At 39.0% G+C, this 144,179-nt stretch overlaps 3 protein-coding genes across 6 annotated transcripts; 1 reads left to right on the top strand and 2 right to left on the bottom strand.

Moving 5' to 3' along the window:
* Positions 1 to 43,488: 43,488 nt before the first annotated feature.
* Positions 43,489 to 63,555, bottom strand: TMEM182 (transmembrane protein 182). Of its 3 annotated transcripts, none has more exons than XM_050331678.1 (5): positions 63,415 to 63,555; positions 62,903 to 63,002; positions 61,453 to 61,551; positions 53,278 to 53,415; positions 43,489 to 43,873 (listed from the first exon to the last, which is right to left on the bottom strand). In XM_050331678.1, the coding sequence occupies exons 1-5, from the start codon at positions 63,553 to 63,555 to the stop codon at positions 43,650 to 43,652; spliced, it is 702 nt and encodes a 233-aa protein (XP_050187635.1). In that variant the 3' UTR covers positions 43,489 to 43,649. The 3 variants fall into 3 exon arrangements, with proteins under 3 accessions (XP_050187635.1, XP_050187637.1, XP_050187636.1); XM_050331680.1 differs by having other exon boundaries at positions 62,903 to 62,993; XM_050331679.1 differs by having other exon boundaries at positions 63,421 to 63,555.
* Positions 63,556 to 73,777: 10,222 nt separating this feature from the next.
* On the top strand, positions 73,778 to 84,283 carry MFSD9 (major facilitator superfamily domain containing 9). 2 transcript variants are annotated; one of them, XM_050331676.1, is made up of 6 exons: positions 73,778 to 73,992; positions 75,824 to 75,911; positions 77,216 to 77,259; positions 78,757 to 78,886; positions 81,124 to 81,333; positions 82,125 to 84,283. In XM_050331676.1, exons 1-6 carry the CDS (start codon positions 73,891 to 73,893, stop codon positions 82,907 to 82,909), a joined length of 1,359 nt encoding a protein of 452 aa, XP_050187633.1. In that variant the 5' UTR covers positions 73,778 to 73,890; the 3' UTR covers positions 82,910 to 84,283. The 2 variants fall into 2 exon arrangements, with proteins under 2 accessions (XP_050187633.1, XP_050187634.1); XM_050331677.1 differs by lacking the exon at positions 73,778 to 73,992 and adding an exon at positions 75,321 to 75,338.
* Positions 84,284 to 89,452: 5,169 nt separating this feature from the next.
* Positions 89,453 to 122,641, bottom strand: SLC9A2 (solute carrier family 9 member A2). Its single transcript, XM_050331667.1, has 12 exons — positions 122,253 to 122,641; positions 116,364 to 116,827; positions 111,122 to 111,372; positions 104,914 to 105,131; positions 103,263 to 103,465; positions 100,555 to 100,644; positions 99,240 to 99,310; positions 97,634 to 97,795; positions 96,955 to 97,051; positions 95,932 to 96,063; positions 93,979 to 94,069; positions 89,453 to 91,920 (listed from the first exon to the last, which is right to left on the bottom strand). Exons 1-12 carry the CDS (start codon positions 122,536 to 122,538, stop codon positions 91,550 to 91,552), a joined length of 2,436 nt encoding a protein of 811 aa, XP_050187624.1. The 5' UTR covers positions 122,539 to 122,641; the 3' UTR covers positions 89,453 to 91,549.
* Positions 122,642 to 144,179: the final 21,538 nt, after the last annotated feature.

The following is a 144,179-nucleotide window of genomic DNA, read 5'->3' as shown; positions in this document are numbered from 1 at the left end:
TGATATAGCTTCCTCAGTGTCATGGTGTCAGGATATGTCAGATATTGCAAGTAATAGCTCACTGGAATCAAATCACTCATCCTTCTTTCTACTGGAGCAAGATAAACCTTCCAACCTTTTAGGCAGGCATGAGAAGTTCTTTCTCATCTAGAGCAACACCTTGACTGTTTGCAACATGTCTCTTTGTGAACGTGGGTGGGACACACCAGGTAGATAGGCTGAAATGGGGTAATTTCCTTTGCTCTTCCCTTAAGACAGAGTACAGACATTTAACCACTAGTCTTTCCCAGTATTCATGTTTCTATAATGTTAGAAGACACTGAAAACCAGATTACATTTCACCTTATCATGACAGATTTATAAGAAAGTGATTTTCAGCTGGCCTGAGTCTCTGCAAGAATCCCTGTGGCTGAACCTTTCCCAAGGATGTTGTCAAGAAAGAGGCCTGCAGCTGCTCTATCCCCACATGGCACAGATATTCCCAGAAGAAGTGTCATCTCCCACTCCCTTTTTTTCTGCTTGAGGAGCGTGCAGGGACAGGGACATCACAGACAGAAACACTGAATCCCCTGAGGAAAATGAAGGGAATAATTAGAAGAAAGGCTCAAGTTTATATATCTCCAGAAAAGCTCAAATTGCTCAATTTTAATTTTCACATGCTTAAATTTTTATTTCTGAGAAGGCCAGCTAATAAACAAAGTCACCTATGACAGTTGTAGAAATGTTGCATCTCCACTGTTTAATATTGTCAGGAAATAAAGTGAAACTAATAAAAATTCAGTATCCCTGGCAAATATCTGAAACTCTTTTATGTGGAATGAGGATACAGCTAGGGCTCAAAGAACATGTGTTTTCAGTCCCACTGAAAATTTCACTGTCTTCATATTTGCTTTTATCCCAATTTGGAACAGAAAGTCAAACACTGACTACTGAAACTTCTGAAAATCACAAAGTTCAGAAGTGTCAAAACATGCCACTTTAGTATTTCTGATCTAAAGGAAATGCTGAATATAACAAAACTGCAATACTGAATAACATTTTTTGAATGAAACCAAAGCATTTCATTTTAGCTCAGTTCAATACCAATGTATGTCTCCCTGACATGATCTTGATACCTCACAAAAGCTGGAGTTTAGATGCCTTGCATTATTAATTCTTTGCTACGGACAGATTTTCTGAGTGTGCCACAAGGTACACATCACCCATCATACGAATCACCAGATAAGACCTCCAGTTGCATCTGGTGAAGTGTAATCCACTGATGAGATGTTTCTATATGGATCTTGGTCATGTAAGGCACAGCTACAGTGCAGGGCAACAGAGAAAAATGTTGAACAAATCTGAAACAAAATATTTAGTTTAGTACAATAAGATAAAGGCTTTTGAATCATGTTTATCCAATCCTGAGCAAGACACACTTTCACAGATTTCTAAAGGTAATGAAGTAATTGCTGAATATTGTACTGAATGATGCCTATCTGTACAGTGGTCATTCTTAAAGACACTCTGGACTCCATTGGGTAAAATAATGTGTATTACTAAGTAGTTATAACAATGACCAGTGCCACTTTATCATTACAGATTAGAATACTGTAAGTTATTTAACAGAGACAAAGTTAGCTAAGATAATGACAAGTTTTCTGACCACTATAAATACATATTGCTGTCACATTTCAACTAGTGGATAATTAATGCAGAGCCAGCTGCTACTAATATACTGTACTAAGACTTGTTAATACAAGGCTATAAGAAAGCTGTTAATACTGCTAATACCATACCGCATTTAAAACTGTTGCAAAATTTTCCTTAGAATTGTTTCCTTGCTCTGGAGGGGTTCATTACATTTTGGGGTTTTTTCCATAATTAATCTCCAACAGCATGTATTATATTATCTTTCATAAATAAAGTCAGCCCTTGCCCCAAGGGTCCTGTAGTTTAAAAGACAACAACAAGCCAAGATGTTTTAGAGATGTAAACCAAGCAGGATTCATTATTTGCCTTATAACAGAAGCTGGAGACCTCAACAAGCACAGGACTTCACTGTTTCTACATACATTTCAGACAGATAAGGAAAGATAGTCTTTGTCCTCAAGAGCTTGAATTAAATCAATATAAATCTAGAGTAAAGTATAGCTTAACAAAATTGCTTTTTGCTGGTAAGAGTCTCTTCTTTCTCCTTTTTGCTCAGACCCAAGAAAATCAGCAGTGGCATTTAAAGGCACAAGCAAAACCTCTTGAAATCTGTGGAAGTTTTGGAACTTGCTTTTAAAGATTCAACTTTAGTTATCCAGATGTCTAAGAAATATCCTACCATAAGTGAAAGGAAGGCATTCTCTGCTAATTCACTCACTCTTACAATAAAGCTAACTAAAAATGAGAATAGTTCTGATCACCAGAGTCAGAAATTGGTATTCCAACAGTTTCATAACAGAAATCGGTTTGCCTCCATTTTACTAAATTATACTGTTCAGTAGTTAGAAACTCATTTTATAAGCAAATACGTACTTACCTATTTTTTAAGGCTCTGACCCACTGCTCATCTTAATGGCTTATAACTAAGAGTATTCCAACTGGTTGATACCATCTGTCTGAATCTGCTAGACAAAAGGGTAGCAGACTAGATCTGTGGCTCTAGCTCATTTAGTTTATATTCAAGAAACTGTGACATTAGGCTTTCGTATGGAACTCTGCTGAAATATTATGAAAGCCAAATGACTGTTTTTCTTTAACAGGGAAAAAAAAAGGTAGTGACTAATTAAACAGTAATAAAAAAGAATGACATGGCAGCTGTGGATTGTGTTATTCTCTGGTCCCTAGATACGGATGGGCACTGACACAACCTGTCTTCTGAGAATTCAGGAAGAGAAACAGAAGGGGAAATGTAGGTTTCTGCGTGCCCAAAGTTAAAACTATCTCACTAAAAGAAAGACAAGAAGGAAGGAGAGTAGATGACTGCTCTGAATTGTGTCTGGGGACCAGATCTGTGGGCTTGTGTATGGTAGCTGTGGATGGTCCTGTGGTTGGTTCCCACGTGAATTCAAGGAATACAGTCACCTCCAATAAGCAGAAAAGACTGTCAGTGATAGATGGAAAAATCCTCTCTGCCGCAGGAGGTGTCAGGAGACTGCTCAGCACGAGGATGCTAACTGCCTTCAGGCATAAGCAAAAGGCAAGTTTGTGTCAGTGACCAACATAGTTTCTGACATGCAATGCCCATGACATTGAATATTAGAAGTAAGAGAGATCAATGCCTGATTTTATCGAACTCAAGGTTTATATTCTAAACACCTGCTTAGAACATGATTTTCACTCTAAGAGTTAAACATAGACTAGAACCTTTTAAACATAAAGGATCCAATTTGCTAATGATCTGTGTCCATGCACAAATCAACTTAATAGCACTATTTCTGGAAATATTACAAGCAGAGAGATAAGTTTCACATTCGTCAAAGCTGTTTAAAACCATTAAACCATTTGGAGCTGCTTTTTTTTCTCTTTTTTTTTTTTTTTTTTGAGAAGCATTAAAAAGATTTAACAGTCTAAGGAAAGATCAAGGCTATTTTCACACACTTATTTGAAGTTGTTAAAAACCGCTTCTGCTTTTTCTAAAATGCACATTGTGATGCCATTAGGGCAGCTCTATCAGGAGTGTAGACAATGGATTTTTTTTTTTTCCTTCCTCCTTTTCTTTTTAATATTGTTTGGGGTTGCTTTAAGAACTCTACTCTGGTCATTTGGATCCACAGCTGTCTTGTTCCTTTGAGAATTGTTAGTAGCAATTTGTGAGGAATCAGAAATTTATTTTTCTTTTGACACTGATGGCTATACTTACACTGCAAAATCTTACCAACAAAAAGTTGTCTTTAGAAAGACTTGTTGTTAGCAAGACTTTTTTTCTTTTCAGCAAGAGGAATGATCACAAAGTTCAGATGAGGGTAAAACCCAAAAATTTATTTCTGCCCCCCCCAAATTAATTAAACATATACTTGTTGCATAACATAGTTTGTCTATGTTTTATATGGCTTATCAATCCCTGTGGCGGTTCTGAGCACCTTTGTTCAAAAATACTTATGCAATAATGTTTTCCCCCAAATCTCATTTGTCCTGAATCAAGGAACATAGTTAAAAAACAAAGAACAAAGTTTCCATTAATTACATCAAAATTAAAATTTCCTTTTACTCCAATCTAATTAAAATTAATTGAAAGCACATGCTTTAAGCCAGCTTGCCAAACTGTCAATGTAATCAGTTTGTCTTATTGTAGATAAAGCCATACCTGCTTGCTAAAAGTACACACATTCTGTCTTCTTCACTTGCCTTTGAATATTAATAAGTTACCAAGAAGGCAGGTGAGAACAGTTTTCTCAGTCAATGCTTTGGGTTTTGGTGAAAAATACTTTCAGAAGATAAAACAGTAGTCACACTACGCAGAGACCCCAGCCAGGTCATGAAATGAAAATGAAATGATCTTTTCAGGGACTCCTCCTTTAGTGTCTTGAGAGATGCACAATCGGTGTGATTTAAGAATGTGAGTGTTGGAAAACGGATGGGAGAAACAGACACAGGAATAAGGAATGCACAGTGGATATGTTTAGCTTGCAAAGATAGACAACCAACATCTAATGACATCATAAATCACAAGACAAAACTCCTTTCCTCATCTGGCACAATGAATGCCAGGTAATACTACAGGATTCTGATTGTACATGATACATGACTGCTTATTGAATTAAATGAGAGAGTTAAAAATAATGATCTGATAGATATTTCTAAAGTATTCAAAAAAGCAAGGAACCTTCCTTTTTTCCTGCTCATCTAGTCCTTTCCCTTCCCTGCTTATATTCTCCTTTTGGTTGACAAACACAGCTTTATAGGTGAGATACAGACAAAAGTATGCATGTACAAACAAGCAAATACACGTGTGCATGCATGCACATGTTTTAATTTGATATTTGTTTTAACAGGCTTCTGTGAAAGGTCCAGTGGACTCATAATGTGCATTTCTAGGATAAACGCACACTTACAGTGAGTTTATTCTAGGACATGCATGGTAACTAGGAAAAAATGCAGCAGATATAAGGTAGATACAGCAGATATAAGGTAGGTAAAAAGGAAAATCAGCTTCTCCTATGTCTCTTTCTGGTTTTTTGTTTTTGTGAAAGTGGATTCTTTTATGAAGAATTAGTCACTTTGCAAATCTTGCAACCAGCATTAAGTGTGTAGAATCAGTCTGCTAATGCCCTCCATCTCTACTGTGACTTTCATCAAGAGTTGTCAGAAGATGCTACTACAACATATAATCCCCACAATGCCAACCTGAGTATTAGCTGCTCCTTTTTACAAGTAAAATCACAACTGATTTTTGGCAGCAGTGCCAACATAATTAACCCCCTTGCTGTCCCCTTCTCCCTTTCCAGGGCCCTAAACATGTTTGTTTGTTCTGACCCCTACATCTTGCACAAATGCTGGTGAGCCATGTGGTAGACAGGATCAGAGAATTAAATACACTGAAAAAATACCTTTCTTTGGGCACAGAGGAACCTGTGTTCCAGCCAAGTCAGTCCCCAGCTGTGACTCACCATGTACATGTTTGTGCCAGTACAGCATCATGGAAGAAACAAGTGGCCAACAGAGCAGAAGGGCAGTACTGTGCCTGCTAAAGAGATCACTGCCATTGAATATCTACCTAAAATACACATAAAAAAAAGCATTTCAGATATAGTGTTCTGCCCCTTCTAGGATCAGGGTCAAAAATCAAATCTCTAGTTACCCACTCAAGGTTACAGAGAAAGTAAGCAGAGACAGGATACGGTCCCAGAAGTTTATTTACTGGGTCTGCATCGCCCTGATAGAGAAACTCTTTCAAATAGCACTTAAAAAGTTTTCACTTACTTGCTTCTCATGATATATAATTGCACATTGCTGTGGCATTTTAATCACTTCTGAAAGTACTGACTGGAATTGTAAAGTTATTTGAAGACAAAGCAATCTGCAGCAGACATAGTTTAAAATGGGCTAGCATTAGAAGTCTGTGTTGTTCATGGGCACATTAGCTAGGCCTTTTTCCCCTCTCCTTCCCTAAACAGCATGCCAAAAGATGTATGATCCACTTTCTGAGCCAGGTCACCTTTAAGAGCACAGTGACACGCCACAGAATTATTTGCCCGTCCTCACCAGAGATGTCTGCAAGTGCAAAGCCTGTGACAAAGGACTGAAATGACAGCACTTTGACTCACTTCTACATTGTGTTTGTTTAGGAAGGTCCTAGAAATTGTATTTCACCAACCACATTCGCTATCAACACACAATTATCTGGCTTAATCATGTGGAACAGTGGCAAATTCACCTGGGGCTTAGGAACTAATGACATTCTCGTCTGAGCTGCTTTAGTGAAATGGCCTAGCACCTGAAGCAGGAACAGCAAGATTGCTCAAGAAAATTTGGTTTTCTTTTTTCATTTCACAGCATAGGGGCTCTGCTCAAATCAACAAACGCTCCTGATTAAATAGCTGTGGTAGTTGACTTATTTGCACTTGTGTGTATGGCTCTGAATGTACATTGAGGATCCCTAACCTTTACAGGAAAAGAATTGTCTGTGACTTGTTTTTAATACATTGTCTTTTTGGCATAGAAAATAGTCAAATAATTTCGCATTTTATAATTTTGGTATGATGAGATCTGTAAGTGTGGGTAACCCCAAAATTCCAAAACTAGCATGGGGCAACAGCAAAAAAAACACCACCTTTCCTCACACTGAATGAATTTGTATCTATTTTTGTCTGCAACCTGGGCAGGGCCATTTAAATTCTGCTTGCTCAACAGATTCTCCGACTCTTATGTTGGCCTCCCGCCTAGTATACCGGAGATGAGTTGTGTTACTGCTGACTATGCCACTCAATCTCAAAAGTTTAGAGGCTTGCAAAGATGAGAAATTGAATGTTCAGACTTCTGAATGCTTCAGAAAAGGGAAATGGAGGTTTTGGGGATCATTCAATTCCTCCTATTTTGGCCAAAGGAAACAAACTATTCCCATTTCCATGGAAAAAAAAGTCTGTAAAAAAAAATATTCAAAAAGATATAGTAGGTGAGATTTTCATACTCACCTTTCATAGTCACCTTTAGCACTTCATGCTCAAGGACTTCTCTTCTGAGCAAAACACCCACAGTCTTGCACAGAAAACCCCAAAACAAGGCAGCCCCACGTTGGGCTTGGTGTGACCCCTTTGCCTGCTATGAAAATTAAGTACCACTAATTACAGTGCAAATATCAGCTCAGACTTATATACAGATGAAACTGAGTTCACATGGATGAGCTGCAAACCTATCCACTCATAGTTAATTCTGCTTTGGACTACTACTAATACTGTATCCTGCTAATGTAACAGAAAGCTAGATTTGTAGCAGAAAACCCACACACAGTCTCTATATCCTGATTACTCCCACATCAGAAGGAGAAGCACATAGGGTTGTGCAGAAAGCAGTTTTTGCTAGACCATCCTATGCAGCCCACATTTGGGAGGCCCAGTCACTGATTTCCTGGCTCATGGTAACAAAACTCTATCAGTAAAATCTTTGGCAATTTCTGGAGGAGTCGGTGATTCAGGATCCTCTTAGTAAGTGGTACTATTGCAGATAATACTGCTGAGTTATATGAAAATATGCATTTCCCCTTTTTGAGTCAGTGCCTCAACAGAGAAATCTGGCCAAAAGAGTCCCTGAAAGATTGCAAAGGCAAGTCCAGGGTTTTAAATACAGGGATAGAAAACACCCATAGCCTCAGAAGCCCAAAGGAAGCTATTCAATATGGTCACAAATGGAGTGAGTTTGGTTTGAGGCTGATCTCCAGAGGAAGTGATTGCTGATATGTCGTGTCATTTAACTGGAAAGAGCTGAAGCTTTGCAGCAGGTGAACTGAGGTGGGAAAGAGTAGAGGGGCAGAATTATTCAGATTGACTTTAATGTAATGTTGAAGCATCTCAGGAGAAGCCTAAGTATTCTCTTGTTTGCTGAGCTACCTCAACATAAAACTAGGTAAAACAAGAATAATTTTGGAGGCTATGAGAGAAATCAGTTCTTCACAGCAAGCCTTCTGTGCTGCAAGATGCTGAGGTTTACCTGTTCACTACAAAACAATCACCAGCATAAACTGTCACCTTAAACTGTCACAGTACCATCTTTGAAGCCCTCAGCATCTAGCACTGGCCCTAGAATTTCTCAATCATCCAAACACACAAGTCCTAACATATAGCTCAACAGCACTACTATCGATCTCATGGGGAATTTGGGGTTTCTAGGACCCCCAAAGACATTTCGCCTATTTACTTAGTAAGCACTGGGCTTAGCACTGTCTCAGCAAATGCATGACAGCCTGCCCTTGGTCTCTACACTGGGCTTGGCATGACTGCGGGGATTATTTCCCCTTGATGTCTCACTCTGTCATAACCGTAGTTTTGTTAGCACTCCAGATCACGATGCTTTTTAAATTTAACTCACCGCTATTATAAATCAGTATAGCTAGACTGCAGTCTAGCAAATAATATTGACAGAGAATCCAGACAGTAAATCCAACTCACTGACATGAAGAAAGTGCTTTTCCAATATATATATGTCACTACCTCCATAAGACCCCTATGTGCTCTAAGATCATGCTTTAACACTAGAATAGTTAACATCTCAGGGGAAAGATCACAGCAACCAAAATTGCTGTATTTTGGTGACAGATAGGGGGATAAATGCAGTCAGTATGGATTTGTATGGCTTCTACGACACAAGTGTGTTGCCCTCAAGAGCAGTTTAGTCAGTGAGTTCAACAGTTGGAGGGCACAATAAATTCACCATATACCAGCAGAAGAATGTCACTGATAATGAGGAAAACTTGACTTCCATTTGGTCTTACCCTATGGTTATTTTGGATATTTTGCTGTTAAGGCTGTAGTAGTGGTTAAATAACAGAGAAGAAGGAAACGTGAGACCAGGTGCATTAATGCAGGTATGTACGTGAATCCTATCATTAAAGCGTTTCATTCCAGCCCCTACACAGAAGTTACTATACGTACAGTCACTTATCACTAATACTAAGTTTCATCAGGCATATCTGAATCAGGAAATAATATGGTAATTTTCACAGTCACTAAGTGGAAAATATTTATGGTGCAGCAGTTTAATATATCTGTATTTTATATTTCTAAGATTGTACCTGATGACATAATAAGAGTTTGAGTTTAAATAACAGCTGGATGATTTCAGGGGAAAAAAATCCACACTGGTAGAAAGCTTACTCCTTTATAAAAAATCTTTTCCACGTTCATCAGGATTGCCAGCCTGGGGCAAACTTAATTAAAGTCAATGGAGAAAAAAATTGAATACTTAAAAGTGCTATTTGGGGCTCATACAGCTTGAATGACTCAAAATATGAAATATTCAATTACTAATAATTGTGGGGTTTTGTTTGGTAAGCGTTTTGTCACTCACTCTACACTTCACATCCTCCTCCTTTCTTTCTCTTCTAGACAGAATGGTTAAAAGAGAAGAAAATTAGCAGCTCAAGTTCCAGTTCCAGGAGTGAAGAGGAACCCACCTTTCACCAACGCTTTGCTCTTCATCATCCTGGTCTCTCCCTGGGATTCAGACCTCATGCTTTCTGCTTGCTCGCTGGCTCCTTCCCTGAAACATATTCTCTTTCCTCTCGGCTTTTTTTTTTTTTTTTGCTTGTTCTGGATGTGATCATGATTCATGAGGCAATGATCTGACTTTGAACATGTCCTTACATTTAGCAGCTCCCTGGCTGAGATGCCAGGGACAGTTTGAATTTCTTATTGACTTGAGCGCACCATTTAATAAACCCAAATGCTTCAAATGACAATTTGGAGGAAATTATACCAGGAGATGCTTTTCAAAACATGCTCAACAGGCCTTGTCGAGGGAAATATGTTGGGCAGGGGCAATGAAACTTGAAATGGTTTTGTTTACTAAATTGCAGTATTAGAGGAGGTGAGCTCAACTTTAAGAATAAAGGTGCATCTGATTCCAAATACTGTCCAAATATAGGACAGGAAAGAATTTAAGTCAGTCTGCCAGACCAGTGTTAAATGTTTCCTAATTTCAAACACATCCCAAGAAAAAAAAAGGACAGTCTGGGTTCAATTTTTGGCTATTCAAAAATTTCAGGATTACTGGAAGAGATAAGAGTAGGGTTCATTAAGTGACTGATGAGGACGGGCTTTTTGAGTGAAAATTTTTTAGAATATTTTGCTCTCTTATAATAAAAGAATATTCTATCCTGGAGAAATGGCAAATTAATTAATGTATTCTACAGTACTTAATGACACCTCAGTAGAAGGCAGCTCTTAAAATTTGAAACCCTTGACATTACCAGCATAGAAAAATAAAGTGCATGTCTCTCAGTGGGTACCAGAGACCTATATTATGTCCTACTGTTGGTTACAGAATTTTCAATATTTTCTTATCCTTTTTCACTCATATGAACTGCAGCTTATAGCAGTGGTAATCATTTCCTGTGTTTGAAAAAGAGATGAAAGCATTCATGGATGAAAGCAAGTTGGATTTAATCTCCTTCTCTCTCATCCAGTGCACTGTACTGATCATTTTCCAAAAAAACAAGACTTAAGCTCATTTTTGTCATGACAAAACTAGTTTCATAATAATCAGATGGCAATTCCTAGTGTACACAATTCTAATATAATTACCAGGAGGAAATGTAGAGGGAGTTGCAGGTTTGAGATAAAGAAAAGCCTGTGAATTTTGTATTAATGTCTCAGACTCTCTTATTTGTGCAAGTAATCAATCTTTCGGGGAGTAGAATAGTAATTCTTTGTGAAAAAATGACAAGAGTCTGAGGAAGAAAGAAGATAATCTGAGTTTCATTCTGTACACAGCAGGTCAGCTGTGATTGACAAAGCTCATCACAAAACTATAGCTCCCGGAATAATCCCAATAGCAGAGTTTCATTTGCAGCCGAAGCAGTGTTAATGACATGTTTAACAGCTGCTTGTTGAAGTTTGGAATCTGCATTAACCTGCAGAGCAGTGAACAGAGAAATGAGGGGAAGTATTGAAATCAAGCCTTCATTATGCCGACAGCCCAGGGTAAGGGGTAGTGAGGGCTTCGTGGGAGCGGGAGGGCGGAGAGACGCAGGTTTGGAGGGTTCAGTGGCAGATAGGGATAGTCAAGGAGATGATCAGTGAACAAAAAGGGCTGCAAACGGGAACTTATGTGATTGACTCAAGGCACTGAGGAAGGGGAAAATTAGACAACTGGAATGAACAAAAAGGGAGAGGTGGAAAACTAAGAACTGACAGCATGGCTTTTGAAGAGGGGAACCAATGGCACCATTCCTTGCAGGCCATCCTATTCCTCAGCCAACCCGTTCTCCAGTCTGTCGCTGTTCTCTTTTAACCAAAGGCCTTTGTCTACCCTGCAAAGGGAACCAACTTCACAGCATTGTCTCCTACTGATATTACTTTTAAGATCAAAGGCTATTCCCTAATGAAGAAAAAAAGGCAAGACACTGAATGGCTTTCCACGCCACACTGATATACAGAAATTTAGAAATCCTGGTCTGAGTTCAGTCTTCCTACACCAAAGCACATGTTAGGAGCCTAAGTGTGTGCTTGAGTTGACCATATACTTACCGTTCTACCCTAACCCCACCTTTCATTGTGCTAATACTAACATCAGTGTTACACAAGCAAGGGCAAAGGCCTGGAAATGTCTGATCCTTATGTGCATGCTTCAAAATGTTGGTAGTGCCAGCAGGCATCTTTTGATGGAGATGACAATTAATTCAGGCACATATATACAGTACCTTAGTAGGGTAAATAAGATAGCTCATGCTGTGCTTTGTTACTCCTAGTACTGGATCAGTTATGGGTTCCATGAAAAGTCATTGGAAGGCCATCACTCACACCAGTTCTACTGACTTTTCCTTGCTGAAGGGCTGCTCAGTCAGTGTTTTTCATTGGCCTGAGTTGCTCTATGTTGCTTCCTGATGTAGGTGGGACACTTTTAATCCTTTTGAAAATCATATAATTTAGACTATAAATTGTAGGTGGAAGGCACTGAACTTCCACCTAAGTCCCAGATCTTCTTAAGGCTTCCAATCATGTAAATCCAAGCACATTACAGCTTGAACTGAAGAGCTCCTCAAGTGCCTGACATAGTGTGTTTTCAAAGACACTTGGAAACATAGACACATTTGTGGTTAAGTTATGTGTGACTCAGTAGACCCATCACTGAACCTCTAATCTGCTACTATAGGGGCCTTTACCACTAACCAAAGTGACCATTCCTGGGAAGGTGGAAAAGATTCTCATCTTTAAGAATATTTGGTATTCAAAGCCAAAACACCCCAAGAGTAAGCACAGGCCATGAAAAGCAAATCCAAGTTTGGAAGTATGAAAGTCTGATCCAAGTTTAGACGTCATACTAATGGTAAGGTCTACCATTCAAACTGCCTATGATTTGCTTATCATGCCTTCATCTCCAGAGTTCTTTTTATTTTTATTTCATATGTCTGTTTTTCTAGTGAGGGTCAAAATCTCTGCTCTGGAACAACATTGTCTGGGAAGCAAGTCAAAACACAGTTGATGCTCTCTGAAAACAACAGGAGAAAGCAGAACAGCATTGAACTGGCATAGTCCAGAGGCTAGAGCAGGAGTCAGGGACCGGTGTTATATAAATACCTTCAGAGTGACTTATCACAGGATCAATGGCAATATTTCTTGACACTCTTAGTCAGAAGAGGGTTTGTTTACAGAATAATCAAAATTAGGCTAAATATTGACTGTTCCTGTGGTCATTTTCTCTTAGTTGATTGGTTTCATGTGGTGAACATATTTGAAAGCATTTTGGTGGGGAGACTTTTCACAAGCTTTGCAAACATCCTTCTGATATCTTAAGGCACAGAGCAGCTCGAAATCTGCATTAGGGCAAAACTAGAGATAGATACATATGTAAGGTAGAAGTAATATACATCATCTCTCCCAGTAAAAATCTTCCACAGCCACACAAAATGTATGTGTTTTGCCATTCTAGCCTCTTGCCCAGAAAAATCTTCACATCCTGTGAAAAATTTCACTTACTCTCTCAGTTCCCGTGTGGACTTAGGCATTTAAAATCAGCCAAACTTTGGTATCATTTTCTCATGTTTAAACAACCGTTTTCTGATTCACTACATTTACTGAATAGTGTCAGATAGTGCTTACGGTTTTCTTTATGCATACCTGCTAGCTATTGCATTATCAAAAGGCTTAGATAGTATTGGTAATTTGTCCCCTAAAATATATGCAGTGGATTTACACGTATCCTGATGGTTTTGACAGTAAAATCTACTCCTGGGACAGTCTTCTTAATCTGTGTTCCCAAACAAACCTGAGGGCAAAGACTGAATGGTAGTAAGCTACTGAACATGAAAATAAATAACAAACAAAAGGAAATGAGATATATCTATGGAACAATTTGGCAGTGGGTTTAAACACTTTTCTTGTGAATTTCAGAGCTACTTTTTAAATAAGATAACTATGTTCAATAAAGAATTTTCTTGGGAAGAGCTTAGGAAGCCTTATGATTTTCAGCTCAGCCTTTAATTTCACAGCAGCTAGGAAGTTTATTATAGAGAATATAAAGTCAGAAGAAGGGTTAGTCTTTGAATCTAAATACACAGAATTTACGTCACTATAACTAACCACCAGTTCAGTTGCCACTGAGTGGGGAGGGGCACTGGTAGCATCATGTATTGCTTGTGCTCTCCATATGTGACTTTGTCAAGTACTCTGTCTTCTCCCATTTGTTTTCTCTGAAATGAAGCTACTTAATGCATGTTAGTATTACACTTCTAACAATATAAACACAATTCCATTTGCCTGTGCAGTGGTTGGAAGACAGGGATTTGCTGAAACTTGGAGATAGAGTATGTAGAAGTCCCAATCTATGGGAGTTGCATTGGAAATATATATTTCTTGCTGTAAGCAGTACAACTTTGTTTGAGGATATCCTTTGGGAAACAATACTGCTATTGCCATCTGCAACGACCATGACTTTATATGAGGTCTACTTAATGTTCTTCATTAATATTAACCAACTTTGCAAGTGTTTTAGAGGAACAGGCAGTATCACAGTATCTGAAGCGCAGAGAGATGAAGGAACTTACTTGAGACCCCTCATCAGACCAGAGGGATACTCTTTTCTATTTCTTCTGCCACACAGCTTCTCTAACCACAGTTTTCTGCAACCTGACAGTTGAACTAGCAAGTCTTTCAGCTTTGTCAAGGTAAATTGTCACCAGTATTCCAGGAAACTGGGATAAACGTGTAGAAATAATGATAAAGATACTGAAACATCCTCAAAGCCAGAAGTAGGACTTAGAATAAATACATAATTTTTGTTGGGTTTACTGACCAAAGAGCATCCTTACAAAAACCCCTTTGAAACTTAAGATATTAGTCTGTGGTTGTATTTATGCCTCACCATGAAGAAGTCTCTCCACAGGCAGTGGGATAAAGCCTTTGCAAATAAGGAATTGTCAAAACAGGGATTTCCTGTAGGAAAAGGATAGTATGCACAAGTTAGAAAATATATTGATTTTCATTCTGTTTCACTGAAAAAAACCTGCAATCAGCTTTTGGGTTTTCTACAATTGTTTAATTTCAGACCAAGGAAATAACAATAAAATAATTTTTTTAAAAAATATACTCAGCTTTTACCCAAATACATGTACATTACACTCACACACACACACTAATTTGGTGTAAGGAAGCGAGAAGATTTTGACACCTTTTATTGGGAGCATATGCTATATTTGCCGTTAGCATTTCAGGACCTTTTTTTTATAGCCAGATAAGAATGGGGTGGCAGCAACATAAATGAGAATCAAACTCCATACCTGTCTGAACAAATTTCTTGCACTAATGGGTTGAATTACAGGAGATGATCTTGTTGCCATATGTGCATTTTGCTCCTCTTAACCATATGGCTTTACTGCTAAGCAAAATATTTCTAGATTTCTATTTTTTTCATCCTCAAGCTGGGACAAATGTCAGCTTTTTGAAATTTTTCCCACATTGAGAATCAGGGGAAAAAATTGTATTAAAGTAGTTAAAATTTTTCCTTTATGTTTCAGACTTTCACAAAAGTTTACCATAAATTACTCTAGTTTACTAAGCAATCAGTTATTTTGTGCTGGAAATAGGGATATTTTTAAGACAGATAAGATCAGAATAGACTGATAATTTACCAGCTTTTTGAAAAGTGTAAGTTTGAATGAATCAGCAAATTTAGCAAATAAATGTTGTTTCAGTTGAGAACTTGTTCAAGTCATGTCAAATAAACATAACTCATGCTTTTTGACTGGAAACTCTTTTTAGTACAAGAAGTGACTTAAGGAAATGTGAAAGTGGGAGAGGGAAGGTAGACAGAGGTAAGTTTCATATAAGAACAGAGATTTCAAATCAGGCATGGAACAGAACACAGGAAGAAGCAAAATTAGCAAATAAATAGGGAAACGTCAAAGCACAGAACACAAAAGAAAAGGAGCTTTGGTAAGGACTGTGACTTCACCTTTGGCAAAGAGAGAAAACATGAAGTCTGTACTTTGTCATGACTTAAGTAAATCACTAACCTTATTTTGTGTTTGGGCCTGTGATTTCAAACCCATTGCCACATATCATGCACTGGGTAATTCCTTGAGAGTGTCTCCTGGTTTAGTTTTAGCCAAAAGGATCAGTTTCACAGACCCTTACACTACCCCATGACGTGAACCTAGTCTGCTCTAAGAAAAGCCAGGAACATATTTGCTTCAACAGCACACTCTGAACTGTGAGTAAGATAATAATGCAACAAATCCTTGGCTTTGTAGAGAATAACAGAACCAGTCAGAGCATCTTCCCACTGATACAGCTTCTTAACTGGAGGGACAAATGGTGGAGAGCTATGCGGATCTTTTAGCATCTTCCCACCAATGTCCATCTCTCATTACAATGAGAAAATATAAGTGATCTGTCATCTTTCTCTTGATCACAGGCATGAAAAAAATCAAGACCACTGAACGCCTAAAGAGTAAGGATGGGGAGAAAAAGGGAAAAATTATGTCCACCAGATAGCAAGGCAGAGATACTGTTTCTCTGCCAAATTTTGGGGCAGAACACAGCAAGAAATCCTTTTGTCCAGTGCCCATGGCTAGGAAGCCTATCCTCCAGCTACATGATCCAACACTGTGAACAGTTTTCCCAGTTATCTAATCCAAGACAGAGTTATTCCATGTTAAGAAAGAAGACAGCTGGAATGTTCACCTTGCCACAGCTAAAGGGGCAGACAGGACCTGTTCTTTTTTTAACAAAAGTCTTCCAATTTCTGATGTGTTCTTAGACAAATCATAAAGAGAAACCTCATTCTGTTTAAACATGCAACATGGATCTAAAAGCAGATGCACTTTCTGTATCACTGGGAGCAAAGATACGAGCAATTATTACTTATTTCATAATAATTTTAGGTTTTAAGAAATCAATTAATGCAAAGCTAATGCAAGTTTTCCCTGATATTTTTAAAGGTCATCCACTCTTTTCTTTAAAAGATCAAAAGCATGAACTAATACCATAGTAAATGTTCAAGCCTGCAAAGTGTCCCTCCTCCATGACGTGACTTAGGTGTTTGTTCCTTTCCCTGCTTTGATCTTTTCCCAGTAGCACACAGGCACTGTAACCTTTAAGTCTGAATTGAACTTGCAAACTCCTAATGACTGAGCAGGTTCAAAACTGAACAGAAATACTCTTTTCCATTCGTTGCTAGTATAGCAATAGAAGAACGGAGGAGTCTTCCAGACTTTACACTGTCAGTATGAAAGAAGATGCCCACAAATATTTCCCCATGAGGCTGCTCTCACAAAAAAACACAGTTTTTGTCACTATCTGTCTGGAAAGACAAGTGCAGGGTGAATCCTTCAGTGGAAACAGGAATTGACCCCCCCTTTTTCTGCCTAGCATGGTAGGAAAAGTGCTTGGGAAGCATCTTTTAAAAAAGACTTGTCTTCCAAAACCATAAACTAAGAATTTAGGGGAGAAATTAAAAGGCACTTCTGGAAGACAGCAGATGACACAATTTGGCCACTACTACCTCTGCTGGACTTTGGAGCATTATAATCTCTAGTGCTGCTCTTGTGTCAGAATCAGCTGCCACTTGCAATGGCAACTATCACTAAAGGGCAGCTGGTCTCCTTCTACAAAAATTGTCTCAGATTGATCATTTCAAAATCAAAATTTTAAGTAACTGGGGAAAAAAGAAAGCATTATTAGTAGATTTTTTTTGTAATCAGTTGTATTTTCCTATGGAGGTGGACTAAGACATATTTGGGATGCAGAGTTATAGAATGGTGACAACCTGAATATCAGCCTGGTCAAGTCACACTTTTATACCGTGCTAAAGGCTGTTGGGGGTATAAAAAAGTACCAACACTTTCTCCTTGAATTTAGAAGTATGACATACACTTCTGTGCAAAGATAGTGACTCATTACTCATTTGTTTATTATGTGGGTAGAAGGTTAGGAACTACATATCCGTGTTTATTATAAAGTGTACAAATTTAGATATTTAAAAGCCAAATAATGAGTAGGTGAAAAATTGATCTTTGGGAGACTGGAGTGAGCAGTAAATTGCTCTGTTGAATTCAGCTTTCTTTTTCACAATTCCACCCATTATTAAAATCTCTTTTAAAGTATGTGAATTGATTTGAAGTAGAGCTCTGTGGATATCCGATACACTCTCTCCAGGGGAATTTAGAGACTGAAGCATGTTCTGAAAGAGCAATGAATTTACTGTCCCTTTTCATGATGTCAACATGAATTCCTGTCCTAGACAGATAGCAGACATATCTCAGTAAGAAAAAGCATTGAGAGCTGTAGTTTTGTTCTGGGATGGTTAATTTGGGTTTCTTACCTAATTGCCTTTTTCGTAGGGATGGACTCTGATACCAGCTAAATTTTACATGCAAACTTGGAAAACAGTATTTTATTTTCTGCATGTATTTGAAATCCACTTCCCATTAAATTTGTACATGTAATATCAGAGAAAAAGAACACCCAGACTGCAAGAAATGGATTTCTTGGCATATGATCACATCAGTATGCAGGAAGTGGTTTTGGCATACTTCTTTTGCTTCTTGCTTTGTTTCAGTCTGTTATTTTTTGGGTTTGTACTATTCATGTACCTCCAATTTAAAAAATAGTAATTTTTAAAGAAATGTTACCTAGCAAAAGCCACCAAAATATGCAGAATTTGCCCAGAAACAATCCTACCAAAAGTGACTGATAACCACAAGTTGTTTTTCTGACTCTGCAATATCGTGAAATAAACAACAGTCCTCTTCTTGCTCAGGCAGCCAACATTCTGCACTAAAGCTAAGATCTTACTTGAGGTTTGGTTATCAGAAAGGAGAAAACTTTGATTCTCAAAGTCAGGAGTAGATGAGTGCACATCATAGCAATGTTATGACCATTTAATCGTTTTTCCATAAGAAAAGATTAAAATGCCTTAGTTATGCTAGATTAAATGCTCATTCAATAATTGCAATGGACAGTATGCTTTCAGAGTAGGAGAATTAAATTAAAAGAAAGACAACTAAAGAAAACGTACTAGTGGTAGAATTAGACAATGTTTCATCAGTCCCTGATGTCTCTACAGTAATGAACCTGTCAAAAGATAATAATATTTTAGTGAAAGGTGTGATTGGATAAGTCACGTTATTTATTAACTGTTACCCTAAAATATCACTTTTGTCTTATTATTAAAGAATGGTTAGAGGGCAGCAGGGATGCCTGACATAAAGCATTAAAATATGGATTATGGCTATAACAGGCCATGAAGTCTATATGCTATGCTGTAAACTCTGTAGCATAACTGGCTAATACGCTGATGACTAAGAGCATTCAAGAAACCATAAACCAGCAGACTTGGTGCAAATTCTTTGGATTGATCTGCTAATTCCATAGTGTATTTAGCCACCTTTCTGGAGCTATGTTTGTCAAAACATCTTTACCATCCAGTGGCTACATCCTTAGATTCTAAACTTTGATTTTCAAAGCATTTCAATGAAATACTTTCTGCCTTCGGTTTTGTTTGTTTGTTTTTTGTTTGTTTGTTTTATTTTTGTTAGGGGTTTGTATTATGGTGGTAATGGAAGTAGGCAGGGTGTGTCATGGAGAAAAGGACTACATAGCAGCAAAAAGCAGAAAAACACTGGATAAAGGTCACAGTAAGCTCTCAAGTATTCACATAGCACATGCTTTTTATTGTGAGTCCAGGCCAGCTCATCTAGTTATATGGTAAAGAAGGGATCTCTCTAAGTCCACTACACAAGATAATGAAGAGAGAGGAAATAAGCAGTGATGTTATGGATGTGAGGAAAAGAGATATTATGAGAAGGAAAGGGTGTGGCCACTATAATGAGGAGACCATATCTAAACCAAATAGTATGTACACAGAAAGCGTCGTTCAAAAAAAAGCCAGCAGAACTGAAAAATCAGGAGTCCAGACTTCTCTAGCAATGCCTGACGTTTTTATCAAAACAAACAAACAAACAAACAAACAAAACAAAAAAACAACCAAAAAAAACCCCAAACAATAATGAAAAAAGGGCACAAATAATTTTCTATGTATTTTATTTTTTTTCTATTCATATTTCCTCAGCTCAGGATCAGCAATTATTACAAGTAGGACTCTGCCAAATCATACTGCCCTGTAGCAGCTGCTGTTTGCTCAGGATATTCTGTCTTTCCTGTGGCTGTTAGATCACATCACACCGATAAAATGCAAGATATGACATTGTATACAGTAGACGCTTTTAAACAGCAAATGTAGAACCTTTAACTAACCATATGAGATTGCCTAAAGCTGTACCCCAGCTTCATTCTCCAGCAAAATGTATCTTGAATTTCCAGAAACTGTTCTAAAAGAAGATGAAAAGTTACAAATTATATACCAAGAAGTGGAAAAAGGAAAATCATTTAAAGTGAACCCATTCACTGATAAAAACATAATTACTCCTGTTGGATGCAACCTGATCCAAAGTGCTAACTGTGGGGTTACAATCCCCATGTTTTTTGAACTACAAAACCTTCAATAAGTCAGGGGCAGCAGCAACGTTTTGACTTTTCCCACCATTGCCAGAAAAGCTGTTAAATGCATTAATTCAGGGAATAACAGTGCAGTGCTTGGCAACACCAAACTGTCAAAGTCCTGCAAGCACACCTTAACTTTTAAGCCTTGTAAGAAAGGTTACTCAAAGACAAACCAAGACTTTTAGAGTAGGAAACATAAAGGATGAATGATACACTGGGACAAGTAGCAGGAGTGTGCACATCACCTCAGCTTCATCAGCATCATTGCACCCTCAGCACACCCTCTTGCCAGCCTGCATATGGGGCATTCGGGGCTCTTTGAGACACACAACACACATGCACACACATACACACCAATGGGGAAAGATAAAATCCCACAGAGTATGTATTTGCATATGTAATTCTCATGCCTTAATACTGAGCATATTCCACTAGCTTTCTTGAAATTAATTAATGTTATCAAGACCAAAGCAGATGCTAAGTTGCTGAGAAAACCCAAACCCTGGAGATGAAACTACATTCCTGTTTGGTTAAATACACCACCCTTGTCCCAGTTTCCTTTCTGTGAAAACCTGAAATACTGAAAGGCTTCCTAACCTGGTTTACATTTATGAAATTATAGCTGAATCAGTACTCTGGTACCAGATTACTGCCATAGTCAGAATGATCATGAAGATCTTTCTCATGGCAAACCAAGGCCTCACTGCTGCTGGAGAAACGATGTAAAATATTTTCTATGTTTGACTCTACTAAAGATGAGTACTGCCAACCTAATACGTCAGTGGGAGTATCAGAAATATGCAGATTATACATATTTAAACTCTAATACAGGATTATATGAGAGCACCTACTATTGCAGTGTTTGCCATTGACACAACTGTATTGAGATAACGTGGCTGTAACAACCAAGGACTGCACACATACCATGATTCTGAGTTTCATAGGAGAGGAGGAGTATGGACACAAGTAAAGCTGAATGAACCATGGTCCAGAACAATCACACACAACAAAACACAAAGACAGTCAACATACCCTCTAATTTGGAGACCTCTCAAAATAAACTGCAAATCACTTACTACAGTAACCGAAGAGTAGGTTTCTGAGGTGGTTTGTGCAAGGGCTGTTAAACAGCTTATCTGCACATTAATGGTTAGCAATTAGATGTTGTAAATACCTGTCTTATGCCCCCACACATACCTCTACACAGTTACATGAATGCTCTTGCCCCAAGGAAGCCCTGGACCACATGATACCCTTTGGAAGTAGCTGCTTCAATGGTAAGGTAGCCCACAGTTCAGGTTTCTAGAAAAACATGTATTAAAAAAAAAAAAAGCAGAGGAAAGATTTGGTTTCATCTTACATTAGATGGATACTATTTGTGAAGTATCACTATTTGTGAAGAAAAGCAAGAGTTAATTTAATTCCCCAAAGCTCCTTAAAAAATTACAGTTCTTAAAAGGGATGTACCTACACTTATAGCTAATGATGTAAGTTGCAAGGAAGTGGAGAATCAGGCCCACTTGACTCTAATCCTACTGAGTAAAAATATATATTTGTACATTAATCAGAGTGTGCACAGAAATACCTATATAACAATACATAAGGAAATGAACAGATTAAAGCACAGAAAACTCCAGATGCTGGAAAAGATTTTGTGTCCTTATTTTTAGCAGTCAGCATCAGCAAGATTGTCTTTCAAAGGAAGGAGAGAAACTGACTTCACAAAGACACTTGCGTTTCAGGTCAACGGTACTTAGAGAGTATTTCTGTTCCCAGATGGCTTCCTGAGTATATTTATATAATGCAAAAAACCAAAAAATAAAAAAAAAATAAAAAAAAAAGGACCTGCAAATATTTCTGCACTCCCTTCATTTTAATCTGGACAAGGGATTAAAGGGAGTTGCTTCCCACTGCTTGCATAATAGTCAATAACCCACTTCACATACCGATGCCTGTCTGAACAATTTCCATGCAAAAGGACAGAAGATACTTGGCCCTTGAAACCCTACTGGAAGAGCCACAGAAAACTAAAGGATGTACATGTACATCAGCATCAAGGATCAGACACAAGTTATTGCCACTCTCTGTTATTTATCCCTGAAATTCTTTGCACAAGCAACAACAATGTACAGTGATCTGATAAACAGTACTGCTTTTTTTTTTTCTTTCAAGGTCAGTTCCAAGAAACCCCTGCTAGAATCAGCTAATTAATTTTTGGCCTCTTTAACTACAGGGTATTTGAAGCCACATGTTATGAATCATTTTCAGTTGAGATATTAAAATCAGATTAAAAGAGAAAAGCCTTGTAAATATTTGCCTTCAAATGAGGCTAAGAATAAATATATATTCAGTAATTCATCCATATTTAGCAGATATTAAAGAGACAAAGCATAGCTTTAAATTCACTTATCATTTTATACAAAGAGAGGAAATATGAAACTTGGCTTGATTAGCTTGTTTCTTCCTATGCTTTGTAATACCTTATTAAAATTTGAACTTTGAAATTGATATTATCAGTCAAATAATGTCAGCAGAAATATTTAATCTGTGGTTAGAGCTTTATTAATAGAACTTTTATTTGAAGTGTTTTATGTCCTAAGAGAAAAAAATAATAAAAAAAGAAAACCTGAAATGGACTTGGAAGGTTGATTTGACTTCGCTGATTCCATTTTGAAATTCTACATCACGTGCTGCTAAAGAAAAATCCCTAAATCTAGATTCTACATACACACACTTCGGACTTCCAAGACTACATTGCTCACTTAAGGAAACTGTTCCTTTTTAACTGGAAGGTATTCAGATCTTCATGCGGCAGAGGGTTCAACTGGCCTTCCACACCAGACAAAGACTGTTGTGTTCACCGGGAAAGATTCATAGAAGATGCTTTCTATTTTCCTCCCCTACTGATAACATTTTAGCCATTAAGGAATGTCCATACAGGATAGAAGGGAAACAGGGAAGTGATTGCTTCTTGCCAGGTTTTGACAAACGAGTCATGTTAACTGATGAAACAAATTTGTAGACCTCTGATAGACCAAACCCCAAAATTAAATATAATTATTCTGATGAGAATGAGAATGACATTGCAGAGTCTCCAAGGGTGACATTACAATGAAAATCACTTCAGACTTTTGCTTATAGAAGAGCCACATTTATGGAAATCTGAGTGACTGTCATTCATAGTATTCCATTTTGTGTTATAGCAATGATATTGGAAATAGATTTCAGTTTCCCTGTAAAGTATCTTTTCATCTCCACTGATACATGCACCAAATACTGCAAAATATACCCTATAAAGAAATATATATGAGAACGAGAACCATGAAGTCTGGCTGTTTGTTCTTGTTTTTCTAGTAAATATTCTAGTTGGCAGCCCTGTCAGTTTTGAATTTGCAAGGATAGGGTTTATCTTGAAAATAGGAGACAGAGAGGAGAGGAAGAGACAGAGGAGAAAGGGAAAGGGAAAAATAGAAAAAGAAAGAAAAGTGTGAGGGGAAAGAAATTAAAATAAATGGAAAAAATGAAGAGACAGAAAATGAGACAGGAAAAGTGTGTCTAACTGGACTAATTCTGAGACTCCAGTTTGTTGTGTGAGCAAGCAATAAACTGTGGATTTCACAGTGATTTCAAAAGTGTTCAATAATCCTCAACTCCCTTTTAAAAATCCAATGCCTCTATTCATTACTTTGTGACTACTGAAGTATTCCTTATGCAAGGATAAAATAGAAAAATTCTGCATGTAGTCAGAAAGATCCCCACTAATGCACCGGACTTTCTCTTTGTCCTACATATACAGGTCTAGGTATTTGATTCATACAAAAACTACAGGTCACAAGTCTTAGGAACAAAGAGGGAAAAGATAATGCTCGCCACTTCAGCATGGTTTTAGTCAAGCCAAAATCAGTACAAAGCCTAAAACCTAGAGATACTTGCAAACAGCTGAAGACCCTTAGACAAACCTAAAAACAAAACAAAAGCCTTCCAGGTCTCATACCTCCCTGTTGATTTGCCTTCAACAATGCTCCATTTTACCAGTGGAGGTTATGGCATTCTCCACTGTGAGAAGTTCATGAAGACAGACACTAAAAAGAAGACTTTGAATTCTCTACTTGACATTTTCTTTCATAATGAAGTTTATGAAATATGTTAGAAATCACTCTATAGTAGCAGGGTGACACACATTGAAAAACTTGACTAAAACACCACAACCACAATTGAAGTTTCTGTACACAGCAAAGGACGCTAAATAAATTGCTTTCCCAGGACTACAGAAGTAAGGATGAGAAAGGAGAAGAACGGTGTTTATTATAAGCATGAAGTATTAAAAGACATGATAAAATCACCAAAGTTTGTAACAGGGAAGTTTTACTTTGCTACTGGTGCTGTTTTATAGCCAGTTTGCAGGGAAAAAAACCCTCTCTGTCTGATGCTCTTCCTGGTACTGCTCCTTTCACCCCTCAGCCCCATCCACAGGTGCCTGCTGGGTGCTGTCCAACGCAGGAGGATCACATACCATCTGTGGCATCCCTCGGGAAACTCCAGAAGATCACTGTAGAAATTCATTTGGATTTTATTTCAAGAAGTATTAACCCTTACTCCCCTTTGTAACCTTCCCACTCAGTGACAAAATCTTTATTTAGGCACGGACAAAAAAAATATAACAACCAAAAGCAAGGAGAACACAGTTCCTGCCAACCAAACACTGATCAGAGGTAAAATCTTTGAGTCTCACTGTCCTTCAGTTTACAGGGATGACTTTTCATGCTGAACAAAGTAGAAAATTCTGGAGTGAAGGTTTCTGCTTTGTGCCCCTTTAGCCCCAACCTGTTTTCCTTTTGGTTTGGAGATTTTTTTTTTTTTTTTTCAAAACCATGTGACATTACTACATTACTACATATACTAAAACAAGCCTTGAAATTTTAGCACTTTATAACTAAAAAAAGGCTACCAGATTTGAGATTGGTAACAACAATTAAGACAAGCGCTAACTGTGACATGAGATCAACATTTTTTAAAAAAACATTCATTACTAATGAATATAGTCGAAATATTTAGATACTGTTTGGTTTAACCCACTTCCAAATGTTAAAGAGCTACTAAAAAAAAAGGGGGTTGTTTAGTCCTGTTTATCTTAATATTGTCTTCATAATTCACAATTTTATTTTATTGTAGGAGAATTTGAAAACAACAGTAATATTAAACAGGAGATTGTCAGAAGGAACCAAGGAATTCAGATCTCAGGTATCGCTGTTCTGCAGAGGAGATTCTTCCCCAAAGAGTAACAGGAGTTTTTCAGAGTTCTGCACCAAATTAGCAATAATATTAATGGTAAGTGTTGCATGATTATATCAGCACTTCTTGTATTTTCTCTCCAGCGCCTCAGTATACTGCATTAATTCAATTCTTCCCTTGGGATGGAGGCATAAAATGGCATGAAAAGATGCAAAATAACATGCTACCATTTTTAGTAAGGGTACTTATTTGTGATCTTTTCTTTAGGAGTGCAATCTCCTTAAAAACCAGAGGGCACAATTGGTTTAACAGGGTTTGTATGAGATAGTGGCTTCAGTGGGCATCCTTTGGGCAAATCCACAGGACACAGCAATCAGTTAGTATTATCAGGCTGAAGTGTGCATAGGCATCTCCCCTGAAAGGTAGTTATGTCCAGAAAAGCCTACTTTGTCAGGAACACTGGGCTGGCTGAGAATCATTTCCCACTGGCAGAGGAGCAGCAGCCCAGTCATGGACCTGACCTCAGAGTTACCTTTCTTCCCCTTCATTGAGCCCGTGGCAGGAGCCAAAGCAGGCACACAGAGGACATGGAGTTGGAGGTTTTGAAATATGTAAGGAATGGCAGGCAAAACTGAATTATGAAGGAGACATGAGGCTGCTCAGGAAGGGAGGGAGGAAGGCAATGGCTCACCAGGCGAAGCCTTCCATGCTGCAGAAGAGGAGCAGAGGAGGCTGTGTGTGTACTCTTCCAGGAGGTATGCCAAGCGTATGATTGCTGCTGATGGGGAAAGAGTTTCAGTGAACAAGCACATTCTTTGTAATGCAAAGGAGATGTTTCATTACAAACCGGTTGAGGAGTGTTACTCTGGCTCCGTGGATGCGTGAAACGGAGAGACAGCATCCTGACCCATATGGCGTGACCCAGCTGTTGAGGCACCATGGCTGCATGGGCCAGAAAGCTGGTTTTATGAAAATATTGCACAGAGTCAGCGTCTAGGTTTTTATATTTAAACCCTTGAATTTAAGTGTGAGGCCATTCCCAGAAGGAGTATATCATACATTTGCTCAGTGTGCAAGAATAGCTGCGACCTCAGCATATAAAACAATGTCTGAAATACATTTGAAGGAAGAAAGTAGCAAAGTCAGTGTATGGCTTAGATGAAAATACAGACTAGTTGGCGTCTTTTTGTCTTATACTACCACCTACACGACTGCAGCGTGAAACTTGCCCTGGTAAAACCCTGAAATGCTCACGTTGCAAATGTTAAGAAATCTTTAACCTCTCTGAAGGGACTTTTGTTTTTAACCACTTAAAAATATTTCTATCCAGCACCAGTTCTGCAGTTTTCCCCTTTAATGAATGAAATCAATGCACAGGGTCCAACTTTTCTGCTGCTCTCCTACCATATGAAAATGACACTGGTGTGTGCTTCGTGATGCCTTTCCCCATCACCCAGTGGGTGAATTCTGTAGCCTGCCTTGTTAGTGGCACAGCAGGCCGCCAAAAGGAAACCGAGTTGTTTGTATGAGATGAGATGTTGGGCTGCCAACTGTTATAAATCTTGTGCTACTTACAGCTTCGGCTTTTCTTCAAGCCTACTCCACCCCCTGCTGTGGTTTTGACTGTTGGAGCAACATTAGGAGGCACAACTGAAAGCAGTAATATTGACATTTGTGGGGAAAATAAGAGAAAATGCAAGGCACAAATGTTCCATTGCTAGAACTGTATGTATGAGACTTGCAGCCGCAGAAATTTGGGCTCTGTGACAGTGGAAAGGGGATTTGCACCCTGCAATATTTACCTGTAGCTGTACACATTTCCACCAGCTTGTTTTCTAAGTGTAACTGCTTGTAACCTCACATGTGCTTCCCCACTGTCATATCATATTAAATGAGCTATAATTGTAGTCTATTAGAGTGCAATAACCTAAAAGTGATAGTGCATGACAGCACCTGTCAACACGTCATGGAGGATTGTATGGAATGCTGAATTATACCCATTTTATACCACATTAATGAGGCAGCTCATTCTTATCCAGTCATAAATAAACAGGTTTCAATTTCTTTATACACCATGAGAAGCTTTTTTTTTCCTTCTGCACAGAGAACCACAGAAGTCATGATAAAGTGATCTATTGCCTAAAAAGGAATATCAGAGTGTGGTCATTAATGACAGTGAGGATGCTATTTTTATCATTATTAATTGTTCTATGAATGCATCTTGCTGTGACTGCTTCTTTCCATTTTTTTCTGGAGAAGAAAATAGAGAAACACATAAAGAAAAACAAGACTGGTTGTCCCTAATAAACTTTTAATATAAAATAAATTACTTGCCTGATTGCTTCAGCAGCACCCACAGGACAGAGTGATACATGCAGAAACCTGATCCCCTTTAAGATCAATGGCTGTGCTGGGGCCTGGTTCTCCTTCATAAACTCTTAAAGTCAGGTTTGAAAATGGGAATGGAAAGAGAAAAAAGGAAAATGACAGTAGGGAGAAGAAAGACAGAGAGTGAGAGGCTTTCAGACAAATCAAAAGAAAAGCAAATGTATCAAAGCAAAGGTATAGTGCCCATTATTTTCTGTAACCTAACTAGATCAAGGTGTCTTCATTTTGAACAGCTGCTTAGGCTTCAGAGCCATAAATAACCGCCTGTGCTCTTCTGCTGAGCCCACGTGAGGAGAGGGTGATATAGTTCCCTGTGAGCAAAGATCTCACCTCCTTGACACAGAGGCCCAGTGCACCGAATACACCAGGTCAGTGATTCTGACAGACACATGTGGGAAGGGTGTCAGACAAGTTCTTTCCCGTTCTTGCTCCAAGTTACTTCACTGATGTAAGAAAAAGTGACCAATTTAGGAACTTTGAAGTGTATATAAAGCAAAATGTGAAGAAATAAAGCACACTTAAGAGAAAGGACCAATAAAGAGTAGATGGTATTTATAAGAGAAACTATTTTCAATATAATGAATCTTAAGGAACTGGGAGAAACTGGCTACTAAACAAAATGATCGCTAAATTCTGATCCTTTGCCAGCCATCTCCTGCAGGGTCTGTGCGATGGGTGCCTTTTGGGATCCTGGGAAATAGCTTCTGCTCTTTCTTTGATCTTTGAACTGTTGCAGGAAGAAGAGCCAGCTTGAAAGCACAGCCCACAGGAGGCATGCCAGCTTTTCCTTAGGGAGTGAAAAAGAGAGATCCATCCTTGGGTCCTGACACCCGGGCAGTCAGCATGACCAGACAATTGTCTTACTCATCTTTGACTCCGCACGGGAACCCCCAGTTTGCCCTCTGCACCCAGGGTAACCACCAGCTTGCCAAAGGAATGATGACTTTGGAACAACAGGGAAAACCCATGATGTTTATCTGAATACTCTGACACCACAGGCTATTTTATTCTGATTTATTTCTCAGGACTGGTGATTAGTGATTTTACCAGTAATAGTTTTTATGGACTGCTTAAAAATAACTTCCTTCATTTGTCAAGTCTTATCTATGCTATTTATATATTACTTAAAAATAAAAAAACTAAACAATTTCAAAAATAAATAACTAAACAATTTCTTCACTTTAATATTTTCTATGTAATCTTCGATTTATAAGAGAGGAATGGATTTAGAATTTTGTTGTTTATCTTCAACAAAAGTGAGTTAAAAATCCTCATTTAAAAATCAAATCATAGTTTTCCTCAGAAGTTGTTTGCAACTTATCTTCCAACAAATGCACTGGCCTGTGAAAGAAAGGTAGAAGGTCAGAGGGAACCAGTTCTCTTAGGTACTAGGCTAACAGGTCAGGTCAAAATTGTTTCTGAATTTGATATGGCTAATAATTTTGACTGGGAAAAAAGCCACTATTTCAAAAAAGATAAATTATTTTCATATTTTCACAATATTTAAACTTTATAAGTTATTGTTTCTAAACCTTTTAAATTTAAAATATACTTAACGAGTATTTCAATTTCTCCAAATAAATGAATCATTAACTTTGACTTCAACCCCAAGTCACTTTTCTTAACTTTTATCCTTTTTTTTTCATTTTGCCAAGAAAGCCAATAAAATTTAATGCTTCAGGTCCATCCAAAATGGGTGGTTTTTTCTTCAGTTTGACCAGTGAACTGAAAAATCAATTATTCACACAACTCCTCTTTAAAATGGCTGGGAACTGTCTAATTGTGCATGTAGGCAGTTACTTACCGCGTGATCTTATTATTGCTCTCCTAATTCTTCCTATTTTCTCACCTAACTTTCTTGTGTCTTGTTCTAAGTCAACCTATAGACTGTTACCATCAGACATACCTTCCTGACATATGGAACAATAGCCTGACATATATCCTGAGATATGTGTGTAGGGCAATTATTCCTATACCAGTAGTATATGAGTGGCAAAGGGCTGTGTGCTTTACATGTCCATCAGCATGGACCATCAGCTCTAGACACCATCCTCATCACTGCAAGTGACATCCCCAGTACACAGGATTCATGGTCTTCTATTTTCTCCAGAAAGTAATAATTCAATTTTACAGACTAATCTTTTAATATTTCCTGTCTGGTCTCTCCACTGCTGTTTGAACTGGAAGACAACTCAAGGAAGGAAACACCACAGAAACATTACAAATGTCCAAGGCAGAGGGAGAGATAAGTGTTTGGTTTTGAAACTGGAAAGCAGATGAGAGAAGCAGCAAATGACAGAGAAGGTTGGAAGAGTTTCATTTCTGCCTTCTCGTCATTACAAGAAGAATAGATAAATCGATAAATGGTTCTTGGTGTAGATATAATTACCAGATCATTCAATTATATCTTTATCTTTCATTATCTTTCCCAGCTTTTTTTGTTGTTTGCTCTGTCTGTTGAATTTTAATTCCTTTCTTTTTAAAAGAAACATGTAGCACTGTTCTCTGGTCTCTGCTTAAACTGCTCTGAGTTTATTTCAGTGGACTTACACCTCATTTACAGTGTGTTAGTAAATGTTTCTTTGCAACCCAAAGATAACACTTTAACTAAGACGAGATATGCTGTAGAAATGTTTGATTGCTCCTCAAAACCAAATGAATATTCCACCTTGACCCAGGCAAATGGCAGATGCTGCCAAACACTTATTGTAGCAAGCAGAGACAGAGAAGAAAGCAAGGTTTGCTCATACACTAGCTCTCAGATGACTCTCCATCACTTATAAATAACTCCTGTGTTGTTTTGATTTTGTCTTTTCTTTAATGATTTTTAATGTCCTTATAAAGTGCCATTGCATCCTTCTTCACCCCATAACTAACAATGCAGTTGTAACAAATCTGCCTTCAAACCCGATGCACAGTCTGAAAAACATATTTCTCTCTGAAAGGGGACTCACTGGAAGCTTATAAAACAAGAACCTTTCTATTTGTAAAGTGTTTCCCATATATTCTCTGGAAATATAAGTCATAGCTCTCTGCCTCCGTGAGCAATCGAAGTCAACCAAAAATCTCTGCATTAGGTTACTGTGTGCTGTTTCAGTGCATTGAGATCTGCACTGGTGGGGATCATCATGAGTCATGAAGCTTTCACAGAAATCCTGATGGTAGCCTAGAAAAGTGACCCTTCTCATCCTGTACATTTGTTGTTTTCCAACAGCAAAGAACTACTATTGTAGATCTCTAGGATCCTAGTTTAGAAGGTAAGAGATTGCAAAGACAGTGAAAAAAAAAAAAACCGCCACAAGTCATCACAAATCCACACTCAAGGTTTTAGTTCAAAAGACTTCACATTTTTTGTGCTAGTCATGGCCTTCACAACCCCGGTGTGGAACACAGTCTTGCACAGAGTAGAGAGAAGGAAGCAGCACCTGAGATCAGGATCACAAGGGACAGCTCTGGGAGCAACAGCCTACATAGCTAGCAAAAAACCATACATTTTGTATGTAGGGAACATACTATGGAATAAATTGTACCTACTTAATTAACTGTACTTTGCAGTTCTATATTATTAGCTACTGAGGGCAACTGGTGCCTTGGCACCACAGTCAGTGTGGATTACATACACAGCCTGAACCTGCTAATTGAGTATGAGTGAGTGTACGCAGATCGGCTGGCTGGTATCCCAGACTCTACCACACTGCTCTCAAAGTGTCTCAGGGTCTTCTGCTGGACTCCCTGTACAACTGTGTGTGTTAAAGTAGCATCACCTCTGTAACTTATGCATGAGGAACAACTTCCCAAGCACTTGATATCATATTTTAGCCCTGATTTGCAGGGGTTGTCCTGGGTACAGGAGGAGGCTTTCTTCTCCTCTGCTGCATTTCTAAATGAATCTTTATCTGACACCCAAGTACCACCCACATTTGCCAGCTGACATTGTGCGTCAGGCTCTGCTCCTGGTTTTGTAAATTCCACAGAAACCCCAGGGACAGCCAAAGTGTAACAGTAAATAGATCTGGCGGGTTTGTTTTGGGGTTTAGTAGTGATTTTTTGCTACTCCTCTATGCCAGTGGAACTTAAAAAGATCAGTGCAAATGATACAGTCTTGTGTAATGCTTGACATTGATTTCAGCAACATCTGAGCTCTCTACAAAAGAAGTTTGCAGTTTAATTAGAATGGCTTCCATCCAGCAACTGTATTCAGAATAAACAAAAATTAGAGCATGGGAATATTTTTTTTTCCTAATAGAAACACACTGCCAGGGCAGATGCTTGTGGTTGGAGGCCAAGGGGAGACCCTGCAGGCTAAGTTAGATGGGAACAATATTAGGCCTCTGCTCAGAACCCTTCTTTTAATGGTTCCAACTCTACATAAAGTACAGAAAAGGGTACGTAAAGCCCAATTGTCTCATAGATGATTTCCTATCTTTTGAACTCCTATTTTTGCTGAAAGTATCATGGGTAAATCACATTAGCTTTGATCTGAGCCTTCCCCAACACCCCATAAAACACAGCTCTGCACACCAGGGCATGAACAACAGCAATAAAAGGGGTGCACTTAAGTGTAGGATTTTATGGATCCATCTGCCAAACATTTCTTCATAAGTGTAGAAACACACCATGAGTCTAAGCAGATGCCAGGTCTAACCAAAGTGTTCACTGGCAGCAAAACATCAAGCCATACCCATAATTGCCTAAAGTGGCTGCTACACTTCGGAGATGAATCTGAAGAACTCACTGATGCACTGATTCTGAGGGAGCACTTTGGGGAATGGAGCATGGCAGGAGATGATGCTGAGGGCATTCAAGTCCTTTTCTGTTTACCCTTGACCAATCATGGTCCTCAACTGCAGAGTTATCTGAGTTCCTCTAAGGATGCAGAAGAAGGAAAGATGTACACAATATTTATAATCAGTTGAGGAGATGTCACAGTCATTCTGATCACATTCCTGATCTCTGAGAATGGCAGAGCAGAACATTGACATGCTTAAAACTGGTAAATGGCATGCAGGAAAAATAAGGGCACTGTTCAAGGATATCGATAAGTAAATGTGACCCCGCCTTAATAGAATTATGGAGTTATTTTAGTTGTAAGGGACATTTGGAGATAATCCGGTCTGATCACCTACTGTAGCAAGGAGGTTCAACCAGTCATGAAGGAGAATATGGTTTTCAGAGCCTTCACAACACCCTCCAACACCCTTCATCCCTCAGAACAGAAAGATGTTGTCAAGTTCCTGATGAGGAACCTGAAAGGGACAAGTGGCCCATGTAGTGTTTGAGCTGCCACATAGCACTCATCTAGGATTACCATCAGGCTGGGACAAAACTTTTAAGAACTGAGTCCACTCCAGTTTTCCAAGCAAGTGAGGCAATCCAAACCAGGCCCAACATTCATGGCACCAGTGTGTTCAGAGCACGCATTCTGTGAGATGCTGGATTCCTCACTACCTCCTCATGTAGGCTGTGTTTACTATCACAGAAGAAATACTGTACAAGGGTACTCTGGTGTCAAAACACAAGTGAAATATCTCCAGATGAGTGTCCTTCCCACTCTCTCCCATTCCTCCTTTTCCTCTCTTCTCTCTTACCCCATTTCTCTTGATGTAGAGACTCCTGGTATTGCATGGCAGAGGTGACCATGTAAATTCTACCTTCCCAGGCCTATGAACACTTCCCAGCTGCAAACACAAGGGCAGAGCATGGGCAAGCACTTGACAGAAGGGCCCATGCCCTAGGAGAGATGTACTATTTGCACAGACAAAAGCTCCCCCTGCACACCGAGGTGCCAGAAAAACCTGACCACCCAAATGTTTGTGCAAAGGGAATAAAAGGAGCAGGAACGTGATCAGATGGAATCGCTAACTGGCTTTAGCAAACATGGGCTCTAATTAATTTTTTCCTCCCTTTGTTTACCCAGCTTTGTATGTAACTGAGAGCTGAACTGGGCTTATCAGTAATTACCAACAGTTCTGGAAACTTTATACATTATTGTTCTGTGTTACTACACAGGGTAGTGATCCATGAAGATGGGTGTCTCTTCATTCATTGCTAAGCAATGCTTTAAAAAAATCCCAAAACTCCTCTGTGATTGCTGCGATGGAAGCGAAAAGGGGAGGGAAAGCAGAGGGTGGTAGTGCATCTCTTTCAGATCTAATTGTGAAAGTTTCCGGGACGCAGTGACATGCTACCTCGGTGACAGTGTCAGAGGATGCTCTGCCTGCAGCCACGCTTCTTTCCCAGCCCTAGAATTGCATTTTCCCATTCCATAGTGACACCTGCTGGGAGCAACTGAGCAGAGTCTCCCCTGCTGCTCTGCTTGGCAAGGGGCTGAGCAGTGCAAAATGAAGGGTCTACGGCAATCAGGCAGATTGATTCCCCTCCTTTCCTTGCAAACTGAGCCAGGCTCTTATCAGAGAGAAAATGGATGTCTGTGGTGTGATTAATGCTCAAAAACACCCCATATGAGCAGCCCCTGAGATGAGATGCTGGTGCATCAGCTGGAGGCCTGAGAAAGACAGGAATGAAGGAGATCAGAGGGTTGTTGCATACAGAGGGCCGAATTTAGCCATGTAGCAAGGAGGTGAAAGCAGGGTTGAATTTGTCCCCTTTGCAAAAGCTGAGGTGTCATACAAAAGGAAAGGTCATAATCCACTATCTGTTTGCTGACAGTCCTTCTGTAAATATTGCCCACTCTAGGAAGAAAAGCTCCAGGGCAGGTACCTTTGGTCTGATTCAGTAAGGTCACTCTGATGGCAGCCCAAACTGTGGCTTCTCTGTGCTTTCTGTTTTCCTTTCCTTCACTGCTCCTGCTCAGCATTTAGATCCCATCATGCCTGGCATGTGGCTGCAATGCATGCATGCAATAAGCAGGGAAATGGAAAAATCTTGTCCTAACCCTGCAGTTTCCTTTCCCTGACTCGAAGGTGAAGGGAAAAGACAACTCAGGAGGAAAAGTGCCAAAATGTTTTAGAAATAAACGACAGACACCAGAGTCATCACACATTTTCCTAGGCAGGATAGTAATTTCTGTAATGTATTTTTAACTGTGAGGAGTGATGGGAGGGAAGCCACTTAAATCTAATGCAAATGAAGGATTTGTCAGTTACGCAGTTCGTATAATGTCATACGTAGAAAATGTTATAAAAGTGGAGGGATTATGGTGAGGAGAGACATTTCTAAAATTGGAGGCCTCCTTTTAGGTCTTTAGCCCCCTCACTCTTTCAGATCACCAAGGAAGGGCAGAAGACTCTCTCAAAAATTGTGACAGCTCTCTAAGCTACACATTATTCAAGAAACTTAGCTCTCCTCACCTCTTCCAGTTTTTCCTAACTGCTGCTTCTCCTCATTTCAGCTCTTCAGTGATCCCTAACTACTTTAACCACAGCGGGACAGTTTCCAAATTCTTCCAGGCTATTTTCTTCCTCCCTTCAAGGCAGTGGCAGCTTCTGAGAGCAGAAACCTTATCTAATATGGAGGCTTCCTGCTGTTTTGGTTTTGGTTCCAGATTGGATTAAAGGTGTTAGAAACGGGACCATTTGTCCGGTTGATTCACAGTGACAGCATCAGTTATAAGCACATCTGGAAATTCTTCGCAGCAGTGGTTCGATAGGGTTAATTGCACTGACCTCATTTATAAAGCACTTTGAGATCTTATGAATGAATATAAGTGTTTAAAAAACCCTCAATATATTATAGTTATTAATATGTATTACTCTCACGGCTAATTATTTAAGCAAGACATTATTGAAGCACCCGTTTACAGCAAAAAGTAGAGCAGCACCGCAGGAACAGGAGCCTGGCAGGCTGAAAAGACTGTTTAGCCCAGCATTTGGGGCTGTCCTGTTCCACAAATGAGTTTGGTTGTAATTATGCAAGAGTCCCGCGAAGGGTAACACGTGTTTAAGTGTATCAGCGTCTACCAGGTGAAGGATGACAGATGTGAGACCCTGAGACTAAACAGGGAGACGGGGATACCTTTAAATGGCTAAAACCTGCGCTAACAGCAAAAGCTCTGCCGCGGGAGCAGAACAGCCGGGCTCTCATTAGCGCTAACAAGCCGCTTTCTCGGGAAGCGACTCCCTTGCGGAGCTCCTTTCGAGGGGAAAGGAAGCCCCCCGGTGGCCGCCGGGCGCCTTGCAGCCCCCGCCCCGCACAGCCCGCCCCGCACAGCCCGCCCCGCACAGCCCGCCCCGCACAGCCCGCACCGCTGCCGGGCCCCTGCGCTTCGGCCCCGCGGCTCTGCTGGAGAGCCCGCGGGTTTGCCGCGGCCCGGCCGGCCCCTTGGCGCGGGGCAGGCATCGCCACAGCAGCACACCCCCGGACCACCCATCCCCTCGCCGAAAATTTGGTCGCCGTCTTTCTCCAGCCTGCCTTTACGAGTGGACAGGCGAGAGTAAGCACTCCCTCAGGTTGCACAGGGGTGACATGAATGTCACCCGTGTTTCCTCTTAGCTAAACAACAAATGCAATTTTCAACAAAACAAGCACAGAGAAAGAAATTGGTGGACATTCCAGTCTCATGAGGGAAGGGTTTGATTTTGTCAGTCACTTGTCTTACGCTGAAGTAGTTCAGGACTCATGTAGTACAAGTGTTCTTTCCAAACTTAAAGCCACACCTTTGGCATTCTTCACAGGCAGAATCCAGGTACATTAAAAAACCGATGTAGGCCAAATGCTTTTTTTGTTAAATTGTTCTCTCAAGGCCCTATCTTTTTCTATTATTGAGCAGGTTTTAGACACTCTTGCATCCACAGGTATTCCTGCATCTAGACGTACAGACAGTAACTGAACAGGCAGTTTGTTTCCCCTAGAAGAAGGATCTGACCCAAACATATTGCTGATCAAGGAGTTTCACATACCAAGATGTGGAGCATTAACTTCTAACTGGGACTTCCACTTTAGTCTCTCTAGTTCATGAATTTGCTCCCCTTCTGAGTGCAGAAACTCTTTATTAAATTAAAGAGCCCATAGCTGATTCATGCAGAGTCTTCAAGGGATGTATTCATTTCACTGGAGCAGTGGAGATATGGGAACAGATTACCAAGGGCAATCTGAAGAGTATTTCACTGCTGTTGAAATATGCATAGAATTCGTTTTGGTTCTTTTCTGCAGAGAAAAAAATGTCAGACATGCTTTTTAATAGCAATTTATAATTGGAATATAATTACTTTATATTCCCATACACCTGAATTACAAGTAATGCTCCTTAGTGCAGAAAGGCTATCCAAATATTCACTGGGTAAATCACAGGTTAGACTTAGGAAGGGTCTCATGCACTAGAACCAGTTGTCACAGTCCTGTCTTTGCATGTGTACATCACACTTTTGAGTGTGTACAGCACAATTTGCCTTGTGACAAATTTCTAGTACTGTTTGTACAATAAGGTACTACTAGGTTTTCGTTAGAGCTAAAAAAACTAAGCTGGTAGGAGTTGGCTTTTTTTTATCAGGCTGGAACTTCTTTCTCCTGATAGTGAGTAGAAGCAGTTACCTCCTCTGGATTGCATTCTCTGTAGATACAGAGAGTTGTCTATCAGAAGCATCTTCCAAGGAAATACGAAGCTTTGCCCAGCTTTTATATAGTACTGTATCAATTCAGCTGAAGAGCCACAACCTACACATACTACATTCTGTTCTGAATCCCACCAGGCTCATTTCCTCAGGCACAACTAACACCGGAGAAACCCACAAATTAATGGTGTATTGTGCAACTTCAAGAACAAAACAAGCATTTTGAGCTATAATGATGTGACCACAGTACTGGTACACTGGGCCTTGTTTCTGCAGGGAAGGCAAAGAGCATAATCCGGGTTATTGTTCTGCCTCTCTCTTTGACCCTCTCTTTGTCTTGCACACCACAGCATAGTCACCGTCAGCTGGCACGATAAGCTTAAGCTTACTTGTCTTACTTAAGCTAACTTTTTCGAGCTAGTAGTCCACACTAGATTACTACATAGACATCTCGTGGAGACTACATTTAAAGCTGTATCCTTCCATGTCTGGACTCCAGTGTGGGTCCTGGAGCAGCTCACGTAGCTGTGCAGCTCCTCTCATCACCAGGCATGTGCAGGACTGTTGTGTGCACGGCAGCAGCACACTAGTGCCTCAAAGCATGTGGTGCTTCAAGGGAGGCTTAACAGTTCCCTCCCTAAAGCCTGCTCCTAAGGGAAGGCTGAAAGGGTGCTTTTGTACCGGATTATGTGATGCACATGCCAAAGAAACTAGCTACTTAGCACTAGTCCCAGCATATACAGGAATATGCTGTTCATATTGCTTTGACTAGCAACTTATTTAAAGTTCAGGTCAAAGATTTAAACCCTCAAAACCTTTTGTTATAATTGCTGGGAAGGGGCAGGATGATGACGAACAATGTGGGCAGGACTTAAGAAAATAGGAGTAAAGAAAGAGTACATGCAAAATTTCAGTTTCCTTCTTTGAAAGCACTATCCCATATTTCTTGAAAGATATTAAATGCAAGCTGATCACCCCAGCTCCTGAATTTAATACATCAATTAGAGTTAACAATGACCTGGATTTGGGATCAGTCACTTTATTTCCTATGGAAAATTCTCCTATTCTACATTAATAAAATAACTGAATTCCTTACAGTGTATTTGTTAGTTAATTCTTTTTGGGAGTACCTTGTCTTGACTTTGTTCAATGCTTTGTAAAATTCAAGATTAGGCTCATGATATTAAGAGCAGGATTCAATCTGTGTCAAATCTCATAATGGTATCCTCTTCTGCTACAAAATCTCACCCTGGACTGAATATGGGAAGAAAACATTAGTCCTTTCAAAGGGGCAGTCATCAGAGATCAGTGACCATCAAAGTGCTTTACTTGGGGAAAAAGAAAGAGGCCAAATTTCAAGATAGCGCAGTCAGTCAGTGAGAGTGGAGTGCTTGAATCTGCTGGAATTTTTTTAAGTCATTCACAAATACTATATCTACCCTTGACAGGTCATTTCATTCTATTTAGCACTTTTTATTCTCTGTGGTTTATAAGCTCTTAAGCAAATGTAAGAGGGAGGAAAAGCTAACGTGTCTGATAATACACTATATCAGGCTGACAACCTAACCGAATTTCCCCTGTGGTGCTAGCAAAATGCCGTTCCAAAAAGTAATAATGCATACAGGAGAAAAAAAAAAAAGGAAAGAAAAGGGGGGGAAAGGATCATAGAGATCATGCCGTCACATTTAATTTCAGAGAACAAAACCTGAAGCTGATTTCTCTTTAGATCAGTTGTATACCAGTTGGAACATGGGTGCCTAGCACTGCGACATAGTAATATGATCTGAGCTTTAAATAGCTGCCAAATAACCATGTGGTGGCTGGCAGCATTAAACGTGTTGCAACGAGAATGATCTGTTTCAAAGTAAAGCCACATAACAGAGGATTAGTCAATCTGATGTGGTGTAGAAAAGGAGGGGGGAACGTTTTTCATTATCCTTCTGGGTTTCTTTCTGGTTTAAATGTGTTTCCATCTCAAAGATGCATTAATTTAAGCTCTTTTTCTTAACCGGTTTAATGCAGGTCATTTCAGATAACATCTCCTTGCACACCGAGGTACAAGGGGTGTGTGGGGGGGATAACAGTGTGACAAATGTGAAGTACCAGCACTGAGACCATTCCCTTGAATTAGCCCAGTACATAGTGACTGCCTCTCAGCATGAAAGGCACCTTTCCTGTGCAGAGCCCCCCCTCCACCTCCACAGTTGGTAACAAATGCATCCTTACCAGATTTTAGGAACAGACAAGGAACGGATCTATAGCAAATAACATGGGGTGATTTGTGCTCCAAGCCCTGTCCTTATCCTCACAGGTAAACGAAGAGCCTTGCAGCACTCCGTGAGCCCCTCTGGGTTCTTTGGGATGTAGGGGGAAAAACAAGTGCAGTTTGGAGATTTCTAATATAGGAGACACTGCCAACCCTCCATTCCTTCTTACCTTCACATCAAATGGCTTTCCTGATCACTATTGTAAATGTGCCCCCTGGATAGATAAGGCACATAAGGACTGGAAAGATAGACCAGGAATGATCTTAAACTGGTAATGGGAGCAAGAGACACAGAGGGAAAAGTGGTGCTGTAAACACTCGTAATTCTTCATCCCTTCTGTCACTTTTGATTATAGATGACTGACTTCTGTTTTCAATTTCAGTGTCTCCACCAAGTTCAGCTGCATCAGTCAAGACTTACTGTAAGTTAACACAGCAGAATTTCATGTGAACATACTTTATCTACTCTTCACTGCCTGGAAATCACACTGCCAGAAGGACAGATAGGAACAGGAGAACCAGAGGAGAACCAGCTGCTTCATCAGAGGGTAAATAGCTTATTTAGGAGGTTCAATATGACTTCTTAAAAGATAATAAGCACAACATACTTTGCAGCCAAGATTTTTCTAGAATGGAGACAGCATTAGATACTACTTACAATTTTCCTATTAGCAGTTGACTAGCACACTACAGAGTACAGTCTCAGTTACTGCAGCTAGGCACCCTGTGGAGAAGTAAAGCAGGCTTTTTTTGCATTTCCTCAGAGGAGAACATTGCTTTACCTCACCATTGTAAATGCCAATGAATAGCCACATATTTCACAAAGGTCAGCTCCAGTGAAAACTCCAGCAGCAGCCTCAATGAGGCTGACTGATTTTGTCCGCAGGTGCCTTCACCACGTTGTGACAGTGCATCCCCCAGGAATCCACAACAGCTGCAGAGCAGGATGGCAGAGGGAATCACAGAGGGATACTTACCTGCCTTTTTCTCCCTCCTTTCTCACCTTCCTCTACTTGTTTTCTCACTGCCTCCTTTTTGGGCAGTCACGGTCCTTGCCATGTTTTCACTGGACAAGCAGATGGTTGTCAGATTGAAAGTAATCAGAGAATGCTTCTTACTTACTCTTGTTTCTTTTGCCATCACTTTTTCAAACACATTTCTTAGAAAAATTAATCTCTTTTCTTCCAATATGATGACAGGCTATTAAGCCAGAGAGGCAATTATTAAAAAAAAAAAAAAAAAAAAAGGCAACAAATGAACAAAAAAAGAAAACGCAAAACCAACCAAACAAAAAACCAACCAAACACAAACTCCTATGGACTTGGGAGAACACATTTCTTTGACCAACTTCACAGAATATTTTGATTACAGTGTTTAATCCCCTTTACAATATTTTACACAGCTCTCATGACAATCCCTGCATCCCTGCCAAGGACTTTCTAGACAAAAGCATGTCTGGAAGAATGGCACAGAGCAAGTCTCCTTAGCTGGTCTGTCTTCCACGAGTTCTTACAAACACGTTCTCCTGCACACATTTCTTTAATTAAATCAGAAGAACAAGAGTTAGACTGTGGTTTTAGTCCATACAGAAATGCCTCCACACCACCCTCAACACCATTCCTTGGTCTGCAATGACTACCTATTACATATCATGTGCTTACCTACATACATGTTTTGGAGGGAGCAAGCAACCTTCCCCACCTTTTCAGAAGGAACCTGACTTTCAGTTCTGCTACTAAAAGAAGACAGAATCCAATTAAAGCAAATGGATAGAGCTACAGACTACTGCCAAAGTGTGAGTTTGAGTGAAGAATTAATGAGGACTCAAGCAATTTCTACTGATGCCAGGAAGGCTTCCGGATGTTTCTAAGGAAATCCTCAGAAACACCTCGGATCTTCAATGGCCATTACATCCACAGTCTGACCCAAAGCGTTGCCTCCAAGACAGGACATCTTGCCCACAAAAGTACAACTAATTTAGCTGCATAATGAAGAGAGTTCTGAAGATGCACATGGGCTGAATTAAGGGCACCATGGGAGACTTTGGCTCATTCCTTGCAGAGTTTATTAGTTGCGGCTGCACACATGGTTAGGTTTGCTGGAAGAGGTCCAGCTCTGAGGCACCACTCAATTCCTCCAGCTTCCAAAAGCTGCAAGAAAGTGGCTCAAGTGTATTGCCCCCTCTAAGCTCTTGTGCAGAATGACTCTCCCCTGCAGAGAAGGAGACAGGGTTTGGGAGGGGTACCTAATCAATAACTCTTGATTATTGAATTTACCTTCACAATTACCAGTGAGTATCCTAGACTGTAAAGAGGGTAAATACCAACAGATTGTATTATTTGAGAAACAGTATGTGATTGTGTAATTAAGGGCATGAATATAATACCATATGCACAAGGGCCAGGATTAATTTCAGCATTTCCTAACTAACCCACGGCATTATGGTGTAACCCTAATGTTCTCCGGATGGCTATCATTTATGTGGAGTTCATATATATATATATATATGCTTATGAATATTTGGTTGAAATTCATCTATCATACTCTCTGACACAATAATTAAAAACACTGTGTTAGCTGCCAATAAAAATATTTTTGTGATTTGGTAATTATTCTAAACCTCCCAACTTCCCTACCTCCCACCCTTGTTGTCTTCCTGTTCTAAAATGTATAAAGCTAATCTTGATGATGGAAAAATAAATAAGTAGCAGGAAAGGCTGGAAAGCTTCCAATCACAAAAGCTCCCAAAATGGAAGTAATATCCAATCTGGCCCACCACATCTTCTATGTGGGCATTCCTTTCCTGCCTTTTAGTGATACTTTTAGTATTCATAACAGCTGTGGAATTAAGCATTACGAAAAAGAAGAAACCAACATGCAGCCTTTACTTTTCCCCATCAGTCCCCAGCTATTCTGCATTGAGTTACAAAGTGAAAACCAGCACATTCTCAGATGGATTTAATTTCAGCTTGGGCCCAATGCCAGCCAAAGTTTCCCTATTGTTAAAACTCAACCCCGTCTTTTCCATACCACGCATACAGTCTCATCCTTATCCCATCTTCCAAACACATATGTGTGCACACACATAAACACATGGAGAAGCAGCCACTCCTACAATATTGAACCAAATCCACCTCCCCTGCTGTCTTAGCTAGGCTCATTGCTTTCCCTAGGAGGCCTAGTAGGCGAGTTGGATTTGGTCTATAATGCATATTTTTAAAATTTGGGAAAATGAAGGCTGCATAAGACACACATTTTCATGTCCTAGATATTGTCTTGACAATAAACCATTTTTAATAAAAAAGTAATTTTACACAACCAGGAAAATATTTGTTGGAGGAGCCAATTATTCCACAGAAAAATAAAAGGGTTAAAACTTAATTAAATTCTTAATGCTGTAATTCAAAATACAATTTTGGCATAACTTCAGCTAGTGATTGTACTACAGCATTTTGACTTACACAGACATGCAACACATATAGACTTCAGAATACAGAAGTATACAGCTTTCAAATGCATACAGAAAAGAGAAATGGGTAATGGAAGCAGTTAAGCCTTTACACATTCATGGCAATTGTCTTCTCTTACGTCCTCTTCTCATGGATCTGCATGAACAACTGCACTCTATTTTTATAAAGTGCAGACATGTTTTCTTCCATTAAAGCTAAGGCAACTAGTGGAAAACAGGAGAGGAGGTAGATTGAATTACTGTGTTTGAACGTTTGCCTTCTCCTCTGCTTTGTGCCATTCTCTACAAACAGAAGCACAAAGTAAATGCTAAAAGATAAATGTATAAAATCTTGATTTGGGCCACTTCATGATGGGCTTTATTTGAAAAAAAAAATTGTCTTCTTCTGTTTGCAAACCTAAAAAAATGCTGCAAATAGTACAATCTGGAGAACCACATGTGTACTTCTAAAGAATTAAAAACAACTAATTGGGACTAGAGGTAGTTTCTTCCTGTAGTGAGTTTTGTATCTTTTACCCTTAAACAAGCAGTAGAAGAACTTCCAGAAGTCTGCCTCCATAGTTAGCATTGCCATAATGGTAATAATGTATAAAATTGTGTTCCAGTTTACACTCATCACAAAGTTTCACAAGTATTCCTGTATTCCTTTCAGCAGTGTACAACTAGTCTGAATGTAAATAAATGTGACGCCCTACCAATAGGAACAGCATTCCTGCTAATAAAGCAAAAAATACTCCTATAGGAGCCAGCATAAAAGACCAGCCATAACGTACATAAACAGCAAAGTCTGGGCAATCCATTTTTTTCATGTTTGTGTAGTTTTCCAGATCAGCCATGGCCTGGACCCAGATGACATACATCACAACTACCAGCGAAAACAAGACACCTGAAAAAGAAACACCAGGTTTTAACAATAGAGTGTGAAACAGGCGATAGGTGCATTTACTGTAATACCTAAAAATCCACCAGTGCTTGGGGCCCTGTCTGCAAAGCACAGTCAGCCACTACTGGACAATTTTTGCCTTTGGCTTCCTCTAACTACCACTATCTCCATCTTGCTTCTGATTGTCACTGAAAGGCATACTCCCATATCTCCAAAAGGACATATCTGGTTTTTGTAGGCAGACTTTAAGGACAAAATTCAGGCAGGTATTTACTGGTTTGAATTCAGGGATCAAAGTGGGCGAGGGAGGGGGAATGGGATGGGACAGTCTGGGAAAAAAAAATCTACTTTTACTTCCCAAACTCTGACACTGTTTTTATCAGTCTTTTGGATGAGATATGGAAAGGAGTGGGAAATTTTTCTACCATCTTCCCCTCTCTGCATTTACATATTTATTCTTATATAAAGGGCTTTGCTTGGAACATACAACCTTCAGCATATTCTACTCAAACACTTTGCAGAAAAATTCAAATGTCTTTAATTCAAAATTATCCACATTTAGAAAAGAAGCTATTGTTACAGGAACAAAGACCAACAATAACTAAATAATAGCTATGAAGTAGGTTATTAGTATTAACCTCAAATTTTATACAACAGTTTCCTGTAATTAATCCACCACATAATTCACAGCCTTTTCCCAACCACTCCTCTGGATTGTTTACACATGATAGTAATAGGAGCACTTGTCCTTATAAACTTTTTTAATGTCCAATTTTCTATATACCAGGAGATACAAGAAGAAAGTGCTTTCCAAAGTATCAGTTGCATTCCTAATATTTCATTTCACTCTAGAGGAATGTGGACACTTGAGAAATGCAAGCCTGCAGCACAGATGCTCCAGCAAAAGATTTGCTGGAAAACTGAGGGCACAAGTCTAAATTTTTTGCATGCTCCAGCCTGTACCCATTTGCTCCTTGAGCTCCAGCTGTCCCAGCATAGTTACAGCAGCAGGACTATCTATTCCAACATTAAAATATTTGAGGAACACAAACCCACCCTGTTTTTACCCCAGGATATTTAGGTGCCTCATTAAAACCACAAGCCAGTGCATAGTCCTGGGAACACTTAACTGCCAAACTTGAGCCTAAAGGCTGTAGAGCTGCAGAGTACAAGTCAAAGGTATTTGTGACCTCTTCACCATCCTACTAAATACTTGCAATGCAACCTTGAACAAATATGACATTTGTGGCAAAACCCAGAAATACAACTTTTAAGCACCCATGGCCAGGCATTTTCTTCCAGACCCACATGTCCTGGTAACTGTTGATGGCTACCTTTCCCCACCCCCAACCTGAGATGCTGCTTCACAACCTCCTTTCCCCATCCTTTCTGCCCACTAAGCAGGGAGCACCTGTTGTCCTCACTCTCTCATTTGATTCAGACAAAGCCAGACAGGTTAGATGCAGCAGCTTAACTTGCTGATCTAGTCACCTTCTTGTTGATGCTTTATGGTCAAAATGTAATAGTTTTACATATATCCTGAACATCTGACAGATGAGAGCTCGTGACTCAATGCTTGTAAACACTGTCTTTTGAAGCCCACCAAAAAAAGAGCTGAAGTAGTTAACATGAGGCATAATCAAAACATAACTGAAATTTCCAAAGGATCTGCAATTTTTAGGAGGCTGAAAGAAAAGTAGAAAAACTAAATAAAGAAGGAGGCAGACACACTTCCTCTCTGTGAAATACACTTCCAGAATTATATTTTTTGCTAGGGCTCAAATTTCTAACACAGTTTGGAAAAAAGAAAAAAACCACAACTCTAAAAAGCAAAAATTCAATTTGGAAAGTATTTTACCTAAGTAAAACTCAATTTTGATAGAATTTAGTACCGTAGTTGTATTAAACATAAAATTGGTGAAATAATCAGAGAGAAAGATCACCTTAAGGCCAGACATGAAGAATGAGAAATTAAATTGAAGACTCTCCAAATGTAATTCAAATTGAGTCAGAAGATTCCTAGAACAGAATGTCTAATGATAACAGATAAAATGGGCATTATAAGAAAATTAGAAGCAAACACAGTTAGTAGCTTTTGATTTAAAAAGTAAAAAGATTCAGGGCCAAATTAATAAATGGAGTTACTAGATACGCGGATTTTGCTCAAGGTTTCAAAATTTGAGTACACACAAAAAGAACATAGCCCAAAGATTTGGAAAGATACATGGAATTTACCTCTTCAGCTGGCTGTAACTATGCATTTTCAAATTAGTCCTCTATTATTCTCTACACTGGGGAAAACTTAGTCCAAAACAATAATAATAACAAAAAGTAGTGGTGCATATTCCCTTATTATAGCAGCAGGTAAGTATAACCAGGCCTTGCATATCTGGAATGCCTTCTGGCATCCTGGGCAGAATCAAAGCTATGTAGGCCACTTATTCAGAAACATCTGCCGTTAAAACAAGACTGTGTCAGAGGTGCTTTAATCTCGAAACGGTCACCCATTGCTTTTCGGGCAGTCTGAAGAAACACCTAAGTGACTAAACTAGAGCCAGCACTATGTAGGTGCAAAATAGCAGGCCAGTGCTGCCACACTGTGCTACCACACGTGGTAAAGCAACTTCAGGGAAGCTAACATCCACCGGGTGTGATTTCACAGCAAGTTGTTATACCTGTGAGTGGCAAATTGCTGGGTATGGAAATTTGCAGAAGAAATGTATATCAAGCGGAGATAAATGTCCTTCTTTAAAAGAGGAGAAAAAGAGAGGAAGAGCATGTAAATCCTTTTGGCTAATTAGGGCACTAAAGGAGTATTTAAGTGTTCTCACTACCCGCTAATGGAGACTAATTAGTAGGTGTATTAGTGTGTTCAAGAAATATCTTGAACAGTAGAATCAGGCCAAGTAAAAACTGACCATGTCCTGTTGTCTCAAACAGTATTTTATTCATTAGTGCTTCTTTTGTGTGATTTTCACAGAGTTATGATTTTACAAGAGTTAAGCACTTAGACAGGAGTCTATAAATATAGAATAAATATATATTTATTCTGAGAAATCTGTTTCTGCAGTCTTGCACTGACTATCTATTGGGAATGTCATGAACTCTCAAAGCCAAGACAAAACTAATGAGACTCAAAAAAAATTCCAAAATTTCATTAAGCAAATATTTTTAGGAACAATGTATGCTATTATTTATTTCTACATTTTTAGCGTTTAGACCTTTTGCATAGTGTGCGGGCATCCTTTTGCCCTTGCCTCTTAGTGAATATAAAATGAACCAGCAGTTGCAAGAATCAGGAATGACGGGGAAAATTACTCAAAGAACATGAAATATGTCTGAGAGAGATTAAGACACATAAATACTTCCTTCCTACTCCTTTTTCTTTCTTTTTTTTTCCAGTTTTCTTTTTCTTTTTCTTTTTTTTTTTTATAAACACATGTTTGATACACAGCTCTGTGCAGTGTGATAAGACATGGGACTTCTCTGAGGTCACACTTTTCTGTCTTTTGCATTCATTCTTTTGAATTTCTTTCAAACAAATACTTGTGCATATTGTTGAGGAGAAAGAATACAGAACCTTTAGAAATGTCTGTGAATTCAAGAAGCAGTTTGCTGGCCTTTGGTACTGATTCTTCCCACGTAGAAATGCCTTTCACTTGTCAGTGGTGAATGGCTGTTTATGGCATGAATCTTTTACTATGCAGACAAGAAGACAACAGGTGCTGGAAAGAATGATGTGAGCTTTTTACTTGTGCCTAGAAGTTTAGAACTCTTTATCTCACTTGAGGAAAACTTGTATGTGTGTGTGTGTGTGTGTGTGTGTGTATGTTTTTTTTTTTTCAACTGCATTTTTCTGCTCTTGTCCTTATTTCAGATTCTATCACCTACCTTGGCCTTTCAGTGATCTTTATTTAAAAAGACTGGTTGACATTCCACACCAAGTACATGCAGATAATCCCATGTAAGAGTTACAGGAGTTGGCATATGTCTCTGAAGACAGATTTTTGTCCTCATCTAGGATATACAATTAAAGTATCAGGGTTTTTTCACTCATTTGGCTGGAAGCAGAAGTCGTACTTCTAATCTTGCTTCTTCACCAGGGTGTGATTCTGTAATGCTCTGGGCACATCCTGCAATATTGCTTGTTGACATCAGTATGATAGGACAGTTTTTACCACCACACAGGCAGAAAGAGATGCAAGATAAGTATGGACTTTATTGAAGGCTGCTGTAAGTGATTATTTTATGACCACTTTCCCTTCTTTTCCTATGACCTTTGAAGCAACTATAAGGCTTCTTGCAGTTTGCAGTACTGTAGTTGCTCTTGGACCAGCCTGTGATATTTTAGACATGAAGGTGAGGCTGCAAAGGCAGCACTCGAGTCAGACTGTGGTAACATTGAACTCATATGCACTCTTCCCCCACAGGTATAGCAGCTGTAGTTTCACCTCCAGCCTCAAGAGGTTCATGAGGTTACAAAGATTAATAAGGAAAGTTGCACCAAATAATTTTGTGTTCTGCTCCATTTTTCACAGCTTATCTACACCACTCATAAGAGAAGTGAGCAGCCTTTCTTAAAGATCAGGATTAGGAAAAGGCACCTTCCACAGGTCAGACATGAGAACTGCTCTGTGGGCAGGTTTGTTGTTTTCCTGGACCCCAGATATACAACACTGTGAAGAAGCCTCCAAGGTTCTTTGACCTCTCTGCAGTTCATCCACCTGGGCACCAGTGATGCTGTCACCTCAGTGGGCAATTATAGGGCCTTGAGGGTGAGAGATAAGAGACCAGGACCCAGGTGATGATGGTTTCAAACCTATTGCCCGAAGGGTAAAAGCTATACAAAAGTTGCTCTACACTGTGTATCAGCTCCTAGCTTTGTAGCTAGTGTCACAAGCAGGGCTTTGGCTTCTGTGACTACAGGACCCTCTTTGAGAAATGAACATTTAAAATGGGGTGGGATGGCTGCAGTCTGCAGAAATAATATCTTGAACGGGATCTTCTAAATAAGAGGAGCTTATGGGTTAAGATCAACCAGTTGGCTAAAAGGGTGCTGTCATCTGCTACAGGCCACCCAATGAAGAAGATACAGTGGACTGGAAAAATAATTATGAGTTCTGGTTCTCATGAGAGACTCGGTCACCCCAATACCTTCTAGAAGAGCAGCACTGCAGAGAGCAAGCAATCCAGGAGGCAAGTAGCTAGAGTGCATCAAGAAAAACTTTTTGAAAGAGCTGTGGAACAAACCAAATAAATGGAAGTGCTTTGCTGGATCTGCTACTCATAAATAAAAAAAAAAAAGGGGTCAGGAAGATGATAGATGGTGTTAGTTGTGGTTATAAAGGCCAAGGAATGGCAAAGGTTAGTGTCCTAGGAAGAATGTGGAAGATAAGAGATTAAAGACCCAGAACTTAGGAGAACACACAGTCTGTGCAGGGAACTGGTAGGCAGTATCCCAAGAGAGACTGCCGTGAAGGGCAAAGATTGCCCAGAAGAACCAGTTGCTCCTCACAGCCAGCTTTCTTAAAGGACAAGAATGCTCCCTCTCAGTGTGCAAGAATTCAGTGAGGTCTGACAGAAATAAAAATTAACCTCATACAGAGCCACATTAGCAAAAACACCATCATCAGGTTTGAAAATACTATTGTTTCCCTTTATTCAACAGTTGTGATATTGTGTATGGAAAACTGTCCAGTTTGGGGACCCCTGGTGAAAGAAACTTACTGATAAACTGAGGTGATGACTATCAGAATGGTTAGGGGGATGGAGAACAAGAAGAGGCTGAGTGAGATGGGGAATTTTAGTATAGAGAAGAACCCAATCTTCATCTTTCTAAATAAAGTTACAGAGAGGATGGGGACAGACTTTTCAGAGACTTGTAGAGTTGAAAGGATGAGACACAATGGTCACAAACTGCATCAAGGACAATTTCAGGTGAAAACAAGGAAAAAACATTTTTCACAATGAAGCTGGTTAATCTGTGACAAGTGCCCAAAAGTGCTGTGGAACATCAGTAATTGAAGATTTTAAAATCTTGATTGGATAAGGCTCTGAGCTGCCTGATCTAACTTTGAAGCCAGTCCTGCTGTAAATGTGAGGTCAGACTTGATTGCCACAAGAGGTCCTTTCCAACCTAAATTTATTTGTGTCACTCAGGATCTCTGTTTTGGCTTCTTCCATGGGTTCCTCTAAATGGCAAGTCCATCTGCCTTATGCCAGATAAGGTGAGGTGTCCCTCTAAGTCTTTCTTACTATTGACAATAGAAATTTAAGCAGTTGGTTCATGTAAAACAGCTTTCAGATGGCTGAACAGTTGGCGTGAATCTCATTCCCAATAATATCTTCAGCTGTTTCCAGAACCCTAAGGCATCACAGCAGACCATGCTACAAGTACTCTTCAGTTGAGGCAGAGCTTTTATCTGCTGCCTAAGTTGTCAGTTAAGGCTGAAGAAGGATAAAGATATTTCAGTCCAATAACAGGTATTAAATTTATTCCATCTACCTTTTTTTCAAGATATGTAAGTAGGAACATCAATAATCTTCCTATCATCTTCCTAACTTCTACAGAACAACCATCTTGTCTAATTTCATTCTCAGAAGATTATTTTCTCCAGTATAACAGATGCTTGAACTTTGTGGTAAGACAGCATCCAGGCTCTTTCAAAACAATGTATATAATTCCTTTTTTTCTTCAAATCAATCTGCTGGTTCCTGTCTTAGAAGAACTCTAACTTCACCTACAATCTAAGTCACATTACATCTTTTCATTTTGCCATTAGGTCTGTCTTTAAGTAGATGCATACCCTGGCTGCATCCTGATCATATGTTTGTATGAGTGGTAAATATGCACCACTTCTCATCACTTTCCCCTACTATATCCTGTTTTTCTTTGGCAGGCAGTAAACAAACAGGCGCTCTAGTCCTGAAGGAGATGGGTAGAGGAAGGGGTCAGGGCAGCAGGGACACAATAGAGCACACCATCCTGACTTCTAGAGGCAGGCTAAAACACTCTTCTGCATCGTATTCTACCTTATCTTGCTCTGTCCCCATGGTACCCCAAATTTAAGATATTAACTATTCCTCTTATTGTAGGGAATTTTTATTGGGAGAGAGAGACAGCAATTTCATGCTGTCATACCTTCAGGTCTGAGAATCCCTCTTACTCTCCATTTCACATGATGGACCGTTGATCAGTAATACTCCAGGAAAGTAAGTTGTTGCCCAAAACATCCCACAGGACATAGCTTTAACTACTGAAAATGCAAATTATTTATAAGGACTTCTTATGTCAGTATGGTCACACCCATAAGCATGATTTTTAATTCATGGTATAAATAAACTCTCTCCTTGGCTATGGGCAGTATCTGTGAGAAGAGATAAAAGCAACATACTTCTTTTTAGTGTTTTTGTGGGTGATCTGAAGTGTTGGATAGGATAATGATATTTAGAGTTAGTACCTTCCCCAAGCAGTTGTGCCCTACTGGTGGGACTGGGAGTAGGTGCAGAAGACCTTGCTCGGGAGCCATGTGCCCCTACCCAAGCAATAAGGCCTGGAGCAAGTTGAATAGGTCCTATATTCTGCTGCCACCAGTATTTTTCACCAAATCATAGCAGGATTTTGCTAAAGACCTTTGCTTTTCAACAACTGCAATGGAAATGGTTATGGTAATGGTAACAGTAAAAATATATCTCTTCTCTGAAGCCCTGATTGAGAACAGTCCTGAAGTTGAAAGATACTACATAGAGAGAGAGTAAAAAGATCAGGATTTCCCTTGAAGAACATCTGCTCTACAGGGACAAAGGGTGAGGGGCAAAGACACAGACCCAAGGTCCCACACTGGGGTAATAAAGCTCACTTAACTTCACACACCTAAAGAAACAGTCTCTCCAGATTCCCTCAGTAAAGGGAAGAGAGGTGTAAGGGTACCTCTGCAGCACATTCATCTGATCCAATTAGGCCCCTCTTTCAGCATGAAATGAATCCCCAGCTGGGGGAACTTCTTACACACCTGCTATTTTTACTGCCAATGAATGTTATTGCCTCTTGCAAGCCTCCTAGGAAAGCAGAGGGAGGCTACTGCAGACTTGGGGATCTAACTTTCCCCTACCAAAATGAGGGCAGATTAACTGACCCAGGGTTGAACGCACACATCGCTTTGCACCTCTGCCCGTCAGAACATCTTTCAAGTGCTCTTTCCCTCTCAAACAGCCTCTGCTACTTTCTAGTGACAGCTGAGGTTTTTTATGCATTACAAATGCAGAGAAAGAGCAGGACTCACACAGGCTCTTGCCCTGCAAATTAGTGACAAAATGCATTGAAATATCTTAGGATTTCCATCAGACTATGAATATTTTTTATATGTCTTTTAAAAGCATGGAAGAGTAATTCTCTAGGGATCAAATGCAAGTATGAAGGATTTTCTTCAGCTAAAATATTATAAAATACTTCACACACTTCACTGAGAGTCCTTTAGAAAGGAATAATGATCACTAGCTGCGTACGAAGAGCTGTGAGGTGCAGTGGGTAAGCAAGGTCAGCAGGTCAGTAAGAGAAGCAGAAAGAGAGCTCAGGCCTTTTGGTCCTGGTACAGGTGGCTCTACCCTGTAACATAATATGTTCTCACAGGGCTGCCTCTCACCAGGCTTTAAACAAAGAAGAACACTGATGGAGCACATACTAGCATTTACATTCAATACAACTATATCTTACACACCAGTGTGACATCTTCACAGACTTTTCAAGGTTAACCAAAAGCATGCCAGAGAGCTGCCCATATCAGCTGAATCCTGGGAGAGTGCATCCTCCACAGTACATGTGGGTTATGAGGAAGGAGAGAATTCACTTACTTGTTATCTTTCATTCAGAGAGGTTTAGAGCTCCTAATTACGCATATGAAAACTATTTTATTATCAATGACTGACAATATGACAAGTATTTTATTTACTCCTATCACATCCAAAACATTTCTGCTATATTGGTCATGTGAATGTGCTCTGTCCCCCACTCCTTCAGAGTCCACTGTAATCATCTTTTGCATCGCTGATAAAAGACAAGCCCCTTTCTTTAGCTAAAGCCCTTGAGAATCCTATGAGGCAACATCCCTAAATATGTTTTCTTTTTCTTGATTAGAAAAAGTAGATTAAAACTGCAGTGTAATTTCATGACTTGTCCTGGATTTATTTTTTTTTTTAACCTTAACCCAAAAATAGCTTTTAGAATAGCTTAATGACTAAATAACTGTGGAAAGAATTGTCTCCAAGGCGGGCACTCCACAAGCCAAAGAACAGAAGCATATGTTTTTTCTTTTTTTTAACCATGATTAATATGATTTTTGGTCATGGAAAATGGAAGAAATAACTCATCCTTTCTATTCTTTAATTGACTGAGCAAACAGTATACCCACCAGCAATGATGAAAAAGCCTCCTCCTGCTTTGTATAGAATGTGACTGGCAAAAGGAGCTGCACAGATGATGAAGAAACTAGCCATCACAATAGTGAGCACTCCCAGGAGCATAAGAACTGTCCAGAAACCTCGGTAAACTGGAGAAAAGGAGAAGGAAAAAAAATTACAGTGCTTTTTAGAATTTAACCAATTTAACAATGATTTTTCTTTACCCCTTCTCTTATCACTTGCTTTGTTAACAAATGAAACATTAATTCTATTTTGCATATCATTATATATCATGTCACCCAAATTAGCTTTCAATGCCGGTCCTTATCTGATGATCCTGGAAAATAGGTTGTAAGTTACCATGAATGAAATCCATCTGATGATTATTTAACAGTATCTTGTAAGATAGCAACTTGACCAAATTTACACTCTTTCAAAAATGGTACACCAAAGCTGAAGCAGTGATTCTTTGGGATAAATGATTGGACTGATATGATTTTACCAAAATTTTCTGGGAAAAGCAGAGAGCTGCAACATCTTGACATTCTTAGTGCTCAGACTATATCACCAATAACAATCTGTACATCCTCTACAATTTACAACCAGATAATACTCCTTATGTATAGTCATATTCAGTAGACAGAAACCTAAAGTAGGAGCAGGGAGAATCTGAGAAATGTAAACAGGGTTTCTGAAAAACATTTATGTGTTTTAAACCAGCCTATTTCTGCTCTAAAGATCTTTGTATTTTATTAGATTTAAATGTGATGTTTCAGAAGCCCCTGTTAGACAGTGCCAAGCAGTGCTGAATTAATGAATGCAGCTGGTGATAAATGAGCTGAGAGTTTTGTGACATACTCTGGCCAAAAGAGTCTTTCTAACAATTAGTTTTTAGCTGGTTAATTGCACATCCATTTAACAAAGTCATCATTTTACAAATGCTACAAGAGTGACATAAATTTCTCCCATGAATTTAAAAATTGGTACATTAACACAACCCATTAGTAAAATTACGAGTTGTAAGGATCTTCATCGTCAGATCTGAAAATCTTGAAGCACTGACAATTCAGTCAGTGAAAAACATTTCCACCCAACTGAGGGAAAGTATATAAGCCAGCTGGCAAGTCAGGAAAAGTGAATCACAAAAGAAACTGCCACTTATCATCTGACAGCACCTACTTACTGTTATGGCAAAACACAACCAAGCAACCATTATACTGGTTTATATCCTGAAAGTTTCGAATTCATACAGCTTGTTAAAGACAGCTATTCCAGAATAATTTGGGTTTGCTCTCATCTGAAATGTGAAGGTACACTAAGCTCACATTTCCCATTAATGTATTCCAGAAGTCTAAAGTTTTTAACTTGACCAGCTTAACTCTTGTTAAAGTATTTACCACCATCCTTGTAAATGTATTAGCTAGATCACATTCGCCACATTACATTAGCCATACTTTTCAAATAGCATCCTTTTCAATCCAGGCAAACATTCAGAGACATAATTTTCCACCACACTAATGCCCCAGCAGATTTGGGCATATAAAGAAGGAATGTGTCTGAAAGTAGCTGGCAGAAGGGTTAAAACTGTGTTTTGGTTCATATCCAATATAAGTTTTCACTCCATATAAACAAAAAAATATGGGAATAGTAGGTAAGAAATAAGGCTATGGCTCAGCAAAGCAGTTAAGTGTGCATTTTACTTTAAGTACTCTACCTCTTACGGGGGTTTAGGCACCTGTTTAACGTTAAACACATAGTTAAATGATTCACTTAATGCAAATAGACAGTGAGTGGAGACCTAGAAAGGTAAATCTCCCAGGTCCTTCAGTCTTGGGTTTCTGAAGCAATTTCATATTATTTTACTCATGGGGCTACTTTGATAAGCTTCGCTGCAGTCCCCAAGTCCATGGGACATTACCTCCTCGTTTAAATCCTAATATCACTAAATCAGTCTATAACCACCCAACTCTTTTACATGGATGGCCCAAGGTACTTCAAAGTCATGCTATATAATAGGACACATTGGCCAAAATGGACCTTGAAAAAGCTATCTTTGATATTATTATGGTCAGTCATGTAAGTCACGCAGCAGTGTTTCTATTTTCTGAATGGATGAGGACACAAGATTCTCCAACATTACAAAATCAGCATCCACTTTCATTATCCGCTCTTCATATAGGAAGCTTTGACGTTTGCTTTCAGTGAAATTTCACGAGAAAAGCTTGATTTGATACTCAAACGTTCTTAGAAACAGAGCACAAAAGGAGTACAAATGTAACTGATGAAAATTTGTTTAAACTTCCCTGAAACTATACAAGAGAAAAGCTATTTTTCCGCTCCGACAGTGTAACTATTTTATGCATTAAGTATGAAATACTGATTTGACCTAGCTATCACTTGAGAGAAGCTTTCATTCTATTTCTCTAGAAATAACTATTTACTCTAGAGAATCATGGATAAATTCTGATTCTCCTAGTACTTGCTTATCAAGCAAATTCTTTCATTAATCATCAATTAAAAAATATAGTGTAGTTGACCTGCACAAAGTCTGATCAAAAATCTGTGACTTTTCAAGCGAAAAACAGCCTCCTCTAACTTGAAAGGCAGTAAGTCATTTGAATAATTTGTGGCACAGGTCTGAAGAAACACCCTACAAGCATTTAGACTTTTCCTTTTATAAGGGAGTTAAAAAGCAACCATTTTTCTGCAAAGATGGTTTCACTTATTTTATACTCTGATCATTTTTGCTCAGATCAAATTTCTCATCTTCTCTGCCTAGATGGGAAGATCACTTCCTACAGGGCTAATCATTCAAAATTACGAGTCAGGCCTACTGCTGTCATTTCACTTAGCTGGCATCTATAGACAAACACAAAAGAAGTGGTTGAAATTAAAGCTTCCTAAGAATGAAATTACTTTTCAAGTCAATGACTCTCTGAGATTGAGGTGAACCCTGACAGATAAAATGCAACAGAAGATGCTGCTTTGAATTATGCTTCTTTATATCCCATAAAGAGGCTGACACCACGATCCAAACAGTCTGTTTCAAGAAATAATGGTTCAGTTGACCTATAAAAAGTGTTAAAACAAGTTTGCACCATTTCAAGTCACATTGCAGTACTTCATAGGATAGCCCATCTTCTGGTCCAGATGACAAGGAGTACCCTTGTCTCTTCCAGGTACTTCACAGATATATTAGAGACACCTACCTCAAATACATGAATTATTCCAAGTATTTCCTACAACAGAAGAAATAAAATACAAGCACTATTGCAGAGTCCAAAGTAAGCATATCGACAGTGTTTGAAATCTTATATACCACTGTTCTGTAATGCAAGAGTACTAAACAGAAGGGTTTGTGATTTGTCTTGGTGACCTGCCCCTTCGTTGAGTACAACATTTGCCTTGGAAATGACACACAGGGCTATAAATAATAATTAAAAAAACCAAAGCAAAACAAAACAAAACAAACAAACAAAAAAACACTTAGGAGAAAACAGCAATACACACAATATGCTATTTTTTGAGCTCCGTACCATTGCACCTGTATGAGAACATTACGGTTGCAATATTTTCCTCAAAAATTGCCTCACCTGTAGTTTTCCCTTGCTACTTTCTTTTCTCTCTAAGGATACTAATTTAGGTCCCCCTAGAGACTTTTGCATTATCTGAAAACTAGAAAAAGTATCTGGGTTTGAGCTAGGGACCAAATTTCAGAGAAATGGTTGGAAATTATCAAAAGCTTCCTTTTTTTAGTATAGTAAATTCCAGGATTGGTTACAAACTGAAGTCGCAGGTTCATATTTTAAAATGTTACTCGTGCATGATATGAAAGAGAAGCAACAATATATCTGAAGAAGTTACAGAGCTGTTTCACCTTCAATGCACACTTCTTGTGTAGCAGTCATGCACACCTCCAAAGCTCCATTATGGTTATTCAGAAACAGGACAGATAAAGACACAAAGCAACACCCTTCTACTATTGCAGATGCTAACATCAGCCTCGTGAAACCATATCAGGTATTTTATTGCCCTTGCTCGCTTCAAGTGTTTTCAAAACTCAGACATCGGACCATATATTTTCTGTGGCCTATCAAAAAAAAAAAAAAACCACCAGACACTTAATATTGAATTTAATATCAATACAAGTTATTAAGCATTACAAAGATGAAAAACCTCTTGAAGGATGTGTGACTACAGTGCCACGTAAACATTACTAAGGATAGGCAAAATTACTTAGAAGTTGCCTTGAATTATCACCCACAAGCTCACATCCCAAAAGGAACAACCTTGTGATCTGATTGTGGATTGTATTTTAGAATGTTTTCTTTTTTCCTCTCTATCCCGACATAAAATACATGAAAGGTGAAACACCTGAACTGCTCTCAATCAGGAACATCTTCTCTGCAGATAAACAAATGTAAATGAGATCATAGATCTCAGCAGCACCACAAGAGACACACCTGGCAACACAGTAAACCTTGCAAGACCTTTCTCAGCGTCATTTAACACCGTTTACTATCCCTTAGTACTAACATTTTTTTCAATAACTTTAACAGTAAAACAAATACAATATTCACAGTATGGATACATTGCTTTCTTAACTACTTCTTACTTTATTGATGCTCAGAGGTCAGAGAGTTCTCCCTTTCCAAATGTACTGTATCTCTCATGGGCAATTATATGACTGTATTACATAACATCATTTTTTCCCCATAGAAATAGACTACTGCTAACATTTCACTTGTACAACTTTTTTTTTTTCAGATTTTATTGCTGATATTTTTTTAGATTTCTTTATGTTAATTTCAAGCCATTAATAAACCTGCCAACAAATTTGATTTCACCATTTTAAATTTAAAAGTTGCTGAATCAGAATTTCTCTTTAGTCCTATAAACATTGTGTATTATACATTATATTAGGCACTACTTGAAATGCTGGCAATATACCCAGTAATGGACAAAATAGGATACTAATAGGAATAAAAGTATTAGCAGTTACAAATCAGAGTATTAAACTAACATGTCAGTGCTGCCCCATTAAATTGCTTCCACTTTAGCTTCAGAAGATGCTGGTGTGACTTACAACAGTTAAGGAATTATTGTTTATTTTCAAATTAAGTTGAAAAAAAAACCTCTCAAAAATAAAATTAATGACTTAGTGACTAAGTGCTAGATTTTTTTTTTTTTTTTTTTTTTTTTTTAAATAATCTCACTATGGCAAATGGTACTATTTCCACAAGCAAGGATTTGGCACATTTTTCAAAAATAGGCCCAGTGTTGTCCTATAGTAAAAGAGTTTTAGAAAAGTGTGATAGTCCTCAGTATTAAGTAATTTAATTACAAGATACCATGCATGAATCTAGTTAAGAGTGAATTTAAGTACTATACTATTATGTTTTCAAAATAGCCTGTTGGGGTAACTAGTCTGGGTATGATTATACAAATTTATGTTTATTTTAGAATGTAGAGGTTGCTACTGTGGCACTTTAATTGTATGGTCAAATTTAATTTTTTTATTCCTAGGTTGTAGTTATGTTTGTGAATCATATAAATAAACCCGCCAGCAACACAATGAGGTGCTAAGTCAACTTAAGAACTGCACACGGTAATAGTTGTCACTATAAACCTCTGTACCATTACAGAAAGTCACTAGTCAGGCTTCCCCTGAGTTCATTTAGATGCCTGTTTCAGGTTAAGATAAACGACATGGCCTAGAAATTTCTTTAAGGACACGAATGATAAATGATGGTTCACACAGCTTTTGACCACACATTACACGACAGCTAGGTGAAGTCCTCCCCACACTGTCAAGATACTTAACAAAACCAGTAAATTAACATAAACATTATAACCATGATTAAAAGAAATAGCTAGCTGCAATGTCAAAACTGTGCTATGTAACCCCTTGAAGGTCATCATGCATCTAACAGAAATGATTAAAAGAAATCTGATACATTAAAGCATGCATTCAAATCTCCAATATATAAGCACTGTTGGCTTTTCTGTCTTTACAGAAATGTAAATGTAATTCCTTAATTCGAAATTCCTCCAAAAGGGTCCCTAAGTCTCTTAAGCCAAACAGACTGTAAAAGAAGTCAAACGCCTTTGGTTGCTCAGAAACTAACAATCCTGTTAACAGAAAGTTAGAGATATTTAGAAAATGTGTTGCATATACATGTCTGATTTTTCTAATGAAGTTTGAAGCTTTTTATTCAGCTGTTTATTTTTCTATGAAAGAGCAGACGCATTATTTTTCATGAGAGAATATTTCTTCTTATCCACTCCTAACTAAAATAGAACTTAATTATGGTAGGACTTGACTAAAAACACAATGATAAACTTGTGTGGGAGATTTGGGTTTTTATAATCCCCAAAAGTGAATATGTCAAGAAAATTATAAGCCATGAAACATGTATCAAGAAACAATAGCAGAACTGAAAAAAAGGAACAATAACCTCAATCTTTTGGTAGTGCCTTTTTATTCTATGTTTAGGTGATGCAGATAACTGGATACACAAATCATTGATGAAATCCTCTTCTTCACGAAACCAAACCAAGGCCTTTTGCCACTGTCTTTACAGAGAAGCATTTCCTCCACTGTGAGTCAAAAAGAAGATACCCTTCTAGCATTTCTTAATTTAGCCACTGCAGTTGCATCAAGGTTTTAAAAATGTGTTTGCCAAATACCACGTGCAGGACTGACTGTCAAACTAGAGTAAAGGAGAAACAAGTTTTGAACTAACAGAAGAGCTGAAGAATAAACTTCTTCATAAAAAGTTGTGAAAGGCTCTTGAATAAGCATACCTGCTCTAGTAAATAACTCAGCTTGGATGCTGAAAATTAACTGTAGGCATAAAAAAACCCAAACCCTCTTCAGTTTTAATGAGCTTGAAAGCAATCCAACTGTATCTATTTATATAGCAGGAATGGCTCTGAATATACTCTACCTGGGCCAGCATCTATAGCACAATTCTGCCTATTTTTAATCTTCTAATATGAAATATAGATAGGAAAATTATATTTGATCAGTGGTTCTTCTGGTAAACATTAACTAAAATTAATTAAACTTTTGATGATATTCCTTCTCCTTTCCTTTTTCTTTGTTTGTCCACTTCTGTGTAATCATGCAATATAATTTGAGGAACCTTTGTGAATGTATGAGTGAACGGTGGAATACAAACTCTGTCTAGACTATTAGGAGCTGATGACTCTGTCACTTTCAAATGGAAAGATAAACTGTTCTAGATGTGCTGTAAAGTTACAGATTAGATCTCCGAATGGTGAGGTCTGAATTCTTCCTTGACAAACAGTTCACAGTTTTTAAAGATTAACAGAACAATTATAGTTCCCATTTATTTTCTTTTTTGTGTCTGCAGCATAAAAATTGGATTCCAAAGGACAATTCAAAGTTATCAAAAGCATAATTACAGCTTCAGGACAGGGAGGGATCACTTAGCAAGGTCAGAGGAATGTAGCATCCACACAGCATAGATTGTTTAAAAGGTCATATGAAATAGGTATCAGAAGTGATTAACTTCAAATATATTTGCATAAAGCTCTCAATCTGATGAAATGTGCCCAATGTTTTTAATTAGCTTCTAAGTTTGGTAAAAACAGAGCTTTCTAGGCATTATTCAAACATAAGGTTTTTAATTATTGTGTATCTTTCACATACATCTATTTATATGTTTCACTGTTATAGCCCTAGATTTTCTCAGTGAATTATATTTGACTTACTTAGCTGAATAAACTTAGACAGCATGAAGGCCCTGCTCATCCTTCCTCATACAGTAAAAATGCAATATATTTCCACATGTAATTATTTATTTAACAGAAAAAAAACACCAAAACAGTTTTATTGAAATACATGACAAGAAGTACTTCAATGCATTCAGTCCAAGGAAGATACTTACTTGTCAGAGAGAAAAAGCACTAGAAAGGAAATGGCTTTTTTTTAGAAATTACCTCAATTCTGCCATCAAGCTTAAAGCTAAGCATTCATTTAAGTGCTTTGTTAAATAGTGTCTTAAATATGTATGTTGTAAAATTATGAGAAGTATGAAACGCCAAAACTCTATTAATTAAACTGTGTGGAGTGATAAGGCTGTTTTATTCCGAAGCATCCAAATTCTTTTCTTGAAACTATAGGCATTGTATCCATTTGCACCAAAAACAATACTTACTGATTGCAGAGTCATAGGAAGTTGAGTTGTGTTCATCTCGGAGAAGAGGAAATGGTGACAGGTAAGCATGTGTACAGTTCTTAGAAGGTGACTGGTTAGCTAAAAATGAAAGAAAGCTGAAGATTAATATTTTACTGCCTCAACAATATTTTATGTCTATTCTTCAAAAGGGCAATCTGAGTTCCATAGGTTCTTTCCTAGGCAACAGCTTACAGTGGATTTGGTTCAATAAGAGATACGAGTCTTGTTATCCAAACAAGGATATTCCTTAAAGAACAACACAGATTTCTACTACGGGAACAGTAAATTAGCCATGCTGAAGGTTATACTGCAATTTATATGTTCTGCATATGTATGCTTTTGTAGCCATATGTACCCTTCTCCTTTGAAGGTTAATTATGTTCATCTCATTACTACATGTCCTACCAAAAACAAAAATTCCTGAAATTACTGTTCTCTTGTGAAAGGACAGTGAAAGTATCAAGCATCTTCAGAAAGTTTACAGTGTCCACAAATATGAGTTTAGTCCATGAAATTAATATCCCCCAGAAAAGGGTAATTTCACCCTTTATATTAAATATTTATAAAAACATCACTTTCTTCCTGGTTAAAGATAAAAGCTGACTATAACTTAAACCGCATTTAAATTTCAGATTTCTGACCACAGAATTCTCCAGATAAATAACAAGGGGAAATTACCTACAGAGAATATTACATTTACCACATAAGAATAAGGAATATATTTAACAAAATATGGTTTACTATAATCAAATTTGTATGATGGCACCTGCTTTTCACAAGGATTATGGAAATCTTGCAATAAAGAGAGGAGGCTCTCTATCTCAGAGGGAGTGTCAAAGACAGTAAAAGAAGTTTTGCTTGAACTTCTTCATGGGGGATTTTGGTTGTGAAATACTATCTGATCATCCAGAATCTTGGCACGTAGTGAAAGAAAGCAAAGTGTCATCTGTGAATCTAATAGAAGAATTCTGGAGACGGTGTGTCCTACACCATTTTCACAGTAGTATTGCCCATTCTTTCCTTAACCCACTTGTAGAACCTGACGGAGAAATTATCCAAGCAAAAATTCATAGTCCCCACTAACCACTAAGCTCCTTTTTCCCTCCATAACAGAAATAAACCATCTGTTCAACAGTAAATGGCAAGAGACTGTGTAGATAAGAACGGACTCAGTTAACAGAGCAGCCATAACAATCACAGCGTAATTTGATAGTTAAACTTGCATCATTTTGTCCTGGGGTTTCCTTTAGTATAGATTACAAAAGTGTGTGTCAAGAATTTATTTTAGGGTAGCTGAAGAGCATGATCACCAAAGAACTCATATGAAATCAAATAATTCACAATATAGGAAAAAAAAGAAACACCATCAAACCCCAAAAATTTTGAGAACAAACTACTGTAGATAATGTTAAAAGAAAAATTTACTTACTATACCAGAAATTCCACATGCTGGCATTATTATCTCCTACATTTCCACTGAACCAGCACCTCCAGAAGAAACCTTCATGATGGAAAGTGGCCTTCTCTCCCTACAGATGAAGAAAAAAAAAAAAAAAGAAAACCATTATCATGCAAATTTTGAATGGCTGAAAGAAATAAGTTCAACCTGAATTAGACATTGAGGTAAGAAAAACTATCATAATGACACACACCTGTGTGAATGTAGGTCAGCTATAGCATATCTAAACAGACATACCTGAAAGAATATCAGGTATGATATTCTTTTTTTTGAAAAGAATATCCTATTGCAAAAACAGTATCACAAAAGAAAAATCATTTTAGAGGTGATTACAACTGATTATAAGAATAGGTTTGTAAGCCTCCAGGTGGTCAAAATTAGTATATTCAAAAGTTCATATAGAAGTAAATTCTTAGAAAATAAACACATCCAAGAAACCTATATATACAATTATTATTATAAGTAAAAAAGTCCATACTAACCCCAGCATCTTCAGGTGCTTCTAAACACGTTCCTATTTCCGTAGCAAGAAGCCAATAATCAGTTCCAAATGCCACCAAAAAAAGCAAAACCCCCAGAGCTGCAAAGAAGCCTCCAAAAAATATCCCCACACTCAGTTTCATTTTCAAAGATTTGGGGGTTTTGTGTTTTTTGGGTTTTTTTTAAATGGTTAATTACTTGAAAAGTTGGTAGTAAAGTAAAAAAAAAAAAAATTATTGTGAAAGTGACTAAAAAGCTGTTTGGAGAATAAAGCTCATATCTGAAAAAGTTTCTCTTCACTTGACTTTCTGTCCGTGCCCTTCTTCCCAATACGCTGTGAGTCGATTCGTGTCTCTGAATTTGTGTTTCATGTGGCTGACTCAAGTCTGACAGACGAAAAGGGCCTTCTATTTTAGGACACTGATGGCAGAGCTTCACTCTGTTTCGCTGTCTGGGTGAGGCCAGTCAGAAATAGCTGACCTTCCCCTAACTAATCAGGGATTGACTTGAAATATTATTGCAGCTGGTGCACCAACATCAGCGGAGATGGAGTTGCAATGGCTCTGTCCATCCACATGAACTGCATTACAGAGCACATAGTAGGAGCAAGGACTTCCAAAGTTCAGGCCTGGTGGTGAATGCTTCCTTAGCTGCTAGCAGGGAAGGAAACACCTACAACACTTTGGAAGTTACTATGTCAGGGTTTAAAATGAAGGCTGAGGGTTTTTTATAGAATTTTAAAACATGATAGCCAAATTGCAGAGATGCCTTTGAAAATCCCAAGTATTTTTGCAAAACAATTATCTTTAAAAAAATACATCTTTAACATAATAGCTTTAAAAACACTAAATATGAAAGCATTTAAATGCTTTACTTATTCAGATGCATCTTATCAAAAATGTATGCAGTTAAAAATTCCTTCCAGCACCTCATAAAAAAACTTCCATCTTTTAAAACAAGAAGACACTTTTCTATACTCATGCTTTGCCCATTAGGAAAAGTGATGAGATAGCACATTTAAATTCTAAATAATCACTGCACAAGAAAAAGGCTTTTTCTACAACTTCTCTTCATGCCAAGCAGGCCTTCCAATCTTCTCTAGTGGCTTACAGGTCATGCTACTATAGAGATTTATTGAGTTTATACTGTGCACCAGATCCTGCATTCATTACCCAATAAAATTTCTTTGGCATTCTCTATCAGTAGAATAGAAAATATTCCACTGAAATTGCATGCTGGTAAGTACTGGGATCAAGAGAAGAACGAAGCCAGTTTACTCCCAAAAACACTTGTCACAAATTGTATTGCAAAAGACTTAGGTCTTCAGAGGGATTTCTACTTCCAATATCCCAGTGTTTGTTTGGACAATGCAGCAGCATGCTTAAGGAGAGTAAGGAAAATACTGCTTCTACCATCTCCTCTCATTTCTAGACAGATGAACAAGTGCTGTGTCCTCAGTGTTTCTATAACACTACATTATCTGCATAACGCCATATTCACATTTTTTACGAGTCATATTTTATTCAAACATGATACTATACTAATTCCATACACAAGCATATCTGACATTTTGTGCCCTTTTTGCATTTCAGAGTTTCAGTGTATGCAGAGCAGCAAATGAATACTCAAACAGACTCTTTTTTGCCATATTTGCTTTTCCTGACAGCCACTGATGAAGTTCATTGTGCTATAGCAGAAAGACTTGTTTGAAAACATCATTCTGGAAAGGGATGTTCTATCATTCTTTACTAGAAGAAAAGAAACAAAAAAAAAGTCAGGAAAAAGAAGAAGACATAGAATGTGATATACAAGTAAATAAAAAATGATTACTTGCAATTTAGAATAACACTTTAACTCTTGGTCAACCTTGAAGTGGTCAGGCAGGTGGATTAAATTATTTTTGTAGGTCCTCTCCAACTTAAATATTCTATTCTATTCTATTCTATTCTATTCTATTCTATTCTATTCTATTCTATTCTATTCTATTCTATTCTATTCTATTCTAATGTGTCCAAAGCAGAAAAAAAAAAATCAGTTCAGCACTAACATGCCCAAATTTAGACTATTTCACGTGAGCTACATGTCTTTCCATTATAATCAATAGTGACCACGCTCAGCTGAGCCAAAGGTCCATTCATCACAACCGAGATTAGACTCCCAGAGCTCAGTTCCATCACTCAGGCAGACATCTTGCTTTAGCAGTTTCCACAGTGTCCTGCTGGCTCTCAGATGCCACTTCAGAAGGGCATAATTCCCTCCCTGTTTTAAAATATATGCTAGCCCCACACACGGGTCTTATGTACCCTCTTTCACCTTGAATGACACTAGGACTCTACCTGATGGTGAGGGAATCATGTCTGGAAAGAGGGAAACAGTTGCCTTACTGTCATCTCCCACAAATGCTTCAAGATGTCAGAGGCAGGTATGACAAGGGACTCAGAGGAGATCAACACTTTTCTTGAATGACAACTACAGTCCAGGTTCACACCAATTAAAAGTGATCCTAGTTACTTCTGTTTAGATGGTTAAGCCAGTCTCCATTAACCTGTCAGGTCATTCTGGAGGCACTGCTGAGTGTTTTAGCTGGACCTCCATCAACTCAAATGGCAACAAAGATCTGTATTTTACACAGAGATATCTGAATGCACAGGTCTTAATCTGGAACTGAATCCCACTCAGTGAACTGGAGTTCCCAATCATTTTGCTGTTGCATTGGCCCAAAGTTCACAAATTTTATTCTGTGAAGTTCAGAGATGTAAACAGTCACAACATAAAAACAATCCACGATAAAAAATTCTTCATGATCTCCATTAAAAAAATAATTCCAATGTACTGTTGAACATAATGCCATTTAGCTCATCCTAAATAAATTCACAATGCTGAAATTACTTTTTCAATGTTACAACAGAAGTAAAAGGAGAACTCCAGCCACCTGAATCAGTCATTGAACCACAATTAATTAAAAAAAAAAAAAAAAAAATCAAGCAACTGGTTCCAGTCATATTGCACCTACCTGATTTCAGGTCAGAAAAGTCAGGAACTATGTCAATCCATTTCTACATGAGAGTAACTTCACTGAAATCACTTTGCATGAAAAGTTTCACTGAATTCAAATGACAGCTGAGTTACTGCCTGTGCAGTGTAAGTATTTATTTTTAATATACTGTACATGCACTCTGGTCTCAGTTTAGCATGTTCATCCTGAGAGGATCTAATTTAATTATTCTCTTTTATATTTATGGCACATTCTCTGGCAGTGTTATCTTCCAAATACTCTAACATCGCCAGTATTATGCCCAGCTATGTCAGGAATGAATCAGAAGCCATGTTAAGACTTGTTATGTCAGCTTAAAAATTCATGTTATCCACTACTTGAATATTCACAGAAAGTCTCAGGGCACTTTTTCTTTAATTAAATTAAATTCTGAAGATTTCTCAATAGAAGACAGAAAGTTTCAAGGCAGAGAAAATAGGGACAGGGTTATCAAGCCAAAACAATCATTATTCTGCTTCTTAAACAAGGTCATTCCCCAAATCTTTCCAAAATTCCTAAATTTCTACAGAAATACTGCCATTTTAAACCAAAATAACTTAGCCAAATTTATCCCTACTATAATGACAATGAAGTAATTAAATGAGTTTTAATAAACAATCACTTTGGCCAATTAAGCCCAACATTCATTGATTTTGTTGATTTATAGAGTGAAGATTGAAGGCCCCAACATAATGGATGGATTCCAATCTCATTTAACAAAGCTGGCAAAAGTTTTGTGATTTTATTTCTGCTTATTCACCAGAAGATAGAGCTAAATTAACTCCTGAATCTGCATATTTTGTTTATGTATCTAAATAGCTCCAGCTTCAATATAGTGTCTGAGCCCCATCTTGTATTTAAAAATAAAAAAACCCCCAAACAAACAACCACCAAACATGAAACCAAAACAATAGCAGGCTGTGTCTTTCTTCCTTTTGCATCTGAAGGGAAAAAAAGCTTGATTAGTTTATGGGAAGGAGAGGTTGTTTATTTGCTTGTTTATGTTTGTGTGTGATTGAGTAAATGTCGTGTGCGTATGTTTGGAATTGGCAGGCAGCTCCTTATCTGAGCTGGCAGATATGTCCATGATCTAAAAACAGCCTTTTAGAACTGGCTGCATGTCTTACTGAACACCAAGGAACAATTTCAGCAGCTGCCTCAAAGTCCATTTACTGAAAGTAACAGTCCTTCCTGTTGAAGGAAAGAATTCTGAACAGCAATAGGAGTATCTCACCCACTGATACCAATCCTCATTCTGTCCATCTTCCCCAGCTGGGCAGTATGTTATCTATTGCATCTACATGATCCATTGTCAGCAAAGGGCAGACATATAGAATATAGTACACCTTGTTCACTAATTCTCTGGCGGGGATTCATCTTACCTAACACTAGACAGCTGCAGGGAGGCTGTCTCCAACTAAGCTGCTCACCTCGGGTTTCCTCTACAGTCACATCACCACTTTTATATCACAGTCCATCTGACCTATTTTTGGATGACTACTTCAATGTGCAAGGAATTGTGTCCTAAAAGCACAATTACTTTTCTTGGTGTTTGTTTTGTTTTGCTCACTGACTAAGAGATGGTCTGGAAAAACTAATTTGAGATACGACCACTTAAATCTTAATACTATAGTAAATCAGACAACAAATCACAGAATCACAGAATTATTGGGGTTCAAAGGGACCTCTGGAGGTCATCTTGTCCAACTTCCCTGCTCAAGCAGGACCACCTGGTTTCCCAGAACCATGTAGCTCTTGAATACCTCCAAGCTTGGAAGCTCTAGAAACTGCCTTGGGCAACATAAGTCAGTACTTGGTCACCTTCACAGAAAAAAAGTGTTTCCTGATATTCAGAGGGACCCTCCTGTGTTTCCCTTTGTGCCTACTGTCTCTGTTCCTGTCACTGGGCATCACTGAAAAGGGCTTGGCTCCATCTTCTTTATACCTTCCCTTCAGGTATTCAGATAAAAATCCCCCTAAGCCTTCTCTTCTCCAGGCAGAACAATTCCAGCTCTCTCAGCTTTTCCTCATAGGACAGATGCTCCAGTCCTTTTATCACCCTAGTTGCCCTTCATTTCACTCTCTGCAGTATGTTCATGTGTCTCTTGTACTGGGAAGCCCAGAACTGTAGCCAACACTTCAAGTGTGGCCTCACCAGTGGTGAAAAGAGAGAAAGGATCACCTTTCTCGACTTGCTGGCAATGCTTTGCCTAATGCAGACCAGTATAACATCCACCCGCTTTGCAGCAAGGGTACATGCTTGACTCATGTAGAATCTGAGTAGAGATTGTGCTCAAGTCCCCTAGAAATGGACGAAATCAAGCCATTCTGAACACAGGTATCAGCAAGTCATTCATTTCGCATGAGTTATACTAAGAAAATAAGTAAGAATATGTTAAGAAAATAGGGGACATAAGCAACAGCTTCAATAGGAATTCTAACAAACCAACAAGAAAAATCTTCTTTATAAGGTATGACATCTACACATTTTTATGTATCCAGGATCTATTGTTACACATCTGCAGGCACTCCAATTAACAAAGCTGCAGAGTGTATATCCCATCTGGACCCTGCTTCATACCCCTCTCTATGCTCAGGACTTTGACACTTTACAAAGAATCACAGATTTATTCAGCCACAGAAGAGAAAACTTTAGTATGACTATGAGTGGGTCACTCTTTCATATATTCCATTCTGCATTGCATCCTATATTAAATCTACATTGGATACAACAGGAAAGATATGGAAAAGCACTCTTTTTAATTGTGCCATAAATACTGATTCAAGGTGTGATGAATCCATGTCCTTGCAAGTTAAGCAAGATAACTAGAATCATCAGTGGTACAAGAGGGTGTATCTGAGTTCCTTTATCATATCACCATCCCCGCTGAGTGCTCTAAATTTTTATGATTTTTACAATTATAGGGAATCCAGGCCAATACATTAATGTCTCCTGCACTGTTTTAAAGTCATGACACATCCCATGTGCAATTTTCATAGAAATTAATGAGTTCCCTAACTTTAGGAGGTATTCCAGGCAGTTTTCTATGGAAGCAGTTATCCACCTGCACCCCAGAAATGGTCAGAAATTAAGAGTTGGACCTTTCTTCATCATTTTTATTACTGGGTCCTACATGGGTCCTTCCACAGTAAGAAGTTATTATGAATCTCACTCTGAGGCTGTAGCATCTTCCGTTTACTGCAGATACTTTTTGGTACATATTTTTGGATTTTATTCAGGAAGTCTGAGGAACCAGACTCCAGTATTTTCTGTACCCTTCCAGCTTTTACAGAGCTTCTGAGGATAAAATAAATAAATATTAAAAATCATAGACTAGGTGGGGGGTGGGGGGTGGGGAGATGTGTGTGTGATACAAAGGTACCATAATACAACAGGAAATAGACTGGAGTCAACAGGAGTCATCCAGGCAACCCTCTGATCCAGAGCAGGATCAATAATATCCAAACTAGTCCTAGTGTATTCATCTGTTAAACATTAATTGAAAGAAACATAGAAAGCTTTGTGGCCTTAATTATGCTGCCATGGAATCTCCAGCAGGGAAGAATTAGGCCCAATGCCTGAAATAATTCCTCCCTTTAACAAGTTGTTTTGGGTTTTTTAATAAATACTTTCTAAGTTACTCTGACATACTCCCCAGCACTTATAGCTTTGAGGGTGGAGTCAATTAAAAGGTTTCTTTCCACATTCCTTAAATATGTGGGTCTTTTCAGACAGGTTACACTTTAAATGTCCTTAAGATTAACAACAGATTCCAAACTGAAGTTCATTTAAGTACCTCTTAAAATGTTCTGAACCACTGGATTGTCACTTTTTCTACTGGGGTCAATTTGTATATGAAAAGTTGAAATGACTCTTGAATGTTACCCTAATGATCTGAAGCAATAAACCCGAATGAAGTAAGTCATTGTTAGATTCACTAAATTTGGTGACAAATTGTACATTTGGGGGTCCTGACCTTATCCACTGGTAATGTAGCAATCCAACAATATGTTCCATTTACTGGAATAAATTGCTGTAGATGTCTTAGATCTGCCTTACAAAAGTATTTTACAGACTTTATTTAAGAATTTATAAGGTTCAAAATTTTCTCCCCTATTGAAGGAATGAAAGGATCTTTTTTTAAAAAAATTGTTAGATTTCATATGACTTCATCAGTGCTTTCATTTGTCATGGCTCGGAGCACACACAGCCAGAGCTGGCTGAGGCAGGGCAGCTGCAGATTGCCTCAACCCTAGCTTGGCAGGTGACACCGAATGGCTACAGTAGCCATTTTCAACAAAAGCCTGCAGATCTCTCACCCCTTCCTCTCATGAACAAACTGCACCTCAGACATTCTCCCCAGACTAGTTTTTTCCCCCCCATTCATAATCTGAGGCAAGAACAGCCTACTAAGGCTGAGGATAGTCTGATCTCTGGCAGCCCAACACTGTAAGAAACATTCCTTCTGCCATTAGAGTCTTTCTCTATCTCTTTTTTTTTTTTTTTTTTAAATTTAAACCCACTTCCATGTATTCAAAATTGATCTTCAGTTAGGCCAAGAGATGTAGGCACAATGTTGTATTAGTATGCAGACTGAAGAACTGATACAAATGTAATGAAGTTTTGCTGCTTTTCTACTTCTGGTTCTTCTGTTTATCAAAAGATGGGAACATGCTTCTTGGGCCACGGAATAGCAATAAAAACTTATTGGCTGGCTATGTACTGTGACTACCAAGTTCCTCTCATAATCACTGACTGTCACAACAGAGAGGTGTACCTCCTCAGCGTGCATCATGCTTTGTTTCTAGCTGTGCTTTTACACTTAGGATACTTGCATACTTTGAAAGCTGAGTACTCAGGCTGTGTGCAGTGACTGTAGTGTCTGCATACTTTCCTTGGACTGGTCATTTTAATTCTATTGCTTCTACCAGGTCATAGAAAAAGGGATAGAAATAAGAGGATCATCTAGGCATACCCCTTCTTCAGGGAAGGTTATTCATTCACAAACAGTCTGGAGACATACTGGACAATTCTGAACACATGCTGTTTGACATTTCTGAGTATGTACGGCCTTACTGTCTTTAAGAATCATTCAGTAATAAGTCAAATACCTTAAAGTAATGGAAGTGTGCTATGTTGATAGTATCGTTTTAATCAACCAACTAAGTCAATCTGCCCCTAAAGACACCAGACTGGTTCTATTTTCTTTAAGACTCTTATAAATGGTCTTCATTGTATTTCATTCCTTTAATTGCTAGTCAACTCCATTATCAGTCAAGAAACCACTTTATTTAAGGACCTTTATCTTAAGATGTCTTTATTTTGGGAGCCTTTATCTTGAATTCTGTAATTGCAATGACAGAACGTAAGTGGAAACTTTGAAGCAGCTGGGCTCATCTGCCTTCAGTTCACAGGTAACAGAGATACTTGCCACATTACAATATATTAATGCCTTTTTCTTACAAATTATGCAAAAGTAAGCAGTAATACGCAAAATTCTTTTAACAACGTGACCAAGTTTGACAGGACAAGATCAGTGAGAGATCTGTTAAAGGAAGAGATATCTAAAAATATTTTCTCTGTGAACAGTTTGCACTGACAATGTTATTGGAACATCATAAAGTTTGGTTATTCTCTGCTTTAAAAGGCATTCTGCATAGAGATAGCTTGAAATAACATACAAACTAAGGGTTTTCATGGTCAGAATTCAATATTCCTGCCTGCAATATTTTGTCCCCATTATATTTGATCATTCTGATCTTCAGAATCTGAGAAGAATGCAAAATAGCTAACTCTGGTTTCTCAGACTTATGGCAGAGACTAACATTTACATAAAAGCTCAAAAATTTCACTTGGGCTCAGTGTTTGCACAAAAGTCAATGTGCCTTAGACCCCAGGAAAATTACCTAAATCTTTGCAACATCTTTTAATCATTCACCTCTTTAATAGCTTCTTCTGATAAATTTCCAAGCATTTTCCATTTCTTCTATCAGAGTTAAAATGAGTAAGGGTAAAATTAGCACAATATTGAGCAGACAATGTAGTGGCAATTCCCATGATGCTCTAATATTTCAGTATCCTGTCACCATTTTGCCCATTTCAGAGGAATTGTATGCAACTGTGAGATCCATTAATGTTATATCCAGAATTTTAAAAACCTCACTGAGAGGATTTTTTCTTCAAAGTGGCCTCAGAGAGATAAATTAATAGGATGTATTGGTTAACCCAGTTATAAAACATCATAGTCACTAGGACATTAAACAACTGAGTGATAACATCTTTGTCCCTATGCATATACTAGTCTAAAGCTTTGCCTTGGTATCTTACAAATAAGCTGCATATCTAGAAATATGTCTTGCTTTACAGGTTTGGGGTTTTTTCAGCTTAATTCTTCAGAACCATAAGGAAAACCACATTTCCCCCTCCTTTTTTGTGACCTAAATCTGTCAAAGATCCTCAGCCCTGTGATATTTATTTCTTCTGAAAACACGAAGAAGTTATGCTATTGTCAGTTATGGAATAATCACTCTCAAACTTTACAAACTGGTGGAAGCTTTTAAAAGTCATCAAAATTTTAAAAAGTTTCTTCTTACTTATAATTAAACACAAGATACAGCACCTCCTGCTCCCGTGTGCATTCTTTTTTTAAGTATTTAAAACTGCAGCCCTTTCACTGATCCCTGGCCAAGCAACTATATAAAAGAACACTTCTGCCTCCGACATAAATGTATGTTGCATGTGACAAATGCTTCCACCTGTGCATCTGAGAAATTTAAGAATGGTGGTTTACTCCTCTGGATGGAAATGCATTATAACATAACAGCCATCAACAATTCCAGCTATCCCTGACTTTTAATGAAGATACAGCACAGTGGTGTGCGTGCTAAGCAGAAAGAGGGATGTCTTTCTTCCCTGGGCAGTACCACTACCACTAGCCACATAACCAGGCAGGAAAACACTTGGCTGCCAGAAACACTGGGTGCAGGCACCGGGCTGAGCCCGTGAGAGGGCCAAGCACCAGCAGTGGCGCTGGGACACGGCCACTTTTCCCATGGATATTCCCCGTGAAGCAGGCAAGCTCGGAGGAGCACAGGCTCAGAAGTCATCATTCTGCAGCGACCTCGAGAACGGCGCAGGGGATCCAGCACCGCGATCCTAGGCACATTCCGCCTGTCGGCTCCATTTCGCTCTTCCTGCCTTCCCTGGGGCCTCAGGCCCTGAGCTGACGGGTTGCAAAACTCCCCTGCACAAACACGCAAGAGGCAGGAAGGGCAAAGTCTTGCGGGGTGGGGGCGGGGACGTTTTTACTCTTCCTCGTCCTCGCCTGAAAAGAAGGAAACTCAGCGAACGCGGTGATTACCGCAAACAAAAACACCGGACCGTGCCCCGCCGCCCCCGCTTTCCCGCCGCGCCGCCGGCACTGCGCACGCCCGGCGCGGCCGCATGGAGGAGGAGGAGGAGGAGGATGGAGGAGGCCGGGGAGCCGCGGAGGGCCCGGCGCCGTCCGGGCGCTTCGTGCGCTGCCTCTACGTGGTGGGATTCCTGGTGAGCGGGGAGGCGGCGGGAGGGCCGCGGGGCCTCCCCGCGGGGCCGGGGGCGGGCGGGCGGCCGGGGAGGGGAATCCTCTCCGCTCCAGATGAAGGCTGCTGGAGTTCCGGGGTACGTCGCTGCAGCTGCTCCTTGGGGAGTTGGGATGTTTGTAGCGATAGTGGTGTGTAGCGGCTGTGCTGTTTTAGGCGGGCGAACAGCCCTGAAGTTTGATGCACGGGTCGTATTTTTATCCTGTGGGTGCCATGGAATAGCGCAGCGCCCTTAAAGGTGAGCCTTGCCTTGTGCTAGGGGAACTGTCCCCGTGATTGATGTAAACTTATAAAATAAAGTAAAAATAATAATATAAACAAACCACAAACTAAAAACATGGAGTTTTCTAGGGGAAAAAAAAAGTCCGTCCCTGTGAGAATATAGACTTTAAAGATGGGGTATATTCTGTATTGATTCACTAGCTCCAGGAAAAGTGCCATTTGAAATTAAAAGGGATTACTTGGAAATTGAATACAAATTGAGTTCGAATTTGCACTGTGAAACGTCGAGATACTATCTTACTCACCCTTAGGTTGGGCAGTAGAAACAACCTAGTTGGTTTGTGTCCTGGAGCAAATAGTCCAGGAAAAGGTGTGTGTTAGAACAAGATTTGCTTCTTAACTAACTTTTACACACTCTGGTTTTCCAGCCCTGTAATATCTTGCTGACACCGAGCTGGTGTCAGGTATCAACAGGTATCAACAAAGTGTCCTTTTAGAGGTGTGGTGATATAATATGGAGCTGTTGCTTGTAATGCAAACTTCCTGAAGCCAGGCAAATACAGGGTATCTGTCATTCAACATAAGAAATTATACATGAAATGAGAAGTAACTACTCATGAGAGGATGGTGGTTAATGGGTCTTGCTTATGGATCTTACCTGCGCACTTATGACAAGTTCAGTACTGCCAGGGTATATTCTGAGACTTGTTTTTAATGTCTGCGTTGATAACCTGGATGAGGTCATTGAACCTCTCTTCGGGTTTGCAAATGACACCTAAGATTGTGTTATTGCAGGTGTTTGGAAGTCATGTATTCTGTTTGTTAATGCTGATGTATTTAATGATGATTCTAACCTTGTCAGTCTCAATTTCAAGCATCAAAAGATAAATTGATGATGGACTGGGAGAATTTAGTGATACACATTGTTACCGTTAGGCTTTGGAATAATCTAGATCTTCTCCAAGGGACACTAGATGCTGTGCCAGATTCCCTTCTCTTACAAAATGTTTTTCACGTATGCTTTTCTTTTTTTATTTTTTTTCATGCTTCTGTCTTTTCACTACATTTAAGCTATACACAAAAGTGTAGGTAAGTTTAGATCATAGCTTATTCCCTGTTGCAGTTGAGTTGAAATACTGAAGTTTAAATATGCTTTCACAAGTAAAAAGTATTTTTAGGTAATTGAAATCATGGACAACTTTGAATTTAAAATACTGGTACCAAGTACTTCTCTTGTTAAAAGGGTAAAGTTTTATATATATTGAAGAAATATTTAATGTTTAAGGGTGTATTTTGAGAAGGATTGTATCTGGAGGGAGGGAGAAGACTGGAGTTTTTATAAGTTTAACTCCTGTGTGAGACCATGTTTATCTTTCAGTTTATGTGTTTTGTACATACTTGATGCACTATAGAGGTTACAACATACCACATTGGACATGAAAAATTAATTTTCTTTTAACCTTGTGTTGATATGGAGGAAATTTCCTTCTTTTTTTTTTAAATGTTGACTATTATTATCCAGGTTTCCATCATCTTTGTATAAGTTATTAAAACTTTGCTTACCTTCTTTTCAGGATTTATTTGGGGTGAGCATGGTTGTTCCTTTAATGAATCTTCATATCAAATCTCTAGGAGCAAGTCATACAGTGGCTGGAATAATAGGTGAGTTGTAGTACTTGAATGATTTACCAAAGAATTGAGATAAGGCCTGGATTATGCAGTAAGTCCAACTTACTGCAAGTTGGACATTGTAACATAATTCTTCCTTGCTAATAGCACAATTAAAGTAGTAAAACTGTAAGGGCTGAAATACTGTGTTAGACCCATAGACCTGTCCAAGCTTGCATACTGACAGTAGCCAAAAGCACATGCTTGGGAAAGAGTACGCTTTGGAAAGACCAAGGAAGGCTTGCAGTAATATTTGTACAGATGCTTTTCCTGCATCCAAGAATTCACAGCTCAGCAATTTAGGGAGCCAGAGGTGTTGCTTCTAGTTTTAGTGTTATTTACAGACTCTGCAAGCAGTACTTCTGTAGCTGGTTCTCCAAAGCTTTCCAAAGGCCATGATTGCTCCCAGTTTGATTCAAATCCTTGTAGCTGTCTTAGCAAAATATTTATTCACTTTAAGGAGTGTTTACAAGTAAATTCTGAAGATTGGGAATTTTATCTTTAAATATTAAGTGATAAGTTCTGTGGGTTTAAAGTTCTTTAAAGTACGTTTTATGGTACTGTTTATGATTTGGAGTGGTACAAGTATGATATTCTTTATAGCTATGTGTGGTTGACATGGGCTCTTATTCAGTTTTTTACTATATTGCTTTTCTATTTTAGCACTTTTCATGAAATAATTCTGGTTCTACACTGACTTGACAGTATTATTTTAAGCAACAATTAATTAGAAATATGTCTTCATTTCAGCAGTTTGCTTTGATTTTTAGCTTTAAAAAAAACTGGGGTTCAAGCTATATTCTTATAAATAAGACAGTCTGGCAGATATTTTTCTCTGCTTCTCTTTGTTCATTCTTTTATGTCTCTAACAGCTGATAAATACCTAGTCTCCAAAATGAAAAAGTAGGGTCTGTAGTATGTTCAAGGTATCTGTGGTGCCTTGTAGTTGGTTGAAGTGCCAAGTGGAAAATAATTAGTCCTTCCTTATTCTGAGAAATTCTTTCCTAATTTTGAGAAAGCAACTATAAATGCCTGTATCTGTTTTGTTTATTACACCATTCAAGGCAACATCATTCTACCTCACATAGTTTTACAAGTTTTCAGCACTTCTTTGTCCTTCCTGAAACTATTTCCTTGATTATGTGCTAAACTCCACTTTTGGTTTGTCATGCTCCTTCTTCCCATTCTTCCAGTAAATTGTTCCCAGAATTTCTCTCATTTTTTATCATTTAAAATATTGTGTAGTTTTCATGAAAAAAAAATAATAATTTTTAACACTGGTATTTTATTTGGTTTAGGATCTCTCTATGGTGTTATGCAACTGTTTTCCAGCACATTTGTGGTGAGTTCCAATGCTGCATTCCAGAGCATGTTGGTATTTCTATGGATTGTAGGGGGAAAAAGGATGAGGCTAATAATGGTGTTTATTGACATTTTGAAAATGCATAAAGTGCTCTTATAAGCATTTTTGATTATAGGAACAAGTTTTTAGTTTACATGAAAAATGTTTGTTTCATTTATAGCGAATTGCCAGATTTCTCAGACCCAAACAGAATACAGTTTTTAGACAAAAGTTAGAGTACAGTTTTAGGCTCAGATATGTTACTGAGCACATCTCAGTCACACATGGTTATCTTCAGCATTGGTGCTGGTAAAGCAGTTGCCTTCACTGCAGTAGCCTGTCCAAAAACCAGTCTAGTGAGTCAGCCCTTCATAAGCCTGTTATCTATTTTGCTTTCACTGCGTAGTGAGCAGTGCCTTGTAATTCAGCATATGGTCTAAATTAATGCATTGTATCTTTGCTCTTTGTTTGGTTTTGTTTTCTCTTAGCTGTTGGTTTTTACATCCTAATATTACCCTGGTACTAGTTTTCTAGTTTTCAAGGGAGCAGATTTTGAACATCTCATGAAAAAAAACTTTCAGCGTTTGTTACGCAGGCCATCTGGGATAATTTGCCAACCTTGTGGCATTTTCTTGGAACTGCAAGACCATTGTCTACTTTCTTAAAAAACAACTTCCTTTTTGAAATCATGCTGATTTTTAAGCATTCTAAATGCAAGTTTTGTGTTTTCCCTTTGTGTAACTACTTCTTACCTACACGCTCAGATGACAAACTCCTCATAGCTAAGATCATTTTAGGATGTTCAAAAAGTGTCTAGTACACATCAGCCATCGATGCAAACAAATATTTGTGGTTGGTCATGATAAGGTTTTCAGAAGGCCCCTACTGCTAATATTTTGTGGTGTTTATTGCAGGACTATTTTTAAAAGGGGGAGCCCCTGGTGGTCTAGTGGTAAAGGCGCGGTGCTATCACCGCGGAGACCCGGGTTCGATTCCCGGTCAGGGCCACTCCCGGGCAGGTGGGGCTCGTTAGCCCTTAAAGGCAACCCACCTACGTCCTAAGGACCTCGCTGCCGCCGTCCAAGCTCGCTTGGCCCCGGCAGATGAACCTTAGGATTAAAGGGTGGGCTCAGTTCCGCGCACACTGTGTCTCACCTAAAAAATCCAATGTGCAGGCTGGAAGGTGGAAAGACCTTCCCCGGATCTTCGCTCGCGAAGACTGGCCATTATTTTTAAAAGGGAGAAATTGTTTTTTAAAACGCTCTATACATAACATTAAATGTAATCATAGTTTCGACAGGTGCACTGCCAACAGGGCAGAACTCTGCTGGGGTCTTCCAGATTTTGAGCACTTAGGAATGTTGTGCAATAAACTTATTAAACTTTCATTGACAGTCCTTTGATCTCTTTTCTCCGTTTAACTTAGAACTACTGATTGTTCATTGTACATAGCTTAGTGTTATAAAAAACTAATCTTTCTTTCTTGCTTTGTAAAAGGGCTGCTGGAGTGATATAGTAGGAAGACAGTATTCCTTGCTTGCTTGTATTCTTCTCAGTGCACTGGGTTACTTCCTTCTTGGAACATCCACCACAGTGTTGCTGTTTGCCATTTCTAGAGTCCCTGTAGGTGAGTAAACACTTGGCATCTTGCAATTTAAATTCCCTGTAGTCTTAGCTTGAGAGTTACTACAGGAAAAAAATCATATATGGATGGCTACATCATCACCCAGCAGCACCATCTGAACCTTAGTAATAGAAAAATCTCTACAAATCAAGAATTCTCATGACTTTTTCCTGAAAATAGTTTGAAATGTTGTGACTCACCAGGCAGCTAAACTCCACAAAGCCACTTACTCACTCCCCTTCCCACAGCGGGATGTGGGAGACAACCAGAATTTAAGAAAGTAAAATTCATGGGTACAGTTAAAGACAGTTTAATAGGTCAGAAAAGGAAAGAAATAGTAATAATAATAAAAAAGAATTAGAATGTACAAAGCAAGTGATGTACAATGCAGTTTCTCATCACTCACTGACCAGTACCCAGGCAGTTTCTGAGCAGTGGCCGCCACACAGCTCTCCCCCTTATTTATATGCTGAGCACAACACCATATGGTATGTAATCTCCCTTTGACCAGCTGGGGTCAGCTGTCCTGGCTGTGTCCCCTCCCACCTTCTTGTACACCCCAGCATATGCACTGGTGGGATGGGGTGAGAGGCAGAAGAGTCCTTGAGTTAAGGTAAGCACTGCTCAGCAACAACTAAAACAGCATAGTGTTATCAACATTATTCTCATTCTACATCCAAGAAGAAAATTAACTCTATCCAGATGAAACCAGGATAGATCTATACTCAGCAAGTGTCACAACTTTTATGCCATCTTGAATGGCTGAAATTTACGAGAATAGAAGTGCAGCAATATCTTGAAAGAGGCTATTGTAAAATTAGTCATAGCAGGTACACAACATACCAGGTGACTGCTGGAAATCACGGCCTGCAATTGCAATGGAGAATGGAATGATATGTGTCTTGTGGGTTTTTTATGCTGAAAATATACCGCAAAATGATACTAGAAAATTTGGCTGAAGTTTGAGGTCATTGCTTCAACCAAACATTTATGTTGTACAAAAGCATGTATGTTTGCAGTGCAGAAGTGAAGTTTGTGCCAGCGTTTGTATCAGAGTTCTTAAAATAGCTGAACACCTACTGAATATATCCTGATACAATAAGCATCGCTATTACTAAGGTGTTGCAGTAAGGTTTTTAGGTATAAGAGAACTCAGAGGTTTTTAATGTTAAGTGAACATGCTTCCAAAATGGCTTTTGTAACTTGTGTAAACTCACCCTTCTTCTTCCCAAGGTTCCTCAGTCTTACCTCTACCTTTGCAATGTCTGAGAGATAACTGAAAGCTTATCTATTGGTGGTTAACCCCCTATTGTAATTGGCTGGGTAGTAAGACCTCCTGAACTCCCAATGGTCACTTTGTAATCCCCCCAAGAACTATTTTAAGTCGCTACCCAGAACAATAAAGTCTGTCTGCCTCTCTCCCTGCTGCTGCTGTCCTGTGGTCTCTGCAGAGGCCATGAAGACCTCATGGTGGGAGGGAGGGGGGAGGCACGCTCCCCTCCAGGACTAGAGGTAAAAGGGAAAAGCCTCTTGCCTGGGGTCCCCCTCCCTATCCACCTTCAACCGTCGCACTAAAGGGCACTTTTATGGCCCGTAGTTTTGATTTAGGAACTCCTAATATTGTTTCTAAATTTAAAGACAATTTGCTAATGAATTGCTTGGTTGAAATTTGATTAGATGAGTAGTAGGTGTAGTAGTTTTTAATCCTAACATCACAGTGACTGTGACAGCATTGCCGTGGTCAGAGGAAAGCCACATAAAGGATTGCATTATTAATATTCTTGCAGTATGCCTAACCTGTGCTCTCCTTTGCCACCCACCAGTTTCCTGTATGAACTTGGTGTGTTACAATCTTGGCACTCTTCATATTCAGCCAAGTTGGTACAGAGTTATGTCCATAAACAGACAAGACATTTCTACTCCATCAAGGTTCCTGTTTTAGCAGCTATTTTATTCCTAGAGTGCTTCAACACATGACTTAGTTCTTCTTTTATTAGGGCTGCAGGAGTACTCTTTGACACGGATGCCTGAATAATTTTGATTCCTATGTCCAAATCCTTGCCAGGATTATGATGATGGCCCAGTGTGCTGCATGGCTCTAGCATTGAAGAATTTGTGATTAATGGGATCTTAAAACTATAAATCTTACAGATTTTGACCACTGGTATTTCAGATAGCTTCTGTCATCTTTAATCTTTTGAACAATACATGCTTGTTATTTTGTTTATATCGTGTTGCAGGTATTTTCAAACACACACTGTCTATCTCTAAAGCCCTGCTTTCTGACCTGGTTTCGGAGAGAGACCGCCCTTTGGTAATGGGACGCTTCAATGCAGCCTCTAGTGTGGGCTTCATTCTGGGGCCTGTGGTTGGTGGCTACCTTGCAGAGTTGGAAGGTGGCTTTTATCAAACGTCCTTCATCTGTGCCTCTATCTTCCTTCTGAATGGTGGTAAGTTATATGTTGCATTTTGCATCTTGGGTCCTTTCATTCAGTACTTTTGTGGTTTTATGCCATCTGTAATACCTTGAATTCGTAGTTTGATTCCCAGTCAGGGCCACTCCCAGGCAGGTGGAGCTCGTTAGCCCTTAAAAGGCAACCCATCTACGTCCTAAGGACCTCGCTGCCACCGTCCAAGCTCGCTTGGCCCTGGTAGATGAACCTTAGGATTAAAGGGTGGGCTCAGTTCCGCGCACACTGTGTCTCACCTAAAAAATCCAATGCGCAGGCTGGAAGGTGGAAAGACCTTCCCCGGATCTTCACTCGTGAAGACTGGCCATTATTATTATTATTATCATCTGTGGCATAAATGTTCTGTATACCGATACTACTCTTTGAATTTGAACCTAAGTGGAAAGAATTTTGGGAATTTTGAAACAGTTAACGTCTAAGTGCTTCTTTGTTTTGCATAGATCCCTTTTACATTCAGACGCAAATAGGAACTTTTGATGTGCCTAAAGAGCAAGACTGGAACTCAGAATTTTAGCTTTAGTCTTTAGATTTGTTCGTATGCTATGAGTGTGGCATCTCATTGGTTTCCTTTGTTGCTTTCACTGTATTAAAAATTGAACTGATACTGTGAATAATACTAGCCTTAATGATTGCAATTTTTTAAGTGAAATTATTGTTGAAGTCTTTTTTTGAATTGTTACAGTCTAATGTCTTTCATGTAAAGTTGATGCAATCAAATGAAATAAAATGATTTCTTGATTTACATAGGTCTGATTTCTTGATTTACATAGGTCTTGTCTGGATGTTACCCTGGAACGAAGAAAACACTGCCAACCGGGAACATCAAGACAAGGGAACAAATAGTTTCTCAGCAAAAGCAAATCATGACCTGCACTTGAAATCAGCAGCTAATAGAACTGTGACAAACAATAATGTTTTCCAGTCTCCATGGATCCAAGTTGCAACAGTGTTGAAGAAGATTAAGGAGATTGCATGCTCTAACTTGTGGGATATATTTTTAGTGCGGTTTCTGATGTCTGTGGCTATACTGCTGTACTATAGCAATTTCACTCTGGCCTTGGAGGAGAGATTTGGAGTGAAACCCTTGTTCTCTGGATATTTAACAAGCTACAGCAGTGCACTTGGAGTCCTGGCTGGTTGTTTGCTCGGACCAATAACAAGGCTCTATCAGCACAACACTTACAGAATTCTGTTGCACTCCAGCACTTTCACCTGCACGCTGATTCTCCTGTACGCATCGGCACTGAACATATGGATGGTCATTTTGTCTTCCACATTCTTAGCCTTTTCAACTACTATAGGTCGTACTTGTATCATTGATCTTGAATTGACCATTGGTGGGAATGAGGCCAGTGGCACACTTCTAGGTGTTGGACAGTCTGTGACATCAGTGGGACGTATAGTTGCCCCACTCCTTTCCGGAATTGCGCAGGAGTTCAGTCCTTGTGGCCCTCCAAGTCTAGCTGTTGGACTAGCTTTAGTAGCTATTCTGATAATGAATGCAAACAAACAAAAATACTGTAGTCATGGAAATGTGAAGTTAAAAAATCAGTAGGCACAACTTTGGATTGCACAGATGTATCTTCACGTGCCAGGCTTGTACAGTGGTTACATGATCTTTTAAGAGGGCACATTGTGTTCATGTGGAGGCAAGTATTTCTGCTGCAGGGATGTTAACTCTAGATAAATGTTATTCTAACTGGTACCACTAGAACTTGTAAGAGGGACCAATGTTGCTATGCTGATATATTGTACTGGCTGTGATTTTTTTTTTAAAATGGATTTTTAACCCTTTGAGGGGGAAAAAGAGTATCATGAAATGCACGAATCCTGCTTGTAGCTCATATTTGAAACAGTCTTTAGATTGAGAGACTGTTAAAATACAGAAAGTAATTCTTATTATTTATTCAAAGGTGAATATTTGTTATTTAATCAGAAGGAGAATTTGCAATATGCTTGTTGGCCTTAATTTCTTATGCTGTGGTCAATTGCCATTTGTCTGCTGTGACAGTAGCTCAGTTAACAAGATGTTCGCTTATGTGGTTTTTTTGAAGCATACTTTGTCTACAAAACTTGCTGCACACCATGATCAGGCACTTTGGGATAGTCATCCAACCCCTGCCGATTCCTGGTCTTTCCCAGGTAACAGAATTGGGTATATGCTAACTTTGTGTATTAGAAGACCTAAAGTGGACAATTTTATAATAATACAAGCCGATTCAGACTGAAACTGAGGCTGAATGTGAGTGTTACTGAACTTTGAACTGGTGTTTTCTGTTCAGTAATAACTTCTACTGCTCAGTTTTGTCATAAAATATTTCTTAATATTTCCTGTGCAATTTTTCAACCTTCATTTTAAGAATAAATTTCCCTCCTAATTCTTTTGAATGAGTGTAAAGTTGTGCTGGAGCAAGTAGCAGTAGTTCATGGATATTGAATAATGCATCCTCTCTCATCTCAGGCATAAGTGACATTTCAGTGACAAGAGAAAAATTTTTGTTTGTATTTTAGTCATTGTTTGCATGGCTTGACTAATGAGAGGTTACTCTCAGAGCTATACTGGTAGTTGTAGCACTCTTGTGCTATTTACTCACCAGTGTTTGTGTTTCATTTGAAACATAGGAAAAACGTATTTTTCACTGATAAGGTTCCATATGCTCTTCTTAATAATACTTGATGAAAGTACGAAGTCAACTATATGTAACTCTTGGGTTAAGGGAGGGTTTGGTCAAAAACAGTTTAGTTATCTTCTTGAACACATCTGTACAAACACTGTTGCTGCTCCAGGTGAGTCATAGATGGTGTTTTGCATTTTTTATTTTCATTTTCTTCTTTACCTTTTCCAGTGCCTGCCAGTGTTCAGATATTTGTTGAAATATTCCAGTGGCAGCACTATGGAGAAAAAAAAATACATATATATAAAACTGAATTGGTTTAATTTTATATATTGACATAATCGGTGGCTTATTACTGCTATGATTCCAGGACATAACCTCAGAGTTCTTTATTACAATAATCTGTGTTTCATTTCTCCCTAGGAACTTGAGGCATTTTTGAGTGTCTTATCTTTTCTTGCTTCGTTTGGTAGATGCCCCAAAATGCTGTTGCCCTAATTTTCCTGTTTTCTTTCTTTCCATTTTTTCCTTGGTTTTTTGTTTACCTAAAACCTTACTGTAAATCAGAAACTTCTGTTTTTCATCTCCAGTAAGGGGTGAAGGAAAAGAGTAGGAAAAAAGCTTCAAAAATTAATATATATGAATGATTTAGTAATTTATACTTATTGGTTATATGAGGTAACATTTGCCTTTCAGAGGTGGTGCACTGATTAAGTCTGACTTCTGTTAACACATACAGCTGCTTGAATATTTTTTACAAAATTTTTACAACTTCACTGGTTTATATAGAAGTGAAAAATGTGCTTTCCCCTGTAAGGAAATTTTGTTTTATTTTGAAAAATGGTGCTCCATATAAGATAAATAAAAATGAAGTTAAATACTAAAACTGAGAAATCTGTGGAAGCCTGTGGTCTTGGGGGCATGTTGCAATACGTGTTACAGAAGATAAGTTTTTAACTTGTAGGCCAAAATGATTTCTGATGTGCCATAGAAACACACCTTCTTTATACAGCCCCAGGTTCAGAAAAGTCGCACTATTTTTATTTTTTTTTAAGGATTAGAAATGAAGTGACATTCCACATGCATCATCTTGTCATTGTGCTTTTTCCCCTCTCTCTCTGCTGAAACTACAGCACAGTACAGAAGTGTTCTAGTCAATAAGAAGTGCAGATATTTTTTTCTTCCAACTGTGATTCATATGATCATTTGAATCTGCCTCCATTTCATGTAAAAAGCACAGGAACCAAGGATTCAACCAAGAAGAAGTTAGCAATTTTGAGATGAAGTGCTTAAAGCTGCCATTCCTAGTGCCTGGAGACAACGTTTGTGTCCCATGTGTTGCCTCTTAGTTGCCATAACCGTGCGAGTTCAGAGAATGATGATTCAGTGATGTTCCCAGAGATGAGATGTGACTCCCCCTTTCAAGTTGAGGGAGGAGCAGTTGCAGCTATTTTTGGCTACAGTCTAGGGGGCAAACTACTGAATTACTAAGAAGTTTCTTGAATCCAGTTTTACTATCTGAAGACTGTAATAAAACAGATCTGAATATGGGCTAAAGGAAGAGAGTTTCTACCAGCAAATCACTGGAAATTAAGATTTTTCTCTTACTTGCTGTTACTTTATTTTGGCTTGGTTTCCTTGGGCATGTAGGAAGGGTAGGGGCTTGATTTGGTTTTGGTTGGTTTGGGTTTTTTTTTGGTTTTTGCCTTTAAAAATTTTCACTTTGGTAAAAGTGACTTTTCTGACAATTTTGATTAGGCCATGTTGAAGACATTGTGTATATAGGAATATAATATCTGTAAAACAGCTGGCAGCATAGTGATATGTATTGATTTTGTTGCTTTTAAATGATGAAGCAAATGTAAGATTTTTTTTTCATGCTGTTGTAGGCTGTGCACATTTGAAGAGATCCTTTATGAACATACCAATTGTGGTGGGTTGACCCTGGCTGGACACTAGGTAGCCACCAAAGACGCTGTATCACTCTCCTCCTCAGCTGGGCAGAGGAGAGAAAATATAACAAAAGGCTCGTGAGTTAAGATAAGGACAGGGAAAGATCACAAACTGATTACTGTCATGAGCAAAACAGACTTGACTTGGGGAAATTATTAAATCTATTACCAATCAATCAGAGCAGGATAATGGGAAGTAAAATAAATCTTAAGAACACCTCCCCACACCCCTGCCTTCTTTCTGTGCTCTACCTCCTCCCCTGCTGCAATTCAAGGGGGTTACTGTCAGTTCATCCCATGTTGCTGCTGCTGCTGCTTCTTCCTCACGGAGAGGAGTCAGTCCTTCCCCTGCTCCAGCATGGGGTCCCTTCCACGGGAGACAGTCCTCCACAGGCTCTTCCAATGTGAGTCCTTCCCACAGACTACAGTACATGAACTGCTTCAGCGTGGGTCCCTTCCACACAGTGCGGTCCTTCAGGAACAGGCTGCTCCAGCACGGGTCCCTCACAGGGTCAGAAGTACAATCAGTGTACCTGTTCAAGCATGGGCTCCACTCTCTCTGGGTCCATAGGTCCCTGCCAGAGCCCTCTCCAGTGCAGGTTTCTCACAGGGTCATAGCCTTTTGGGCATTCACCTGCTCCAGCATAGGGCTCCTTCACGGGCTGCAGGTGGATATCTGCTCCCTTGTGGAGCTGCAGGGGGACAGCTGCTTCACCATGGTCTTCACCATGGGCTGCAGGGGAATCTCAGCTCTGGTGCCTGCAGCCCCTCCTCCCTCTCCTTCTTCACTGACCTTGGGGTCTGCAGAATGGTTTCACATATTCTCACTCCTCTCTTCTCTGGCCACAATTACTTCTGCACAATAATCTTTTTTTTTCTGTCTTATATGTGTTATCCCAGAGTCATTACTATCATCGCTGATTGATGACCTTGGCCAACAGCAAGTCCATCTTGGAGCTGGCTGGCATTGGCTCTGCTGGACACAGGGGAAGCTTTTGGCAGCTTCTCAGAGAAGCACCTCTATAGCCACTCACAAAGAGCTGATCATGAATCTTGTAAGGGAGTATATTGGAGTCTGAACTTTGATAATCAAATGATTGTGAATGAAGGTCAGACTGCTTTTAAAAACGAAAGAGTGTGGAGCTTATTTTAAAGGAAAGCCTTAAAAACCTTATGTGTTAACTTACAAAGAGAAATTAATCCAAATTTCTAATTATTTTAAATCGCAGTATCAAAGAACTATTTTCTGAAATGTGCTTCACAATAGGAAAGTCTGTCATCCTTCCAAATGTGTAATAGATGAAAAATAAATTAAGTAAACTGGAGTATTTAAAATGACTTTTCCTTTTGTGGCAAAAAAAAATTACTTCTTGAAACAAAACCTGTGGCAATAAGGATGCTATTGTAATAAATGACAAATTTAAACTGAGCACGTGAACCGCTGAGGGTCACCAGCGCAGCCATCTAACTACTGCTTACCCTTCTGCAATTTTTGTCCCTCATATTCTGCCAAGTCTCTCAGGATGAAAGGGTTTCCAAAGCATGTCAATGCTGTGTGGGAACCATATCAGGGTTTGCCATCTTGGGAAGGGAATAATGCTAAACCAATCTCCCCTTGTTTATTAGATGGTCTGGCCATCTAATAGATAGGCCAGGAGGGAGATGAAACTCTTTGACTTGACAGTTTTAAGAGAGTCTTCATGGCCATTATTACAACAGACAGTGTCAAGCACAGCTGCAGGTTTATCTTGAAAGTTATATCATGATCTGCTGAAAAAAAGGCTAAAAAAAAAGGACTGTTAGTCCTTCTACTAATCTGGATTTAAACAGCACCTGAATCAGGTAGTCATGATTTCTATCTATACTGTGTCCTAAAGTGGTTCCTCCTACTCATCCTTGGACTTGATACCCCCTCCTCCATGTTTTCTGGCCTGAGCCTCTGATCTATTGTTGGCATGGCTGGGACTGTGTATTGCAGATGCCATGTTTTATGCATACTTACAAGGATATTTTTATAGGATCAGAGCTCTTGTAGTACAAAAGCATTGCTCCAGCCAATGTTGGCAGAACTTGGACAATTTTGGAAATGGTGCATTTCTTGCAGCATCAGCTGATGTCTGGAATTGGTGGAGAGTGAAGTGTGCTTGCTCCCAGAGAGCCCAAGATACTCTTCATAACAACAGGCATATTATTTTGGCAAATTTTTAAACTTTGTTTTTCCATGTGATTTCTGTGTGGTATATGCTAAAGTTTTTAAATTGTTAGGCAGCACAGTTTTCTTTTGTTAAACTGGTTTCAGTGAAGTTTGCATTATACTTTAGTACCAAGTAGGACAGTCCTTAAAATTTTGCCCTTCATGGCAAAATACTGTTTTAACTTTCATATATCTACCTAAAACAGATAACTGGATGTCTATCTATTCTAGCCCTTGCTATACCTACTTTCTGATGTATTTACTTTCAATTTATAGGCCACTCAGCAGCTGAAGGGGGAAAGAAATTCTCAGAAAACCCTAATGCAGAGTGGAACATACATATTTTCCCTAAAACTATAAAACTGGACTTGCTTCATCAAAAACACACTAAAATATTTATACTACAGAGTGTGCTGGGTAGTCCATCTGGAAACAACATTTTTATGTGGCTTTGGCATGTTTCCCCATCACTGCTGAACATGTGGTTTCCTGAAAAAGTGAGAAACATGTCCCCAGTCAATACATGACTTTCCCCATCAGATGGTGCTCGAGGACAGATTTATTGGGCATTTCATCTCCAGCAGACAGACTCTCGTTGACACAAGATGAAGTGTCTCCTCTGAAAACTCAAAAAGTGCTATCTAACTTGTTTTGACCTTGCAGGAAAACAAACAAAGAAAAAAAAGATATAAAAAGGTAAACCTCTGACCCGAACTAGAGCAAGAGTTGAATGAAATGGGTTACCTTAGACACTGACTGTGTCACCTGCTGCTGTCATTGCTACTGAAAAAGAGAACACTCAGGAAATCAGTTCCCAGAGATGACAAGGGGTTGTTTCAGCGGTAGCAGAGCAGAGCCTGAAAAGGGTGGGAGGAGCAGGAGTGAGGAAGGCAGAGTGTACTTGTAAGGACACAGAGTCCCAGGAGATTTGCAATTGTGCTTCACAGTGTAAGCATGCTGCAGATGTGCCTTGATGCTCTTAATGCTTGTATTCTGTGGATTCTAAAGTGATTTGGAAAGGTAACAACATGCTATGATGTTTTGAAACACCAAGAGTTTAAAACTATATTTCATAAAAACAACCTTCAATTTGATGTGCTTGTACTACGGGGCACCCACTTTTAAGTACCAAGATCTGAGCATGCACTGCACTAATGGGCAACCAGCATAGCAGTAAGGTTCCTGAAACCTGCATTCATTATTTAAAATTGTGCCATATAAAAAAATAACAACCATTTGAAAAAAATAAAAGACAGTTTTCCCCAGATAGAAGCCAAATGCTTGGTCATTACCAGCACATGAATGAGAAAACTCCACAGAGGGTAAACTAAATGTCAGTGTGCAACATTTCACATTTATTTATGTTGTCAGACTTCAGATGGACCTGATATAAAACACCTAATATAAGCATTCTGATCTGCAAGGAGGATGTGGTCTCAAAACTGAAATCCAAACTCAAGGCTTTTTCCTTACTTAAACATGATCCCAGTTAATGCAGTGACAGAGCATTCACTGACGATTTTACTGATGAAACATACTTTCCTGTTGAAAGACAAATTTAAATTTGTTTTTAAAACTTGCTGGCTTTGCTTGAACCCAATTTTATTTCTAAACAAGAGATGATCATTAAAGGACAGGTAAGTATTGATTTCCACAAAAATCATTTGTTGATAATCATCATTGAGCTTTTGATTGAGATTATAGCATTCACACAGCCATCCCTCTGCAGCTTAGACTTTGCATTTGCCACACAGCAGAAACTTTCATAGCTGGAACAGAGAAAAAAATAATAAAAGGCCTGTGCCAAGGAATGAGCTTAGGAAGGTTTGACATTTCCAATACATACATGAAATAAATATTTTGGAAAAGCTGTTAGAAGAAGGAAAGTCTTAAATCTGCATTTATCAACCCCACCCACAATCATATAAAAGAAATCTACCCTGTGATTTTAAAAGAAAACTGATTTTTAATAGGTTTTTCAAAACAAGCTTAAATAATAAAAAAATTAATCTTATTGCCCACAGATTTAGAAACGTGCTAATGAAAGAGAATAGTTATGATTTCACAGTGTACATTCTTCAATGAAAGTTATCAATGCTGTAACAAGTAGGATGGAAATGATTTCTGCATTGTGCTGAAATGTGTATCTGTGCTAAAGCAAGCTTAGTACTTAGATTAAGTGGGACAGAAAGTGCAAATTCCTGAGAGCTACAGTTGAGATTATTTTAATACACCCTCCCTTCCCATATGCCTTCAAATGGCAGCCATTGGCACTAGGATCAAGAAGTCCACTTTAATTAAGGTGCACAGTGACTTCATCTGATTCCAGGGCCCTTCTCTGCTACTTTTCTGTAAAAACAAATTAGACGGAACATTTCTGTTTCCTTGGAGTGCATAGCTCAGATGAAGAAAAGATTATCTTTCCCCTTTTATAGATGAGGAAACAAAAAGTAAAACACAAGCATGAGTGAGCAAGCTTTCTTGAATCTTAGTGGTCCCTGACTCAAACAGGAGACTGCTTGCTTTATCTATGTGCAGTGCTCTGCAACTATTCTACTGCTGTATTTGCATTGCAACCAAGAAACTAAGGTGCAAAAAGCAATTTTGATTAAGAACATTATTTATCCACTTGAAGTTTTCTTTTTTTAGGCCTTCTGGTGTCCCGCTAGTTGCTCTCAGCTCTTGCTGACATTAGTGAAAGCCAAGGTAATTCAGTTTTTCTTTGGTGATCCTTAGTACCTTTCAAAGGTAACATATTGCCAAAAATTCAGAAAGTAAAAATTCAAGCTATTCAGGTCTTGTCTCTGTTGCAAGTCCTTTTTATAAGCCGTATTTGCAATTCTGCTCCTACAGCTTGTTCCTTCTCTTCTTCCTCTTTTTCTGCATCACAGGTCCTCGAACAAACTAGGCTTCAGGAATATATTTATTCTTCTTTAGAAGTCTATATGGTAGGTGCATTGTGCAATTTTCAGTGTTACTCATATTAAAGCTCTGGATAAAACAAGTATTATTGATTATAAATAAAATACGAAATGATACACTTTTTTTTTTTAAGAATCCATTCATCACTGGACTTTGAACAATAATTTTCAATGGATAACTGGGTATTGAACTTCCAAGACTTGGTTCCATAAGATATGATGTGATAAGGCACATTTCCATACTATCTTAATAGTGGAAATAATTTAATTAAATTAAAGCGTTGCCATAAGTTATTTATAAAAGAGATGATTCTTATTAATCTTCAGCTTTGCAATTGCTCCAGTATTCCTTTCACTTGGTTAAAGACATTGACTTTACTCAAATGGAAGTGGTTAGACCCAAACTGAGGCTTGTTTGGTTATTTTAATGGATCCCACAGTCTGATCAGATAGTGTAGAATCCCAATTCAGTATGTTCATGATTTATTAGCAATAGTTGTCTTTTGGCTACAATCAGTACGGCTGGTTCTCGGGTTTATTTCTCTGCCTTTCCCCTTGCGACGCCTGCCTAACTAACCGTGGTGGTGGCATAGGCCTTGCTGAGCCGTGGTCTGCAGTCAAATCTTCCCTGCTCAAAGTGCCAAATCTTGGTCTTGTGAGCAGTGGCTGCCTGAACCCAATGGACGGCTGAGGCAAGGTGCTTGGTTCCTGCTGCTCTCCTCGTCCATCCTGGCTCCCATCAACTTCATTCTTCCATTCCACCCTAAACTCAGGCAGTGGCCTCTGCTGTCTCAGTCTCTGGTCTCTCAAGATTTTCCCTGCTCTGGGTCTTAGATTGAGCACTGTAGTAGAGGCATCCAACTCAGAGTCACTGCTGTCACCCACTGTTAATTGAAAACAAAATTAAAATTTTAAGTGCAGAATATAACTGTTCCAGGAGTATACAAATAACAGCATACTGAGCACTAGTAGCCATAGAAGAAAGCTTTCCTGTTTTTCCTAAATTCAGTGCTTTTAGATTAGATCCAGTAACAAAAGCCTCTTAACTCAACTATAACCAGTATAGAGGACATATTTGACTTACAAATACCTCTCCCCTCAAAACTGTGATTTTTAGGAAGGCCTCAATCAGCTGCTCCTTGATTGCCAAGTGCCTCCTTGTTTAAATTGACATTTCTCCAGTTCTGGCTCTGGACATGGAAAACCTCTCTTTTTCTGAGGTACTAGGGGTCTATGCCTTGCTTACACCCAAGCAGGATACAAAAATTAGATTTCTTACTCTCACAGCCCATGAAATGTAAACTGAGAGGCACTTCCAGAGCTTAACATGTACAGGGGCTCCAGAAATATGACTGGAAAAGGAGCATCAATAGTCTACCAAGCAAAGGATCTTTCAAGGTCAATGTATAGGTGGGAGGAAATATCCTATCCCTAATATGCCTGAATGTCAGACATGAAAGAAAATACACATGGCAAATCCTACAGGTTGCAAGTGGTGCAGATTATTTCACCAGCTCACAGTAGGGTAGAAAATGGTCAAAGGAAAGAGGGTATGTTTGTTTAAGGGAATGCTCATAGATGATCACTATCAGATTAAACCAAGCTGGAGAATGCCTTGATGTACACACATGCATATTATCTCCTCAGCAGACTTCTTTAAAATGAATTAACATCTTCATCAAAACTTGTGCATTTGAGTAATTTGATCATTATTTTAACAGTAATTTATGAATGCTTCAGATTCATTCTTAGTCTTAAGTCAGATATGATATTTTATTTTCTTTATCAAAGTAAAGAACTGTGTATTGTGCAACTGTCATAATAACAACTTCCATTAGGAGCCTTCATGTTATTTCTTTTAAAAAGATGAAGAAGGGGTCAACAAAATATATGACCATGTAATTGTCCATTCACCCAGATAATTATATATCAAGGAAGGTCTTCATCAGACTGTGTTTTCAGGCTTTTTCCCTCCTAAGTATGTCAAATAATATATTTTTTGACAATTGAATAATCTGGAGGCACATTTCCTCTCTAATTCTAGGTGACAGTAGGTGACCTCTGCAGACATAACTACAGAATAAACGGCATCCTACATTCAGGAGAGCAAAGACGTAATTATTGAAAGACAAAACCATGCTCTATTGCTAAATTAACTGGGAAGAGTGGAAAACTAATTAGGGTGGAGATCAGGACATTTTAGTAACTGTGCAGAGATTTAATCTTCCCAGCAAGAGATCTTGATAGTAGATTGTCATGAAAGGAAATGCTCCTGAGCACGGTATAAGCATGGTAATGCAACCAGTATTAATCAAAAGTAATATACAGAATTGGGCAAAGTTTTCACACCTAATAGTTGTCTTCCTCCAGATTTTGTTTTTAATTTTTTTTGTTAGAATTCAAGAACTCCAATATAAAGACATTTGTGAATTTACACAGAGGCAGGGGGCAGGGGCGGGAATTAAGCACTTGTTTGTAACCTAGAGCATTTTGAGAAGTTCTTCATAAGAACAATAAACCAGACTTCATGTTCTCATTCTCCTCTCTGGTTTGGTTCTCAGAGCAGTGTCCTCTACCCTGACCCCAGTGAGAAAAGAAACCAAATAGCCTCACAATCCAAGAGGGATATCTGGACATTATGGAATAAAGACAAGAAGAATGAGCCATAGCAGTATTCCTGGTGCAGAAGTGCTTCAGGCTGCAGCTTGCTCACATGAGGAGATGTGCTGCAAAGACTATGCCACTATGGAATAGGAAGTGAGAAAGCCCCACAAAATGCTGCTGTCCAGGGCATTTCTCCACACTCAAATTCCTGCTTTAGGACCCACTGCTTTTAATGCTCTAATATTCTGATTTCTATACATCATTCCTTGAAAAACTTTCCTTCTATGTATGCAAAATGACTGCAGCACAGTGAGAGACAGCAGAAAATTTTTCATTACCTCTGGAAGATGTTTTGTTTCTCACTCGTAGTTTCTCTGGGAGTTTAGTATTTTTAGGAAGTGAAAGGAATCTTTTTGTATTTGCAGCAGCCTGCGTGTGAAAAAATACAAAAAATGTTAAGTTACTGCAGACCAGTGTACATGCATAATGTGTGTTCAGATACACATCTGAGGCTTGAACAGATTTATATAGCTAAAGGGCTGGGAAGTAGTTTGGGATTAGCTAATATGTGATCTTTTACTACACACTCAATGCTGATTGCTGTGCTAACTAAGGCAAAGACTGAGTAATCTCATACAGCTTAATCAAATGAAAGCCTAGTGAAATGCCCTCTGAGATCGGAGTTAATAAATGTATGGTCTCTAACTTCAACCTTGCCTGTACAGGTTTTCCTAAGGAAGGCAAACACTGCAAGCATGGCAATTCATGCAACTCCATGTTAGAAACTTTTTATTAGTCAGCTGCAAAAATTTGGTTGAGACTGAAGCTTGGGCACAAGAACTAATCTGTATTCTGATTCTGCAAGTGCTTTATACATATAAATGACTTTATACAGTTGACTAGTCACACTGAAGTTGACAGAGAAGTTAGGCACTAGCGTGATCATTTACCAGTTCAGGGCATAAAATTCTTGTTTTCCTCAGAATAAGCTTTAAAGACCCTGGGAGCAGAGAACACCTCATACTTCCTGGAACATGAGAGGTACTTTCCAGGACAAGTTGCTTTTTTTTAAAATTCAAAAGTTTCTCAAGGACATCCTTTCTTAAATTTGTTACAAAGATTTTTTAAAAACTTTACAGTCTACTCTCTCTCCTCTGCTTGTACCATGAATTGTGGCACATTCAAAGGACAGGAAATTTATTTTCTGTGAGATATTTTTCCTCTTTTGGTTTTTCTTATTTTCCTCTCTTTTCTCTTTTTCTTCTCCCCTTTGTGGTGGATTTATGTATAAGTAATTATTTTTAAAATTAAAGCCTGTGCATTTTAAAAAGTTTTAAGTGACCCTATTTCTCTCCCTGACACAAAAATCATGCTGAGTCTCCTGATTATTCCACCTAGAAATCATATACTTGTATGACAAAGACAACATATGTAATTGTGGTTGAGAGTGAAAAAAATCATTCAGGAACAGTCTTATTGTCACAATTAACACCACAGTAGCCCTGGTAATGAGATACAGCACTTTTGGAGGCATTATTCCAGCCTCAGCTGATGGACAAGTGTATGCATTGAGACAACAGATACTAAGTATTCCTGTAACATGAAAATAGGTATTTATAGGATGGTTAATTTCCTTGATACCTGATATGATTTGAAGGATCAGCTTCCCTGCTGATTCATTGTGCTCCATTCAAATATGGCCAGAAGTTTACAGTGGGGGTATTGCAGGATTGCTTCAGAGAGCCAAATATTATCATGCCACAGCAGTTCTTGTAGGTAGAAGGTGTGTCCCTATTCTGTGTCAAAACCTGAAGTCCTGACTATATTTTATGAATACTACACCATTTTTCAAGTGAAGAGTTCACTCTGAATGACTCAATTAAAAGATCTCTTTCCCATAATTTGAGGCATACTGTAAATAGTTTTTCTATTTTAAAGTAATTTTTATCTCAACTATCCACAGATCTTCAAAATACTCATAGAGAATACTGACCTTGGTAGTACATTGTGTACAGAGCCTGTTCAACTTCTCTAAGGTAAAATTATGTCATCAGATCCCATTTTCATATCACATTCTACAAGACTGAAGCTTTGCTGAAGTGTTCAACACGAATAAGGGGCCCATGTGTGCAACTCAAGGTGGAAGGGTGACATTATACGTACAGTTGTCTTCCAAATTCAGGATTTTTTTTTCTGCATGTCAGAAGATCTTTTTTTCTGCATGACAATTAACTACAAAGAATTGCTTTCTATAAAAAAAAAAAAAAAAAGATAATAATAAATGCAAGTACCGGTCTTTCTCTTGACAGGCTGTTTGTTTTCCTCAGGCTTTCCCTAAGGCTGTGCCGGCGACGGATCAGAATTTCTTTGGCCTGCTTTTCGCTTGCATCTGCAGCCAGGCTATGTCGGTTGTAGGACATTGTCTAAAATACAAAAGCAGTGATCACAGCCTGAAAAGCATGATGACAAATGTGTTGAACTATATGAACAGGGCAAAACAGGCTTTTTGCTTTTAATGTTTTAATAAGCATCATAAATCCTTGTGAACAAAATCATATTGCAGATGATTAGGAGCAAGAAGAGTAATTATGCCAGCATTTTTTTAGTCATCTGCTTCACCATCACTTGTTTTGTTTGGTGCTTTGTTTTTTATTTAACCTGCTGATATTTATAATGAAAGACAAAATGGAAAAAGCTGGCTTAATACAGTGTTCACCCCCACACTGTAGTAGCTCGGTCAGTATGTCAAGGACGCATATTTGAAAGTGATGAGTCACCTAGGGGGAAGTCATTTTTACCTCCAGCAAGCTGAAGCTTGCTCCATTTTTGAATGTTTTCCAAGGGCTCAGGCATTCAAACTACTTAGCCACAGGAGGGTAAATGTGAAACGTCCTTTTGCTTTTAGTTCGCTATTTTTCCAGCTCATCACCTCTGTTCTTAATACAAACAACTTCACAACGGGAGGCAAATAGGAAATCTAATCCCATATCATGGAGTGACCAAAATATTGATATAAGTAGACAGTGTTGGGTCGAATTTGCACCTATGAGCCTATTTTAATACTATAAGTATATTGGAGGTAATATGACAAAAGCATTAAGCTTTATCAGTAGTATAAGATCAAGTAAGCTATTTACACTAAGGAGTATGGATATGCTACTGTAGGACACAGATTCCAGGCAACAGAGGTAAATAAGAGCATTTATTATTATTCTGTGGTAGAGCAGATGTACTAGCCCAAAGATATGTTAGGACGATAATCAGCATATTCAAAGATCAGTGGGATATTTAAGAATGAAAAACTTCATCCTTACTCGATGTCGTATTTGGTAGAGATTCTTTGTTAATATTTCCCGCATGTTTTCCATTTCAGTGGGAGAAAGCGGCTTTATCTTTCCTTCATGATATTCACTGTTGCAGGATGAATAAAAAAAAAAGTAGAGGAAAGAGAGAGAGAGAAAAAGATTGGTTTTATATTTATGACTGGGAGTTACATTTTAACTATTTCCTTTGTTAAAGCTGGAAACAACAGTTCAAAACAACCGAGGAACAGGTGAAAACGTAACATGGAGAAACGAAATCTTGATTTCATTTGAGTCAGTGATAAGAAGCAAAACTAAGTCTCCCAAATGTGATATAAATTACATGAAATTGTAAGTTTGATTTAGGTACTTTTCAAAATGCCCCTCAGGCTTCCCCTGTAGCTATTCTCAGCAGATGGGCAGGCACATGTTCAAGCCCAGCTCTGTTCTAAACAGCAAATCAATGTTCCAGTGAGCAGCTGTCCCAGTAAAACTACACACTCTGGAAGAGCACAGCTCACCAAGTGAGCTACAGAGAAAAGGGTCTTGTTTCACATCCTCTTACTGCTCTGGTGATATTCAGACACAAAGTGTCCTATGTCAAAGTGATTATACTGCCTACAGACCGGGCTGTGAAATAAATTCTGTGACCCAGAGGAGATGCTTGGCCACAATGGTATCTCTTGCTTACCTGAGAGAGCCCGATGAAGGGACCTTGCTTATCATTCCACTCTCTGCCATCTCGATGGCATGCTTTATTTCTAGCTTCTTGTATAAAGAAACAATGCTGGATTTAGGCTGGTTCTCGCGGATTAGAAGTCTTCGCAGGTATTTATTGTCAAACTTCTTAAACCTGTAAATGAGGCAAACCAGCCCAACCAGTTAATTTTACTGTGCATAGTTAAGGAAAGCCAGTATACTTTACTTACTGCAATTTTAAAGGAGTTTATTCTCTGGGAATGTGTCTGTTCATATTAACAACCCACGCTGAGGAACATAAGACAGGGTCAATTTCATGTTTACTTCAGATAGATAGTTTTAACGTGTTTTTGTTAATATGGTAATGGACAGTCTCCATAGCAGCAATTTTTAACTTTAAGGTATTCTGTGTTATTAGAAAATATTATTTTTAATTCTCTGTTTTCCTCAAGACAAAGAGAACATTAAATATTTACTGTAATAACAAATAAAAGGTCTAAATTTGCACCGACTGCTTTTTCTTTGAAATTTTAGCCTGTTCTTGTAAAACTTTGGAAGTTCTCCCTTCCTTTAAAGTAACTGTGACCCTCTTGGTTGCTTATTGAAAAAATATTGGTTACAGAAGGGGGGATTTTGTTTGCAGAAAATATTTTGCCCTCAACCACTCTGAAATTATTCTTGAATTTGGGTTTGAAGGTCATGAAGAGGTGGGACACTCCTTCGCTCTGTAATCTTTTAATGAAAGATCTCACACAGGCTGAAGGAGAATCAGACTGAGCAAAGAAAAGTTGTAACCATGTCACACCTCTGAGTTTCCCCCAAGTCATTTGGAGAGAGCTCTCCTCAGCCCTTCCTCCTGGTGACATTCCTCTTTGTATAAAACACTTGAATTCTTCTTGGAGCAGTGACTAGAAGGTGGGTAAGTGATGCCAACACTTTGGGTCAAAAGAATTTGTGTCTAAGAGTGTTTCTGAGAAAAGGGAATTAGATCCAAACCAATGATGATGATGATTCAGCAGCTACAGTTAAAGTATGAATTATTCAGGTATTTCCAGGGGTAATCTTCTTCAGTGACACTAAGTCTTAAATAATACCATTAAGAACTGTGGAGTGCCTGACATTAGGATCTCTCATGCACCTCATGCCTGCTACTGCCTTGATCTTTCTAGAGGAAGTCCAATAGCTTTTGTATGGTTACCATCAAACAGGGAACTAACCTCTCACTGAACACCGCTAAGCCATACAATTTGCAGCAGGAGAGCTGGATGGGATGAAAGGCTCAGCAGACATACAGGAAATGCTCTGAAATAGTCAGAAACAGGGAGAGGACATGCGCACTCAGAAGTTACCATACTTTACCCTGGGATCAGAGGGCTGCCTTTTTTCCCAGCTGGATATTTTGTTCTACTTGCTTGTGGTTTAGTAAAAAGACATTGTTCTGCTGCTTTTCCTTTGAAACCCACATGTTCTAAAAACAACCATTTGTTTTCAAGAATAAATGCTGAAAATTAAATACAATGCCCAACAGCATTTGTTCGTTGCTGCTGAGCCATTTCAGCCTCTCCTGTATAACAAAAAGTTTTAAATGCCACTCTTACTTATCTCTCCAAAAGTTGTGACCCCAGTGTCCACACACATCTTCAATTCCAGTCTTCACATGGTCAAAGAACTAAAGGAAAACATTGGTTCATTACATAAACTTATCACACAGCTTGCCCTTAGACATTACTAGCTTCCAACTTACTTTCAAACAGAAACATCTAGTCACAATTCAGGACAATGCTTCAGTTTTACCAATGCAGTTCAACCAAGCTCAGAGACAGAATCTGTTTTGTTCCCCCCAGACCTTCCTTAGCTCACAGCCCCAAAAGGACAGAAGTTAGTTGCTAATTTCCTCAATGTTGATCTTGCTCAGCTCCTGCATGAAACTAAAGTTTTATACCATATTTTCACTTATTTGAAATTCCCTAACCATTCTGTACTATGCCTGGGACTTCCCCAGGCCTGACAGTGAAGCAGGTATGATTTTGTGGAGAAGAGAGTCTGAGTAGGAAGAAGCTTCCCACATCAGCATCAGCCCCTCAAGATGCACAGGACAGAACTGAGAGAGCCAGCATCAGGTCCTGAGCTCCTTTTTTAGGGAACTGTGGTCTAGTCTCACCTCAGAGCATCCTGTTCACCTAATATTAGAAACACATTCTTCCTCAGTCTACTATGATTATAAAAAACTGAATCAGTTCAGCTGATCTCACTTGATCCCAGTGCCAGCATGTTTGCACTTAATTCAAGAACCATAGTAGGGGTCTCTCAGTAGGCATCTCTCTAGATGCCTAGATTGACTTCTTTCCTAAATGTGGCCCTTATTATTCCTCATTTTTGAAATTTCAAACCACTTGCCATAGGCATGCTGCAAGGAGAAATACATTCAAGTACATGCAGGGCTAATACTCTGAAACAATTAGAGACATACACATAGCAAACACAAATCCATAAAAAGGCTGATGATGTAAGAGTTAAGTAAGTTTAAGCATGTGTTTAAGAGAAGTTTGCCTTTGTTTAATTAGATTAACTCAAATGCAATGCAATTAAATTGTCAAGGGTTTCCCAATATAGCTAAATTATAAAATAACATGTATCTCATGTGTGAAAAAAACTACAGAATATTAATTTACTTCAAGAGCTGAACTATTAAGTCAAGATTCCAAAATAATAATATGTAAAAATAATTTTGATAAATGCCAAAGGTTAAGTATAAGCTTTACGATTATTGTTCTTATAACAGCTATCAAAAAGAAATCTGGTACAGCACATGCCTCTCCATAATATTGTATGCTGAATCCTTGTCTTTCTGAAGGTGACTAGGAATTTCATCTATCCGAGGGTCTCATCTATGATACTTAAGCCGCAACATACCCTATTATAAATTTCTTCACTGACAGCAGGCTGCTTCTTATTTGACCTTTTGACATCAAGAAACTCCACCAGTGGGCGAATTGTTATTCCCTGTGAAGGAAAAAAGAACACAATAACTATAAAAGTGAATTCAATCTTTTGGTTAGCAGGTGTTGCACATAGCTATGAAGTCCTTATCAACACAGACTCCATTATTGCAACAGAAGGAAGGAAGGGGATCCCTAGAGCTAAGTCCTAGAGTGTCAACCTAACAAACCCTATCAGGAATACATCATCTATCCCAACCATACAATTTTTAAACCTATTTTTTCAGTTCTGCTATGTGTTAGAAAACCCCTCACTTCTTTCCTGAATTAATAAACAGATTCCTCATAATTTCAAAATGGACATATAAAGTCCTCTCTTTTAGTGACTACTTCCAAAACAGGTAGTCAAAGATATGTCAACAGTAATACTAAAATTTGCTATTTAAGAGCATGATACCAAGGCTTTTTGTAAACATGCCTTGCCTCACTGTTCTCAGAGAAATAACAAAAAGTTTTGGCTATCACAGAATGATATAATGGTTTCGAATAATTATTTGTGGAAGAATTGACATAATTTGTTTACTTGTATGGGCACACTGGCACAGGGGAGAGGAATTAATCTCTTGTGGTGTTGAGATCAGTCCCTACTATCCCAGACAACCAGGTCACATTTCTTTTTGTAAATGAATCAAGTTTTATCTTAAAAATAGTTAGGTTTCTTTGCCCCATTGCTCATAATGGAACACTCATCCCGAACCTTATTGTTCTGATAATTAGAAAGCTGCATCTTAATTGCATCATGGTCACTGTGTACCACTTTGTTCTTGTGCCAACATTTGTCTTTTCAGTTTAAACAGTGTTCACTCCCTCATATAAACAGTAATTATAGTCCCTCTTCTCCTTCATTTTGCCAAGGCCAAGGCATCCTGGTCTCCTTTCACATGACAGACTTACCAGTCTTGTGTTCACTCCAGAACATGACACTATGCTCTGATGGAAACACCTGTTTCAGTATATCTTAAGATTACATTTGCCTTTCTTCTGTTCCTACTGTAGTGTTGACTTAAAATCTAGCCCATTACCAACTAGTACACCTGTGTCTTTTTCCCTCTCTATTTTTTTCCAAAGCTTCCCATTTCATAAGATAAATTCCTTGTAAGAAAGTCCTAGCAAGAACATGTTGGCACTTTATTACTGTTCAATTTCATTCTGTTTCTATCATACTGGCTCTCAGTTCTTTCTACAAGATACTCTTATCTCACTGTCACCCTGAGAACACTTTTCAAAGTCTGTCATCAAGAAACAATCAGCAACAAAAACTCCTACACTTACGTGCCATGGTCAGTAACGACAACATTAAAGAAAACCACCCTCAGGAACCATCTTCAAGGAATTCCATTATTATCATCTCATCAGCCTATTACCTGGCCAGGGTGGTTGAAAACTTGAGCAGGTGCCCAGAGAGGCTGGGGTATCTCAGTCTACAGAGATATTCAGAACTCAACTTGACATGGCCCTGAGTAACACGATCTAGCTTTGAAGGTGGCCTTGCTTTGGTAACACTGTCGGACTAGAGACCCCCAGAGGTCCTTTCTGACCCAAAGGACCATAAGCTTCTATTTCCATTTATAGGAGAAACCGTGAGCTCCTTCCTCATTCACTTTACAATCATCCTAATGTCAATCTAAACCTCAGTTTAACAAGTAGTTACACTAACAATCTCCTGTGTGGACCCCTCCCCAATGATTTGCAATAATCCAGTCAGATGACCTTACTCTAGAAAATAAATTGCCTTATCAATGACACCAGGTTTTCCTTTGGTAAACCATGTGGCATTTTATAACACATTCCATTTGTCTCCATATTTTAAATTATTCTGTCCTTCAAAATCAGTTTTCACAGCTTAAGTCAACTAATGGACCTCTACCTTTTCCTCTTTCCCAAGCATCAGCATGTATACTTGCTACTTCCTACAGCACTTTTATCCATGTAAAAGGCAGGGTAAAAAAAAAAATATATATATTTTTTTCCCACAGATATGAAATTTCATTAATAGCCACTCACATCTCTCTCACTGCTCTGTCTAAAAATGACTAGTCTGACATGCTTATTTGACAGACTTGACTGCCTCTACACTTTCCAGGTTTCAGTCTCTTCTCTGTCTCTTGGCCACTCTTGACCAGGCCTCCATAGCCAGCTGGTCACCAAAGACAAGTTCACATTCTTCTGCACACCTGGTGCTTTTGTAGGGATGTCCAGCTGGTTTGCAGCATCACTTCCTAACACCCAGACTCCAGTTCACCTGTGCAGGCCCTCAGTGTCTTCCTTTCCCCAACTACTGTGTACTGTATCCAACACTGAACTCCCGAGTAACTGCACAAATTTCAACATTCTAAGAAAGGAATTAGTGCTGGAAGTGTACCCAGAATATCTTTTATCTCTCTTCCAACCTCACAAGGTCTTAAATACTTAATACTACTTATATGTTAGCATAAATACTTAATATCAAGCATACTTTTGCTACCTGCCTGTGGTATGGATAGAATTTTTTTTTTAAACTGTGACTATGGAGAGTACCTTCAAGTATGTTCCTTCCAGTAAGTTACAACATCTGTTTGTCTACCCATTGCTTATTTATAACCTGTCCGAGAAAGAAGTAGTCCAGAAGATGAGAGGTACTACCTGAATGAAAACAGTAAAGAATATCACCACAATAACAGCAGTGATGAACAATTTCTTCCTGGGAAACACAGCAGGAGGAAGCAGAAATACAAGTGAAAAACAAATAGCTCCTCGGAGGCCTCCATAGGCGATAATAAATTGGTCCTTAAAAGTCAGAGGTATTGTCCGGAATACATTAATGATCTGAGTCAGAACAAAAACACCTGAGGGAAAAGAACATAAATACAAGGAGGAGGGGAAAAAAGGGAACTTAAATTACACAGAAATAGCCCGTGATTAAGATATTTGTTCAAAAACACTTTTATGTGCTTCTTACCTTTTATTTGCTTCTCCAATATATAATATTGAAGAAATGAAATATTACTTAGCAACCTGAGAACATCATGGACAAATAATTACAAAAGCCTAGGGAGCATCATCTTAAACATATTTAGTGAGCTAACCACCTTAGGTCAGCTGAATTTATGACCTGAAGCAGCTAATTGATCTCCACAAGACACCTATCTGCTAGATTGTGCACCTCTAGAACAGCAATAATTTTGTGTCAGTATACACTAAGACTGCTAGTTGCTTTTTAATAGGATTTGAGGTGATTTTGAACATTTTGGCTTGTCACCTCCATTAATCTGTTCTTTGAACCCTACAACTCCTATTCAATCAATTTTACTCACACAGACAGGAAGGATGCAGGAGTGGGGACGGGGGAAGAAGATCCAGTGCATGCTGGTGTAGTGTAGACAAAGGCTCCAGGGATGCAGCAGACTTGAATAAAGGTATAAAGGCAGGTGAAGGGAGCAAGCATAGGGGCAGGAGCTGGGCAGCAGTCAGGCTGCTTGGCTGCTTTTCAGCATAAGGTATTAATTGTGGGGTTGCAGGTGCAGTAGAAAAATAGCCCAGATTTCTGCTCTGAGAATGAGACTTGGGAGCTGGAAATAGGGGTGCAGAGGCAGATCAGAGCGTGGGCAACCTTTACACATGGAAGGACTGAATCATTACAGATGAAGCTTGGGAGAAGAGCAGGTTTAAGACCCACAAGCTTGCCCTGCGCTTAGGTCTCCAGGTTAAAAAAAACAACAGCTGTAAACTCAGGAGGGATCAAGCAGTTCCACACACACATATATATACACACACACACACACACATATATATATATACACAGATTTATTAATTTATATATACCCCTCAACTTGTGTGTATATATATAGATAGATAGATATAGATATACACACACACATATATATACACACTTCAAATATAGCATTTCCTGTTTTGGTACTATTTAGGCCAATGACTTGGAAAATCCTAAAACTAGTAAATATAAAACCCTAACCCTCAGCCTGTTTATTTGCTGTAGTATACCTCATTCTTTTAAGCAGAATTTGCTTATTTGTAAATGTTTACTTAAATACATGTATTCTGATTAACAAGCCAAGTGCCTCTCACTTTAGATGAGCAGGATCAGGGTAAAACTGATTTTTAGGTTCCATTTTGGGAGAAGGTGGAAACTGACTCTGTGTTATAGGACATATTACAAATATTGAGATCATTCTACCATTCTAAGGGGACTCTAAGTTCTGGTATTATCTACTTGACAAAAGGCAAAGCATTTCACTTGCAAAGAATACAGACCCATAGTCTGAGACTTGCTTACCCAGTGCCCTCCAGATTAAACAGAAAAGGAGGGTGAAGCTAACAAAGGCCCAGTTCCACTCATGGTTCTTCCCAACTGTAGACACTCCCATGAAGATGAAGATTAAGGTCTCACTGACACTGCTCAGCATCTTCATGAAATATTTTATTGTTGTATAGGATTTTTGAGAAACATTTTCCTCCACATATTTGTTCATGGTCATGGCACAAGCTGTGATCCTGAAAGGCAAACATTATCCCGTATTTCACTGGCTTTATTTTTTTAAGCATCTTTCATATCTACCCAATATCACTTTTCCACAGTTTTCTTTAAAATGCAAAGTATAACTTACACCATAACCAATCTCAAATTTATAGGCTTGGTGAACCTACAATTTTGGGAACATGATTATTTTTTCTGCACTGTGGAGTTTTCTGAGAAGACATCAGTACATGGACAGATTTGTCACATACTAAATGCACATAATCCGTTCAATGATCACTCGGACTCTGTGTTTTAAAAGTGGTAGGGATGAGGAGAGACAGGGACAGCCCTAAAACACAAGATTTGCTGCATCTATTGCTGCTGAGGGACATCAGACATGATGGCAACTGCAGGGGTAGGGCATGACTTCCCTCCTTCTCTATCAGCAGTTGTCCCACCTCAGTGGCAGTGACAGTAGCCAGCTACTCTTTCCAGGCAAAGCAAGCAGCAAGGCTACAATTTGTTACCCTTCACCACTTTAGGCCACTTCTTGCTTTGTCTGCACAAAAGGCTGAACAGGAGAAAACCACCACCAGAAATCACACAGACGCTGCTGCACATTTAAAGCACCTGCAAATTAATAAAATGGGCATCTCAGCTGAAACGTGAGAGAAGAGAAAAGCTTACTGTAAGTACTCCTACATGTCCATTTCCTATGTTAGTAAACAGAGTTTGTTAATCAGCAGAAAGAGCAAAGAATGGTATCACTTGCTCAGTGTGTTTGTCCATGGTACAGGGATGGCTGAGAACCACTCACACACAAATTTACAGGTTTAAGGGTAGTTAGGAGAGCTGGCTGGAGGATAACCTCAAGGTGGTGTCTCAGTGTCGGGAAGCACAGTCTGAACAGTAATTATCAGTGTGGCAACTAAGGCCAGATACGTTGTGAAACAGCTGACATTCCTGGTTCTACTGTCTAGGGCAAAAACATGTCTTCTCTGATTTCCCAGTTAAAAACATTGTACATACCCATGTGTGGGTTCTCAGTCAAATCCTGTACAGAGAGTGATGTGTATTTACACTGTCTTTCTAATTACAGCCCAAAAGGACTTGTCCTACAGTTATTTATCCCAGTTCAACCAAGTTTTCAGTTTATAATTATGTACCAACACAGGGGATGTTTCTTCCCACCAAAATCTCTACACTTCTCTCTTCTGTGGAGGAGGATGGCAGGTTTGCTAGCATCTCTTTGGAAGAACCTGAACTTTCCCATGTTTTGTGGAGATCCCACTGCAGATCTCTGCACCCTCTTTATGGAGAGGGTTTGCAAGCAGAACAGTACACCTAACCTGGCTTTCACCCTGCATTTTTGTCCACCTACACTTGGTGATAGAGGGGCCAGTCTAGTCAGTACAAAATAGTATGTCCACTGCCATGCAAAAACTAGCTCCAACCCTAAGCAAACTCCTAGGCTAAGAAGAAAAGCCTCATTAAGACTATCCTAGACTCCCATCTGTATTTAGTACTGAAATAATTGCCAGCTCCCTCCTCATTGTCAGTTGATTTCACTATGGTCTTGAACAGAAAGATCCTCTGTGGTCCACAACCAGCCTGCTGCCTGGAAGCAGAGCTCATCCTTGTTACACAGGATCCACTGTGGAAGATACAATGTAGATTTCATAAGCATGCAAGCTTCCTCCCTGAAACACCCAGTGGTTTAGGTAACGTTTCTAGTTTGACCATGTGGTTGGGACAAGAGATGTGCCGCATTTTTGCCAGTACTGACAAACTGATGATGCTCTTCACAGCTGTCCTCCTTGTTCTAATCTTACAGTTGTCCAGAGTAGGGACCTATAACAGATTCCACAAACACATGTGCCTGAGTATCTCGTGAAGAAAATGGGAGAGGACCTGGACCACGCATGGATTTTGTCCTGACAAGAAGTAGTGACTTGGTCAGGACATATACTCAAACCCAGAAGCTGTCAAAATGCTCCCAGGTTCCGCAGTTTGCACATAGTTCCAGTGACCAACCTCAAAACTACCTGTGCAAATCTTCTCAAATATACTCTCAAATCTACTTAACACTTTGACCCTCCAGAAGTCTCATACTCAGTAGCAAACCAGCTCTCTACAAGCCACAGGCTACACTGACAGACCTACAAGTACCTCAGGTTATGCCATGGGTTGTGACAGCTCTCCTGTGTGTGGACTGCTTATCTACACAAGCATAACAAGTCTGATTCATCCTGGCTACCTCCCGCTGATGGTACACACCGTGGAGCTGGCAAGCGCAGGGGCAGCAAATGCAAAATAGCAAGAAGGCAGTGGGTGGGCTGCAAAAGAGCCACTTCCAGATCCACAGTCATTTTGGAGTCTCAAAGCAGCAGCTTAGTGCCCAGAAGCATTAGGGCTGTTAGGTCTGCATCAAAGGCACAACGAAACACTCAGCACTATTTATTACCTTCTTAAAATAAATCATTTTCATGATTATAGTAATTTAGGAAAGCCCTGCAGCATGGAGAGCAGGGAAATATGCTCTGGACAGAGTTTGTTTTTGGATCCTGAGGTAATGGAGACACTGTAAATAGACGTCTGATAAGAATCTGTCACCAGATTAATCAGGATCTTTGAAAGCTGTAACTTAAAACACCTACCATGCTTAAACACTAGAATTTAAAGGGACAACACTCTTATAAACATTATTTTCAGCCACATTATGCATTCATTCAATTAGTGTCAAGTAACTGAGGAGCTGGTTCAATGTTAAAACAAATAGTGCTGTGCACTTTAATGTAATATTCCTCAGCTAATCACTGCTCACTTTGAATCTCTTCAGAGTACTTATTTACATTAGAAAAAACACCTGTTGAAGTCTCTTTTGTTTGAAAATTATAGGGGGATATAATGTTAGAATTTAATATAAAATCAATGTCTTTACACAAGATTTTATGTACATTATTATAATATGCTCTTCACAAACTAAAATTTTACTGCCGTGATAATCAAAGCCAAAACTTAGGTGAGTTTTATTTTACATTTCTCATCTACATACATTAATTCTGGCCTCCAATTCTGTGACCTGAGGCAGTTGCCCTGGTCAAGAAGGGGAAGGGAAAAACAGTTAATTGAAATTAACCTGCAACATTCTGTACTTCTGAAGAATAAAAGTCTCCCTGTATAAACAATACAGTTTCTGTCAGGACTGTAATAAACTAGGCCACCGGGTTCAATCCTCAAGTTTCCTTGACCTACTAAATTTAGTTTCAATGTTTGTTCCTTTCAGCCTGCTAATTGTTGCAAAAATAAAATAAAAAAAAAGGAAAAGAAAGAAACCTATATTAATAGTTCTGCTGCTTCATAGCCCTTATGAGAAATTACTAAGCAGAAAATGCAGCATTATAATTACAAATGGAACCAAGCAAATAAAGTTCAGATTCACATCTGTATGTTTTACACCTGTGATCCTCATTCATGCCCAGCTCTAATTACAGTAGAAGCTCTTCCCTCTCCTTCTGAAGAGGATTTTCTCACTGCAGTTTAGAGGGACATGGTTCATTCCCTTCAATACTTCAGCCAAGTAACCTGGTGCAGGGGTTACACGGATGATTCAAGAATCATTTGTCCTTAGAACGAGTACACAGACTTATCAGAAGAGTGACAAGCACCTTTCATTCCTTTGCCAGTGAATTCCTACTTGCCCAGGAATGAGGCAATCTGTGTAAGTATCTTATTTACTTGATAACACTGTGCATTCCTGCTCATGTCCTTCCCCTAAAATATGGTACAGCATGTAACCACAAGGTCTGAGTACCTTTATAAACCTGGTTATGAAAGAAGTGGAAATCAGTAGTTTAACAGACTCAGATGGATACTGGGGAAAAAGGGGAGATCAGGCAACTATTCCCCACAGGCTAAACTATAAATAACCACAGAAGCAAATAATGAAAAACAGTCTGATTTGTAAGGGACATTCCAAGGTCATTTGGTCCAACTACATGTTGGAGCTGATTTTTAAGTCAGATCCAAGCAATCCTGCCATGAGTCAGTTGCTGCAGAAAACGACAGGGAACTCAATTACTGGTGCGTGTTTTTGCACTGTGACACAGAGCAAATTACTCTCTGCAGTTCAAAGGCCAATTAAATGTGAAAATCACGGGGTAGATTTACTCCAAGGAGATGCAGAGATTGCAGGAGCTCTAAGGCTCTCAGCAGCACTGCTGGGAGGGGACACACTTTGTGGCTTATGGCAGCTGAGATCCTGCATGGCTGCAGAGAGCCCTTGCATCTCGCCTGGGGGAGGGTACTGAGGTACCCAGGCCTGTTAGCTATTACAAAGTACGCTTAGAGTAAAAAACATGCAAGACATTTAAAAGATAACTTATTTTCTATTGTGCTATTCGAGGGAAGAAATACTTTGTGTTTCCTCTTTTACTTTGAACCCACTCAGGGGCCACTGTTACAAAGGAAAATGAATAGGCTGCTAGTGCTGTGGGAAGCACTGGTGTGCTGGTGGCAGGCTCTGGCATGTGGTGGGTCCACTGACCCACCAGCAGACCAGCCATGCCCTTTCTGTTGTGTCCTGGATGCAGCAGGTCCAAATCAGTATTTTCATGAAAACTGCCACAATTTTTACCTTGTACAGTTTAGCCACAAGTTTTTGGTTTAGAAACCCTTTAAGTATTTGATCACAGGATGTCAAGGACATTTGGCTTAAGAGGTGGAGGAAACTAAAAACCACACAAACACTATGAATAGAAGCTATGGAAAGAGATGGCACATTTATGAACTCGGTCAAAGTGGATGCATATGCTGCTTTATTTAGGCTCGTATCAGAGAAGGAAACCCATGCAATCTTTAGCTCTTTACTTACATTAAAGTACCAACCCCTCTTGCTTCATTGCATATTTCTATTTTTATACTACTGAAATCATCAGCTTAAGTTTCCTTGTAAATTTCTTCCCAGCCTGAGAAAACCTTATACTGGCGTAGCTATGATATTAAACCCACCTTCACTTGCCTAAAAGATAATAATCAGATAAGGTATTATCAAGTATTAGTGATACTAAGAAGTAACATTTGAGCTTACATAAAAAGCTATGCTCCTAATGCCTGAATGACTCATATTTGCCACTAGAACAATACAAAGTCATTAACGAAGGTTGGCCTTTAAAAACACTACTTGGAACCAGAGCAAAACCTTTATGTATATTAAATGTCATAAAGGCTCTTTCTAAAGTTGAGGTTGTTACAGTATAAACAGAATGAAGAGAGAGGCTGTGCTCTTTTTTTTACTGAAGCCCAGGAGTGAAATAACATGAGTAAAAATATTTTTATCTGCTGGCAGTAGGAAGAATAATATTATTTTATATAGGGCATATACGGAACATTGTAACCCCCAGGCATACATATCAAAATACTAAACTAACAGATTATATCACCATAGCACTGCAAATTCTACGTTCAACAAGGCCTTATAATCCAGCAGGAGTTTGCCTTAACAATACATATCTTGTGTTCATTGAATGGTACTTACTGGCTGCTCACATGACTGTTAGACATAGTTTCACAATACACTGGCATCGAAAGTAAAGCCATTTCATGAAGTCCCTACCACTCCCACTCCCTCCCTGCCACCACTGCCCCTACATCACTGTGGGCCACTCACCATCCATGCCCTTATGTCTAGTTCTAGGGTCACATGAGGACACAGGTCACCGAAGTGATCTGTGTTAAAAATAAGTCCACCGAAAATACAAGTGAATATTTTTAACTTGGAACATTTCAAAGATATGGTTTATGATGTGATGCCATGAGCAGTTTTAGTGACACAGCTGGTGTGGTGGCAAGCTGAGAGAATAGGGTGGAAGCGGGAGGGAAGAGGCCGGAAATCCTCAAGCCAGCATCTCTGCCATGCACAATGGAACAATGCCATATGGCAAGGTCTGCAACATCGGATCCTGTCTCCAATTTCTTTTGGCATTCTTACTTGAGTGCTATAATTACTGAAGTTTGGGGTACTTACGCCATGATGCCCGAGAGATGAAACATTTCAGCTGTTATGTATGACAAGTAACTGTACAGGAAGACAAAGAGTGGCTCAATCACTCGGATTTTATGAGTGAAACGGGTGGTAAAGGCTGCTACAAATCCCAAAAGGATTCCAATCAATACTCCACCGATCCCCACTATAAAGAAGTTAGCAATCCCAGCGAATATGTCAATAACCTTAATTGTGCGCATCTGGCAGAAAGACTTGAACAAATTGTACAGGACCTAAGAAGAAAAAGAAAGCACATTATGTCTTTGAACTCTTCTTAATTTCCCTTCATGTCATTATGTTCCCCTGCTTCAATGTTGAACCTTGAATTTCTGTATCTCCCTTGAATACACTTTTGAGAGATTCTGTGGTCTATCTCTGGCCTATTATTCATCATCCACATATATCAAGGAGATACACAAAGATGGGTAAAAGTCATCACTCCCAGTTTTGCAAATGGGACAGGTTTCTTTACCTATGCCATTCCAGGGGCCAGGAACATAGATCTATCTAATTCTTCTTTAAATTAATTTATTTGCACAGCTTCTAATTTCTCCACAAATGTCAATTTCAGATTTTCCCCAGATAAAAGAAATAAAACAGAAGGAGAAAAAAGATGGTTTCGTAATCTGTGAAGAATCCAGTTATTTTCCAGTGTGTTTGATCTACATGACACTGAGAGGTGCAGTACTGAATTAGATTATATATTCTTCTAGCATGGAGGAGTAGGGGAGTTGCAGGGGGCTAGAGATGGACAGTGACTACCTCAAAGAGTAAAAGAAACATGATATCCATTAAGTGAGTGCTCTTTCTCTTACTGACCATTAGGAATCCAATGGTTTAGAGACAATACAATCCAAAGTCCACATTTCTCTAATATCCAGTATTTTAATTACTCCAAAACAGACAACAATGGAATCAGTTACTCCTGAAGAAACCTTTCTGCAGACTTACATGGGAGATTTAAGCATTCCCTGGTGCTGCATGTATGCTCCCAGCCCTGCAATAGCATGACAGCTACACTGTCCTCTTGGGCAGATTTAAGTTGGGTCACAGGTACCTATTCCTATCCCAGAGGGTTCACAGGCAGAGCCAGTGAAGACCAGTCATCTTAGACAGCCTGCAGGAGCTAAACCAGTGCTTTCTTTCTGGAGTTCTTAGTAAACCAAACAGGTTTCTATCAGGAATGCTATTTGAGAGAACAATGTTTTATCAGCACTTGCATACTGCCAACAACGTAGGTGTTTGAGTAGTGGTTGGAAAGATTTCTCATGTTTGCGGTCTTGTTCTCTCTCACATGACAGAACATAAGTTGTTCAGCACTTTTTAGCCAAAACTGGATAGGTCTTACAGAGATAAAAGTTTAATGCAAAGACACGGCTTATTATGGGTCTTTTGAGCTAAGTGAAAGGAAACAACTGAAACAGAAAAGAAAAAATATTCCAGAGCAAGTATGAAAATAGAAGGTTAAATCAAACCTAGAATGATCACCAGTAATTTTCATTACAAAGCAACAAATATGACAAGAGTAGGATCATGAACTATTTATTTGATAACGGTGATGTTCTCAGGATGAGTCCACTTGGGAGAAGTGTCCCTTTTCACCTGGACAAATCCCTTCAACTTGCTGCTCTGAGGCAGACTCCCAGCCTTTTTGCCCCATTCCTTGTTACTATGTCCTATGCAGGACAGGAAAGCATTGTCATAAGATCGACTGGTTTTCCTCCTGTTTTAATTTGTGAACCCTCTGGATCTGGATGAAGAGAAGTATACCAGAATTAAACCTATTGACAGCAGGAGCACCTTGTTGGTCACTTTACAAGGCCTTCTCAGTCCACAGACTCCCAGAGCTCCGTGAATCACAGACTGAAGAAAAATACTACTGACTTGTGTTGGTGATAAGGAGTTTCCCTGAGTCACTTGCTGAAACTTGGGATGATCCTAGAATAGTGTTTTTCTCTAAGAAACTACAGAATTGACCTGGCAGAATACTCTCTTGAAATGTATTAGGGAAGATAATTATTTTCTTTATTTGGAGTTTTAAATAGTCTTTTTTATATTTTAAAAAGTAACTATATAAATATATACAAGGCAAGTTTCCGAAGTAAGGGCAGTGCAAGGTGCTTGTAAAGAAGCAAAGAATTTTAATCTACCTGAGCAATAGTTTTCCCATAACATCACCTCATCCTCACAGCAAGGAATACACCCTGCAAAGAGAATGGAGCCTGTTGTTCCACATAGAGACATCCCCATAAATCTCAAGTCTGTTGCCATAAAGTTATTTTAAACAAAAGCAATCTTCTCCTTTGTACCTCAACTATGGTAGAAGCAGCAGCTAGGACTATGGAATGTCTTGAACATGATTTTAATCTCAGTTGTATTGTTCTTTATTTACACTGTTGTAAATGAGATCAAAATCATGTTCTCGTCCCTTTTAGTCTACAGCAGTTCAGTTTTACAGCTCTATCTAAACTTCCAGATGTCAAACCCAACTCTGGTCATATTTTTTAATTCATCTGGTATGAGAATGGGGATTTTCTGAAATTCAAGATTTGCATTTACTCAGTAGCTTTCAATTGAACTCACCGAAAGTTATACCAAGCAATATTAGACACTGGTCACTTTTTAATCTTGTCTCAGAGTATCTCTGAAACACTAATTGCTTATTTTCATCAGTTCTCAGTTATTAGTTTTTAATTCTAAAATTACTTTAAAGCACTCTAATGTAATGTTTTCAGCAGAGGCAGAATACAGAGTACTTCTGTAATGTTTTCTAACATGGGAATAATATTACTGTAACGGCACTGGCTCCTTCTTTGTGATTTTAAGCCCAGAATTGGAATTTAAACCACTAACACACAGCTGTCATTTTACCATTTAACTTCACCATGCTAGTTATCCCTGACTCAGTTTTTTGGTAAAGCACCAACTGATCAAGAAACCAACTGGCAAACATTGTCCTCAGCCAAATTCAAGCTCCAAAAATTCCACCAGAAGGGGAAAAGGAACATTCAAATGCACAGACATAATGCAAAAACTATCAGACAAGAAAGGTCATCTGAGAAATGCACACTTTTCTTTGTATACAAAATGAAGTTGTGGTAGGGCATTGTCTGAAAAGAGAAAGTACAGATGACACTGATTTTCTTTGGAAGCTTTTATTAGGAGCAGTATAAGCAGGATAGCAGGAAGAAGGGCTTAAAGTGTTTAGAAAGCACGTTTAGTAAGGCCACTCTGTTTTGCACTGCCTATCTGTGTATTTCCTGGGGGTTTGATACTGCAGTGGCCATAGGAAATAGGTAGCTTTCACGAATGGCCAACCTGCATTCAACTTCCCTCCTATTTCATCGTCCCATTCCACTGCAGGTACCTGTCAAAGCAGGTGGCACTCAAGGGCTCCAGCAGTTGAAAGCTAAAAGGTTCTGAGCTCTGCCTGTTAGCTGGTGTTATCAGCTACTCCTCTAACACAAGGGCAGAGGAAGGGAGAGTATTTACAAAACATCATCTTCTTACAGCACACAGCTGAGTGACCCCAGCAGCATCCCAGCAAGGGCTGTTCCAGGAGCACTGCTATAGGCAGGGGAGGCAAGGTCCTCTAAGGGCACCCCACCAGGGTGACAGCCTCGGTCACATTTTAAGTATAATCACATGATTGCAGGTGTGCAAAAACATAACAAGGAACCATTAGCAGACCAGTGCTGTGCGTCTGGAAACCACTTGATCTCTTGCCAAGTGCTACCTTTAAGCGATAGCTGGAAATAAGACCAAAGGTACTCTGAATTCCTTTCACTCCTTCATGAATATATGTAAGGCCAGTGCATTACTGGGCTGGCCCTACAGACTCCTCAGAGTAACTTCCCTGTGTTAGGGCATCTGGGCAGGCAAGGCATAAGGAAAGACTACATCCAGAGAAGGTAGTAATTGTGCCATGCTTTAAATTGCCATGCCAGCCCCTAAAAAAAGGATGGTTTAGAGTAATTTGCTATTGGGCACCGCCACGCATGAATACTCCCGTCATAAGGATGCACAAGTTTTACTAGCAAATCTTGCTGTATTATCTTCTATTCCAGTGAAAAGGTGGTTGACTTTATGATTGAAAAAAAAATGATTTTCGTTGGAAAAATCCAGTAAAACAAATTTTACGTTAACATAAAACCAGATCCTTTTCCCCCAGAAAAACCTGTATCTGGAGAATTCCAACGCATAAGTGACCGTGAATAGAGACATAACCAGCCACGGCTGAACTGCTGAGACTTCTGAAACTCAGTATGTACACCTACTTATTTACAGGACTGGTTTAAGTACCAAGGCTCAGATTCAATTATGAGATATACATGTATCAAGCAGGCGAGACAAAGTCTCAGAAAAGGGGAAGACAGGTGAGGCAAAGTCCAAGAAGAGGGGAAAACAGAAAGACAATTCTGCAAAAAATGGGACAGGAATACGAAGCCAAGGACAGATACGGGAAAGGTACAGACTCAGTTCATCAATCTTTGTGATCCTTCTAGCATAGGAAGAACTGGACCTCCACGTGTCACAAAACCAAAAGCATGCCAGGACACAGTTGGCACGGGCAGAATTTCAAGTAAGTCATGTATAAATGGGAGTTATGTCCCAGACATAGTGTCATCAGGTACAAACAAGGGACATTAGGGGTGTTAATGGAATTTGCAGATTGCTGTCCTCAGGTCAGCACTACAAACCCAGTTCAGCTAGTTAATGATTAGAAATTACTGCCTCCAGGTGGCTGCCCTATCTCATCTGTAGCCTGGGATACATGTATTGGTGGTTTCAGGGCAGTTCCAACTGGATAAGCATATGCAAAAAGTTAACCTCAACCAGGTCCAGTGATTTGTCGACCCTTCCTATCAATGCACTGAGAGACCCCACATTGGCCCTTTTGCCTCTCCTTCCCAAAAACGTTTCTGCAGGTGAGGAGAATGAGTTTCATATTACAGAAGGAAGAGAATTACAAAGATACAGAAACTAGAGTGATCAGGTAGTAAAATCCCTACACTAAATACACTACCATTATACATTACTCTAGTACAGTAAGCCTACCATGGTTTCTAAATCTAAAGCTTAAAGAATTACATAGACACATTAGCACTCTTTTACTTACATCTATTAGCAAACTATAATAACCAAATACAAAGAGATATAATGGAGTGGCATGTAAACAATCCTTTATCATTTTTATCAATTAATCATTTATCAAGTAACTTACCACAGTTATAGCATCATTCAGCAAAGACTCTCCAAACACTAGGATGTAAAGTTGCTCATTGACATGAATATTTTCAAAGACAGCTAACACCGCCACAGGATCCACAGCTGAAATGAGGCTGCCAAAGAGCAAATTCTGCAGCAACGTGATATCAGTCAAACCAAATGCACTGATCTGGCAAATTCCATAAAGGGAAATTCCAATGCCGATGGCATTCCAGAGTGTACCCACCACAGCATACCAGAATATGGTACCAAAGTTCTCAAAGAAAAGACGAGTTGGCATAAAATATCCAGCGTCGAGTACAATGGGTGGCAAAAGATACAAGAAAAACACATCACTGTTCATTACAGGTGGGGACTTCTCCTCTGCTCCAAAAATAATCCCACCAAGAAGCAATCCAACCAGAATAAGGAGACAGCTTTCAGGTACTATGGAGGGCAACTTGTGATAGAGATGAAAGCCTTCAAAGGAAAGTCAAACACAAGAAAGGGAAATGGTTATTTGTAGAGAATCCGTAAGATTATTCTGGAATCTATTATCTTAGTTTCTATAGAAAACTAAAAGCAATCTCAAGCCAAATTCCGTTTTCTTTGTAAAGACTATACTGGACAACCACAACAGGTCAAGGCAAGTGTGTTGGCTAGCATAGCAACAAATTAATAGCCGGACATCCGACTTAACAGCTAGGCTGGGTGGAGCAACTGAGTGCAACAGTTCTCTGTGAAACTGTGGGGGTTTTTACAATGTAGAATGCTCCAGAAACACAGTCAAAACACTTCTCTAGGGCAAATTGGACCTAGACAGAGGAAAAAAATCATACAAACCTCTCCTTTATCCCTGGACAGCTTCACAAAGGAGTTTAAGGAGTACGTTACATTAGTTTTGAGAAATCTTTTAGAGTCTTGAAGCTAACAAGGGGAACTAGCACATGTGACCTGCACCCAGTCACCCATGGTCGCTTCCTCCGCAACCATGAGAAAGTATTTACAGGCATAATTATTATTTTTGGTGGAGTCTTCAAATTAATTTCAAAGAAGCAACATTTTCCATAAAGTGACAGCAAATTGTAGCCTGTATTATTATGTTAATTCTTCTGTATTATATCAAGTAGCACTGTTGGGATTCTCTCATCAAAATCCGTGCTAAGTACTAAAACAATTAATTAAAAAAAGGTTCTGAATGAGTATCTAATGATTGAACATTCCTTAGCCTACTAAAACTCTCAAAGCCATGCAGTTTTGATTTAAAGATTCCAATTACTTGTAGAAGTTGACTGTTCTAAGGATACTTTTGGTAATGAATGGGAAAAGTTTTGAAGAAACTTATTCTAACCAATCTAATGGAACGATCAACCTTATGCACCAAGGTCACATTCCAGGTCCCAGTGATGCCAATCTTTTCCAGACTCCTCCTTATCTATATTTGGCCCACATAATTACATAGAAATCTATCCACACCCACAAAATCCCACAATTCCTGTCTAACTAAAAAGCATTTAAATTATTTTAAATGAGAGCTGCACGGAAACACTGGGTGTGGTAATAACGGGCGTCTATTTCAGTAAAACTATTTCAGTAAAAATCACACCTGTAGTCGAAACAGTTAAACTAATGCAATATTGGTATAGTTTACATCCAGGTTCCCAATTTCAGGCTTTTGTATCTTTTAACATTTGTTTTGTTAACTCCCCTCTCACCATGTATTTTTTCCAGGTAAAAGAAAGCCTGACTTATACTTAGGAAAACCAAATGGTTAAGAAAGAGCAAGGGACAGCTGTTTTAATCTACTGACTTTTTATTTATATATTCTATAACTATTAAATCTATTTTTAAAAGCAAGCAGCTCAAGATGCATTTTTATTTCTTTCTTGGATGAACACAGACTGCTTTAAATAATTAGAAACACAGCCTATGTGACTCGTTAGAAGTTCTTCCAAATTCACTGTCATTCTTTAAAACCAGAATCACCAATATCCTATACTGGCAGAACAGGTAATGATCCTGGAAAAAAACAAGAATTTGTGGTTGGAGACTTGACTCTTCAGCTTTCAGCCATTTCCACACAAACATTTTATGATTTATCTTAGTTTCTGCACTGGCAGAACACCAACATTTCCAATACAGTGATCACAAAGTTTCCCCTGAGTGAATAGGTTTTGCTAAAAGTTTTTTTAAACCTTCAGGAGTAAATTTTACATCATTTTTCAATACAAATTCAAGAGGAGGGAGTTTTTGTAAATGCAGCTTTTAAGTGAAAAAAAAAATCCTAGACAGTTCTAATGCAAGGGTGATGAAATGTCTACTATGAACACAAAAATAAAAATCTTTTATTTTCTTCTTTATAAGTCACTCTGGAAAGCTCATACCCTCCCAGAGACTTAAGACTCCATCCTTAAAGGTAATGGAAAGGCTCCCACTAAATTAAATATGCTTTTTCTTCATGTAAACAGCAACAAAACTCCTGAAAGACTTCCTGCCTACATGCAAATGCATATCGTTCCTGATTTAAGGGCAAAGAGCTAGGATCCAGTGCACATCAAGTCATGTGCAGGTGCCCTGCAGGATGAGGGACATCTTCCCTTCCCTGACAGATCCACAGCTGCAGGGTCAGGAGCACACTGGGAGTAGATTCCCTGCAGTACAGGAATTTGTGCTGAATGCAGGACTACAGCTACTTTCTTCTTATCTGACCCTGTTCTTAGGTTCCAGACTATGCAGTGACCCAACTTCAACAGCAGTAAATATATTTCACGTATCATGGCAAAAATGGCACTAGGACACTTGCCTGAAGTGCAAGTATGTTTAAAGCTAAAAGTCCTTAGGTTTGCAGCTTTTTCTGTGAATTACAGTGCTTTCTGATGCTGGAAAGGCCGCTGAAATGAGCATCTCTGAACAGCATAAACCTTTTTCAGGAGAGCAGGGTTGAAAGGATATCAGCTCAGTTCCCAGAAGAAACACTTCTCATTTGTGAATTTGTGATTAAACACAATGGGAATCTGAATCAGTTACACAATATTTTGTAGTTTTAATAGTACAAAAATTAAGCAAAACTGAGGGGTAAGTAGACTAGTTTCACTGCTTAGAGAGTCTAACATTCTACAGGTGCAATGGGTCCCACCTAATATTCTCATCAGTATGTGAGTAACACACCTCTATGGTATCAACACTCAAGAAATAAGTAGAGGTAGTCAGAAAATAATTCTATTCAAGGGAATTTATTAGATTTCAAAATGTGCCCTTGTTCTATGCTGTAATAAAAAGCACCATGTTTCTAATGTCTTTATGAAAATGTACCTTGTAAAAATGTTCAAGTTCTCCTTGACAACTTCAGGTTTTCCCTTCTTATACTTTCTTTCTTGCTCCCTCTGAACCAAGCCTACAGCACCATGATCACAACCAGGATCGGAGAAACCTCTCAGGTAAATCCCCTATAAAAATTAGCAAATGCTGGAACATTTCAGCTCTGGTGAAACTGTGCTTCTGGGAAAACATATTTGTTAAAAGACTCATAAGCAGTTGCTGCAGTTGAGTTTCCTTTGGGATCCTTCAAACACTGAGAGAGCTGCTATTACAAGTGACCCTATCTTCTCAGCTCCTCACAGTTGAAAAGACCTGAGGGCTCTGTTCATAAAGGTTTGCTACTCGGCAGTGCCAAGCATAAGCATTCAGCGCCTAGCCCCAGAAAGGAATTTGCGATGCCAGATTAAGCACCGAGGTTTCCTGGGTAGTGCGGGAATCTCGAGGTGGATTTCACTCTGCCTGGCATGACAGGGGCAAGATGCCTGTGCTGCTCAGCAGGAAATTATGGGGAGAGGAATGCACCAGAGAGCCTCCTCTCTTACAGGGCTATAGGCAGTGAGATAACCTGGAAAACCCCTCTCCATCCCTTTGAATTGAGACACATGGCCCAATCCTAGTAACCAAGTAGGATGGCACAGCAACATTTCTGTAACTTGGTGGTTCAAGAACTGCTCATCTGTGCTACCTTCAACAGAGAAGAAGGCACAAGTTAGTGAAAATTTGATGTGGAATGTGACTTAGGAATGATGGGAGCCTGACCTGGGAAGGTTTACCTAATGCACTCACTGGATAAGGAAGCAGAGACGGAGCTCCAGGAGCAAGAACTGGATGTTCCTAATTCCAGTCCCAGAGTCAGGGCGCCTGCAGATAGGTGTGGCGAAGCTGAGCACTGCCACACCTAGGGCCACTCCTGGATCTGGCCCTCATTGCTCTGCGCACGCACACTGACAACAGCATGCCCTAGATTAGCCACATGTGCTTTCGTTTGGTGTTAACTGAAGGGATTTAAAAATTATATGCATTTTTCCTCACCTCTGCTTATTTACTGCAATCAGACTGGAAAATTAAAGTAGTCAGGAATATTTTAAATTTTTTTTTTTTTTTTTACTTTTTAGATGCCTATGCACCAGCAAAATATCATGATAGTCAGAATGTATGGTTCTACAGAATTATTATTGTGTCTGTATTGTGTTTACATGTTTCAAAGGGCTTCCCTGTAATCTTTAATAAAACAGAAACTTTTTCACTAGTTTTAGCTCGTTCAAGAGTTCTTGCTGTATCTAAACTCAGAAGTCAGAGCAGTTTTACAGTGCTCAACTGGCTCAGATAGTTTTTCACCAAACTCCCTATTTTCTGGTTATTACAGTTCATCATATACTTGAGTGGATCATATTTGAACTCTGTCCTGATTCTACAACCACGTAAATGCATACTCAAGACTAAGCATGCATCTTTAATGCATTAAGATACATGCATCAGAATGCATGCATGCTTAATGGATGCAACACACCGTATTTCTGCGGAAGTAATGATACCATAGCAAGTTGCCTGGGGGGAGACTCAGGCTCCCAACTACAATGCTAGCCGTGTCAGGAGGTGAGTACAAATTTTTGGGTTTGCAGAATCCTAATTATCTGATCGTTAACCAGAATGTGACACAGTCTATTTAAATGTCACAAGCAGAAGTTAAAAGTTTTAACTTTGATTAAACTGTTTCATCAGAATCAGCATGATCATAGTTTCTTACAGAAATCTCTGTTGCAAAATCGGAGTTCTGAATCAAACAACTGCAGGGTAAGTAAACTTATTCATTTTGTTCCCACACCTTTATTCCTTATATTATCTTCTAGGTAAAAAGATAAAAAGTTCATAATTTGTAGAGACTTACTGGACCTTCAATAGCTGCCTAGCATACCATTATCTAACATTCCTTAGACTAACATGCTGTATTCATTACTCTTGTTTGGGACACAGAAATCTAATTAAAACCACAATATATAAGCTGCACAAAACTCAGTGAAACTATGCAATACAAATGTTTTCCACAGGAGGGAAGAGGTGGCCTTCCTTACTCATACAGTGCTGTCTTTCTTGTCTTTCTCAGGACATAAGTGAATGGTGGGAAAGAAGAGTAAGGAGGAGGCTTACTCTCCCCTCATTAATATTTGCTTCCATCGATCTGTTGTTCTGTTCTGAGACTGTCATTACACCCTGCGTTATTTTAAGAAAAAGTAGACCATGCTCAAATGACAGCAGGGCGATCAAGGAAAAGTCAGTCACGCACCGGGTGAACTCCGGGATTTACGGTCCTCATAGCCCGGAGTTCACCAGGCGCTGCAGAGGGCCGGAGGTAATCTCTTCTCCTCCGCACCTTTCCTAACCGAGAGAACCCCGATTTCAGCCAGCCAAATCCCGTCCGGGAATCCCGCTCCGCGGAGGAGCATCGGTGTCCCTCCGGCCGCCCCCGCGCCCCCCGCCGCCGGGCACGGACCGCGCCAGCCCCGCTGTCCGCGGCGGCCCCGGGGGCGGGCGGCCCGGGCTGGCACGGGCAGGGATGGAGGGAGAGTCGCCCCACGGCCCCGCTCACCGATCTTGGCGAGGGAGGCCAGCAGGATCCAGAGGGTGATCTCGAAGGGGATTTGCACGTGGGGATAGTCCAGGGTGAAGACGTGGAGTCGCGTCTCCTCGAAAGCGGTGCCGCTGGGGCTCGGAGGGGTGCCGGTGCCCATCGCCGCGGCGCCGGGCAGCAGCCCTTCCGAGGTGGCCCGCGCCTCCGCCGCCCCGGCCGCCAGCGCCGCCAGCACCGGCACCAGCACTGGCACGGGCACCGGCCGCAGGGGCGCGGCAGGGCGCGGGGGGCCGCGGCTGCCCATGGCGTCCCCGCTCCCGCTGCCCTACAGCCCCGCGCCGGCCACCGCCACCATGCCCGCCGCCGCGGGCACCTGCCGCCGCCGCGGCCCCGCCGGCCCCGCCTCCTCCCCGGTGACTGGGCGAGTCCCGGCCCGGCGCCGCCGGCCGCCCGCGGGGCCCCGCTCCCCCCCGGCCGCCCCCGGGGCCGCCCCCGCGGGGCCAAGCCGTGGGCTGGCCCCGCCGCAGCCGCCCGGCCGCCGCCCCCGCCGCCCCCGGGGCCGGCCGGCCGCTGTCAGCCGCGGGGAGCGCCCGGGCGGGGGCCGCTCCCGGGTCCCGGGTCCCGGGTCCCAGCCTCCGGCAGGTGCTGCGGCGTGAGCGGGGCTCAGGCACCCGGGCACCAGCTCCCGCCCCCCAGTACTTGCTGGGATGAACGGGGCTGCGCAGGTGTAGGCAGAGCTGGGGGGTCTTCCTTTAACTGTAGAATTAATCTAAGAGAGATGTGTATGCAGTCATATAAATACAAGTACATATGTATGTATATTTGTATATAAACTAATTTAATGTGTTAACACACTCTGTATGTATATATACGCCTATAAATAAATGTAGTCTCTACATATATGTATTTAAAAGCAATTTAGATTAGAGACTTTATATGTATGCGTGTACATCTATATGCATACGTGTAAATGTGTGTTTATGTGTATGCATATGAATGTATGTATATATATTTAATAAAGTAATTTTTACATATATGTGTGTGTGTATGTATGTATATATCTATGTTGCCATTACCAAATACAGAATAGGTGCTTCTACCAAATATGTGATAGACACCGTCCTGTTCCCACTGATCAGAAGCAAAATTCTGTTAATGTGGGGAGTTAAAAGAACACACTCTCTATACATATATGTATGGAGGTTCATGTATATGTATATGCATGTTGTAGAATACATATTTATAGTATACTATGTAATTATATAGTATATTATATATTTAATATCTAAAATTATATATGATATATTAAATATATATTTCCACCTATCAATCATGTGATAGGTACAATCCTGTTACTGTTAATTAATAGATTTTCATACTGTTAATTCAGAGAGTTAAAATCGCACACTGTATAAACATATGTGACTGCTCATACGTATATATAAATATAGGACTGATCAAATAGTTACATGTGTGAGTGTGTATTGCAAATGTTGAACATGTGACTGGCAAAATCCTGTTCCTGAAGGCATTGGGATCTGATTCCATTAGATACTGCTGAGCACCAGCTTTCTGTATTTCCTGAAATAAAGAAATCTCACCCATGATTTACTCATGACTTCATCACCTATGAGTAAGACAGTATTCCAAAGCTCAAACTCATAAAATCTTTAGAGTACACTGTTCTGCATGCCTCTATAGCAAAGCATGTCTTTCATGAATTCCAATAAAACTAAAGCAGGAAGTAAGGGTTCTCCTGTTTTCCCCCGATTTATCAGTGGATACTGTTTCTCTAAGGTGATAAAACTCAGAATCAATTACCTGAATATCTGTAGTTGTCACAACCCCCAGAACCTGAAAAGAGGGCACTAAGCCTATTGATTTTAATGACATAACATTAATAACAATTATTCTTTATTTTATCTACAATTCAGCAAAGAAAACGTTCTAATATCAATAGTGTATACACCATCTAACCCTCTAGCTGCATGTAATATCTTCATATCTTCTTTTATTTGTTATAGTAGATTCTCTGAAATAAGAGGAACAGATAAACATTGCCAATTCTGAGGACATTTCATTTATATGGAAAAGGAATAAAAAAAAAAAAAAAGCTCTTTCTTTTCTGAATCTCCTAGTTCCTGTCAGACCATCCATAAGAAAAAAAGAAGTCTAACCCTCAGGTGAGGGAGATAGCATTATCTTTCACATGCAAATCAGATTATAAATCATAAATTTATTCAGTCTAAAATCATAAAAAATACATGTAATTGTACACATATGTCACATTTTATGACCTTTCCTGCAGATGAAGAAAACCTTTCTGAAAAATACGGTTATGAAAGTGACAATACCTGTTCTAGGAACAGTGTTACAGATCCCTTCTAGTAATCTATGTTATCTCACTGGACCAAGAATAATCTTCAATAATGTCAATGAAAAAGTATTGGCAAGAGCAAGCTGGCCAAAGCTGTTGGAACTATTGTTATTTATCTACTGTCCCATTGACCCTTTTCTCTAATATCACTTCACAATCCACTGGTGGATTCACCATTCCTGGAGGTTTTTAAGATGAGACTGGATGTGGCACTTGGTGCCACCGTCTAGTAACCACAGCGGTGTTGGATCAAGGGTTGGACTTGATGATCTCGGAGGTCTTTTACAACCCATAGTTGATTCTATGTTTCTATGATCTATGCTGGAATTCATATGCCCATTCAACGGTCAAAGTCAAAAGACACCACAGGGCAGGGAACTGTGCCATTGTCTAACAGCTCTGCAGGTGCAGCAGCCACCAGATCAGCGTTTGGAAATTGTGAAAAACTGGCTGAGGATTTCACTTTGCCAGAAGAGGGGAAGGAAGCTTTTAGGTGGATAAAGGTTAGGCATACAAAAGTGGAGGAAGGTTCCTTCTCGCAGGAAACGTTCTTCATTGCTGCCCTTTTCATTACAGGCAGCGAGGGATGACAGAACACGGCTGCTGCATACTGGCAGAGACAGAGAGTTGCTTCAGCACCCAGGTCATGCCCTTACAGTCACAAGGTTTCTCCCACGCATGGGAAAATGGACCCTTCCTCAGGGCACCATCCACACATTTGCCATTATTTGTCCTCTTACTCACCTCCTCTCCAAAAATAAAAGGCCCCACGCAACAGAAATCCTTCTAGCTCTGACATTGTTGTGGGTCTTGGTACTAGGCTAACTCTTTTTATATTATGAAAATGAGAAGTTGGCAAATGGAAAGAAAAACAAAATAATGGAAAGATGTCACTAATCCGGAGGCTGGTGACTTACATGCCAGTAATAAAAAGGGAAATAATACATTGACACATACCCCAAAACACTGGAAGAGTGAAGAAAATGGGAGTTGAGATTAATTATAAGAGCTGATACTGTCTATTGTTACACCAAAATAATGTATTTTATGGATGGATTGTATAGATGAGAATATCCACTATTTGAATAGGAACTGCCTTTACAGGATAGCACAATACAGCAGGGAAGCAAACCCTATTTGACTTTGGAGCTAGTAGAAATAGATGCAGTGAAGCTCAGCACAGTATAAGGTGGTGAAGGTCTTAAAAAGATTCTCTCATTGTTTACAGCACGTGCTATTTTCACTGCCACCAGACCTGTGCAGCTGGTCCCACAGATGCTGAGGGGTTTCATCACCAGTGAAAGGTCTTTAAATCTCAGAGATTTCCCTGAGACAGCAGAATGGGGTACAATATTTCCATTATCTCTGCTTCACTCAGGCCATATGAGACAGCAGCAGCAGCTTCACTCCCCTCCACTGCCCCTCGCACTCTGCCCAGCCCTATAGGTATCTGCACAAAAAGTAGTTCCACCTGAAGCCATGACCAGAGACATCGCCATATGGAGAAAAATATTCCTGAGCCTCAACGCTGTCCGAGGAGGGGAGGGAGGGGGGTCCCCTCCGCCAGGGAGAGCTATAGAGGAGACGTGAAGGTGTGTTCCTGGCGCCGCGGTGTCTCGTCATGGCTCTGCCCCTGACAACTCAATGCATCTGCTCCCACTTCAGAACAATTTTCTGTCGGGTCGCTCCGCACCATTTCAATGACAGCACAAACAGAAAGCACGTACGCCGTACTTGCCTGATGGCAACTGATCCATAGAGGACCTTCCCGCAATGCCCCCACCGCTGCCTCCCTGCTCGCGCTGTGCCGTGCCATCTGCTGCCGCAGTACTTTCATCTCCTTAATTCTGCTCGCAGGCATTGTCTGTTTTACCAGACACAGTGATAACAGCCTTTCACGTGACAAAGTGCGTGCTATTTTATACATCAGGATGCTAATTCACATGATTCAGTTTGTTTATCTTTTAATCCATTTATTGATTACTACTGGAAATTGCTGCCAGAGCAAGGGACTGCTCAGGGTACCCACAGTGTGCTGCTTGGGAAAGAGAAGCATTGACAGTCAAACCACACAGGTTTGCAATAGCTCGGGTGGTTCATACAGGTGTTGTGACAGTTTAGTTTTACTTTTGCAGTAGCAGGCAGTGGGACTTTCTCATTGCAGGCATGACTTTGTACGTTGTCTCTGATTATTAATCCAGCTTTATCTTTACAGTAGGAAAGATCTTTATTGCTATTATAAAAAAAAAATCACAATGAAAAGAAGAAGGTAATTTGAAGAAATGAGAATTTTCACTGTATCATAAATTTAGCTCCATTTTTTAGGGATTCCCTAAAAATAATGAGATCATATTTTCATGCTTGATTTTCTGACTTGTCTTTGATATAAAGGAAGCATTTCTGGAAAATGTTACTGTGATTATTTCAGTAACTAGATCTCCTGTGAGCAATATAATAGGTGTTCTCTAGTAAATATGATCAAATAAATTAAAATGGTTAGGGGAAATTTGTAAATATATTAATAAATATTTGTCCATCATTTTCATTGCTGTTCTACTTTGGCAGACATTTCCAAGAAAAGTTATATTGTATTACTGATATTTTATTTTCGTGGAAATTAACACTCTGCAGAGGAGCTTACTCTTGCATGCTTCTTAAATTTTTCCTAACACAGTTCATATAGCAGTATTGTAAAATCTGTGTTCCTGGTTCAGAAGAAAAGTATAAATTTCACCATTCTTCCTAGTCACTTAACTAACACAGCCAAAGACTTTCTCCAGTTTTCCCCAAAAGGGTAGCACAGGGGATTTAAACACAGACCACCTTGCTGAAATACATTAGAATGTTACTAAAATAAATTTGTTTAAAATTCTAGCATTTGCATTAGAACAAGGGAATAAGTTTTCAGGCTACATCAGGTAAAGAGGTGGTTTGTCTTGAATCTGCAGCTGTATGGGAATCAAAGTAACACAAGGAAAACCTCTGCCTGTAGTACATGCAACCAGGATGTTCAAGGAGTTAAGTGAAAACACCTCTTAGGTGACATCGTTTGTTTTTTTTTTTACTTAATTTGAAGTACTCTCAGTGGAGATTTAAGGATTATAAAATACAAACAAGCTTGACTGAGAGTTTTTGATTTGGGAGGGGAGCTGGTCACTCACCTACATTTATTATGTTAACACACATTTCTCAAAATCTCTTCCATTAGGGGTTAGAATGTTTTTATGAGGGGTATGTCACAGGGCCTTGGCTGTATAACTGTCTCTAAATCCATTAATTAGTGAATGAATATCTCAGCTATAGAGTGATTTATTATCTGAAATCCATAGTCCATTGAGGATGTGTTTTTCCACAGCCTTTTTCAGGACTGCTTAGCAACTGTTCCCATAAACCAGGTCCACCAGAGGCATTATACCTTCCTCATATGGGCACTTTAATGGCAGCAATTTAGCTGTGCAGATCTGAACTTTGGTAAGCCGTTTTAAGGGTCTTGCAGTGTTAACTGTTGTGTCTGCACAAACTGTTTTTTTCAGTTGGAAAGAGTTGAGAAAGGGCACAGGTACCGACAGCTGCCTAATATTCCACTAATATTCCAGGATTCAAGGAGTGACAGATGCAGCAGTTGCCTGACTATAGATGTGGAACATGAGGGAAGGAGCATAGCTATTTTTTTAATCTTTCAAATTTTTTAATCTTTTCAAAAGCAGCCCCATAAATGAAGTGCTGAATTCAGAGTGATGAACTCTGCTTTTCTGGGTTTCTCTTAGGCCTCACTCAGCAGCTGCTGCTGCACATCACCAGTCAAAGTTATTCCAGCATGAAGCCCTAAGGGAGTACTGTATTGCTGCTTCTGTGGATTATAGGCAACCACCTCCCCAAAGCTAGAGCTAATCTGTGTATTAGAGTAATTGCACCCATGTGAACACTCTCCCAAAGACTCCTCCTAAGGCCTTCCCCAGCCAGCAGGTGTGTACACAGGCACTCTGCTCAACATGAGTAAGCACCTCTAGTGGGTTCAGCCAGGCCTTTTGTGCCTCCTATCAAATAACAGAGAGGTTTTAGCAGCATTGCAGGGCATCAGAATTAAATATCATCCCCAAGAACAAAAATCTGATGGTCCTATCATCAGCTACTGCATGAGGACTAAGTGATTTGTCTGGTTCCAGAGGGGTGCTTATAACCCAGAAAGACTAATAACCCATGAAGTTAATTTTTGCTATTACTTGAAAGTAAAGTGCCTTTCTTCTGTTCATAAGACAGACAAAATCAAGAAGAGATGCCCAGAGGACGTTATGCTGTTTTTCCTTTCATTAGTTTTGTTTCAGGTGATCTGGTAAATTACGTTGTTGGGCACATTTGCTGGAAATCTAGAATTGGAGATGACAGACTCATCTCCCTCTCTAAAGGATTAGAACAATCCAATTGTTTAATAGGTAAGCAACATGTTTAATGTTTAAACTGTAAATCCCCTCTTTAGCTCACTCTGCATCAGGACACTTAGTCATTGAATGATTTCTGAGGCTATGTCCCCACGCTGGCTGTCAAAAGTAGCCACTGTTCTCAAGCTTAGCACCTGTCACTGCCATGAATATAGAAATACTAATTTAAATGTTTAACTTCAGGGGCAAAAAAAGTTAATGACTAAAAGAATGCCTCCCGTTTCAGCCTTACAATGGCATCAACAACAATGAGAATTTTCCTTTGAAAACAGAGCTTGATAAGGTATGGTAGATATGATAAACATATTTTTTTAATGCTTTACCATGAGTTCAAGTGTTGGAGTTAGTGACTGAAGTGATTCCTTTAGTGCTGTAGCCCATATTTACAACAGTGGCAACCTTTGAAGCATAAAGGTTCAGCCTCTGTTTGCAAAGGGCAAGGTGAAGACTGACCCAGTCCTGCTAAGCTACATTTCCTACTTGCTCTTTGCTAGTAGATTAATAGCACAAGCATGTTGAACAAGTGTTGTTTTCAAAATGCTGAGGGGTTGTGGATTTTTTTCCCTGAAGAAAATTTCATTTAAAAATAAATGTTATAAGGTTTCTCAAGTAGTTCTGAAGCAAGCAAAAAATGCGTCCTAGCCATGCTCTCTATCACCTTATTCACTGTTAAGCACAGCCTAATGTCTGTTTTCCCTCTCAGCAACATGAGCTGGTTTGTATAAACACAGCAGATCACATTTAGGCCCTTGAAAAGGACTTTTCTTAGACGACTAAGATCTTCAGCAGGAGTCTAGAAATGTCTCCTGGGATACCTTACAGAATGTCATCCTGTAGCAGTTTATAACAGTAGCTCTAATTGTTGTACATAGGTGTGTAGTACAGGGAGCTGTTCACCCCACAGCCCCTTTCTCCTCTGCGCCTTGTTTCTGACACACTTGTCTCTCCTCTTCATCCCAAGAACACATCTAGAAAATACAAATAAATGCACCCTGTGCTTACCCAGTCAGAGCTGAGCAGGGCTGGTCTTCATTGCGCTACAGGGAACCATCCTTTACCAACTTTGAAAAAAACTAACTCAGATTCTCTACTGACTCTGTCTTGAGTGATGCTATACATATTCCATTGAAGCCAAGAAAGTGTTCCTGACAGCTGAAGCAGAAGCAGTCCCAATACAAAGAAGACGTTTTGTAATTTGAGTTGCACTGAAAGGTAGTTTGTGAATTGCTACAGTGGTCAGCCAAAGAATTAACTGTCTCTACACTAATACTGTGTATGCAGGTGTTGAAGAGTGACAATATTTATCTGGAAACAAAATTAACCTAGAGTAGATGTTATTTTTTTATACATTATGTGTAACTTTCTTTTAGAGTTCAGAAAGACACATTTCAAGAGCTGATAAATTCTTCTTTCTTTTCAGTGTCTTGAATTTGTATTTTGCTTATCTTTCCTCAGTTTTCCTTATTTCTCTTAATCCACTCTATCCACTGAAGTTAATTAGCTATTGCTTTCATCTCTTATGTCACCGTATTTTCATTGGAGAAGGTAATAAACCTGTGCAGAATCTTTAACTGATGATCTTAAGCTGCCTGGCTTTATGACCAATAGTTTGGTGTGAACATAGGTTTTCCACTTGACTTGGTGGAAGTTTGGCTTTAAATTTTACACAGAATGTTATTTATGGCTTGTTTTCAATAAAAATTAGTCCGGTTCATTGTTCCTATGATTAATGTATAAAAATAAACCTTCCTCGCCTCTTCACATAATCCTGTCCATGGGAAAGTTAGCACAAAACAATCAGGTAAGAAATTAAAGAATATAATTCATTCATTCAGGAAGACATATCGTTGGAAAGTCCACCCTTCCCATTGCTCCTTAAAGATGAAGAGTGTTTGGGAGAATATAGTCAGTGAGGCTGTGAGAGTTAAAAGAAAGGCTTTGATTTGAAGTCTCCTGTAGACACTATGAATTTAGAGTCAAAAGGACTACAACTGCTAAATTCTACCTCTGCACTACAGAGATAAAGGATACCACATTCAGCTGCATATGAACTACTCCCTAACCTACAGCCTGGATTTTAGCGCTTCCTAAGTGGAACATCAGTATGTGAGGTTAACAGAGCAAAAAGCTACAGTGGTTAAAGCAAGCAGTAGTCAAGCATCAAATCCCTTTTTTTTCTAGAAAAAGGTTTCTCATGATCTCAGAGATTATATTATTGAAGCCCATGTCTTATGTAACATTCCAAAAGAGTGTAAAGAAAAATGCACGGTATTTTCATTATCAGAGATTACCAAATTAAAAAAAAAAAAAATTAAAAGCAACTGCACAAGTTGCTGATATTGTAAAACTTCTCAAAGAATATGATATGCCATTTTAAACTGGGAAGATGGATACAGGAGCTTTCAGGGGAAGAAAAATGTGGACTCTTCATTGGAAATCTTTCAGATGAGTGGAAATTTTTAATAAACTCTCACTGCTCTAGAAACAAACTGGACACACTGGCATAATGAGGAAGATGTCAGATTTTCTTTGAGTGAAATGAATTCAGTTAACTTTATCAGCATTTGATAAACATTTTAAATGCAAGATATACATAACTTATACCAATGAAAAGATCTGATGAACCTTTTCCGTGTTCACAATCCTTTGGTGATCATCAGTATCACTTTGGCTATCACACTCTCTTTATCTATCTATATTCTGGGTTTGATTATACTGGAATGATAATAGTTTAGCAGAGAACAAATTTATTGCTTCTGCAACAACTAACAGCAAGCCTTTTTTCCTTTTATATATAGATATTTAATATCTGTATCAATATATGTACACACACTCACACATACATGCACATATGAGTATAACTTTGTTTATATTTTATATATCTTCCATGTAATTAGCTCTGATACATAGTCCTATATTTGAAATTATTTTTCCTTTTCTTCATGAATGCAGATATTGCAACTAGAATCTGCTCCTGTATTTTTAAATCGTTTCAGCTAGGCATAAATACGTAAATGTTAGAGTTCCCAACTTAATTATAAGCATCTGAAAGTTATAAAAAAAGCAGCAGGATTTGATCCCACAATTACATATGGGTATCAAAATGTGAACCTACCTTTTAATAAGAAAAAAGACTACACAGGGAAGAAAACCAGCAAGCAAACACACAAACAAAAAACCCCAAACCGTCAAGAAAAACGTTTTTATAAGCACAGTAGAAAAGTGCAGAGGAATGGTAAAGTGTGTTCTGACGCCTACAACAAACAAATCTACTCATAGAAGCCATGTCAGGATAGCATTACTTTACTGAGAAGGTTGTATCCATTTCCTTGTATTTTAACCTGCCTCTGATTACTTTCTTATGCAACAGTCTTTCTTGGAACATTGCAGCACAAGTTGCTGATATTGTAAAACTTCTCAAAGAATATGATATGCCATTTTAAACTGGGAAGATGGATTCAGGAGCTTTCAGGGGAAGAAAAATGTGGACTCTTCATTGGAAATCTTTCAGATGAGTGGAAATTTTTAATAAACTCTCACTGCTCTAGAAACAAACTGGACACACTGGCATAATGAGGAAGATGTCAGATTTTCTTTGAGGGAAATGAATTCAGTTAACTTTATCAGCATTTGATAAACATTTTAAATGCAAGATATACATAACTTATACCAATGAAAAGATCTGATGAACCTTTTCCGTGTTCACAATCCTTTGGTGATCATCAGTATCACTTTGGCTATCACACTCTCTTTATCTATCTATATTCTGGGTTTGATTATACTGGAATGATAATAGTTTAGCAGAGAACAAATTTATTGCTTCTGCAACAACTAACAGCAAGCCTTTTTTCCTTTTATATATAGATATTTAATATCTGTATCAATATATGTACACACACTCACACATACATGCACATATGAGTATAACTTTGTTTATATTTTATATATCTTCCATGTAATTATCTCTGATACATAGTCCTATATTTGAAATTATTTTTCCTTTTCTTCATGAATGCAGATATTGCAACTAGAATCTGCTCCTGTATTTTTAAATCGTTTCAGCTAGGCATAAATACGTAAATGTTAGAGTTCCCAACTTAATTATAAGCATCTGAAAGTTATAAAAAAAGCAGCAGGATTTGATCCCACAATTACATATGGGTATCAAAATGTGAACCTACCTTTTAATAAGAAAAAAGACTACACAGGGAAGAAAACCAGCAAGCAAACACACAAACAAAAAACCCCAAACCGTCAAGAAAAACGTTTTTATAAGCACAGTAGAAAAGTGCAGAGGAATGGTAAAGTGTGTTCTGACGCCTACAACAAACAAATCTACTCATAGAAGCCATGTCAGGATAGCATTACTTTACTGAGAAGGTTGTATCCATTTCCTTGTATTTTAACCTGCCTCTGATTACTTTCTTATGCAACAGTCTTTCTTGGAACATTGCATCACGGAAAAAAAAAAAAAAAAAAGTGGAGCAGTTATATTCATAGTCATTAACTACTAGTATTTTTTTTTAACTACTCCCATGTGAAACTTCATATATTCCTTCTGCGGAAGGAATATACTGCCAAAAAATGGAATTAGCAAAATTTCGAACAGAATTGACAAATCTCTCATTTCTTGAGATATAGAAATAAGGAAATCCCCTTTTCCATTTTCAGGTGCCTTGGAAAATGTCAGTTCTGAGGAGAGGAGCAGATGCTGCATATCTGTCCTGTGCAATCAATCTCTGCTTGTTTTGTGGGGAAATAAAAGTTCTCACATAAGCAATTTGGTTCTCATCTCAGCTAGACCAGTGTGTTGGTGCCAGTCCTATAATGGTAGCATTAACCATCCCACAGTGTTTGAAGTAAACCAGAGCAGTTAGTAATCAAAAAAACCTTGGAGAGGAGAGGAATTTCTCTGACCTGTGTTTTCTATTGCAGAAATTAAATACCTTAAAACTTGAAGCTGTATGAAGTCCAGTAGTGAAGGGGTAACAAATTTTTGATCCTACATGTAGTACAGTCCTAGCAGCAGGATTCTAAGACTCAATACAATGCACATGTGAGCACATGCATTCTTTATGCAAAATAACTGGGCTTCTTAGATGAATGGGCACAGGGCTCATGATACAGGTGATGATGCAGCTGTTCTGATTCTGGAAATTGCTTTTTTTAGAGCTCATGCAAGTATCTGGGTACAGAAGTGCAATAAAAAGTATCAGCATGCTTTTAACAAGTGCTCACAAGTTCAGCCCTAGCATTGCATAAAATGTATCCAGATGCTGATCATAGAAAGGCCAAAATCTATTAAACCCCCTTCAACTCCTCATTAAAGGTTATCATAATTTTATTTATAGAGTGCCTCATCTGTCCTTTAACAATGGCACCTTGGGATCTATTTAGGGATGCTAGAATGCAGCAGGCACTTCAAAACAACCTTCTTGTTGCTGCCCAGGCTCATCAATCACTGTCTGTAGATGCTACCTCTTAGAGCTGAGCATGAAAGACACCTCACCTTGATAAGCTGGCCACACATCTGAAGCCAAATGTGGTGGATTCCAATCCTACGTTTTCCCACTGCTGCTACTAAAATCACAGACCAATCTGAGCAAGGTTTCACTTCATGTACCTCTTTTCATGAATATTTTCTTACAGTGCTGGGATGGAATATGACTTTTGGCCTTTGCTAAGAGACTTGTAGTAGCGTGCATTCCCCAGGTATTTTCCAAGTGACTACTCATTAGATGAGAAAGGAATCATGGATGAGGGATTGGACTAGATGACCTTCAGAGATCCCTTCTCAATTCTGTGATTCTATCATGAGAAGGGATTTTCCCTGTCAATTTTGCAGTGATTGCCTCTCTGGGAATTTTTGACGAACCCTCTCCTGGGAGTGAAAGTCAGGTTTCTCTCACCTGCAGTATGCTAAAATAGGATGAACAGAGAGATATAAATTGCCAAAATCACAAGGGTCAAAAGAACGGCAGGTTCAGATGCAGTTTTTGGAAGCAGGCATAATTGGTATGATTCAGAGCTGGCACTGAGCAGAGAAGTTGGCTTCTAACCCGTGAGGTCACTGGAACTCTGGGTTTGGACTGTCCAGTTTACCCTGAGAAATCATTCCCGAATGCTTCTGTGTCAGGCCAAAACCAGAAAGCATGTAATTCTCCTCAGTGCAGAAAATCAAGCAATTGACTCAACCAGCAATTACTGCAGGATCCAGATAATCCCCACATGCAGAGAGGAGGAGAAGTTTGGGGCTGCTTGAAAGAGAAAATCCTGCCTTGTTGAACTCAGTTGCAAAAAAAATCTAAATCCAAATGTGATTTCACCCTAAATTATGCTATTGCCAGAGTGGAGATTTTTTGGTTATAGATAAGGATCAGCCAGGGTTTATTGCAAAGTTTATTTTGTAGTAACCCTGTAGCAGCAATTAAAGTTCCAAAACAGTTTTCACATACTAGTAATTTAAAGAAAAGTACATCTCTGAAGATGTAATTTTCCATTTTTAATCTCTATCCAAAGATATTCATTAACTTTGAGCAAATTCCTGTCAAACAGTTATAATTGTATGAAAAAAGATACTTTTTCCAGATGTTAAAAAAGATGACTGCTGACTTTTTCCTTTCTCTTCTATAAGATAAGCCAGAAGAGATGACCTTTGAAGACTGGTACATAAACAAAACTCAGGAACTTGTTCATAAATACACTATAAGATTAAACTGGAAAAGAACTAAATTATAAAGCCTGAATGCTGGGTATTAAGAATGCACAGTAGAAAAAGTGACAAGAAGGTATTTTGATTTCTTTTGAGTCACAACCTGCTTCCTAAACTACACCTGAGGTCACAAAAATAATACATGTGGAATTGGTACTCAGCTTTAGCACAGATGTCAGAGCATGGGTGATTTCAGTCTCAGTGCAAAAGCTGTAACTATGTACAATATTACAAACGTTCATTTTAAAATTGTGTCAAACAACCTAAAAAAAACCAATTTCTTACCACAAGGTAAGACAATAATTGGCAGAAAATAATTATTCTTCATATAGAATTGTTCTGTGTGCTATTCTAACATAGAATTAATTTACTTAATATATAAACTGCCAGGAATAGGGCCTTTTCTTGGATTATATTTAGAAGGGTGAGTGTGTATCTGGAGTACTTTAACATGTAGTGATCTCTGTAGGATGATAATATATTGAGGAAAAGAAATCTTTGATCCAACCTGCCACCCAGCTATACCTAACACCCTGACCACTGTGCACAAAAATTTGTCAGATGCATGCAGAGAGAAAAAACCCCCACAATTTCCCAGTAGTCAATGAGGATCTTTTCCAGGATAATTAATTATATATGGCAGATAAATCAATAATTTCTTCATGCCTGGCAGCATGTAGTTCTCCAATAGGCAGCTATAATATCTTGCTTTACTATGAAAATTGTATAAAGATGCCATAACATTTACGGCATCTATGGCATATGCAAACTAGGATTGATTTTAATTCTTTAAATTTGGTGTATCTTGATGTTCTTAGACTGACAGAGCAAGTACATCTCTAATATTAAGTTAATAATATCATAATGCACTGGTGAATTATTTTGGCTTTTAATTTTATCTATATCAAAATAAGATATTGCTTTATGTACAGCTTTTCATACTCTTTAATAAAAATATAATGAACTTGGTATTTTTCTCTCCTTACACTTGCAGAAATCATTCTCTACAAATTGTGAATTAAAATACCATAGTAGATACTAGTAAAATGTCATTAGCAATATCCATTTGTCTCTTGTGAGAAGGATGTTTTAGGGACAGCAGTGGTTCTGGAAATATACTAAAAATAAAACTTCTCAGGCTTTGGTGGAGGCATTAACAAACTGGAATACCTGAACAGGGAGAACTTCTGTCTTGGTGATCATGGTCAGACCTGCCATAACAGCTGACACCTAAGGAAAAAGGTACCAATTTGTATTGCTGTGACTCCTAGAAAAGCCAAGCATTGTGGGTGCCAATTCTTTACTGGGCAGTTCAAAAACATAAAACAACTTTAAAAGCACAAAGCCCTGTTCCTTATTTATGCCTTTGTTTAATACTTAGTAGTCCTTAGCAAAGGCACAAGTCTGAAAACAAATACAGACACAATACTCCCATTTTCACAAACTACTTAGCTCTTAATAGGAGATTTGGTATTGATTTCAATAACTTTATTCATATGGGATCAATTCGTAAATGCTTGGCTTTAATGAGACTACTCCCAACCTTGAAGTTAAGCATTAAGGTCCAGATCCTTGTGGGTATTTACGTGTTTAATCATTTTCCTGTATCAGAACTAGACCATAAAGACATGTTCCAAATTCTTGGTCATAAAGGCATGACAGTTCCTAGATACTTATTTCTGCCATAGGAAGTCTGCCAGCTGGAAAGCTGCTTTGCCTCAAAACTTCAAGAATACCGTGTGTCAGTCTGGCACAGGGAACTGGTCACTAAATTCCAATCATGTAATACATAGAGGCATGATGTTTTTGTTTGGTGATATAAACTCCTGGAATGCAGTATAGCACTGCAAAAAACCACATTTCCCCTTGTGTGCTATGTCTTCTCTCTTCATGCCAATGTTTTTTAATTCCACATCAAAAAAAAGTAAACAAATTTCTAAAAAATAGTTTTTAAAAGGCAACTATCCTGATAAGGATTCTGACTTCAGTGGGTATTGGGAAACATTCTTTTTCATATGCAACATGAAAGCTCTTCCTTCTTAGCACAGCTTACTTTTGGTTCTATTTATTTCGAGCAGAGAATTTGAAGGTGTCACCTTTCCTTTCTGGCTCTTTAAATACATTGCTTAATTCCATCAACAGAGGTCACTGCAGCACTTTTCCTCTTTGGTGAAAGCATGCCTTTTCCAGCAGATAAAGCAGAATTAATGGTCTCATTTAGCAGAATTTTAGTTTATCAATTAGAGACTAGTACAGGAAAATTTACACGTAGTGGGAGGATGGGGAAAAAAAAACCCACAAAACAAAACAAAACACAAACCAAACCAAACTAAAGCAAAAATCCACAAATAGTAATAACAATAATAATAATAATAATATTAAAGGGAGTTCATTTCAGCTTTGGAACTTAACTAATTCATGCAAACTTGTCTATAGTGATGTTTTGAACTTTGTCACTATCTTTCTTTTCATTACCTAGGAACAAGACATATAAATCTGATCCTGGCACCAGCTGTTCTATTTGCTCTGTAGTGCTTAGTAAATCAGTATCAGGCATTTTTACGTTAGGGAAAAATAAGAAAAAAAGCTTCTGAAAGAGCTCCTTCAAATTGCTAAGACTTGATTAACAAATTTTTCAGCAGTCATTGCTTTCATTTAAATCTATGTTTGCATACTTATGAAAATGATGGGGAAAGATTCTGGGATAGTTATTATGAAGAGGAAGTCAAGCCAAAGGGTCCATTTGAACCAGCAGTAATGTGAGCTTCGCAATTTTCTATTGCTAAAGCCATTACAGCTGATAGAGCCAAATATGTTTGCAGACAGAGAGTCTTTTAGAAATCAGCTGAACATAGCAGTTGAACACAGTGTGACACTGTTAAATATATATATATTCCCTTTTTATGTGTACATGTAGAAATAGCTTAGTTTAATGAGGAGGAAAAGAAGATTCATCTCAAAGCTAAACCAGTCATAATGCCTAGCTTTGAAAAGATGCTTTTATTTTGTAGATGCCAAAAGGACCAGGTCAGTGGAATACTACTTCAGGCACAGTAAGCTGCAGTCATATGTTCACCATTAAGGTGTCTACACATGCAGTAGGTGTCTGAGCACACACTGGAGTCAGTGGAGGCTAAACTGTAGCCACCCACGTATTCAACCGATTTATGCCCCAAGTGCCATTAGCTACCTTGAGCAGAAACCCACCAACTTCAGCCCCAGGGATGCTGTCCAGCTGCCCTAAAGGAGCTCCAAAGGGCTTCCCTAACCTCTGACTGCTGATCCAGGGAGTAAAGGGCTCCTGTGGTTCCTATGCCAAACCTGGCAACACAGATGGCTCGAGGCACCTGTGTATGACTTAGCCCTGAGTGTCTTTAGCCCTGTGCTAAAACATCTGCAGCCTGCCATCCTCATCAGATCAAAACAAAAAGGAGCAACATTTAAGAGTTTTTCTTCCAGGTTCCAAGAAAAAAGTTTATTTGCCATACTATATTTACTTCTTACAATGTTACCAGCTTTTGTAATCAAACAAAACGTACCAAACATATATAGGTTGTTTTTTTTTAAAGGAACAATGGTGAATGTATTAGGAAAAGTGAGTGAAAAAAGTATTTTTTTCACATTTTATATATTTTATACAGATATCTTAAATATGGCAACATTTTATGATGTCTTTTAGGACACTGGGTGTTTGTAAGCAGCAGGTCCTGATGTCTGGCTTGAAGCAGTGCACAAACAATACAAAATTTTCTGTGCAGATTGTTTCTTTTTTTATGGTGAGAGATGAATGAACACTTTCAGCTTGTTCTCTTGTTCTTTCCTGTAGGTTTCAGTCACCTGAAAGCTTAAAGGAAGTAAAAGTAGACTCTGGGTCAAGGAACCAGTGTCTCTTGTTCCTGGCACTGTTCCTGCAGTATGTGTACACACATCTCATTTTCTTTATGAAAGTTTCCCCACCTTACACACAGGGTTCTAACACTGGCATAAATCTCAGGATGGCCTGCTGCTGAACTGTCTGGGCTTTGTCTTCATACAGCACCTGGAAGACACTGTAGCACTGCAAGTATTGTCAATATTCATCATCATGTAATATTGAAGCTGAATATATTTGGATAGCTGACTTTCACTTATATATTGTTTTCTCACCCATTGCAGGCTGCTGTGATGGGAAATTTACCTACAAATAAAGCCATTAATAAAGCTCGCTAAAGGGTTATAGGTTTTATTCCAAGATATCTTAAAAGAGATCTTAAAAAAAGTAAAAGTAAGAGCCCTTTTATTTTGACATTTGTGCATAACTCATTATTTTCACCCCATATCACTGCTGATAGTATGTTAGAGCACGAAGCAAATGATGTTAGGCTCAGTATCAAAAAATGAGTCTAAATGAATACCTGACACAGATGCCAGCAGTTTAACTTTAAGCTTCTTTTATGATAATTTTATATTTAGCAGAATATGTTACTGATGGGAAAGCACTGAGCAGGTGTCTAATGATCTGACTTGTGTTTGCATGTGTAAAGGGATATTGCAGATGGCTAAAATCTGTGCTCCCAGCTCACTGTGGCTATTCTTGACAGATACTTCTTTTTTTTTCCTAGTTTTCTTCTGCAAGACTGTAGAAAAAAAGTAAGGGATGATGTTCAGTTTGGATGTTTATTCCTTACCAGCAGTTCTCTATTGGTGTGGCTACAATCTGGCCTGCCAATGAAAACTGAAAATCAGAGTTTGGCATAGTTTTCTTCAGTTCATGTCTCATTTCTTATGATTGCAATGTAGTAAAATTTTTCCATGAGGATGAATGGATTAGAAGTAAACAAGAACCAATATTAACTTTTGAAATTTCATACCTGTGAAACCAAAGAAAGAAAGAAGGAGGAGTTTCACTTGTGATTAACATTGAGACAGATTATCAAAACAAAATGATTTAGGAAACTTAGCTCAATAGACTTCTAGTCCTTTTAACTGATTCAGAATATTACTCATATAACTTACACCTTTAATTTTAAGGTTCTCCAGTATAGTGAGTTTGGCAAAACAATAAATGTAATTGCCATGCCTAAAAAGCAAACAAAACATAAAGATAAGGTAATCTGGTTTTCCACTCTCAGTGTTTATGTTATATCCATATACAGAGAAAATTAAAAAAGGTACCTATGAAGAAAGGAAGCTTGGAAATATTTGTTATATTTTCCAGAGTCTCCCACAGTCTTTTAAATAGTAGTTTCCACAAATATATGACAATAAAATTTGAATTTTGGGCATCTAATGGCTGCAGAAAAAAATTTGAAAGTGTCAGTTCTCAAAACTGACACACCAGCAAGAAAGGCTGCTGGTGAAGCACTTCACATTTATTTTCATCTTCTGTTACTTAAAAGTCACATTTCTCATTCGTAGCAATTTGACAATTTCCCCTGCAGATATCACTGGTCCTCTTTCTCTGACTAGCTCTCTTGTAAATATGGATTAAGCTGTCCTTCTCACATTAAACGTGGTCTTCTCTACCAGTCTCTCCATCCTGAAACTCTGACCTACTTTTCTGAATCTCATATAGCCTTCCTTAGCTGCTCTTAACATATCTGAACTTTTGTCTTTTAAGCCAGCCTACTTCCTTGGCCCACACACATGACAGTAAATCAGTCCACCTAGGGCTCCCACTGGGACATTTGCTCTTTTCCAGTTGCAGCTCCTCCTCTCTGGCTTTGACAGACACATGCCTGCTTCACTCACTGGAGTTTTAAGCCAAGCCATGGGGTGAATTATCCCCCCCTGCTTTTGCACTCCTTTGCTGATGTTCTCCCCTAGTGTAACTCAGAAACTGCTTTCGGGTCTTTCACAGCATCCTTCCCCACCCCGCTTGCTGGCATTATTACGTAACCAGCACGTCATGTGGGTGCTGTACAGATGGCAGAAGCAGCCCTGACTACACACGGGTGGGCACTATTGCCCCTGGAAGAGAGACCATAGCAATGCCTTCTTCCAGTGCACTCAGTTATCTGGTATTTCTGGAGAGCACAGCGTGGGTGCTCCCTGCGCTACCTGCTATCATGTCCTGACTGCTGGCACCGCCCGTGCTGCTGCATCCCTGATGCTAAGCTCTCTAAGGAAGAGATTTTCCTTTTACTACACATTCTTACTTGCCAGGGATATGAGTTGAAAAGTAATACTTGCAGCCAGAGCAACAGTATCTAACAGTTAATTACACTGTGCAATAAATACGAAAGTATTGCAGGCTGCTCACAACATATTATTGATCTTGATAACTCCTTCCCTTTTTCTGCAGTATACTGCAGAAAATATTGTAATATTTGACCATTATTGCTTTTACTACTAAACTCTTTTCTCATTATGACTGTTCTTATTATCCCATTTTTCTCACTGATTAGCAAGTTCTGCTCAGGTGTGAGCTGGTTTAGGCTGGGATAGAGTTAATTTTCTTCATATTAGCTTGTATGGTGTTGTATTTTGGATTTGTGCTGAAACAGTGTTGATAACAGAGGGATGTTTTTGTTGTTGCTGAACAGTGCTTATGCAGAGTCAAGACCTGTTCTTCTTCTCATGCCACCCCACCAGAGAGCAGGTCAGGGGTGCACAAGGAGTTTGGAGGGGACACAGCCAGGACAGCTGACCCCAGTTGACCAAAAGGATATCCCACACCATGTGGTATCGTGCTTAGCAACAAAAGCTGAGAGAATAGAAAGGAAGGGGAGGATATTCAGAGTGATAGTGTTTGTCTTCCCAAATCACCATGACACGTGATCGAGCCCAGCTTTTCTGGAGGTGTCTGAACCTCCACCTGCCCATAGGAAGTGGTGAATTAATTCCTTGTTTTGCTTTGTTTGTGTGCATAGCTTTTGCCTTACCTATTAAACCGTCTTTATCTCAACCCACAAGTTTTCTCACTTTTGCTCGTCCAGTTCTCTCCCTCATCCCACTGAGGGGGAGTGAATGAGTGGCTGCATGGGGCTGAGTTACTGGCTGTTGTTAAACCACAACAAGGTTGTGGTTTATTTTGTCTGCTGCCAAAGGTAGAGGCTATTCATTATTATTCCTTCCTGAAACTCACCTATCCTGCACTATCCTCCTTCCCAAGGAAATAGTCTTAATTCTCTGAGTTCATTTCCTCTCTGGATTTTGAATAATAATTCTTTATCTTCTGGGCATGAGTTTCCTGTTCTAGTTCACCTTAAATCAGTATACAATTTAAATTTCAGAGTACCAGGCTAAAAAATAGGAGATCTTGAATTAGCTTATTTTTGTAAATTATCAGCACAAGGTTCCTGGATGTGACTCAGGTTAAAGAGTTTAAGAATGCCCACACACAGTGGATTTAAATTCATTCCCTAAACCACTTCAGTTTTCTTTATGGACAGGCCTGAAAGCCTATAGACATGGAGTAAGTTACTTGTAATAAGATATTGCTGTAGTTATTGCTATTTAAAACATAAGTAATGTGCTTTTTTAAGGAGAACCTTTTTGTCCACAAGTATGAAATAACCATGAAAAAAAAATAAAACGTGCAAGTTTATATTTTAGAACATATTTTATACATGCATCTGCAGCATTTCTTCTTGGCTGTGGTCCAGCAAAACCATTAACGTCAATTAATGGCACAGAAGGAAATTTTCTTCCAGTCCTATTTACTAATTGCTAGGAAAGAAAACTAAAAATAGACTTTACAAGTTTGGGGACCAGACTGAAAAATCTGAGAGCACTCTGTTAACTTCTAGATGCTCTACAGCTTTACACTCTCTGAAGTTCTGGCACACTGGTTTCATCAAAGAAAAGATTAGAAATTAAGCAGAAGAGAGAGATTAATCTCCATCTATGCATTAGTTCTCTCAGTATTTTAGAAAGACTTAATTATTTTTCTCTAATTCTAATATAAACCAGTCATTAGAAATTGAATGCCTTGCTCCCTACTTAAAATGGGTAATTATATAATGGTCTATGACTTTTACAATATTTAAGGAATTTGGGAGTAAATTTTGAGTATGTTTGTCAAACATATACTGACCAAACTGCACAGACTCCTCTTTTTCATGATGTATGTTTATTCCTTTCCATGTTACTCCAGACATTAATCCTCCTCATCTCCCAGAGTTTGTTTCTGTCCAGTTCCCCCAGACAAGCTGTTGATTAAATCTTCTTAAAGAGGAAATGCTGAATTTGCAGCTTGCAGTAATTCCTCAGTTAAACCTCTCTCTTGAGCCTCCTTTTGAAGGTGAGACACTAACCCCTCTTCCCCCTCCTTTCAGATTTCCACTTTCTCTTCATCACTGTCCCCAAGGATTACCAGCAATTCATATCACCCACCAACCAGTTTTGGGGATCTCACACCCTCACGACTGCAATGCAGAAGCAGGTTCCACACCTCTGCCACCCTTCTCCATGCACCTCCATGGCTTAAGGACCAC

Source organism: Myiozetetes cayanensis, unplaced genomic scaffold (assembly GCF_022539395.1).
Source record: "Myiozetetes cayanensis isolate MyiCay16 unplaced genomic scaffold, myiCay2020 scf5-8, whole genome shotgun sequence".
Classification (NCBI taxonomy): domain Eukaryota; kingdom Metazoa; phylum Chordata; class Aves; order Passeriformes; family Tyrannidae; genus Myiozetetes; species Myiozetetes cayanensis.
The sequence above is the reverse complement of the archived record's forward strand: the minus strand, read 5'-3'. Positions and strand labels throughout refer to the sequence as shown.

Excerpts from the sequence above, each read along its gene's own strand:
- MFSD9 (XM_050331676.1), top strand. The coding sequence starts at position 73,891 with ATGGAGGAGGAGGAGGAGGAGGATGGAGGAGGCCGGGGAGCCGCGGAG. Across the intron at positions 78,887-81,123 it reads CATTTCTAGAGTCCCTGTAG|GTATTTTCAAACACACACTG; the intron begins GTGAGTAAACAC and ends ATCGTGTTGCAG. Across the intron at positions 81,334-82,124 it reads TATCTTCCTTCTGAATGGTG|GTCTTGTCTGGATGTTACCC; the intron begins GTAAGTTATATG and ends TGATTTACATAG.
- SLC9A2 (XM_050331667.1), bottom strand. The coding sequence starts at position 122,538 with ATGGGCAGCCGCGGCCCCCCGCGCCCTGCCGCGCCCCTGCGGCCGGTG. Across the intron at positions 103,466-104,913 it reads TTTAATCTGGAGGGCACTGG|GTGTTTTTGTTCTGACTCAG; the intron begins GTAAGCAAGTCT and ends CTTTTCCCTCAG. Across the intron at positions 99,311-100,554 it reads GTGAAGAAATTTATAATAGG|TTCTTTGACCATGTGAAGAC; the intron begins GTATGTTGCGGC and ends GTTTTCCTTTAG.
- TMEM182 (XM_050331678.1), bottom strand. The coding sequence starts at position 63,555 with ATGAAACTGAGTGTGGGGATATTTTTTGGAGGCTTCTTTGCAGCTCTG. Across the intron at positions 61,552-62,902 it reads CATGTGGAATTTCTGGTATA|CTAACCAGTCACCTTCTAAG; the intron begins GTAAGTAAATTT and ends TTTCATTTTTAG. Across the intron at positions 53,416-61,452 it reads TTCCTATGACTCTGCAATCA|TTTACCGAGGTTTCTGGACA; the intron begins GTAAGTATTGTT and ends CCTTTTCTCCAG.